The following is a 127931-nucleotide window of genomic DNA, read 5'->3' as shown; positions in this document are numbered from 1 at the left end:
ACACACTCACACACAGAGTTTGCAAATGGCATCTATGGTGGTTTTACTTTATTTTTTTACTATTTTATTTTATATTATTTTTTGAGAGAGTGAGGTACATTCGAGGAGCAGAGGAGAGAATCTTAAGCAGGCTCCATGCCCAGTGTGGAGCGTAATGTGGGGCTCAGTCTCATGCCCCTGAGATCATGACCTGAGCTGAAATCAAGAGTCAGATGCTCAACTGACTTAGCCACCCAGGTGCCCCTGTGGTGGTTTTAAAATACTTCCACAGATTCGTTGGTACTCCTCCCTTCCTAAGGTGGAGCCTAATCTGCATCCCCTTAAGTGGGAGCTACACTTAGTGACTCTCTTCTAACAATTAGAATGTGACAGAAATAACAGTGTGTGATGTTCAAGATTATGACATATAAGGCATTACCACTTCCTCCTGTAAGCCAAGAACAGTGTGCACTGGGACCAGGAAGCTCCTACAGAAAGGGAGGACAAGGGGGGTACTCAGGAGGATGGTAATGGACAAATCTGGGGAACAGCTGCATGACAATGAGGATGGACACGGTCTAGAAAGGAAGAGGGCAGACCAGTCCAGGAGGCATATCACAGGAAAAAATAAAATGGGACCACTAAATCAGTTACCCGAGGTACTGGGGCTATTTTACAGTGACAGTGAGGAGTTTGCAGGACTATTTGGTGAAAGCTATGATGAAAACAAAGCAAATACTAATTTCGTGAAGAAATATTGTACAAAAAAGTCATATTAATCATGGTATATATTATATGCGGGTATTTACAGGGTCATAATAATGTAAAGGTCAAGTACTGATTTGCATTTGACACTGTGTTTGGATATCTCCTGCCATTCTAGCCCCGCCCATCTTTTCCATCTTCCAATTTTGAGGCTGAGGTAGGAAATTCTTCCTTTCTCTCAGGAGTAATGTTTAGTAGATTTTGTGTTTAGTAATGTCTTTTGTTAGATATATTTTTAGGTATTTACAGGTGTATTTTCATGATGTGGTAAATGGCATAAATTTTAAAGTACATTTTCTAATTGTTTCTAGCATATGGACATACAGATTATACTACATGAAGTCATGCTGTGCATTCTTTGTGGGTGAGCAAAAATATAGATATAACAAATACAAAAATATAGTTGTGAGATGTTAACACCATCACTAGGACAGCACTTGCTTCTTGGAGACAGAAGAAAGGCATGGAATTAGACCAAAACTAAGACATTTTCAGTAGTCTTTTATTCTATGTAATTTTGAAGAATGTATGTTGAAATGTTGGCATTCATTAAGTTCAGGGGCAAAGAAATCATCCGTGCCACCACTAAAAAAAATAATAATAATAATCTTGGCCTAAACCAGGGTCTCAAAGATTTTGTTTTCTTCTACAAGTTTTATGGTTTTAGCTCTTTTTTTATTGTTTTAAAAGTTTATTTTTATTTGAGAGAGAGACAGACAGACAGAATGAAACTGGAGGAGGAGCAGAGAGAGAGGGAGACAGAATCTGAAGCAGCCTCCAGGCTCCAGGCTGTCAGCACAGAGCCCGACACGGGGCTTAAGCTCACAAGCCAAGCCATGAGATCATGACCTGAGCTGAAGTCGGATGCTTAACTGACTGAGCCACCCAGGTGCTCCTGGTTTTAACTCTTATAGAAGTCCACTCTATTGCAAGATGAGCCCCATTCTCCATTGAGGATGGAACACATGGCGGGCAGCCACCTTCCGTGGCATCAGTTTCCCCGGGAGCCCTGCAGGCAAGAAAGATGACCCTTCCTCCTGCTGCCTTGCTACCCCCTTTCTGAGGGGCCTTGCCAGGGATAATGGAGCCTGGTACCAGGTCATCCTTATCACCCCAATACTGGTGTGTGCAGAGGTTGAAAACTGCTCAGCATGCAGTATTTAAAAAAAAAAGTTAATCAGTGCCAACATTTAAAAATCAGGAAAATCACACCGAAATCTGATTGGCCAGCATTTCTCCAGAAGCCTGTGAGCATCTGCACTGCAATGCAGCCCCCACCCCTCCTTTGGATGAGCTGGCTGTCTGGGTTGCCTCACACCTGCCCCTCTGACTCCCAGACCCCGAGGCCAGGGTCAGATGCCTGAGTGGATGCTTTCCTACAGCTGCCCTCTTTGGTGTTACCTACAAGGCTCCATCTACAGCTTTTCCGTCCTCTTCCCTACTCAGCCTCTCACCTGGTCTCCTGACAGCCTTGCTGAGTAAGGATCAGAGTCCACTCTCTGCATATGAGGAAACTGCCCAAGGGCGTACAGCTGCTAAGTGGTGAGCTGGCTTTGAGGTGCTCCCCCCTGCTCTGAGACTCCATTCTCTGGGCCCCATCGCCCTGGGCACTGGGGCTATCTTTAAGCACTTTTAAGATACAAAGTGCTCAGGGCGCAGGTGTGTTACTAGGCCGCCAGGCACACCTGTCAGGTTCTGGGAGTGCAAAGGGAGTTGGGGTCTGTGTCACCTGCGCTGGCACCTGCAGGGAGTAGCAGGTGCTCAGGCTCCTAGTTGAGGGGTTTGCTTGATTAAATGTTTGACAAATGAACTAACAAATGGATGAGCTGTCATCTGAGTAGCTCATGTATATTTAACCATTAATCAAAATAGATTTTAACTGCAGAAATATTTTAGCTGAGGCATATAAAGGAAGAGGAGGAGGGGCAGGCCCATGACGTGCCAGAACTCAGGGCAGGCTCCGCCATGAGGCCCTCTCATCTCATGACTGAACATTTCGAAGAAGACTTCACATAAAAAGCATAGACAGTAATATTTGTACAACCCTCTGGGGTAAACGAGAGGATTTAAAGGTGTCTATATGGGACAGAATTCATCGATTTTCTCTGAAATATGTAATTATGATGATAAAGATAAAATGCAAATATTAGAAGACATTGAATTTATATGATTTATATGATCTAGTATAACTTAATATGGTCTTTTTAAAAAATTTTTAATGAAAACCCTGAGCTTTCTTTTGTGACTTTAACTTTCTACATAAGGACTTACGCTTGAAACCATTATGCACAATTCCTGATCAAGGCATTTTGAATTAACAGTGTCTTTAAATTCTTCATACAGACCTTGACGAGGAACTTTGCCAAGTAGTGATAATGCTCTTTACAACAACAATTTGAAGATTACAACAATACAGATTGTATTTCAAGACTCTAAGTGTAATTCCTTTCTTGACAAATTTAACGTTGAAGTTTCTAGTAATATTATGGATAGACTTGAATCCAATCAAACACCTTTAGATCCAGTGTTAACCACGTGAAATGCTAATTTGGACAACTTCTGTTTCTCGTTGGAGCCGTCAACCTGTAGCTTAGCTTGTGATAAGAAGTGACAGGGTACACCGGTAGACAGCTTCGACTATCAGACCATTGCTGGAAAATAATTGCCTTGTTTGCAGTATTTAATTTAGGGCAAGAGTCCAAGATACAGGTCTTGAGATTCCAGAAAGATTCAGACTATTGGATTGTTCTGTGAAGACAGAGATTTGAGACTGCCTGTAGGGTTGCACCCACGAGAACACCACCAGGCCCCCCTACGTCAACCACCCCTCACCTGTCTCTTGCCCCGCAGTCCCCAGGTGGCTCCACTTGGGATGCAAAATTCTCGTTGGGCACACAGAGCACAGGCCCCCCCAGTGTGCCTTTAGCACCTTGTCTACAGAAGACAGTGGCACCCTCTGCGGCTCTGTCAAAGATGTTCAAGTGGTCCAGCTTCTCCCTGGTCACATCCAGCAAGCCCAAGATCCCACACATCACTCATTGGGCTTGTCACCTCTAGGGACTATCGGCTGCATGGCCAAACCTAGCTCTCCTCTGAGGAGCCCCAGGCCAGGAGCTCTGCCCATCCCAGACTTGACCTGGATGCCCCAAATGCTGAGGGCTCCCAAGATTCCAGGCACCCCAATAATCCAGGTGTGATGCTCTGGCCTGCCAATGAACACTTGTTCTCCAAGATGCCTAAAGGTATGCCATGAATTAAAAAAAAAAAAAAAAGTTTCCTTGTGTAAGTCAGGGATACTAAGTACAAACAGTACCCCCTCTACCCAAATGTGTGTTCACAGAGAACAAGACTGACCAGGTGTGAGGTAAACCTTATAAAGTTCTAAGCCTCTATAGTCTCTCTCTTTTTTTTTAATGTTTGTTTATTTTTTGAGAGAGAGACAGAGCATGAGCTGAGGAGGGGCAGAGAGAAAGGGAAACACAAAATCCAAAGCAGACTCCAGGCTCTGAGCTGTAAGCACAGAGCCTGACGTGGGGCCTGAAGCCACAAACTATGAGGTCATGACCTGATCCGAAGTCAGACGCTTAACCGACTGAGCCACCTGGTGCCCCTAAGCCTCTCCATTCTTAACCTGGAGTTCACAGACCCCCTACCAAGGTGCTTAAGGATGGAATTTAGGAGTCCATGAACTTGGATGGGAAAAATTGACAACCTAATTCTCAGTAAGCTCTAACTGAAATTTAGTTTTTATTCCATTAAGAATATAGACCATAAACCACAGCAGCTACCAGTACCTGGAGCTTTATTCCAGTAGAAATCACAGATATTTTTATATCTCATTACACTTGTTGTAGACATCTCAAAACATGATTTTCATGAGTCACTGCTTTGAAAGCATAGTAGGAGCCAGACCTGCCACTCAATCTTGTTATTTAATGAGTTAATAAAGAAGTATACAGAATACTGTGTTACAAATCTGTTTTGTCTCAGGTTTTGATAACAGAACGTCAAAATAATTGGCTTTCCTTTTAACGCTATTTTAGTTTATGCACGTAGTCATGATTTTGAGGTGTCCATAGGCTTCACCACTCTGTCACAGGAGTCCCTGGCACACAAAAGGTTGAGAACTGTAAGTGCCTAAGGTCACCAGCTCCCAGTGCTTTGGGAGGCAATAGAGGAGGCACTGGTAGAGAGCTGGAGGGCTGGAAGGATCTTGGCCAGTGAAGGGAAGAGTTCTCCCAATTCTATACTGGCCCTAGGGGATACGATATGCAGCATTTCTCATTCTGCTTGGGCATATTTCTACGGAACATGTATTAACACTGAAAAATTTCAGATCTCTGGAAAACAGCTTGAAATATATGGATTTAGGGAATGGCTTAGCCTGAGAAGACACTGGAATTGCTTGGTGTTCTTTAAAAAAGTGATAGTAATCAGGAATGCAAGCTGGTGCAGCCACTCTGGAAAACAGTATGGAGGTTCCTCAAAAAACTAAAAACAGAACTACCCTACGACCCAGCAATTGCACTACTAGGCATTTATCCATGGGATACAGGCATGCTGTTTCGAAGGGACACATGCACCCCCATGTTTACAGCAGCACTATCAACAATAGCCAAAGTATGGAAAGAGCCCAAATGTCCATCGATGGATGAATGGATAAAGACGATGTGGTATATATCTACAATGGAGTATTACTCAGCAATCAAAAAGAATGAAATCTTGCCATTTGCAATTACGTGGAGGGACCTGGAAGGCATGCTAAGTGAAATTAGTCAGAGAAAGACAAACATCATACGACTTCACTCATATGAGGCCTTTAAGAGACAAAACAGATGAACATAAGGGAAGGGAAACAAAAATAATATAAAAATAGGGAGGGGGACAAAACAGAAGAGACTCATAAATATGGAGAACAAACTGAGGGTTACTGGAGGGGTTGTGGGAGGGGGGATGGGCTAAATGGGTAAGGGGCACTAAGGAATCTCCTCCTGAAACCAGTGTTGCACTATATGCTAATTTGGATGTAAATTTAAAAAAATAAAAAATAAAACAAGTTAATAAAAAAATCACTAAAAAAAGAACACATTTGTGTACCTCAAATCCAAAAAAATAAAAAATTAAAAAGTGATAGTATTAAGACCTTTTGGAGCAAAATAAAAAGATCAGGTGATGACTTCTCACTATACAAATGGAAGTTTTTGCAGGAGGTAGCCCGCTGAACATACCAGCTACCTAGAATCTTTCCTATCCTTCGCTCACGGTCCAGGACTTGTTAATACGAACAGGTCAGGGTTCCACGCTGGGCTGTCAGCCAGGAGGGGGATCGCTGGGGAAACCACTGGGCTCCTGCCCAGCCACCACTCTGGTGGGTTATACGGGGACCTGCACAGTTGGAGTACATGCTCCTGCTGGGAGCAGGCTATATCCTCCATCACAGTTGAAATTAATTGGTAGAAAACACTTCTTGCCTTGTTTGTAGCATTTAATTTTGGGCTGAGGACCTGAAACATGTGTTCTAGATTGCAGAAAGATTCGGGGACTGGCATGTTATCCAACAGGGGTAAGACAAATCCAAGAGATGGAATCCCAAGAGGTCCTCGTTGCCTCCCAAAGCCAGTGCCATGGGAATTAGGACAGCTCTGGGAACCGGCAATTAGCTCAGCCACACCAGATGCCTCCCAAAGGAGTGGTTGTTCCACAAAAGCACTGGGCAAACTAGTGTCAAACGGTCTTAGCTGATCTGTATTCCAGAGCTGAAGCAATGAAGAGGTTTATGTAATGGATCTGGCTTTCCTTTCTCTGTTTTTCCCAGTCATGCTTGGAGAGCTATTGGAGGATTTGCCAAGCAGTCTTAGTGCACATGTCCCATATTCACACACTTCCCCATCATTGGTCTGTAGAGCTCTCTGAAACGTTCTGGACGCAGTCCTCCTCACCACTGAAGTTCGTGCCAAGCATTCCTGTAGCCCCTCCATACAAGATACTTAGCCAAAAAGTGCTGCCTGGCTGATTATTATGGACTTTGCTGCCAGGACCCTCAGTAATCCTGGAAACTGCTCCCCTCACAGGCAGCACAAGACCACGCCCTGGAGGGAGAGCAGGAGGCTTGCAGCATGCCCAGCTTGCGGCAAAGCCCTTACTCACATCATCTTGGCGGTGAGGAACTGCCTCCACTCACAAGCAATCATGCAGACAGAGCTTCGTCACCCGTTCTCTAAAGAAGGCTACCACTGTTACTCCTGAATGGGCGCGCAGAGCAGAAAACATGAAACTTTGGCATGCATTGTGCTGTGATGTGTTCTGAATATAAACTTGAATTTTTTAGGCATTGCTATGCATCAGGCAGGCTTTTTTTTGGGTAACACCTTTATTAAGATATAACCCACATACCATACAATTCACCCATTTAGATAGAGCATATAATTCAATAGTTTTTTGGTTGTTACATTCAGACTTGTGCAACAATCAATTGTAGAACACTCTCATAACCTCCAAAAGACACCCCTTACTCTTTAGTCTTCAACCTCCCCCACCTTCCTCCCCTCCCCACCACCCCTAGCAACCACCAACCTACTGTCTGGCTCTCCAGATTTGCCCATCATAGACACTTTATATAAATGAAATGATACATATGTGGTCTTTTGTGACAGGCTTCTGTCACGTAGCAGAATGTTCACAAGGTTCATCAGTGTTGTGACAGCAATGCTTCATCCCTTTTTACACCCAAACGTATTCCACTGTCTGGATACAGCACATTTTGCTTATCAGCTCATCGGTTGAGGGACATTCAGGTTGTTTCTAACTTTTGGCCACCATGAGTAATGCTGCTGTGAACATGCATGTGTCACTTTCCGTGTGGACCTGTGTTCTGGTGAGCTTGGACACGTGCCTAGGATTGGCACTGCTGGGTAAACGGTGACTCTTTTTCAGGAACTGTCAAACTTTTCCAGAATGGCTGCACCATTTACATTCCTATCAGCAACACAGAAGCGTTCCAATTTCTCCACATCCTCATCAACACTTGTTATTGTCCATCTCTTTTACTATCGCGGCCATGAAGTGGTTATCTCATAGCGTTGCATTCTTCTGAAGTTGCATTCTCCTGAAGACTAGTGATGTAGAGCATCTTTTCATGTGCTTTCGGCCATTTGTATATATTCTTTAGAGAAATGTCTATTCGGATCCTTCGCCCACTTTAAAATTGGGTTACCTTTCCTTTTATTATTGAAAATGATGAGAACAAAGGCAAGAGAAATGGAGCCAAAATTAAGTCTCCTTCTAGCTTGCAACCCACTGACACCTGAACCACGCACAGCATGACCTTCATGGCTGCCTTAGTGCCCTAATGTTTGTTTTATTAAAGACTAAAAGTAACCTTAACAGCGGCTAGCCCTTCAAGGTCCTGAAAGCCTTGCTTCCAAACTCCTTAGAGGCTTACGCTATCCCTAACCTCACTAATTAAAAAGCACGTAGTCACCCCTCACAATCCTGGTGCAGGTCTTTCTGCGCATAGGGCCTGTCCCGTGCTATAATAAAATCAACTTTTGCACGAAAAACATCTCAAGAATTCTTGCTTAGCCATTTGCTCTCGAATTCAAAACTTCTAAATTTCATAATTTTGTCAGAAAAGCTTGAGTTTTTAATGACTATCCAGCTGCACTTTAAAACTCAGCCCCAGCCCCAACAGGAAGGGGATGGGCTCCTGCAAATTTTGTATCTCTTCCCAGATAACATCATTCTGGGAAAATTCCAGTCCCTGAAGTTGTGGTTCTTGATCCCCCCCCCCCCCCCCCAGTTCACAGATATCCTTGAGAGTCTGATGGACAGTCTCTGAGAGAAAAATGTACATATGCAAATTTGTCTATTTTGCATTTAGTATCAGGGAGTTCCTGGACCTTCCACCATTCAAGCATTGCCTTAGTAAGGTTCTTTCTTTTCATAAGAAGAGTGTACACTTATTTCTAATGATTGTATTGTCAAAATGATTTGAACCTGGCCTTAATGGACGACATAAAATGCCCAAATTCTAGGTTCCCACAGAGGAAAAAAGAGTGAACTGGCTGTGAGATTATCGAAATCACACTGTAAAGAAACAGCTTTTATAGAAGATTGCTTTGAAGGCCTGCAGTCCATCATTTCTCCAAATTTTCCCCTGTGATCAGGCCAGACCACGAGAGCTTTACACCATCACATCTGGGATTGTCTTAGAACTGGTCTCTGATTGCACTTCAGCCTTTGCCATCAGCCCACAATGAAAGCACACTGTAAGGAAACTGTGCAGATTCTATTACTATCAGTTACAAAAATGTTGTAGGACCTCTCCTAAGGCTCATACACGCACTCAGAAAAGATGTGCTTCTCTTCAACCCATGGTCTGTTTTGATCTCATGAGCACCATAAAGCTGTTACATAATGTTTCCTTCCCCACTTTTTCCCTTAAGAAACTCAGAGGTAAGGGGCACCTAAGTGATGCAGTCAATTAAGCATCTGACTCTTGATCTCGGCTCAGGTCATGATCTCACAGTTTGTGAGTTCGAGCCCCACGTCTAACTCTGCACTGATGGCACAGAGCCTACTTGGGATTCTGTCTCTCCTTGTCTCTGTCTCTCCCCCACTTATGTGCTCTCTCTCAAAATAAATAATAAACTTAAAAAACAACAACAACAACAACTCAGGTGTCTGGGTGGCTCAGTTGGTTTAGCATTTGACTTTGGCTCAGGTCATGATCTCACAGTTCGTGGGTTTGAGCCCCATGTCGGGCTCTGTGCTGACAGCTGCTTTGGATTGTGTGTCTCCCTCTGTTCCCCCACCCCCACCCCCACTCATGCTCTGTCTCTCTCTCTCTCAGAAATAAATAAACGTTAAAAAAACAAACAAACAAACAAAAACCTCAGAGGTAAAGTTGCTGCCTGTCCCCAGCAACTGAACTAGATATTCTGTTAATTTGTGAATGGACATTGATGGCCTTCATTTTCCCTTTGCCCTGATTCCACTGTTTCTTTTTGATACGTTTTACATGTGATCTCTGTTTCTAGAACAAGTCAACAAATCTCTTTTTCATGACACCTGTTTGTTTACGCATGTTCTTAATGACAGAACTTATTTTATAGTTATTTTTCTCACCGGTAACTTTTAGTTTCTGGACTCAAGGGTGTTTTGCAAACAGATTACCATCACCCCAGTTTACCAAGCAGTATGTGTCTAGGTAGGAGAAGGAAGGTAGAAAAATTTTTTTTAAGTTGAGAAGACATAAGAGAGACAGTGTTGTGGTTTTTTTCTACTTGACAAGATACTTTCATGGTGCTTACTAGGCTAGGCACTGTTCTATGTACTTTACAAATACTAATCTTCACAAAAACCCTATGAGGGACGCATGATTATTGCTTCCCGTTTTACAGATGAGAAGGCTCAGGTATGGAGCAGTTAATTAACTTGTGCAAGGTCACACAGCCAGTGAACAGTAGAGCCAGGATTAGGAACAGGGTCGCCAGCCTGCAGAGTCTGCACTCTCTACCCCGGGCCTCTGCTAAAGAGAGCCTGGCTCTGGGACCCTGGGTAAGCCACATAAATCACGTGGGAACAATGACACCCACTGCATCCTCGGCTCATTGAAATCAAAGGAGGCTCCACTGAAAGGCAGCATCCTCCCCACAGTGAGAACTCCACTTTGTCCTCTTCAGCTAAAACCTGCATAGAAACCCAGACCAAACTTCACTGGGAATGCCGGCCAAGTGGAATGAGGTAACTCACCCAACACAACGTCATCCGTAAACACCAAAAGTAGATGAGAGCACCCTTACCTTTTCATCTCCTCTGAGCATCCTGATCCTAGAAAGATTTTGTAAAGTGTGGGTTAGGAAACTAGCTCAAATTTAGTTGACACATTTTAATATTTGGCATATCTTCTTGAAAAATGAAGTTGAGAGATTAAATTGCAATCAAACATTTTGACAAATTTAGACAGTTTACTTCAACCAACAATGCAGTATAAGTTTAAGGGTGTACATAGTACCTCATGATTCCTTATGCATCTCCAGTGACTAGTGTCTGTCCTTGCTCCTCCTAGTCAACATGTACCATAGAAACTTGGGGTTGCACCCTACATATTTTAAGTGGAAGCATGGGACAGTCTGACACTCAAAAATCCCCTCATACCAATCCAGATGGGCATCACAGTTTTAGAGTCTGCAAAGCCCTTTCAGAAATGTATTTTCGGTAAATCCTCTCAACTCCATGAAGTACCATCCCCATTTTACAGGTGAGTACAATGAAGCCCAGAATAGTAGCCATTTTTATCCACCTAGTATTCACTTAGTATCTACTATGTGTAAGACAGCATACTGGATAGAGGCAGGACCTTGTCCCTCCTTTAAGGAGTTTCCAATTTAGTGGGAGAGACAGAAATTAGCACAGTATGGTCAGTGCTTTGAGAAGGGCACACACAAGGCACTGTAAGAAATGAGGAGCTCTCCCTGAGTCTGATTGGGGGCTGTGGGAAGTCTTTGCCAGGCAAGATAATACGGGCATGTGAAAGAGTTTGGGAAGAGGAGGCTGACCTAAGGGACAGCACGTCCACAGGCCCAAAGGGAAAACGTGGTGCATCTAAGGAAGGACATTTATCTGTTGGTTCAAACAATCTGAGCACTTCCACAGTGCTGGGCTTGTGCTGGGTGATGACGCCCCCACAGCGAACCAGACGGGCAAAGTCCTTGCCCTCAAGAAGCACAATTCTAAGGGTAGAAACAGATAATAAAAATGTAAATCAAGTAACAAAATGAGTTCAGAGTGGTGAGTAGTATGAAGGGAGTATGCGTTAGTCTGGACCAGGGTGGTGGCCCTGGGGAGAGAAATGGCTGCATCTAAGAGAGATTTGGGAAGCAGAACTGATAGGACATCCCAATGGCTTGGACCTGGAGGTGTGGGTGAAGAAGGAAATGAGGGGAACTCCTAGCAAATGGCAGACATGAAGCTGTCCTGACATGCAATCTTAGGAGGAGGGAGAACCAAGAGTTCTCTCTTGTGAAAATTCAACATAGGATGCTCACCAGACATTCGAGTAAAGCAGCTCTGGGAGTCAGATATCTAAGACAGCATCTCTGGAGAGACGTCAACATGAGCTTTGAATGTAGGGGTCACTGGCCTATAGATGCTCTTAAAAGCTTAAAAAGTGAATGGAATATTCTGGGGAAGTTGAGTGAGAAAACCCATGTCAAAGCCCCGGGGTGGGGGTGAAGGGAGAGGAGAGGCTTCGGAAGAGAAAAAGCCAGAAGAGCAGGTGAGATGGAGGGGCCAGTAAGGTAGGAGAGAAACCAGGAGTGACAGGTCATAGAAGCCAAGAGAGGAAGAGGGATTGGCTAATGTGTGAAATGATGCTCAGGGACTAATTAGATCACTGGTGACCTCGAGAGCAAGAAAGCAGTTTCATGGTAGGGATGGAGGTGGGGTTGGAGGAGGTTAAGAGGGAGGTGAGGAGCCAGAAACATCACTGCAGACAACTCTTGCCAGAATTGTTTGGGTGAAAGAAAGGAAATATACAGAGTATGAGACAGAAAGGCACAGGGAACTGAGGTTTTGTTTTGCTTTAAAGAAAGGGGAAATGACAGGATGTTTGTATGCTGAGAGGAAAGGGGCACTGGGGAGGGGAGAGTCGCAGAAGCCCTGTCCCTTCCCTCAGCCAGTGCCTTCTGATGTCTCCAGCTGCCCATTCTAGCTCCTCCACTGATCCATTTCCTGGGATTCTCAGATGCTGGCATCCTTCAGGGCCCCCAGCCCTGCGTACTGCTCTCCTCCCCCTACACATCCTCCTTGGTAGATCGTATCAGCTCTCCATGGTTTTAAACACCTTCTGCACCCTGAGATCTTTGTCTCCGCTTTAAACATCTCAGAAATGCACATGCCAAGCATTTCCATCTGACATTCCACAGGCACGCATGCCTAAAACCAGCCTGTCCTCTCCCTCCACCTCTCTCTTATACTTTGTTTGGAGCAAGACAGGGCTTTCTGTCACAATTCTTTCACCCCTATAAACTCTCCCAACCCAACCGGCCAGAAGCAACAACACTGGTACATCAATCTGAATCAGTCTGACTCTGAAATCCATACTTGCATTACCCATTTCTATAGTTACTTTCTCTTCAACTTGTATCATAAAATCCTTATTTTAATTAGTCTACAGCTATTCACAGTGAAGTCATTAAGAGAAAATACCACTTAATAATAAAGAGTAATGTGAGAAAAAAAAGAAGTCTAGCAAAGTGGTTTATTCTTACAAGTTATTGCTGGAGAAAGTTCTTCAAACAAACCAGTGCAGTGAAAATGCCTTAGAGAAGCATCAGGTTTTCAGATTTCTTCCCAACAGTGTTAGGATGTCTCATCTTCGCTATTTTTACATGTTCGTGTTTTGACAAGCTGCTTCGTCGGGTGACAGCAACTCTTCAGGGTTCATTTTTATTTCCAAGTTTGTGATTTTTTAAAAAGGCTACTTTAGGGTGAACTGTTTCACTGTCTTTTCACTCTCTCTTTTAAGTTCTTCAATATGGGCATCCAGGCGCTCTAGAATATGATGGGACCGCAGTTCCTCCTCTTCCAAAAATCTGGTAGCTATTGAACCAAGAGGAGACACAGGCAAGGGACACTGAAGGAGAAACAAATTTGGACATATGTAAGTTGAACAGTAGATTTCTCAGATACATTTTCTAACAAGAAATATTAAAAGGTGACTTAAAATACTTTTTCTTCCAAAGAGATAATTTGTTTTTATCCTAATGATAGGACTAGTAAAAAAGCAGCTGTTCCATAAACGTTAACGTAAGACTTCTTCCTTTCTGACACAAGTTGTATAAATGTGAAGTGTCACATAAATATGTTAGTTATGGGCCTAAAGAATATCTCAGTTCAGACTTATATATCCTTTAATACCCTCAGAAGAGAATATACCTAATGCCTGTTATTTTAAATTCACTTTTAAAATCTGAATGTGTTACTTTGATTTTAAAGCACAGAAAATCTACCGACAACAGATTAGACAGCAAGTGAAATCAATGCTTTCCCTCATCCAAAATCTCAGTCCACACTCCCTCATCTGAAACTCCTGGGACCACGGTATTTGAGAATCCAGATTTTAGAAAGGTAATACAGGACATGTACCACATACAGTCCATTCTCACGTGCAGTCGTTATTTTCTATATACAGTCCCCTCAAACACTGAGTTAGTGAATAAAGAATCATTGCTCCTTGGGGAAATATATACACACACAATCTCACACAGACTATCATCCTAAAAACAACTCCTCCTGGTAGAATCCATTTTCTTTATTTTACATAAGAGAAAACGAGGTGCAGAAGTGTGAAGTGACTTGCCAGAGGCCACCCCACTAACGGGTGCCAGAGTTGGGGTTCCAACCCTGTTTACCAGGCCCCAGAGCCCGAGCTCCCTGAGCTACACTGTGCTGTCCCCACGTCGTCCCCACTCTGGTCACCTCTGTGTGACAGCTGGACAGGAGGGCAGAGCACCACCTCAACCAATCTCAGCTGGGAACGTGTAAGCGGGGATCCAACCTTTTCACAGCTCCTCACAGGACCACAAATGACTGTGGGAGTCCCTCAAGTATTCAACAGGGTGTTAAATAGTTAAGCGAGTAGGAGAATTCGCAAATACAGAATCCGTGACGAATAAGGATCAACTGTATTACCTTAGTGGAGTCTGAGGTAACGTCTCATAATCAAAGACACTGATATTTCTGAAGCAAAATACTAAGTGGGATAAAGAGTCTATACATATTAGCACATCAGTTCAGTTCAGGTCAGGTTTTAGTGCCAAAAAGGTTTTGCTGCCAAACTTAGGAAGAAAGTTTTCAGGATGTTTTTAGGTCTCAGAATTACATGTAAGTGAAGTGGAGACTTCTTTTTTTTTTTAATTTTTTTTTTCAACGTTTATTTATTTTTGGGACAGAGAGAGACAGAGCATGAACGGGCGAGGGGCAGAGAGAGAGGGAGACACAGAATCGGAAACAGGCTCCAGGCTCTGAGCCATCAGCCCAGAGCCCGACGCGGGGCTCGAACCCACGGACCGCGAGATCGTGACCTGGCTGAAGTCGGACGCTTAACCGACTGCGCCACCCAGGCGCCCCTGGAGACTTCTTTTAACAATGAAAAGAAAACTCTTCCACGAACTTGTTGGCATATGCAAAGGTCAAAAATACTGCATTTTCACAGGGATAGGACTATGTAACTGGTCACGGTAATGAAAATCTGGCCAGAGGCAGGGGCTTCGGTAGAGAACGCAGACAAATGGTGGAGTCTGCACAGTGGCTGCAGGAACACGGAGCAGCGAGTGTCGCACTGGGGTACCCAGTCCACGTCTGGACACGTCAGGCGCAGTTCCTTCCTCCGCCTCCACCCACCCGCTTTCTCCCTTTCCCAAGTTGCTTCCTTTCTTCTTCACTGGCTAGGCCTCACGACCATCTTGGCATCCAGAGATATTCCTTGACCCTCTACAAATTGACCCTCTCTGAAATACAAAATTGACCCTCTCTGAAAAAGGCAGGAAAGGAATTTCCAATTAGGGTTAAAAACAAATGAATGGGAGTGCCTGGGTGGCTCAGTTGGGTAAGACTTCGACTCTTGGTTTCTGCTCAGGTCATGATCCTGGTGAGTTCGAACCCCACCATCGGGGTCTGTGCTGACAGCAGGAAGCCTGCTTGGGAATCTCTGTCTCCTTCTCTCTGTCCCACCCCTGCACTCACTGGTTCTCTCTGTCTCTCTCAAAATAAATAAACAAACTAAAAAAAAAGATACAAATGAATGGTTATGTTAATTTTCAAAACTAAGATGTATTTTGAAAAGTAATCATGGCTGAAATGTGTCTTCATGAGTAAAACTGCAAGACAGAAATACATGAACATAATAGAGTACTTAAGCTAGAGAACCAGTAAGGAAAAAAAAACCAAAACAAAACAGAAAACCATCACCCTGCTTTACCCTTAAAATAAAAAAATAAAGTCAAACTGAATAGACTTAATAAACTAATAAGATCAGAACGTTTCCATACCGAAGACATAAACTCTTCCTGGTCATTTATACTCTCAGAGACAGTGTCAGAAAAACTGGCATCATTTGTATCTAGTGCTGAAGGCAAAGAACTAGTTTTACACAGAAAGTTAGAAGGCAAAGAGATGGTGGAACTGCAAGGGCTGATCTGAGAGCTCAGGGGGCTGAGGACTCTGGACATGGGCTCTATACTATCCAATGCCTGTCGTCTCGGAGAATGAAGACCTGTTTTGCAGCGCTCAGTCTTTACTCCATCGTGTCTGTACGGGCCACGGGTTGGCCTGGATAGCAGATTAGAAAACAAAACAAATATATATTGTAGTAACTTTTCTCTTTCAACACAGAACCGCTGCAGGAAGTTCACTTAAAAACAAAGGAATAGCCTAACCAGTAAGGCTGTAATTTACTAAAAGAGCAGCCCACTCGGACTACATGCTCTTTCTATCCAGTCAGGCCCCAAACGTCCAACCCCCGCCGCCAGGCCTCAGCCCTCACGCGGAGACAAACTGCCATAGTGTGTTTGGTGCTAGGACAGAGGGAAGTACTGTGCGCATGAGCAGGGTGCCTGACATCATCTGGGGTCGAGGTGGCAGTGGAGGAGAGGGGTCGGCAGAGGCTTTGGTAGGTAGGAAACACGTCAGCTGTAGAATAAGAGCTGAAGCCAGGTGGGTTTTCACTGAATGCTGACTTCTTACGGTAACAGCTTATAATTAATTGACCAACAATACAAAGGAAGCTTTCTTTATGTGAAAAGCCAATTTCTACTTTTAGGGTACAAGTGGGGCTACAGAGGGGGGAGGCAGCATGGAAAGGCTTGGGGGAGGAAGGACGTTGTTTATGCATGCGTCCAGAGTGTCTGAAACTAAAGCTTGAAGGAAGTGCCATACAACCACCCGCCGCATTTTATCCTCATGGCAGCTTTACTTGTCCACACTGTACTTCGGAATCAGACATAGAGTCGTTTGAGGAAGATTTAATTTCTGTAGTCTGAAATCGTGCTCAAACGAGAGTTACAATAGTACACATTTTAAGTAAACTGTGAAGAAATTTTACTTGAACTCTGTATTCTTGAATTCAGGTGCTCTGCTGTGTGTCGGTTTAAAGATTCTCTCATGGTTTTTTTTGCATATCTGAGTAGAAATCTCCAGCTTAGATTTAGTATCCATCAACTCTTTCTGCAGTTGTTGATTTTCAGACACTAATTTATTTAAGGCCTCAATATAATTCTCCTGGAGGTCTGCTAGTGAAATCTCTTTTGCCTAATAAAAGAGAATGCTAGAGTTACATAATTTGTATAAGAATATTTGTGATCTGGGAGACTGCTGGTAGGAAATTACATTTCTTTCAGTTATAACTAGTTCATCTGTAGCTTTACTTTGGAAAAAGTGAATACTTGTGTTTGGCCCCCTATGAGAAAAAGTGTTGTCTCTTACAGTAAATGGGGGGGGGGCGGTAATTAGGAGCACAATGGGCTTCCCTGATGAGCCAAGGAATACCTACGGAGCTAGAGGAAGGCTGGAACTCAGATGGAGGAAAGCTACAAGTAGAGTCAGAAACAAAGAAAAAAAGAAAATAGCAGCCATGGGTTCTTCCAGAGTATCTACAAAAGAAGACTGAGAGACCTAGTTCAAAGAAAGGCATTTGAGCAGAAGGTTCTGAAAAGTACTCTGCTCTTCAGGACTTTTACATAACATTGGCACCTATTCTGGGACGTGAAATCAATATGAACTACGTGGTAGAGCTGCATGCAAGTATAAGGTGGAGATTCCTACTCTGATCTGGTATAGGTTCTAAGATCATTCATTTTATTGCTTTTCCATCTAGGTGTTTGCTGGTAAAACAGTACCTGAAAAAACAGTAGTCTGGACCGTTTTTGTTTTTTTTTTTACTAATGACAAAATCTTTCATTAACATTTTGAAAAATTATGGCAATCTTGTTTGGAATTTAATATGATGTTTAGCTTGGTCTTTTCTGTAAAGAATTTTCTAGAAATAAGCTGGTCAAAAGTGGTTTAACAAACAATTTAAAATATAAACTTTAAGATGCAGCATCCAAATATCTGTGTACCAATAGTGATGTAAGTTACAAGATTTTTCAGTAAGTTGCCAATGCCAGATAAAATCTTAAAAAAAAAAAACTGCAGGATACAGGAGTTAAACTACAAACTACTGTCGATTTTTTAAGTGTGGCATATAATTTATTTTATCAGAGTTACTGCTTTCATTATTAAGATAATTAATTTTGTTACAATAGTTATTTAATCCAAACATTCATTTGTAAAAGTAATTCCACCTTCCTAGGTGATAAACCACGAACAGGAACCTTCTAATAATTATTCTTAATACATACAACATGTTCACACTGTGTGTAACTTCAAAACCAGAGGAAGTTTAAACGACATGATGGGATTTTGACCAACCAGAGTCTGATGTTTGATGTCATGAAATATACTTTTTTTAAAAAGATAGTGCTTGCTTTTGCCGGGCATCTTTTGAACTTTTTTCAAATTTATTATTTCATTAGCAACAATTCAGATAAGTGAATGTGAAAGGTAATATAAAAACTGCATGCCACACACATGCCCAGCTGTTTGTAAAGAAAGGACAGGACTACTACTGTTAGATGAGGTTTCAGGAGAAATTAAACTCAACAGAATCTCTGGTCATAGTCTGGTTTAAGCACCCCTGACAGTTCCCAACTCTTAAATATGAATAGGCAATCACTGCATAAGATAAGATTCTCTCAATCAAGTACTACTAAATCCTGAGTCTTTTGAAGATTCTGTGGTGTAAATGAGGCTGGATCTTGACTTTCTCCACTACTAGCTTAGTATTGGCTTTATCAGGGCAAACAAAAATCATCTACCTTCCTTCCTCCCTCCCTTCCTTCCTTCCTTCCTCCCTCCTTCTCCTGGCACCCCCCCTCCCCGCCATGAGTCCAACTTCCCCCTTACAATTTAACTGCTGTCTCCTCTCCCCTTTTTCCTATCCTTGTAGGCTTGCACTTAAAAAAATCCTTTCATGGGACACCTGGGTGGCTCAGTCAGTTAAGCATCCAACTCTTGATTTCAGCTTAGGTCATGATCTCACAGTTCGTGAGATGGAGCCCCCACATCAGGGTCTGACAGCGTGGAGCCTGCTTAGGATTCTCTCTCCCCCTCTCTGTGCCCCTCCCCCGCTTGCACACACTCTCACTCACTCACTCTCTCTCAAAATAAGTAAACTCTTAAAAAAATTACTAAAATTAAGAAAAATCCATTCATTACAGTTTTAGAGGGATTTGGGAGGGAGCAAAATTAGATGCATTATTTTCATCTGCCACCTTAAATGATGACGTAATATTTCATAGTATAGATAGGCACAGATGAACCATCCCTCTATAGGTTAACATTTAGCTTATTTCAAATTTTTAGACATTGAAAATAGCATCAAAATGACCATTTCTGCACATTTGCGCCTATAAGATGGGTTCTTTGGAAATGCAAACTGGTATGACCTTTCTGGAGAACTATTCTGCAATGACTATCAAAATCAGAAATGCAGATGATCCAGGACTTTATAGGCTATATATATTTACAAGTTTAATGGACATTGCTAAATTGTCCTCTAGAAAGGCCATATCTATTCACTTTCTCGTTAACAGAGCTTAAGAGTCTGTTGCCCTATATCCTTGCCAATACTGATTATACTCATTCTTAAAAATCAGTGTCAAGCCAGTTAGCAAAAAAATATTTATTTTGTTTTGGTTATTGGGAGGTTAAATAAGCTTTTCTTGGTCACTAGATTTTTGCATTACTTCTATGAATTATCTGTTCTTTGTCCACTTTTCTACTGGAATCCGATCTTTTTATTATCTTTGCAGGAAATCCTTATATTAATTTTTTTAATTAAAAAAAATTTTTTTAAGTTTATTTTTGAGAGAGAGAGACAGAGACAGAGACAGAGACAGAGACAGAGAATGAGCAGGGGAAGGGAAGAGGGAGACACAGAATCCAAAGTAGGTTCCAGACTGTGAGAGTCAGCACAGAGCCTGACACAGGGCTCAAACCCACAAACCGTGAGATCATGACCTGGGCTGAAGTTGGACGTTTGACCAACTGAGCCACCCAGGCGCCCCATATTAATATTTTATATTAACCTTTTGACTATGTACAAATTGTTTTCCCCAACTCTATTAGTCTTGTTTTATGGGGTCTTATGCCATCCACAAATTTTACATTTTTATGTTGTAAAATTGTTTATGCTGTAAAATTCTTTATGCATTCATGATGCTAAGAGAATCTTACTGTCCCAAAAGATTATAAAGATAGTCCCCAATATTTTCTTTTACTTGAAATAAAGTATTCATTTAGTATTTTGTATTTTGCACTTTCTCCCACCCCAGCCCCCATAAACCATGATTATGAAATTAAAACTACTTAATAGCAAATAGGGGCTGTGTAACCATACATCTCTGAAGGCACACACCCTCTGGAAGTGCAGAAAAAAAGAATTTCTACAATCTTCGGGCATTTGACCAACATCAAGAAGAGATGGGTCAGAAGAGATGGGTCATTTTGCAAATTACAAGAATTTTATTAAAGGGGGCGCCTGGGTGGCGCAGTCGGTTAAGCGTCCGATCTCTTCAGCCAGGTCACGATCTCGCGGTCCGTGAGTTCGAGCCCTGCGTCAGGCTCTGGGCTGATGGCTCAGAGCCTGGAGCCTGTTTCCGATTCTGTGTCTCCCTCTCTCTCTGCCCCTCCCCCGTTCATGCTCTGTCTCTCTCTGTCCCAAAAATAGATTTAAAAAAAAAAAATAGCTAAAAGGACATCCACAGGGTTTATAACTCACTGTTAAGTAAGCATATTCTGCCCGCTTCACAGGAGCTGGTACACACTTCTTACCCTCCTTACTGGTTTACTTTCACTCTCCTAAGGCAAGAATCCTCAGCCATCCTTGTGTCTGTTACACTGTCTACTAAAATACCTTGAATGTAAAAGATTCTAGAATATTTGACTAAATTAATTATACCTTATAGAAATTAAAACCAAATTATGTTAAAGGTGATATACTTTATAAGGACAAGATATTATGAACATAGTACCTACAACAGTAATAATAGTACGTAACAAATTATTTACTGCATACTTGCTACATTCCAGACACTATGCTGAGCACTTTATATACACGCTCCCTATTAAGAACACAGACTGTACATATATTTTGTCATATGCATAATAAAAAAAAATCTTCCAATTGCTAAAGTGGAGAGTGATATTTTGCTCATTTCCATCATTGTCTTGACTTCTTTGAGAATGTTTCTGCAGAAGGAGCATTCCATTGTTTGATCTTAACTCTCTCTTTACAACATCAATATTTAAAGTTACTTCTTTAAAAGGCTTGGATAACAGAAAAAGACTTAAGTTTCTGTTTATGTACCTCATGTAAACCCAATTCCAATTTCATCACCATTTCAGAAAGATGATGATTTTCTAACTTGAGTGACTCCATCTGATCCAAAATCTCCTGAGAAGGGAAAAGCAGAAAAAAACAAACATAACAAATAAATCAAATGCATCTACAAAAGTTTTCCATACATAATTTTCATCAGGTAAAGACGCATTTTCCATTCGCACACATACACACACACACACACACACACACACACACACACACACACAAACATACACACACGTATATAAATATCTTCCTAAAAAAATTGTTTAAAAAGGTGTGTCAAGATGAATTAACATGCATGCATTTAATATATTCTAAGAAGGGGCACCTGGGTGGCTCAGTCAGTTAAGTGTCCGACTTCAGCTCAGGTCATGATCTCCCGGTCCATGAGTTTGAGCCCTGCGCCGGGCTCTGTGCTGACAGCTCAGAGCCTGGAGCCTACTTCAGATTCTTTGTCTCCCTCTTTCTCTGCCCCTCCCCCGCTCACACTCTAGCTCTCAAAAATGAATAAATGTTAAAAAAAAAAAAAAAAAAACATGAACGAGTTCACTGGTAAATCCCTCCCGCTCTCTAGCATCAGCCTCCTCTCATGTGGCTTCTACCTCCCACATCACATAGACTGTGCTCTGTACACAGGAGAATATAGGCATACCTCAGGGATAGTGCAGGTTCAGTTCCAGAGCACCACAAGAAAGCAAGTACCATAATAAAATGAGTCAAATGAATATTCTGGTTTCCCAAGGGATATCATTTACACACTTTAATTTAAAAATACTTTTTTGGGGCACCTGGGTGGCTCAGCTGGTTAAGCTTCTGACTTTTTTTTTTTTAATATATGAAATTTATTGTCAAATTGGTTCCCATACAACACCCAGTGCTCATCCCAAAAGATGCCCTCTTCAATACCCATCACCCATCCTCCCCTCCCTCCCACCAGCCCACCAGCCCTGAGTTTATTCTCATTTTTTAAGAGTCTCTTATGCTTTGGCTCTCTCCCTCTCTAACCTCTTTTTTTTTTTCCTTCCCCTCCCCCATGGGTTCTTGTTAAGTTTCTCAGGATTCACATAAGAGTGAAAACATATGGTATCTGTCTTTCTCTGTATGGCTTATTTCACTTAGCATCACACTCTCCAGTTCCGTCCACATTGCCACAAAGGGCCATATTTCATTCTTTCTCATTGCCACGTAGTACTCCATTGTGTATATAAACCACAATTTCTTTATCCATTCATCAGCTGATGGACATTTAGGCTCTTTCCATAATTTGGCTATTGTTGAGAGTGCTGCTATAAACATTGGGGTACAAGTGCCCCTATGCATCAATACTCCTGTATCCCTTGGGTAAATTCCTAGCACTACTACTGCTGGGTCATAGAGTAGGTCTATTTTTAATTTTTTGAGGAACCTCCACACTGTTTTCCAGAGTGGCTGTACCAGTTTGCATTCCCACCAACAGTGCAAGAGGGTTCCCGTTTCTCCACATCCTCTCCAGCATCTATAGTCTCCTAATTTGTTCATTTTGGCCACTCTGACTAGCGTGAGGTGATATCTGAGTGTGGTTTTGATTTGTATTTCCCTGATGAGGAGCGATGTTGAGCATCTTTTCATGTGCCTGTTGGCCATCCGAATGTCTTCTTTAGAGAAGTGTCTATTCATGTTTTCTGCCCATTTCTTCACTGGATTATTTGTTTTTCGGGTGTGGAGTTTGGTGAGCTCTTTATAGATTTTGGATACTAGCCCTTTGTCTGATATGTCATGTGCAAATATCTTTTCCCATTCCGTTGGTTGCCTTTTAGTTTTGTTGATTGTTTCCTTTGCTGTGCAGAAGATTTTTAACCTCATGAGGTCCCAATAGTTCATTTTTGCTTTTAATTCCCTTGCCTTCGGGGATGTGTCCAGTAAGAAATTGCTACGGCTGAGGTCAGAGAGGTCTTTTCCTGTTTTCTCCTCTAGGGTTTTAATGGTTTCCTGTCTCACATTCAGGTCCTTTATCCATTTTTTTTTTTTTTTTTTTTTTTTGGGACAGAGAGAAACAGAGCATGAACGGGGGAGGGGCAGAGAGAGAGGGAGACACAGCATCGGAAACAGGCTCCAGGCTCCGAGCCATCAGCCCAGAGCCTGACGCGGGGCTCGAACTCACAGACCGCGAGATCGTGACCTGGCTGAAGTCGGACGCTTAACCGACTGCGCCACCCAGGTGCCCCTCCTTTATCCATTTTGAGTTTATTTTTGTGAATGGTGTCAGAAAGTGGTCTAGTTTCAACCTTCTGCATATGGCTGTCCAGTTCTCCCAGTACCATTTGTTAAAGAGACTGTCTTTTTTCCATTGGATATTCTTTCCTGCATTGTCAAAGATTAGTTGGCCATACTTTTGTGAGTCTAGTTCTGGGGTTTCTCTTCTATTCCATTGGTCTATGTGTCTGTTTTTGTGCCAATACCATGCTGTCTTGATGATGACAGCTTTGCAGTAGAGGCTAAAGTCTGGGATTGTGATGCCTCCTGCTTTGGTCTTCTTCTTCAAAATTACTTTGGCTATTCGGGGCCTTTTGTGGTTCCATATGAATTTTAGGATTGCTTATTCTAGCTTCGAGAAGAATGCTGGTGCAATTTTGATTGGGATTGCATTGAATGTGTAGATAGCTTTGGGTAGTATTGACATTTTGACAATATTTATTCTTCCAACCCATGAGCACGGAATGTTTTTCCATTTTTTTAAATCTTCTTCAATTTCCTTCATAAGCTTTCTATAGTTTTCAGCATACAGATCTTTGACATCTTTGGTTAGATTTATTCCTAGGTATTTTATGCTTCTTGGTGCAATTGTGAATGGGATCAGTTTCTTTATTTGTCTTTCTGTTGCTTCATTATTAGTGTATAAGAATGCAATTGATTTCTGTACATTGATTTTGTATCCTGCGACTTTACTGAATTCATGTATCAGTTCTAGCAGACTTTTGGTGGAGTCTATCGGATTTTCCATGTATAATATCGTGTCATCTGCAAAAAGTGAAAGCATAACTTCATCTTTGCCAATTTTGATGCCTTTGATTTCCTTTCGTTGTCTGATTGCTGATGCTAGAACTTCCAACACTATCTTAAACAACAGCGGTGAGAGTAGACATCCCTGTCGTGTTCCTGATCTCAGGGAAAAAGCTCTCAGTTTTTCCCCATTGAGGATGTTAGCTGTGGGCTTTTCATAAATGGCTTTTATGATCTTTAAGTATGTTCCTTCTATCCCGACTTTCTCGAGGGTTTTTATTAAGAAAGGATGATGAATTTTGTCAAATGCTTTTTCTGCATCGATTGACAGGATCATATGGTTCTTATCTTTTCTTTTATTAATGTGATGTATCACGTTGATTGATGTGCGAATATTGAACCAGCCCTGCATCCCAGGAATGAATCCCACTTGATCATGGTGAATAATTCTTTTTATATGCTGTTGAATTCGATTTGCTAGTATCTTATTGAGAATTTTTGCATCCATATTCATCAGGGATATTGGCCTGTAGTTCTATTTTTTTTACTGGGTCTCTGTCTGGTTTGGGAATCAAAGTAATACTGGCTTCATAGAATGAGTCTGGTAGTTTTCCTTCCCTTTCTATTTTTTGGAATAGCTTGAGAAGGACAGGTATTATCTCTGCTTTAAACGTCTGGTAGAACTCCCCTGGGAAGCCATCTGGTCCTGGACTCTTATTTGTTGGGAGATTTTTGGTAACTGATTCAATTTCTTCCCTGCTTATGGATCTGTTCAAGCTTTCTATTTCCTCCTGCTTGAGTTTTGGAAGTGTGTGGGTGTTTAGGAATTTGTCCATTTCTTCCAGGTTGTCCAGTTTGTTGGCATATAGTTTTTCATAGTATTCCCTGATAATTGCTTGTGTTTCTGAGGGACTGGTTGTAATAATCCCATTTTCATTCATGATTTTATCTATTTGGGTCATCTCCCTTTTCTTTTTGAGAAGCCTGGCTAGACGTTTATCAATTTTATTTTTTCCAAAAACCAACTCTTGGTTTCGTTGATCTGCTCTACAGTTTTTTTAGATTCTATATGTTTATTTCTGCTCTGATCCTTGTTATTTCTCTTCTTCTGCTGGGTTTAGGGTGTCTTTGCTGTTCTGCTTCTATTTCCTTTAGGTGTGCTGTTAGATTTTGTATTTGGGATTTTTCTTGTTTCTTGAGATAGGCCTGGATTGCAATGTATTTTCCTCTCAGGACTGCCTTCGCTGCGTCCCAAAGCGTTTGGATTGTTGTATTTTCATTTTCGTTTGTTTCCATATATGTTTTAATTTCTGCTCTAATTGCCTAGTTGACCCATTCATTCTTTAGTAGGGTGTTCTTTAACCTCCATGTTTTTGGAGGTTTTCCAGACGTTTTCTGTGGTTGATTTCAAGCTTCATAGCATTGTGGTCTGAAAGTATGCATGGTATGATCTCAATTCATGTATACTTATGAAGGGCTGTTTTGTGACCCAGTATGTGATCGATCTTGGAGAATGTTCCATGTGCACTCAAGAAGAAAGTATATTCTGTTGCTTTGGGATGCAGGGTTCTAAATATATCTGTCAAGTCCATCTGATCCAATGTATCATTCAGGGCCCTTGTTTCTTTATTAACCATGTGTCTAGATGATCTATCCATTGCTGTGAGTGGGGTGTTAAAGTCCTCTGCAATTACCACATTCTTATCAATAAGGTTGCTTATGTTTGTGAGTAATTGTTTTATATATTTGGGGGCTCCTGTATTTGGCACATAGACATTTATAATTGTTAGCTCTTCCTGATGGATAAACCCTGTAATTATTATACAATGCCTTCTTCATCTCTTGTTACAGCTTTAATTTAAAGTCTAGTTTGTCTGATATAAGTATGGCTACTCCAGCTCTCTTTTGACTTCCAGTAGCATGATAAATAGTTCTCCTCTCTCACTTTCAATCTGAAGGTGTCCTCAGGTCTAAAATGAGTCTCTTGTAGACAGCAAATAGATGGGTCTTGTTTTTTTATCCATTCTGATACCCTATGTCTTTTGGTTGGTGCATTTAGTCCATTTACGTTCAGTGTTATTATAGAAAGAGATGGGTTTAGAGTCATTGTGATGTCTGTAGGTTTCATGCTTGTAGTGATATCTCTGGTACTCTGTCTCACAGGATCCCCCTTAGGATCTCTTGTAGGGCTGGTTTAGTGGTGATGAATTCCTTCAGTTTTTGTTTGTTTGGGAAGACCTTTATCTCTCCTTCTATTCTTTTTTTAAATGTTTTTTTTAAATGTTTATTTATTTTTGAGACAGAGAGAGACAGAGCATGAATGGGGGAGGGTCAGAGAGAGGGAGACACAGAATCCGAAACAGGCTCCAGGCTCTGAGCTGTCAGCACAGAGCTTGACGCGGGGCTCGAACTCACGGACCGCAAGATCGTGACCTGAGCCGAAGTCGGCCGCTCAACTGACTGAGCCACCCAGGCGCCCCTCTCCTTCTATTCTAAAGGACAGATTTGCTGGATAAAGGATTCTCGGCTGCATATTTTTTCTGTTCATCACATTGAAGATTTCCTGCCATTCCTTTCTGGTCTGCCAAGTTTCAGTAGAGAGATCAGTCACAAGTCTTATCGGTCTCCCTTTATATGTTAGAGCACATTTATCCCTAGCTGCTTTCAGAATTTTCTCTTTATCCTTGTATTTTGCCAGTTTCACTATGATATGTTGTGCAGAGGATCGATTCAAGTTACGTCTGAAGGGAGTTCTCTGTGCCTCTTGGATTTCAATGCCTTTTTCCTTCCCCAGATCAGGGAAGTTCTCAGCTATGATTTCTTCAAATACACCTTCAGCACCTTTCCCTCTCTCTTCCTCCTCTGGAATACCAATTATGCGTATATTATTTCTCTTTAGTGCATCACTTAGTTCTCTACTTTTCCCCTCATACTCCTGGATTTTTTTATCTCTCTTTTTCTCAGCTTCCTCTTTTTCCATAACTTTATCTTCTCATTCCCCTATTCTCTCTTCTGCCTCTTCAATCTGAGCTGTGGTTGTCTCCATTTTATTTTGCAGCTTATTTATAGCATTTTTTAGCTCCTCCTGGCCGTTCCTTAGTCCCTTGATCTCTGTAGCAATAGATTCTCTGCTGTCCTCTATACTGTTTTCAAGCCCAGTGATTAATTTTATGACTATTATTCTAAATTCACTTTCTGTTACATTGTTTAAATCCTTTTTGATCAGTTCGTTAGCTGTCGTTGTTTCCTGGAGATTCTTTTGAGGGGAATTCTTCCGTTTCATCATTTTGGATAGTCCCTGGAGTGGTGCGGAACTGCAGGGCACTTCCCCTGTGCTGTCTTGAATAACTTGCGTTGGTGGGCGGGGCCGCAGTCAGACCTGATGTCTGCCCCCAGCCCACCGCTGGGGCCACAGTCAGACAGGTGTGTACCTTCTCTTCCCCTCTCCTAAGAGCAGGATTCACTGTGGGGTGGTGTGGCCCGTCTGGGCTACTTGCACACTGCCAGGCTTGTGGTGCTGGGGATCTGGCAAATTAGCTGGGGTGGATCGGCAAGGTGCACGGGGGCGGGAGGGGCAGGCTCAGCTCACTTTTCCTTCGTGATCCGCTTCGGGAGGGGCCCTGCGGCACCGGGAGGGAGTCAGACCCGCCGCCAGAGGGACGGATCCGCAGAAACACAGCGTTGGGTGTTTGCGCGGTGCCAGCAAGTTCCCTAGCAGGAACTGGTTCCCTTTGGGATTTTGGCTGGGGGATAGGCAAGGGAGATGGCGCTGGCGAGCGCCTTTGTTCCCCGCCAAGCTGAGCTCTGTCATCCAGGGCTCAACAACTCTCTCTCCCGTTGCCCTCCAGCCATCCTGCTCTCCGAGCAGAGCTGTTAGCTTATAACCTTCCAGATGTTAAGTCCTGACTGCTGTCCGAACACACTCCATCTGGCCCCTCTGCTTTTGCAAGCCAGACTCAGGGCTCTGCTTGGCCGGCGGGCTGCCCCTCTGCCTCAGCTCCCTCCCGCCAGTCCGTGTAGTGTGCACCGCCTTGCCGCCCTTCCTACCCTCTTCCGTGGGCCTCTCGTCTGCGCTTAGCTCTGGAGACTCGGTTCTGCTAGTCTTCTGGCGGTTTTCTGAGTTATTTAGGCAGGTGTGGGTGGAATCTAAGTGATCAGCAGGACGCGCGGTGAGCCCAGCGTCCTCCTATGCCGCCATCTTCCCTCCTCTTGGAATCCCAAGCTTCTGACTCTTGATTTCAGCTCAGATCATGATCTCACAGTTCATGGGATCAGTTCACAGGATCAAGCCCCACATCTGCCTCTGAGCTGACAGTGTGGAACCTGCTTGGGATTCTCTCTCTCCCTCTCTCTCTCTCTCTGCCCCTCCCCTGCTCCTGTGTGTGCTCTCTCTCTCAAAAATAAATTATTTTTAAAAAATGAAAATAAAGTATTTTTTTTGCTAGAAGATGCTAACCATCACCTGAACTTCTGGCAAGTTATAATTACTGATCACAGATTACCATACAAACATAATAATAATGAGAACATTTACGAAATATTGCAAGAATTACCAAAATGTAACACAGAAACACGAGCAAATACTGTTGGAAAGATGGCACCAAGAGATTTGCTTATCACAGGGCTCAAACCAAAGTGCAAAAAGAGGAGGCATGCCTGTAACTTACCTTCAGTCCTCATTCTCAAGTTGTCTGCTTGGCCATTCCAACTTGAAAAGACTCCTGCCTTCCTTGGTTTCCTGCTTCCTTTGTGAAAACTATCTCATTTCCCTCCTTATCCCCTTCTTTTCTCAGCTCTATTCCAAAACCTTTTTACCCTAAATGAGTAGTTTCCTAAGTTTGGTTCAGTCTCAGCTCTTTATCTCTATGCTTTCTTCCCATAATTTCTCAGTCTCTCAGGGTGTTTCAAAGGCCATCTCCATGCAGAGATTTCCACAGCCAAATGCCTCACCTCAATTTTAATCTTGAACTCCAGCCTTCTGTGAAATCAACTATTAGATATTTCCATATGAAAGTCCAGCCTTTATCTCAAACCAGTTCCCTCCACCAGCTTCCCTATTTTGTGTAACTTTCATACAAATGCAGTATCTGCCCCAATCTGCTCCCATCTTTTATTTCACTAAAGAGCATCACTTTTACTCAATTGCCATGTTGCAATCCTGAGTGACATCCTCCCTTAACTCTAACTTGCCCTCTGGGTCCAAGCAACTACAAAGCCCAGTTAATTTTACCAGCCACGTACCTCAGAATTCCTCCATTTCCCTCTACCTTCCCTGCCCACTGCTCAGGCCACCATGTCACTCCTGTATCCATAGTGGTCTCTTTGCCTCCTCGCTCACTCTCCATATGACAACCATAGGGACCCTTGACTCCCGCTTACAGCCATTGTCTAGTGGCCTCAAGAGAACACTAAAACCTTTCACAAGCTGGCAGGGCCCTTCAGGAGTTCCTGCTTCCCAGTCCCATCCCTTGTGTGCTCTAGTCTGTCAACGCAGACACATCACACTCTCACCAGATACAAGAGACACAGCCTCTCTACTCTAGTCACTCTCACCTCCCCACTGATCCTCACAGAATGCTTGTTAACCAGCACACCCTCAGCCCAAAGCAGGAGTCTAATACAAATTTGCTGAATTAAATACTATGGAGAGGCACCTAGGTGGCTCAGTCGGTTAAGTGTCTGACTACTTTTTAAACAACTTTTTTAAGTTTATTTATTTAGTTAGAGAGAGAGAGGGCAGGGGAGGGGCAGAGAGAGAGAGAGAGAGAGAGACAAAGAATCCCAAGCAGGCTCCACACTGTCAGCACAGAGCCTGATGCAGAACTTGAACTCATGAACCATAAGATCATGACCTGAGCCGAAATCAAGAGTTGGATGCTCAACCAACGGAGCCTCCCAGGCACCCCAAGTGTCCAACTCTTAATATAGGCTCAGGTCATGATCTCACAGGTTGTGGGAGCAAGCCCCGAGTCGGGCTCGAGGTTCAGTGCTCCCATACTCGTGCTTGGGATTCTCACTTCTCTCTCTCTCTCTCTGCCCCTCCCCCGCTCACACTCTTTCTCTCAAGGTAAATAAACATTTTTTTAAAAAAAATACTATGGGGGGGCGCCTGGGTGGCTCAGTTGGTTGAGCGTCCGACTTCGGCTCAGGTCATGATCTCGCTGTCCGTGAGTTTGAGCCCCACGACAGGCTCTGTGCTGACAGCTCAGAGCCTGGAGCCTGTTTCAGATTCTGTGTCTCCCTCTCTCTCTGCCCCTCCCCCACTCATGCTCTGTCTCTCTTTGTCAATAATAAATAAACATTAAAACATTTAAAAAAAATACTATGGAAATTATCTCTGTACTCAATTCAGTCTTCAAAAACACTTCAAATGAAGAGAGTTTTTGTTCAAGCTTCACCTTATGTTCTACTGCTTTTTCTTCTGCCTTTTGTATCTCTGCTTTGAGTCGCTTTTCCATGTCAGAGGAGGAGCTTTTAGTGGAGGCAATAGTGATGTCTCGCTGGTGTAACTCCCGAGTCAGCTGAGAGATTTCCATCTTCATTCCTTCTAATGCAGAACTGTAACTCTGTTCAGCCTGCAGAATCTGTTCTTTCAACTACAAAGAAACAGAAAGGAAAGCATAAAAAATGAAGACAAAGCACATTAGATAGACAGATATGTTAATAGTTAAAATAGTAAGGTAATTTTTACCTTACCTCAAGACATGAATTTTTACCTCAAGTCTGCAAAAAATTAGCAATTTACCAAGTTGTACGTCTACACCGAAGGTCTAACGGCTATACCCATGATAATTTATTAATCGCAAATCAGGGAGAGATGTGTTAGTCAAATGCTGAAAACCAGTGTCAAAGTCCATGCACACATTATTTAGAGGACAACACCTGTGATTCTCTTCAGGTGCAAAACTAAAAACTTTGTTTATATGGCTTCCTTGTCCACAGAAGACAATAGAAATGGAAGAGGAAGAAACTAGAAGTAATCTCAAATAAGTAATAAAAAATACGAGTCAACAAACGTAACAGCCAAGGCCCATCGGTGTGGAAACAGTCAGCTCTGATACCTCAACACCCAGTGAGGGTATTAAAACCACACCACACAGCATGGGAAAATCAGCCATAACCAGCTCCAGTCAGTAAGAAAATATTAAATGCTAGTTCATATAGTATCTTTTAGCAAGCAAAAAAGTGTATAACTTTTAGAAAGCTTTTCATCAAAACACGTTTAAAATAAAGTATAGCGTTCAAAAAGGACAGGCTTCAATTATCTCAAAAACATTTCTACAGCATCCCTGAGGATGACGAAGACGTTACCGAAGCACATTCCAGGTGCATAGCTAATCCTGAATATCAAGTGGCTCTTTGTACTGCATTTTCCTCTCATTAAAAATAACTCCGATGACCTCCCAACCTCCAGCTCAGTCTATAAACACAACTTTGCAAACACAGGCAGATTTTTACCTTCTTAATCTCTGCCCTGTACTCATTGTTATATACTTCCATCTTCTTCAGTTCTTCATATTTTTCCATTAGTTCTTGGCTCAGCTGTTTACATGTTGCACTCACAGACTCCAAGCTGTGTGCATGACAAAAATATGATCACAGACGTAACGCAAAAATCCTGAAACCCACATATTGATTACCTAAAAAATACTCTTCTTTAAACAGTTTCCAACCTGTCACCCTTACTTAAGAATCAACCCCTCACCAGATATGAGAACCTCAGGGCACCACGCCTCTGTTATCTCACCACTCATTTCTGCTAATAACATCCTTCTGCTCCTTTCTCAGGGAATATTTTGTTCAAACTGAATGACATAAACTGTCTAAAAAAGGGTCCCTTTTTCAATTTGCCTTTGATAGAGAAAATATTTTTAAAGGCATTGTTTATTACTGAACACTGGTGTTTGTGTCCATTTATTTCAAGTTTACCTACTTCTAAATGTGGTAGAATGCTTATTTATTTGGTACTCGTATGTAAGTACAGTGTGTCAAACACTGAGGGAGAGAGAGAAGAATCACAGATACTCTTGTCTTAGCTAGAGATGGGAAAATGGGGGCTTAAAGAGGCTACAGGTCCAAGGTCACACTGCAAGTCAGAAACATGAGGTAAGTCTTTAGAGCCTGTGGGAGCACGGTAAACCATACCTAAAATACTAAAAAGTGCATCGATGGAAAATCTATGATAGGAAGGTAAATTTTAGTTCTAATGTCAAAAAGAATAATAACCTTTATTTTATTCAATCTAAAGTGTACACATACACCCCAATAATGATAACCAAGAATATGTTAAGTATTCCAAGGTGCAAAAGAAATAAAGCATAAACTATGTGTATGTGTGTGCACACATACATATGTGCACACATGATATTTAATAAGTAAAGAAAATACTTGGTGGTTTCCAAAAACCAAAGAAATAAAAGTAAACACAAAAAAATGTTTTACTCAAAAGGGTAAAATGGCAATATTTTTGTTGTTTTTTTTGCCTAAAGGCTAATAGTTTGTACAGTTTAAAATCTTTTACATAAAGTGCTCATGTACAAACGATCATGATTCATGTTTCACACAAAATATCAAACTCTTCCCAGTCACAAAGTTTAGAGGTATGACAAACAAAAACAGTTCACAAGCATGACAACAAAGCAAGCATGGGCATGCTACGGCACAGATCAGGTTTTCAACCAGCACCCAGGAAACAACCCAAGGGCACTTCTGAATAGGAGGAAGGAGCGCCACGTGCCCAGGGTGCCTCGCTGAGAGCAGCTCCAGTGAGGTGGCCGCTCGGCAGTAGAGCCTAACTGAAGGCATTCTACGGGGAGAAACGCAAGATCAAGATTAGTGTGTCAGTACAGACAACTCTTCTGACAGATCTGACTCTGAAGGAGAACAGAGAAATATGGAAACGACTTGACAGGGATACAGGATTCAAGAAGGGTTTCCATTTTCTCCCAACACAGGAAATACTAAGCCTACTTTATACCCATGGGAATGATTGAGCAGAGAGGAAGAGCTTGACGATGTAAAAGAGAGAAGAACAGGACACAAGTGAAGTGGTAGGGGACAGACATGTCATCCATCCACTCATCCACTCTAACAGACTAAGGGCACAGATGCAGGCAGACCGGTAGATTTGGTGGGAGAAAAATCAAGAATCCCTCCTTTTCTTACTTCTGTTTTCTCACTGAAATAAGAAGTTAGCTTATTTGTGGAAACTAGAGAAAAAAACCTTATTTTTTCAATAAGACTGTTATATTAGTTTCTCAATATGATGATCGAAAATCATTTTTAACAACGTGAACATTCTTTTTTTTAAAAAATTTTTTTTTTCAACGTTTATTTATTTTTGGGACAGAGAGAGACAGAGCATGAATGGGGGAGGCGCAGAGAGAGAGGGAGACACAGAATCGGAAGCAGGCTCCAGGCTCTGAGCCATCAGCCCAGAGCCCGATGCGGGGCTCGAACTCACAGACCGCGAGATCGTGACCTGGCTGAAGTCGGAGGCTTAACCGACTGCGCCACCCAGGCGCCCCAACAACATGAACATTCTTGAAAGGGTATGTAATTATCTACCTGCCTTCCAAACGAGTCACCTCTGCCTGCAGAAGTTCTTCACTATTGTGGGTGAGCTCCAGCTGAGATAGCACGTTGCCCAAGTCCTCCTGCCCTTGCGAGGTGTACCTCCTTTCTGCCTGCGGCTCGTCTGGTGACCTAACGAAGGACACAAGAGGACTGTTCAAGGTTTCTGATCTTTGCAAATAAACAATGCACAATCAGTTCATATTTCTCAACTGTTTTTGGTAATGAAACTCTTTAGAACTCTTCAGCTTGATTCCTGCTTTACAAAGAGAACATTTGGGAGAGTAAAGAAGGAAGAGATGATGCTTCTCAAAGAAGTCGGCAGCAGTTTACTCCTTTCTCAACTGGGATTTGGCCTGTTTTTCAAGGGAAAAAGACAAAAAAAAACAAAAATTTTGTTTCCACTTGATACGTTGGGCCAAAGAAACTAAAAAGTTACAGGAAAGTTCTGTAAAGAATAGAAATGTGTACCAGACTTAAATCAGGAGCATAGTTCCTCTATTACTTTCTATTACAAACCTCATGGCAATAATTCATATATAGAAATGAGTTTTAGGATTTTTTTTAAGAAGGGCTATCTCAATAGCTGGCTTATTAATGATGTGGATAAGCAGCTACAAATCATGACCTATTTTACCAAGGAACGGAGGCTTCCCAGGGGACGTGGACTCTAATTCCTTTCACATTTGGAGTTTCACCAAGGCTACAGATTGACCAAGCACTTTCTAACTTTCTAAACATTACAGTCTTTTGGTTAAGGACCCAAACTGGAGGCAGAAAAAAACTAACCACACAAAATTTTATAACACCATAAAAACTTAACTCAGAAATTAAAACTGAATAGGAAAACCCATAATGTGATCAAACACAAAATTATGAATATGCAGTATTAAAACTGGTGCTCAATGCCAAACAACCAAATGGCTACAATTAATATTTAGGATTAAATATACCTCACGGCCTGTACTGTGTGTTGACTGTCAGTTGGCTTTAATTTTGCTTGTAGCTTCTCCTTCTGCATTCTTTCCTCATGGATGAAATTTTCTTGAGACTGAAGAACTGCCTTCAGTTCCCTCTTTTCTTCCTGGAGAATCTGAAAAATGCTCAGGAAAAAAATCAGGTGTTATTACAATTTTTCTATTTCATGAGGAAAGGAAGCCAGGGAGTCAGACTATAACAGGTACCATATTAATAAAGCTATCAGTGTCTGATCCGCTGGCAGCAGAGTAAGAAAGAAACCATGGATTCTGGAACCTAGTTCGAGGTTAATTATTTTCTCTTAAAAACATGCATACACACATTTTATTTATTTATTTTGAGAAATAGTGAGAAAGCATTGAGCAAGGGAGGGACAGAGAGAGGGAGAGAAATAATCCCAAACAGGCTCCACACTGTCAGCATAGAGCCCAAAGCAGAGTTCGAACTCACAAAACTGTGAGATCCTGACCAGGGCTGATACCAAGATTCAGATGCTTAACAGACTGAGCCACCCAGGTGCTCCCCCTGCAATGGAAGTAATTTTAAAACACACCTCTAACAGTTTTTCAGATTCCCTTAATTTTTCTTCCTTTTGCCGCTGCTCTTGTATAACATTCATATTGGTTCCCACTAAGTCATTGATCCTCATGGTGAGGCGCTCTATTTCCAACTCATTGGCACAGATAGTGTCATTGGCCCGCTCCAGCTTACTGCTCAGATGCTGAATTTCCGACTGGCTGGACAGCTCCACAGACTCTAATTTCTGTTTCCGATTGGCAAGCTGAGCCTAGAAACACAGGTTACCAATAGATAAAAGTGAAACAATAAAAGAATAAATGATGAATAAGGAAGACTAAAATAAAACCCAGTTGTACTTGCATAAAAACATAAAATAATAGTTCATTTATAATAACCCATTCGTGACCCAAAAAAACAAAAATCTCTCATGATAAAAACTGGGAATAGAGGGGAACCTTCTCAATTTGATAAAGACTATCTACAAAAACTGTACAGCTAACATCATACTTAACAGTGAGAAACTCAAAGCCTTCTCACTAAGATCAGATACAAGGCAAGGATATCCCCTCTTACTACTCCTTTTCAACACCAACTGGATATCCTTGCAATAAGGCAAGAAAAGTTAATAAAAGGTATACACATTGGGAAGGAAGATATAAAGCTGTCTTTGCTCAAGGATAACATGGTCATCTATGTAGAAAATATGAAAGAATCGACAACAACAAAAAACCCCCTGGGAGATTCCTCAAAAAGTTAAAAATACAACTGGCCTACAATCCAGTAATCACACTACTGGATATTCACCCAAAGAATACAAAAATACCAATTCAAAGGGATACATGCACCCCTATGTTTCTAGCAGCATTATTTACAATAGCCAAGATACGGAAGCAACCCAAGTATCCACTGATTGATAAATGGATAAAGAACATGTGGTGTGTGTACACACACACACACACACACACACACACACACACACACCATGGAATAGTACTCAGCCATAAAAAAGAATGAAATCTTGCCATTTACAATGACATGGATGCAGCTAGAGAGTATAATGCTAAGAGAAATAAGTCAGTCAGAGAAAGACAAATATCATATAATTTCAATCATATGGGGAATTTAAGAAACAAAACAAATGAGCAAAGGGAAAAAAGAGAGACAAAGCAAAAAACAGACTGTTAATTAGAGATAAAAACTGATGGTTAACAAAGGGGAGAAAGATGGGGGATGGCTTAAATATGTGATGGGAATTAAGGAGTGCACTTGTCACGAGGAGCACAAGGTGATACACAGAATTGTTGAATCACTGTGTTGTACACTTGAAACTAATATAACACTGTATGTTAACCAACTGGAATTAAAATAAAAACTTAAAGAAAAAAGAAAAAAAAACCTTCCTGGAATTAATAAGCAATTATAGCAAGGTTGCAGGATAGAAGGTTAATACACAAAAGTCAGTCACTTTTCTACATACCAACAATGAACATGTGAAATTTAAATTAAAAACACAACACTATTTACATTAACATTTGAAAAAATTAAAGTATGAATATAACAAAATAAGCACAAGATTTGCATAAGGGAAACTACAAAACTCTGATGAATTAAATCAAAGAAGAACTAAATAAACGGGGAGATATTCCATATTCATGGATAGGAGGGCTCAATATTGTCAAGATGTCAGTTCTTCCCAAAGTGATCTATGGATTCAACACAATCACAATCAAAATCCAAGCAAATTATTTTATGAATATTGACAAACTGATTCCTAAGTTTATATGGAGACGCAAAAGACTCAGACAAGCCAAAACAATATTGAAGAAAAAGAAAAGAGTTGGAGGACTGATGCTACCTGACTTCAAGATTTACTATAAAGTTATGGTTATCAAGAGAGTATAGTACTAGTGAAAAACAGACAAAAAGTTTAATGGAACAGAATACAGAGTCCAGAAATGGACCCCCATAAATACGGTCCACTGAACTTTGACAAAGGAACAAAGGCAATACAATGGAACAAAGACAGTTTCTTCAATAAATGGTGCTGGGACAACTGGACATCCTCAAGCAAAAAAATAAATTTAGACAAAGACCTTCTACCTGTCACAAAAATCAACTCAAAATGGATCAAAGATGTGAATGTAAAATGCAAAACTATAAAACTCCTAGGAGATAGCATAGAAGAAAACCTTTGGGTATAGGAATGTTTTTCTAAATACAACACTACAGACATGAGCCCTGAAAGAAAGAACTGATAAGTTCAACTTGATTAAAACTGAATACTTCCACTCTGTGAAAGACAATTATCAAGAGAATGAGAAGACAAGCCATAGACCGGGAGAAATTAGAGTAAGAATTCTTAAAACTTATGAATAAGGAAACAAACAACCCCGTTAAAAAATGGGCCAAAGACCTGAAAAGGCATCTCACCAAAAAAGATATACAGAGGCAAATAAACATATGAAATGGTGATCTACATTAGATGTCATCAGGGAAATGCATATTAATACAATAATTATACATCTACTGGAATGACCAAAATCTGGAACACTGATGATACCAAAAGCTGGTGAGGATGTAGAGCACCAGGACCTATCATACACTGCTGGTATGAATGCAAAATGTTACAGACTTTTTGGAAGGCAACGTAGTGTTTTCTTACAAAATTTAATATACTCTTACCACACAATCCAACAATTGTATTTCTTGGCATCTACCCAAAGAAGCTGAAAACATTGTTTTCACAACAAACTGCACATGTATGTTCACAGCAGTTTTATTTATAAATGCCAAAACTTGGAAGCAACCAAAATGTCCTTTAGTAGATGAGTGGATAAATAAACTTTGGTATATCCAAAGAATAGAATATTATTCAGCACTAAAAACATGAGCTACCAAGACATGAAAAGACATGAAGGAACTTTAAATGCACATTACTAAGTAAAAGAAGCCAGTCTCAAAAGGCTACATACTATATGATTCCAACTATATGACATTCTTGAAAAAGCAGAACTATATAGACAATAAACATATCAGTGATTATGGAGATGTGGAGGGAGGGGAGAGATGAATAGGCAGAGCACAGAGGGATTTTATGGCAGTGAAAATACTCTGTATGCTATTACAATGACGGTATATGTCATTACACATTTGTACAAACCCATAGGCCATACACATCAAGAATAAACCCTGAAGTAAACTATGGACTTTGGGTGACCAGGATGTGTGAATGTAAGTTCATCCTTAGTAACAAATGTAGCATGCTGGTGAGTGATGTTGGTAATGGAGGAGGTGATACAAGAAATCTCTGTACCTCCCTCTTAATGTTGTTGTAAATCTAAAACTGCTTTTAAAAAAATAAAGTCTTGGGTCACCTGGGGCAGGGGGGAGGCGCTCAGTCGGTTAAACGTCCGACTTTGGCTCAGGTCACGATCTTTCAGTCCGTGGGTTTGAGCCCCACATCAGGCTCTGTGCGGACAGCTCAGAGCCTGGAGCTGCTTCAGATTCTGTGTCTCTCTCTATCTCTGCCCCTCCTCCCCTCGCGCTCTGTCTCCATCTCTTTCTCAAAAAATGAATAAACATTAAAAAAATTTTTTTAAAGAATCATTAAAAAAATAAAGTCTTAATAATTATATAATAAATATCTTGAGAAGAAGGGGTAATAAAAAATTAAGAAAGTAAAGGGATTCCTCAGGAGAAGAGATGCTACCCATTTACTGCAAAGACAGCTGCATTATTCTACCCACTGCACAGAAGTTTAACTGCATCTACGAGTCATCATATACGAAAACAGGATTATTCTCCTCTTTACAACATAGGAAATAGAAACTATAATGCATTATTTTATTTCTTATGGAAGCTCATAAACATTTTTTTAACCACTAAACATCTTAAATTTCCAGGTCAAATTCTCCTCTCTCCCCACCCTAGAACATGCTGCATGTAGTTAATTATTCTGTATTTTCAGATACATTACAAACATGCATATTCAGATGATTCAAACTGACCACAAAATGTTTAAATTTGGGGTAGAGGGAACTGGGGAATTTTGTTCGAGGAAAAAGGTGCTGTGCTTGGAGGAGAGAAAGGACTGGTTCTGTCACCAATTTTTAGACATTCCCTGAGCTAAAAGACTTCACTAAACATACTGCACTCAAATTAGTTTCTTCTAGTGATTTACCTACTGAGGTATATACAAATAACACCACTTTAGTGACTATCTCACAGACCTGCAGTATAAAATTCCTGCAGACTTAGGTAATTCCTAGGCTATGTATCCCAGCTATACTGGTTTGTAGTTCCCAACTTTCTAGTTTTCACAAGTGTTAACCCTGCATCCAGATAGGTACTTCCTCTACGTACCGAAGATGGACATAATTCATCTGTGTAAGTCAAACTTCCCTAATTGTAAGTATTTTTAAAAGGTAAAGGTATCCAATTTTATTTTAAAAATTTAAGCTGATGGGACACCTGGGTGGCTCAGTGGTTAAGTGTCCGACTTCAGCTCAGGTCATGATCTCACAGTTCGTGGGTTTGAGCCCCGCGTCGGGCTCTGTGCTGACAGCTTGGAGCCTGGAGCCGGCTTCAGATTCTGTGTCTCCCTCTCTCTCTGCCCCTCCCCCCGCTCATGCTCGCTCTCTCTCTCTCTCTCTCTCTCTCAAAAATAAACATTAAAAAAATGTTTTTTAATTTAAGCTGAAATGTCAGCTGAGAAATCAATATGCTACAGATGAAAGATTTTATTGTATACTGTACAGGGCCAAAATCCTATACTGTGGTCACACACGTACATGCTCAATAATGCTCATAAGCCAGAGAAAGGCTGGAAGGAGAAAGGCAAAGAGACAGACAAATAGTATTTGTGTAAATTATAGATCAAGATTCCAGCATAAAGAACCAAAACCTTTTTCCACCAGATTCATAAAACAGTGTGAAAGAAGGATATCAAAGAATTTTTAGATCTGTAAAAACAACTGCCAAGCATGCAACAGTTTCCAAACTTTTAAAATACAATATAAACTTTTTTTTTCCTCAAGGGAAACTCTTCTACAGAATCTTGTGCAGAATAAATAATTGAAGAGACTGGGCCATGAGGGTGAGGAGGAAAGCGAGGGGGCCCAACTTGCTGAAATGGCTGAACCTCCCCAAGCCCACCTTAAACTGCATGGCAGCCCCCGGCCTTGGCAGAACACAGCTAGAAAACCTCTGCCCAAATGGCCTCTCAGGATGAAAAAATTCGTAATTGCAAAACACTAGCACTGTCTTTTTAACACTGCAATAGCTATTTAATACTATTTAGTTCAAATCTGAGTTCTTAAACTCAAGGCTGGAGTCACAATTTAACTAAGTTATACTTTAACCAGTGAGTCTAGATCTGACACTTAAAAACTCACCAATTTCTTAGTTGTAAGGAATCAAGGACCCACCTTCTTTTGTTGATTCACTATTTCAGTCACACACAAGTACAGTGTTTAAGCACAGTAAGAAGTACCTAATCATTCCAGTACAAAGCCTCAATTTTCATTAACTAGAGTTAACACACTTGGCCTGCGCAGTCCAATATGGCAGTCACCAGTCACGTGTGGCCACTGAGCACCTGGACTGTGGCTAGTCTGAAAGGAGACGAACACAAACCGTAAACTACATCCTGGATTTCAAAGACTCAGTCAACAAAAAAAATGTAAATGCTTCAATGATATTTTTTTGGTATGCCGAGTTAAATATATGAATTTCACCTCTTTCTGTTCACTTTTTAAATGTGACTGCCAAGAAAATTTGAAGTTACAGATGTAATTCTCATTACATTTCCACTGAACAGAACTACACTAGTATATCTCAGAAATACCTCTTCCAATACTAACAGTCAGAAGCAATCAGATAAATCACTTCTAAAGTAATGATTATTTCTCTCAAATATCTAGTGTTAGAGGTATCTGAAAGCTGATATATTTCTGAACTGTTTTTTTTTTTTGCACTAACCACTACCATTAAGTTTTTGAACCAGAATCCAGAACTTCCTCTTATTAATCTAACATGTGGCATCCTAACTATTCTATTGGAATGAGTGGGATTATTTCAACAACAGAGCTCACAGCAGAGGTGTTCAAAGTAAAGAAACAATTAAAAAGACCATTTCTGTCAGGGAGATGGAAATAAAAGCCGTTGGTGTGCAGCTGAAGTGTAAGAGTAAGGAAGGGGCTAGGAACTAGGGTTGCAGTCAAATCCTTCGATGGGTTGGGGTCTGTAATCCTGGTGCTTCAAGGGTGTGGCTCTCCCAGACTGCCAAGATTCCTGAGAACAGTGTCATGGGAAACAAGGGCCTTTTATTTTCCAAAGGATCCCAGTATGAAGCTATGGCCAAGGCGGGATCCATCTTCACCAACCTCCCCATCAGTGTCAACTCCAAATGTGTCAGCGCAGCCACAGCCTTGCAGCATTTCCACCAAGTAGCAGCTTGACGAGCCCATTAAGAGAACTGCTCCCAGTAACACCTTCTTATCACTGTCGTGTCTATGTCACCACAAACTTTAAAACAGTAGGTCTGAGCCAATTTAATTAACTCGGATAATTCTCCCTAGACAACGGATTAACATTTGAGTTAGGATCATCTTTTCTTTGTAAGTTGTGAGAGAAATATGATGCTTTAAAAAATATTACATTTATACTCACACATGCATAATTGAAAAGTGGATTTAGAACTGACTCGTACAATATCATACAGCTCATCTAAATATTTCAAAAGGAAAACATATATATTTAATGCAGCCTCTATTTTTCTCACATACCATTTATGGGCTAAATATTTTATACTCTGTGCTGGTTTAATATTTTAATTTTTTTAATGTTATTAATGTTCTCTAAGATTTCCCTTAATATCTCCTTGCAACACTTGTATATGGGCAAGAGAGAAAGCAGCCGGTGATTGCTTGCCTTCCACACAGAAATAACCTTATGTTTCAGTGACTAAATGGATCCTTTCCTATGCAAATATAACCATCATTCTATCATTGTATCTAATGTCATGTTGTTTAGCAACTGTATTTTTTAATATTTGATAGAACATCACCCTCTTTTTAAAAAATGTTGCCTAGTACCATTCATTTATTTTTCCACATCAATTTTAGATTCATTCTGTCAAGTTCTCAAAATCTAACAGTCAATAAATTATGTGGATAACCATTTAGAAAAAAAAAAATTAGCGTATCAAATACCATGTCACAAAATAATTTTCAGATCAAATATATAAAAAAGAAATTATAAAGCAGAAGAAATCTTGGCTTAGAGAAGGCTTTATAGTATGACATCGAAGACAGAAACCCTAAAGAAAAAATTAATAGAACTAAGCAATTCTAAATAATTGTTTATGAAACAACTGTATTTCCAAAAAAAAATTAGGCAAAAATTAAGGTCAAATAGGAAAATATCCACAATTGCAACAAAACGGCTAAGGGCTAATAATATAGGTAATGTATGAAAAGCTATTTCAAAATAGTAAAATATAAATATACTAAAAGAAAAATGGGCAGAGGACATAAAACATTTACAAAAACTGGAAATGTCTGCAAGTACATGAAAAAATGCTCAACCTAATTCATAATTAAAGAAATGCAAATTAAAAACAAATAATCAGATACCATATTTTTTCACCTATAAGATTGGCAAAGACAAGTCTAGAAGTAGGGGAAATTAAAAGAAATAATAGTGCCCAACATTGGTAAAGTGTGAGGAAATGGACAATCTCAAACACTGCTGGTGAAAGTCTGTATCAACAAAACTTTAGAGAGTACTTTGCCAATATATATTAAAATCTTTAAGACAACTACATGGATGCAGCAATTTCACTTCTAGGGCCATTTCTTAACAATATAAATGGACATATTCTCCTAGATGTTTATATAAAGACATTCAACCAAGTACTATTTACAAGAGTGAAAAAGTAAAAAAACTACATGTTCTATAATTAGGGATTGGTTACATAAATTATGGTACATTTAATAGTATACTGGACTCCTTTGCAATCATTATTACTATACATTTGTTGATTTGTCATATTTAAAAAGGAAAAGCTTAAGCGTGAAAGTTAAATAAAATATTGTATTATAAAATGCTTAGTGCACCTACATAATAAGGAAAAGATTAAATGACATAAAGAGAGAACTGACAATAATATAATAAATAGTAGATGACTTTAACACCCTACCTGAATGAATAGACTAGCCAGACAGAAAACCAGTAAGTAAACACTGGCTTTAAAGGACACATTAGACCAGATGGATTTAACAGACATAAACGAAACATGTCATCCAAAAACTGCAAAATACACTCTTCTCGAGTGTACATGGAACATTCTCCAGGACAGACCACATGTTAAACCACAAAACAAACCACAATAAATTCAATAAGATTGAAATCATATGAAGCATCCTTTCTGACCCCAATAATATGAAAATAGAAATTGACTGCAAGAAGAAAATTGGAAAAAACACAAACACCTGGAGACTAAACAACACGCTATAAACAACTAATAGGTCAACAACAACAACAAAATTGAAAGAAAAAAATACCTTGAAACAAATGAAAATGGAAACAATGTATCAAAAGTAGTTTTAAGAGGGAAGTTCTTATAGAGGCCTAAATCAAGAAACAAAAATCTCAAATGAACAATGTAACTTTACACATAAAGGAACTAGGAAAAGAAGAACAAAGCCTAAAGTTAGTAGAAGGAAGAAACAATAAAGGTCAGAGGAAATAAATGAAATAGAGAAATAAAACAGAAAAGAGCAATGAAACTAAAAACTGGTTCTTTGAAAAGATAAACAAAACTGATAAACCTCCAGGCATATTCATAAGAAAAAAAACTAAAGAGAGAGAAGGACAAAATAAATAAGAGTTACAAATGACACCACAGAAAATACAAAGGATCATAAAAGGCTACCACAAACAATTACATGCCAACAAACTGGAAAACCTAGAATGGATAAATTCCTAGAAACACACAACCTTCCAAGACTAAGTCACACATAAATAGAAAATCTGGATAGACCAACTACAAGTAATGAAATTGAAGCAGTAATTTTAAAACTCCCAAAACACAAAAGTCCAAAACTAGACGGCTTTATAGGTAAATTCTACAAAACATTTAAACAAGAGTTAGTATCTACCCTTCTCAAATTATTCCAAAATACTGAAGAGTAAGGAATGCTTCCAAATTCATTTTATGAGGCCAGTATTAATTACCCTAATATCAAAACCAAAGACACCACAAAAAAAGAGAAATTTACAAGTCAACATCCCTGATGAACACAGATGCAAAAATCCTCAATAGAATATTAGCAAACTGAATTCAACAATACATTAAAAGGATCATATATCATGATCAAATGGGATTTATTCCAGGAACATAAGGATGGTTCAATACCCACAAACCAATCAATGTGAGACACCACAAAATGAAAGATAAAAATCACAGGATCATCTCAATAGTTGCAGAAAAAGCATTTGATAATTCAATATCCATTATGATAAAAACTCCTAATAAAGTGGATATACAGGAAACATATCTCAACATAATAAAGGGCATAAATGACAAATCCACAGCTAACCTACTTACTCAACAGTAAAAAGCTGAAAGCTTTTCCTCTAAGATCAGGAGTAAGACAAGGATGCCCACTCTCACCACTTTTATTCAACATAGTGTTAGAAGTCCTAGCCACAGTGATTAGACAAGAAAAAGAAATAAAAGGCCATCAAAATTGGAAAGGAAAAAGTAAAACTGTCAAAATTTGCACAGTATGACACTACATAAAGAAAGCCCTAAAGACTACAGAAAAAACTGCTAGAACTAATAAATGAATTCAGTAAAGCTGTAGGATACAAAATTAACATACTAACATAGTAGTGTATTTGTGCACACTAATAATGAGCTATCAGAAAAATGCCACTGCAAAAATAATTGCAATTACAATTGCATCAAAAAGAATAAAACACCTAGGAATAAATTTAATCAATAAGGTGAAAGATCTGTACACTGAAAACCGTAAGACATTGATGAAAGAAACTGAAAACAACATAAATAGAAAGATATATTCCATGTTCATAAATTAAAAGAATTAAAATGTCTATACTACCCAAAGCAATCTATAAATTCAAGGCAATCCCCATCAAAATATCAATGGCATTTTTCACAGAACTATAACAAAGAATCCTAATATTTCTATGGAACTACAAAAAATGCCAAGTAGCCAAAGCAATCTTAAGAAAGAAGAACAAAGCAGGAGGTATCATGCCCCCTAATTTCAAACTATACTACGAAGCTATAGTAACTAATGCAGTAAGATACCGGTATGAAAACAGACACATATATCAGTGGAACAGAATAGAAACCAGAAGCAAACCCACGCTTATATGGTCAATTAATCTATGACAAAGGAGACAAGAACATACAAAGGGGAAAAACAGTCTCTTGAACAAATGATGGGAAAACTAGACAGCTACATGCACAAGAATGAAACTGGACCACTATCTTACACTTCATACAAAAATTCAAAATAGATTAAAGACTTGTACATAAAAAGTGAAACCATAAAACTCCTCGAAGAAAACACAGGCAGTAAGCTCTGACATCAGTCTTAGCAATATTTTGTTGGACCAGTCTCCTGTGGCAAGGGCAACAAAAGCTAAAATATACAAATGGAATTACATCAACCTAAAAACATTTTCCACAATAAAAGAAACCATAAACAAAACAAACAGGCAATCTGCTGAATGGGAGAAGATACTTGCAAGTCATACATATGATAAGGAGTTAAAATCCAAAATATATAAAGAACTTACACAACTTAATATCAAAAAACCAAACCTGATTTTAAAATGGGCAGAGGAAAATAATAAAATAAAATAAAATAAAATAAAATAAAATAAAATAAAATAAAATAAAATAAAAACGAATAGTCATTTTTCCAAAGACATACAGATGGCCAACAGGCACATGAAAAGATGCTACACATCACTCATCATCAGAGAAATGCAAATCAAAATCATAATGAAGTATCACATTACACCTGTCAGAGTGGCTAGTATCAAAAAGACAAGTATTACTGAGTGGAGAAAAGGGAGACGTTATACAATGCTGATGGGAATATAAATTGGTACAGCCACTACAGAAAAAAGTCTGAGGGCTCCTCAAAAAATTAAAAATAGAATTGCCATATGATCCAGTAATTCCATTCCTGGGTCTTTAGCTGAAAACAAAAATATCAACTCAAAGAGATGTATGTACCCTTATGTTCACTACAGCACTGCTTGTAACAGCCAAGACATGGAAACAACCTAAGTGTCCATTAATAGATAAACAGGTAAAGAAGATGTGGGGTGTGTGCATATATATTCATATTCTATTATAATGGAATATTACTCTGTCATTAAAAAAAATGAAATCTTGCCACTGTGACAACATGAATGGACCTAGAGGCCATTATGCTAAGTGAAATAAGTCAGACAGAAAGACAAAAACTGTATGATTTCACTTATATGTGGAATCTAAAAACCAAGGATACATATTCCCACACACACATAACAATGTTTTCCTACTAAAGGTACATGACTGCAGTATATAACTGCAGATAAGCATAGTAAAAGTTGGAAGAAATTTATACCAACATGTAAATCATGGTAACTAACTCTCTAAAGGACAGAATTATGGGTTATTTTATTTACTTCTCATGTCATCCACATTTTCTCATTTTTCTAAAATGAACATGTATTATATAACTTTAATAGCTGACCAGAAGAAAGAACTTGAACAAATAAATGACTCAAAGATTGAGAAGTTACTATGAACTCCACTTTTAAATGTTAAAAAATGGATAAGAAAAAAGTCTACATCAAGAGTTTTTAAAAACTTGGGGAAGTGTAGATGTGATATCCATTTATCCAATCACCCAGATTTTCTCCCTTTATTGTTCAATGGTGATTCACATATCGTAAAAATGTAATGTGTCAACCTTGACTGGATTCCAATTTAAACATCCAACTGTAAAAAGACATAACTTCAGACAACCGGGGAAGTCCGAATAGAGTAAACATTAAATTATGTTAATAGATCATTTATTCTGTTAATGTAGTACTAGTATATTATAATTTTTAAAGTCCTTATCTGTGAGGAAATATGACAGTTTCTGTAATTTGCTTTGCAATATTCCAGCCAAAGATAAAAAAAGGGGAGAAGGATGAAATAAGACTAGCAAAATGAGCTGTTGTTCAATGGGTGCCTAGTTTTGCAAGTGAGAAAAGTTTTAGAGACCTGTTACACAACTCTATGCATATAGTTAACATTACTATACCATACCCTTTAAAATCATTAACATGGTAAATTTTAAAGTGTTTTCTACCACAATTAAAAAAAAAAAAGACTGGCAAAATGATGGTAACCATCTAATGTTGGGTAACAACTATACAGAAATTCATTTAAAAGTTTTTTTCTTTTTTTTTAATGACGCTCCTGAATCACATGAAGATTTAATTTTGTTTAGCTTGCTAAGGAAGAAAGAGAAATATATTATCAGTAACATTTTTTGAGTTTAGCAGGCAGAGTATCAGAAGAATAATTCAAACACCCTTAGTAGGGAAAACAAGTGCTGGCTTTTTAAAGGCTTCTTCTTCTAGCCTAGCTGAATTACGGTAAATAAAAATCTCACTTTTACCAACAATGAGGTTTAATTATGCAGAGTAATCACAATAGTAATTTGAAAAAAGGATTTGCAATCAATAGTAAGCACACTCCACAGATGAGTAATTGAGAACTAAAAAGTCTAGACCAGAGTTTTTTTTTTACGTGAATGCTAAAGCACTGTGCAAACATAAATAGTTTGGCCCACTCTGACTGCATAGCTTGCTGCAGCCTAGTAAATAATTTTCCTCCTTGAGGTTGCTGGAGGCCCCTCGTGCCACCTGACCAGAGTTACTCACAGCACAGCATTCATGGTACTTTATCAGCCAGCTGTTATTTCAGGGGAATGATTAAAAGCCAAAACATTACTGAGACTTAAAGTAGAAAATAATGCAGACTTTTTTTTAAATATATTTTTTTAAGGTTTTCCTTCAGCTCTTGTAATTTCTCCAGTAATTCCCTACCAACCTTGACAGATTATCAAATGAAAGAGATAACACAGAACAATATATTCCAGATAACTGCTTCTAGAAGAAGCACTGAGACTCTGTCTGGCACACAATGAATGGTCACAAATATTTACTCCCCTCTATGTTCATTTCCTTTTATGTTCTTGGTTTTTAATTGGAAAAGCATACAAAATGAGTGTATTCTAAGAAGCAATATCCCCAAATTAGGTAGCAATTTTTTAGTTCTGCTTAAGCCACCAGTTCATTTAAAAAAAGGTTTTTCCTACAGTTCTAAAAAGTATCTGTCACCACAAAGATACTTTGAGTTAGTATGCACATCAGTGCAGTATGAATCTCTTAGTATCTGTATGCAAACAGCAGCCGATCTGAGGCTCCCTGGCGGAGGCATCTCAGCCAAGGTACCCCAGCTATCAGAAACCGAGCGAGACACAGAAGTGGAGCCAAGGCAAGAGCCAGAAACAGCCAAACACCAAAGAAATGGAAAAGAAAACAGAGAAAGAACAGAGGTAGAGAGAGGGAGAAGGGGAAGGACAGAGGGGGAGAAAAAGGGAAGACCAAGATTAGGAGAATGACGTGAACGTGAGCATGTAGTGAGCAGGAGAACCAGACAGCTACAGAGTGAGAGGGCAAGAGAGCACAAGGGAGGGAGGGAGCAGGCAAAGGAGCATGTGGCACAAAGACGTGAGCAGATATGAGACAGCACCCGTGTACTGCGTTCAGCTAGTGCCAATGTCATCAAGACTTCTCCGCCTCTTTTTTTAAAATGGTTTAAACCTACCTGAATTATCTCTGATTGTTCTGCCAAAGCCTTCCTCTGTGCTTCCAGAGAAGATACCTGTTGCTGATAAATCAGGCGTTGCTTCTCCCAGTCCAGTGATTTCTGACGAAATTCCTGAAGAGGCAATTAAGGTACTTAACTTCTAAGTGCTTCTCCTTACTGTCATGCTTCCCAGATTCATTCTTACTTTAATTTTTCCCCTCGTCCCTGGGTATACACACACCTTACTCCCCAGCAGGAGCTCCATTACTCACTTAGCTGATAGAACTGGAGAGCAACACTAAATTCCTGACATACTGAGCCTCTGGAGATCTGTCTCTCTAAATTTAACACCCTAATGGTGAAGAGTATGAAGCACAGATGCTGAATACTGGGTCCACGATGGTTTTCACAGATTTGCTGCCACCTAAAGGTTGTTATCATTTTTTGTGATGTTCTTCAGAAAACTGATCTGAAGAGAACTAAAATTTCAAAATATGATTATGAGGAGATCCTGCTACCAATTCTTGATATCCAAACACAGAAACTGAACAGATCAAATAAATTTTCAGGTGAGTCCCTCCGTAGCCCAATTCTTCTCAGTATCTGAAATTCAGGAACCAAATAGATTCCTAAAGCAGAATACCCTTTGATATCCAGATTTTTACCGTCTCAACAGAACAACTGCAAGAACTTGAATAACAATGGGAGATCTGTACTAAATTTTAACAGATATTTGTAACCCAAAGTGGAACAGTCAAAATTAATGATGGGTCACTACAAGTTGCATGAACAACAAAGAAGATGAGCCCAATATTTATGAAAATATGATTATGAAAATATGATTTATGATCATATAATATATGAAATTATGAGTTATGAAAATCAAAGGGATTTCTATCACTGTTCTCTAGGACCCTCAACTCCAGAAGTCTCATGCTAACTTGGGGGTAATCACAGTTAACCAGCTTTCTGATAATCATTCATTCACTCATTCATTCATTCTCCTATATATGCCAGGGGCTATTCTAGGGATTGGGGATACAACAGTTAACAAAAACAAACAAAATCCTAGCCCCATTCAATTGGCAATAGACAACACATTCACTGTATAATACATTACATGATAATACCTATTTTAGAGAAAATGGAGCACACAGTGCTCAGAGTTGGGAGTTGCAATTTTAAAAAAAGGATGGCCAGACTGAGTAACATTTAAATTCCCAGGGAGATAGGGATGAAGTCATACTATTCTGGGAAGATGGAAAGGCAAGTACAAAGGTTGAACTGGTAGAAATGTCCTGGTATGTTTAAGGGCAAGCAACGAGGTATGGCTTGAATGGAGTAAAAGGAAAAGTAGGTAGAGAAAGGTCAGTTAACAAGGAGCAAGACTGTGTAGGTCATCAGGATCACTTCAGCTTTTGAGAGAAGCTACTAGAAGGTTTTTTGTAGAGGAGAGGACATGATTTGACATAATTACAACAGAATCATTCTGGCTGCTGTGTGGAGAAAAGAGAAGTCGAGGGTGACTCCAAGGTTTTAGGCTTGAGAAGTTGAGCAATGGAGTTGCCATTAACTGAAACAGGAATGGTGCTGGTAGATGGGGAAGAGAAAACCAGTATGAAGTGTGACACAGCTTTAGGTATCAAGGTGGAGATGTGAAACAGCTGAAACAGGCAGTTGGAAAAATTATTCTGTAGCAAAAAGGACAGGTCAAGGCTGGATATATAAAAGTGGGAATTATCAACATATATACAGTGCTAAAAACTACAAGACTGGATGATATCACCAAGGGAGGGAGCATGGATAGAAAAAAGAAGAGGTCCAATGACACTACCCTAGGGTATTCCAATGGTAAAAGGTTGGGGATCAAAAGAGATTGAGAGGACTGGTTAACAAGGTAGGAGAAAGCCCAGGAAAGTATGGCTGTTCTCTAAGTCAAATCAAGGAACTATTTTCAGGTACAAGTCATTGGTGACCTCCAAGTAAATAGCTTCTGCAGAGTTGAGGGGGCAAAGGCCTTATTGATCGAGTGCAAGAAAAATGGACAATGAGGAATTGGAGACCAGTACAGATGCCTAAAGTAGTTTAGTTATAAAATGAAGGAAAATGGGTGCCGGGGTGGCTCAGTCAGTTAAGCATCTGACTTCAGCTCAGGTCACAGATGATTTCAAAAGTTCGAGCCCCACGTTGGGCTCTGTGCTTACAGCTCAGAGCCTGAAGCCTGCTTCAGATTCTGTGTCTCCCTCTGTCTCTGCCCCTACCCTGCTTGCCCTCTCTCTCAAAAACAAACATTTTTGAAAAATGAAGAAAAAAATGGGGCAGCATCCAGAGAAAGAGAGGTCAAAAGAGGATTTAAGAGGGGAGAAATCTGGATGATGGTGGAAATATCCAGTATGAAGGAAGGGAGGATGCAGAAGAGAGAAGAATCGCTGGAGCCATGTCTTGGGTAAGGATCGGGGAGAGTATGGGCAGTTCCACCAGCAAGAAGGCAAAGTATATGGGCACAGATGCAAACAGGTGGGAAGATATAGTGTCAGAAGTCTGTGAAAATCTCTTCTTATTGCTTCTATTTTCTCAATGAAATGGAAAGCAAGATCATCATCCAAATATAAGAATGTGGAAAAAAGTGTCGAAAGTTTGAGAAAAGAGAAAGTATGAAATAGTCATTATGGAAAGTAGCAGAGTGAAGGGAAATATAGTATGTTTCTGGGTAGCATTGCGACTTATTTGAGGAAGTGACCATGAATTTAAAATGAGGCCAGTCAGCATGATTATGTTTTTCTCCAGCCACGGTCTACCACACATGGCAAGTAGAGACTGGGCAGAAAGCTGGATTTAACTAGAGTTATGGTTTTGCCAAGCAAATATGATGAAGTAAGAGAGGGACACAGGAGCTGAAGGGGAATACAAGGAATGTTACCATGGAATTGAAGCTGGGTAATGACTGACACATGAAGGCATGAGATAGGTATGCAGCAGTGAAAAGGTGGCAGAGTTCAATTACTTGGGGATGGGATCAAGTGACTATTGAGAGTCAAGGGACTAGAGGAAGTGAGCTAAAAAGAGAAGGATGGTAGTCAAAGAATGAAATGCTCAAAAATGTGATTCCAGGAGGGTTGCAAGTTTGGTCATGACGATACCTAAGGAACAGCAGCGGGAATGGGTGGATGAGATAAGGAGGAGATCAATATGTCCATGGAGGAAAGAACAACAAGGAATTCAAAGACCAGAGTCATATAAGTATCATCCTTGTAGATACTGAAACCTTTAAGAATTATGGTAAGTGTATTGTTGGAGACAGTGACAGCGTCCTGGAAGCTGAAACCTCTAAGCTAGGGAAATAACCCAAGGATCAGAAGATGACGACTTTGGTTGTATGTATATTGGTAGGGGATACAGGCTGAAGACATGAAGATCAAAGATGGGGTCTTAAGGTAGAAAAGAGAATGGCCAGGAAGTGGTAATGAGGAACAAGAGGAAGATGAGGAGTCTGGGGAGAAAACCTCAGGTATCGCTGAAGATGCCTAGAAAGGAAGCAGTATCTGCATAGTCCTCTGAGTCTAGGCTCCTCGAATGTATAAAAATATTATGATGTAAAAGAACACTAAATATAGAAATTACAATTCTAAATAGTAATAATGGTATTTGTGGGTGACAGATGCTCATAGAGAGATGTTGAACAATACTTCTCAAATTACAAACACCCAGGGGAGCTAGATAAAATGCAGATTCCTAGGCCCCACATCATACTACTGGAGCAGAATCTCTGACAGCCTAAAGAGGACTCTGGTGATTCTTGGTACACTGGAGGACCAATGGCATAGAGAGAGGAGGGGAGAGGCAGATACCACAGAAAAGAGTGACAGCCTCATGCTGTTTCTTCCTTCACTCTTGGCAGTGTTAACTCACCACCTCCCTTAGGTCCTCTGGGAATCAACATACACAATAACCAGAGTTACTCTGCCTTAATAAAAAGAAAGTTAGCAAAGAAGGGAGTAAATGGCTTACTACATCTAAACGGGAACTGAGGATAAGCAATCTGATATGCACAGTATTCTGTACAAAAAGCCAAGTACTTTCAACATTTACTAACCCCTATTCTATTAGGTGGTAAATAAGACAAGGACACTGCCCATGGAGGACTGGTAGTGACTGGTGGTCAATGTTTCTCAATATTGGCATTTTGGGGACAGTAACCCTTCCTGTGTAGTGTGGCCCTGGGCATGTTTAGAATCCCTAGTCCCTGTCCCCTAAACACCAGTTTCACTCCCAGTCATTTGGACAACCAAAGTAATGTGTCCGTACATTTCCAAATGCCCTCAAAGGGTGGTAGTGACCCACTGGAAACTACTGATAGGTAATAACCCCATTAACCACAGAAGACCAGGTGATGACAGGATGTACCTTTGAAATAGCTCCACGCCAGTCCTGGAGACGGCAGAAAACCAGGTTCAGAACTAGTACCATTTCTAGAAAGAGCAACTTCCTACAGGAAGTCTGCCAACCACTATGAAGAAATTATTACCATGAACATACCTCTATTTTTCCAGTTAACCTCTCAATTTCAGATCGATCTTCCCTGTGATTTTTGGTGTTTCCTCTGAAGTCCCTTATATGCTTTTTCTGTAGTCTTTCATAGCTTCTTTTCAGTCTGCCTAACTGTAGACACAGTTATTTCTAGACTTAAAATTTAAGAATTTGTAAACAGTCATGGTGGAACAAACTGGTATTATGAAAGCAAGAGCAGTGCTAAACAGGACTACTGAAAATAGACTGAGCATGTTAGATTTGCAAATTAAATACAAACGACTCAAACTTGCATATAAAAAATAAACACTAGAACAGAAAGATATTGCATCAAAGAAAAAATCAAGGGAAAAATATTTTTTAAACAAAACTTTAATTTTTATTACAATAGCCTTGCACTTAAGGACCCCATAAACCCCACCCATGAAAAAAGCAGTAAATAAAAATTCTTTTTTCTTTTCTCTAGACCTGTGGTTCTTGAGTCATTCTCCTATGGAACACTGATACTCAGTAAGCAGGAGAGGAATGCTTTGGAATTAAATAAAAATAAAAGCAGGTTGTTGTTGTTTTTTCCTAATCTGGAGAATAACATTGAGTTGCTACAATTTTTACTTTTGTTATTTATCCCAAAATGCTTTTGAAAACTTTGGATTCTTCATTTTTAAAATCTAGCTGATTTAACTCAAACATTAAAATTTTTTACATAAGTTCTTGGTATCAATATTTTATAGTATTATACAAAAACGGTTTTATTTCTTTCAGGTACTCAACTGAGAAACACATTTTAGAATCCCTGTTTAGATAGCACCAAACATATAATTAGACAAGACTCTATGCCTGAATTTAAAAACAAAGAAATAAATTTCTAACCCTATACCTCCCAGAGAATATATACACCTCTCATTTTATGAAGTCCAAACAGGCCCGTTAACAAAATTCTAAGGGTTAAAGAGAGAATTATGCAACACATAATATAATTAAAATCTTACTTCTTCATGTAGTTTCTTTAACTCCTGCTTATAGTCCATGGCCATCTCTTGTTTAACTTTTTCATGTTCTTCTACTTGTTGACGCAACATTACAACCTAGAAGCCAAAAGGTGTAGTATTTTTCATTATTGGCATTGAAACAATATCCTTGAAACCTTAAAACAGGAAATAACCTTTGCACTTACCCGTAAAAACAAGTTCTCAACTGTATATGGTAATACCCCACTTCTCAGGAAATCAAACATCTAATTACTTAAAAATCCATAACGCTGACAAAAAATGGAAAACAGAACCTTTCTAAAATTTCTAGATGTACATGAAAACTTGCTCTGTTTGACTTATTCTCCCCAACATTTTTTATTTAAAAAAACTCATGAAAAAATTAAGAGATACAAGGTTGTAAAAACCTTGAAAACTAAGAATATTGAACAAAAATCAGTAAGACTTTAAGAAAAAGTTATAGAAATCAAAGTGCAGAATAGTCATGTTAGATGGAAAGACAGTAGGAGGCTTGAACCTGCTTTACCATTTACCCCACTTCAAAGAAATCAGTTCCAGCAACCAGAGTAAGGGCATTATCCCAACCATTTTTCAATGGCTTGATACCAGCCACAGCTAGTTATCAGCCCTCACCTCCATCAATACCCATCAGTCTCTCTCTACATCTCTCCATAACCAGTTAGAATTTCATCTATTAATTAGTGAGGAGGGAGAGGGAGAATGGGGAACAGGAGGTAATAATCACAATACAGTAAGTTAAAAAACAAAGTAAACAGGGGCGCCTGGGTGGCTTAGTTGGTTAAGCATCCAACTTCAGCTCAGATCATGTTCTCACGGTTCGTGGGTCTGAGCCCCACATCGGGCTCCACGCTGAAAGCACGGAGCCTGCTTGGGATTCTCTCTCCCTTTCTCTGCCCCTACCCCACTTGTGCTTTTTCTCTCTCTCCCTCTTTCAAAAATAAATAAACATTCAAAAAAAAAAGCAAACAAAACAATTACATCTTAAAAGTTCTCATCACCCATTTATATGTGGAATCTAAAAAACAAAACAAAACAAACAAATTCATAAATATAGAGAACTGGTAGTTGCCAGGTGAGGAAGGCAGGGGGGATGGGCAAAATTGGCGAAGGGAATTAAGAGCTACAAACTTACAATTATAAAATAAACCAGAAGGATGAAAAGTACAGCATACAGAATATAGTCAATAATACTATAATAACTTTGTATGGTGACAGATGGTAACTACACTTATCATGGTGAGCATTTTGTAATGTGTAGATCGTTATGTTGTAAACCTACAACTAATATAATATTGTATGTATTAATTTAAAATAAAATAAGATAAAAATAGTGATCACCAAATACCTCAGAGATTCATATCCTAATAGGCAGTATCAATAAAGGAGAAAATAGAGGCATCTAAATCTTTGGGGGAAAAAAGTTCTCATCACAAACACAAAAATTTTGTAAGCACGTATGGTGACACATGTTAGCTAGACTTATTGTGGTGATCACTTCAGAATATATATAACTACTGAATCGTTACATTGTACACCTGAAATCAATATAACGTTTTATCTTAAAAAAAAAACAGAAACAAAATTCTTTTAAGAACAATTCAATTTTGCTGCATCTTTATAAACACCAAATAATTGAGTTTAATTATTTGTATCCAGTTGGACAATTTGTATCTTTTAATTAGGCCATTTTATGCAATTACATTTAATGGACCTGCAAGGATCCCCCCACTATCTGAAAGCCTTCCTATGAAACCTGTGTTCACAAGCCAAGATGGCATAAAGCAAAGAAGCAATGATCACTGCATAAAAGTAAAAATCCTCTTCAGCTTTTTCAGTTAGCAAAGACAGGTACTAACTTAAGTCTTTTGAAAAGCAGAAGTGGTGTAAGGTGAACCTTCAGATAGCAGGAGAAACCTTAAATCTATCATTTATTAAGTACAATGTGTACTTAATAAGCACTATGATCCTTTTTCTCTCCTTTCCTGCCTTCTTTGGAAATGGTAACTTCTGATCATTTCATTATTCTCTCTCTAGTAGCTTGGAAAATATATACTCTATTAATATATCAATATATACTTTTAATAGTTCTCTCGAGATTAAAACATAGGTCTGCAACTTAACAAATCCAGTGTTAGCCATTTTACCAGTGCCCAGGCAACCCAAGGACTACAGAAATATTTTAATTCCATTTATCCCCCAACCAGACTTAAATGCCATCATAATTACACATATATGTAAAACTGAAAAGGCTACTGTTGTTACATACAGTCACTGTTCATTTAGATTTATCCACATATTTACTGTTGTCTTTCATTTCTTCCTTATCTGCTCAACTCCAACTGAGATCATTTTCCATCTGCCTGAAGAACATTTAGTATTTCCTTGGCACTGGTCTGTCAATGACAAATTCTCTCAATTTTTATTGATTTGAAATATCTTTATGTCATCTTCACTCTGGATACAGATTTTGGTTTGGCAAGGGAGAACAGTCATTTCTTTGTAAGGATCACTCTATCGTCTTCCGGCTTTCGCTGTTTTAGCTGACAAATCAGCTGTTCAGAGCTGTTTATAGATAATCTTTTTTTCTTGTTAAATAATCTTTTTTTTTTCTCTGACTGCTTTCAGACTTCCTCTTTGTCTTTAGCTTTCAACATAGGTAAATATTTTTTTACTAACCTTTTTATTATCTTGCTTGAGATTCTCTGACTTCATAAATACATGGCCTTCCTCACATTTGGTTAATTTATCTTCAAATATTGCTTCTGCTCATTCATACTCTTTTCTTCTCCTCCAGGGATTCCAAAAATACTCATATTAAACTTTCTCACTGCATCCTCTTTCTCTTATCTTCCCTCTATATTTTCCATCATTTGCCCGTGCTTTATTCTAAACATTTTCTTCTGTCCTATATCCAAGCTCTCTTAATTATCTCTTAATCTTTAAGGCCTTAATTTGAGTTATTTTACTTTTCAATATTATCATTCCCCCTCATTTCATTTTTTTATATAGTTTTCAATTCTTTCTTGAAGTGCTCAATCTTATCTTTTACCTCCCTGACCATAGTGAACACAGCTATTGCAAAGTCGGAGCATGGTATTTGCCCAATATCTAGATTTGCCATGTATCTGTGTCTATCTTCTGTCGCTTCTGCTTTTTCGCATTTTTGTTGCTTATCTTCTTGTGTGTTAGGGGTCACTTTCTGAGTGGGTATCAGGCACCGTATTTGTAAAAATTGTTTGAAGAAATAATTCAAGCCCCAGAACAGTGGGGTTTTTTTCCCTCTGGAAAAAAATTAAGTTTGCTTCTTCCAGGTTCCTGGAAGGCTTAGAACTTTGGAGATGCCTAGGGACAGAAGCACTCTAGGGTCACCTTAAACTGTTTCAGAGATCTAAATGTCTGTGGCTGAGTGACAATTTCAAGAGGGCCTGTTTTATATCCAGCCCATCCTTCCTCCTAGGGTGCTGCCTTTTGAGGTCCCAACCCACAGTAAGGAGGGGTTCACAGCTGCTTTGGCCACCAAATCTTTTATTCTCTTAGCTCCTTGAAGTTATCAAAAACCCCATTCAGTCTCTACCCTCTGAGCTACCTTCTCCAGGTCCAGCTAATAAGTGCCCCAACCCTGGGCTCCTGCCTCAACCTCTGGTTTAGCCCAGATCCTGGCCTGGTAAATTCTTCACCGGCTTGTTTAGCACTCTACTTCAAGCAGACTTTTTTTTTTTTTTTTTTTTTTTAATCTAACTTACCTAGTTATTCTCAGTGGGTGGGCTGGTCAAAATTAACCAGTCTATCATTATCAGATGCTAAAGCCTAAAAGATTCATATTTAACTAAAAACATCCTGTATAAAATTTACTTTGAAAGCAGAATTCTACAGCTGATAAAACTCTCAATCTGACATAAAAAGAGACTATGGTTATTTTAGACATAGAAGATCTCAAAAGTATGTTCTACCAAAAATGAAGAAATAAACTAATAAAGAATATGACAGAATACAAAGACAAAAAGGAGAAAAGCATAAGAAACTCTAGAATACTAGTGAAGGGAGTTCCCAAAATGACAGCTCTCCAGCTAGCCTACAGCATTGCTTATCCTTATTCGAGAATGACAAGTTCCACTAAAGACATCTTCACAAAAAAGAAAAAAAATAAATAAATTACCTGATACGTCTGAACACACACAGAAGACTTACACTTGGGTCAGAGAGTTTGGGAAGAATCAGTGGTAGGTACATTTTTAAAAAGTAAATGAAAATGAGATAATTATTAATTCCCAGGAAAACAAAAAATTATGTAAGAAATATGCTTACCATTAGACTATCTGTCTCAGATGTGAATAATATCTACCATCTTAATGATGTAAATATGAAATACTGATCTAACCAAAAATTAAGATATACAATCCTGGCAGGATGAGGGGATGGAAATTGTATATAAAAGAGTAAAACCCTTATATTTCATGGTAACAAGTCATTAGATAAATAGCTAAAACTGAAAATTAAAAAAAAAAATCAGTATCAAATGTTACTTAGAAACACGGGGAGAATACCAAAAGACTTAAAGGCATTGAAATGAGTGCTTCCGAGCAGCCAGAATTCCAGCTTCAGAGGGGTAAGCCAGGTGATTACTGTTTTTTCTTACCAACCTTGCAGAACCATTTTTCTTTTTACTTACTACATGTGGCAAGCATAAATACTAAATGTGAAGAAAAGACTGTTTACTTTTATTTATGTACCAGGGGTCTTGTTCATAATGGGCACTCAACAATATTTCAATTTCTTAGAGGAAAAAAAGAGGTTAAATGCTGAGAAGGGATGGTATTAGGCAGAGAAACGGGAGCCAAGGTTTGAAACCGTCACTATGGATGACAGAAGAAAAAACTGAAATAACGGATCGTTTTAGATACAATTGGAAGTTTTCAAAGAGATTTCTTAAATAGTAACTCACTCTTCACAACAACCCTGGGACATAAGCATTATGTTCCAATTTTACACATGATTAAACAGGCTCAGAGAAGTTAGAATATTTGTCCAAGGCCAATCAGCTGGAAAGAAGCACAGCCAGGACTCCAAATTCCTTACTTGTTTGTTTCATTAGGTCAACCTGCACTGCATGGTGTCAGGAGGTAACACTAGCAGAAATGGCCGTTAAAACCAATCCACAGGCCTCGGTGGCTCAGTTGGCTATGCGTCTGACTCGATTTTGGTTTAGGTCATGATCTCATGGTCTGTGGAACTGAGCACCATGTCAGCCTCTGTGCTGGGATTCTCTCTCTCGTTCTCTCAATCTCTTCTCTCTCCCCTACTCATGCTCTCTCAAAATAAATAAACATTAAAAAAAAAAAAAGCCTAAAAGAGACTCATTTTAGACCTAAAGACACTGCAGGTTGAAAGTAGCCATCTATCATGCTAATGGATATCAAAAGAAAGCCAGAGTAGTCATACATATATCAGACAAACTAGATTTTAAAACAAAGATGTAACAAGAGATGAAGAAGGGCATTATATCATAATTAAGGGATCTGTCCACCAAGAAGATCTAACAATTGTAAATATTTATGCCTCCAACTTGAAACACCCACATATATAAATCAGTTAATCACAAACATAAAGAAACTCATTGATAATAATACCATAATAGTAGGGGACTTTAACATTCCATTTACAACAATGGGCAGATCATCTAAGCAAAATCAACAAGGAAGCAATGACTTTGAATGACACAATGGATCAGATGGACTTAACAGATATATTCAGATGGCTTCCCAGGGGAATTCTACCAAACATGTAAAGAAGAGTTTTAATACCTATTCTTCTGAAGCTGGTCCAAAAAACAGAAATGGAAGAAAAATTTCCAAACACATTCTATGAGACCAGCATTACCTTGATTCCAAAACCAGACAAAGACCCCACTAAACAGGAAAATTACAGACCAATTTCCCTGATGAACATGGATGCAAAAACTCTCAACAAGATACTAGCAAACTGGATCCAACAACATATTAAAATCAAGTAGGATTTATCCCTGGGATGCAGGGGTGGTTCAATATCTGCAAATCAATCAACATAATACATCACATTAATAAAAGAAAAAGAACCACATGCTCCTTTCAACGGATGCAGAAAAACCATCTGACAAAATACAGCATCATTTCTTCATAAAAACCCTCAAGAAAGTAGGGATAGAAGGATCATACCTCAAGATCATAAAGGCCATATACAAAAGACCCACAGCTAATATCGTCCTCAGTGGGGAAAAACTAAAAGCTTTCCTCCTAAGGTCAAGAACGTGACAGGGATGTCCACTCTCACCACTGTTGTTCAACATAGTGTTGGAAGTCCTAGCCTCAGCAATTAGACAACAAAAAGAAATAAAAGGCATCCAAGTCAGCAAGGAAGAAGTTAAACTTTCACTCTTCACAGACAATATGATATTCTACATGGAAAATCTGAAAGATTCCACCAAAAAACTGCTAGAACTGATACATGAATTAAGAAAAGTCACAGGATATAAAATCAACATATAGAAATCAGTTACATTTTTATACACCAATAATGAAGCAGCAGAAAAAGAAATCAAGGAATCAATCCCATTTACAATTGCACCAAAAACCATGAAATATCTAGGAACAAACCTAATCAAAGAAGTAAAAGATCTGTACACTGAAAATTATAGAAAGCTTATGAAAGAAATTGAGGAAGAAATAATGGAATGGAAAAACATCCCATGCTCATGGATCAGAAGAACAAATATTGTTAAAATGTCTATATGGCCCAAAGCAATCTACACATTCAATGAAACCCCTATCAAAATATCACCAGCATTCTTCACAGAGCTAGAACAATCTAAAATTTGTATGGAACCACAAAAGACCCCAAATAGCCAAAGGCATCACAATTCCAGACTTCAAGCTGTATTACAAAGCTGAAATCATCAACACAGTATGTGACTGGCACAAAAACAGACACATAGATCAATGGAACAGAATAAACAACCCAGAAATGGACCCACAAATGTATGGCCAACTAATCTTTGACAAAGAAGGAAAGATTATACAATGGAAAAAAGACAATCTCTTCAGCAAATGATGTTGGGAAAACTGGACAGCGACATGCAGAAGAATGAACCTGGACCACCTTCTTATACCATACACAAAAATAAACTCAAAATGGATGAAAGACCTAAATGTGAGACAGGAAACCATCAAAGTCCTAGAGAAGAATACAGGCAACAACTTCTTTGATTTCAGCTGTAGCAACTTATTACTACACATGTCTCCAGAGTCAAGGGAAATAAAAGCAAAAATGAACTATTGGGACCTGATCAAGATAAAAAGCTTCTGCACAGCAAAGGAAACAATCAACAAAACTAAAAGGCAACAGACGGAATGGGAGAAGATATTTGCAAATGACAAATCTGATAAAGGGTTATTATCTAAAATCTATAAAGAACTTATCAAACTCAACACCCAAAAATCAAATAATCCAGTCAAGAAATGGGCAGAAGACATGAACAGATACTTTTCCAAAGACATCCAGATGGCTAACAGAGACATGAAAAGATGCTCAACATCACTCATCATCAGGGAAATACAAATCAAAACCACGATGAGACACCACCTTACACCTGTCAGAATGGCTAAAATTAACAACTCAGGAAACAACAGGTGTTGGCAAGGATGCAGAGAAAGGGGAACACTTTTGCACTGCTGGTGAGAATGCAAACTAGTGCTGCCACTCTGGAAAACAGTATGGAGGTTCCTCAAAAAATTAAACATAGAGCTACCCTACAACCCAGCAATTACAATAGGCATTTATCCAAACAATAAAAAAATGGTGATTTGACAGGGCACATGCACCCTGTTTACAGCAGTATTATCAACAATAGCCAAATTATGGAAAGAACCCAAATGTCCATCGACTAATGAATAAATAAAGAAGATGTGGTTTATATATACAATGGAATACTACTTGGCAATGAGAAAGAATGAAATCCTACCATTTGCAGCAACATGGATGGAACTGGAGGGTATTATGCTGAGTGAAATAAGTCAGTCAGAGAGACAGATATCATATGTTTTCACTCATATGTGGAACTTGAGAAACTTAACAGAAGACCATGGGGGAAGGGAAGGGGAAAAAATAGTTAAAAACAGAGAGGGAGGGAGGCAAACCATAAGAGACTCTTAACTATAGAGAATTGAGGGTTGCTGGAGGGTTGGTGGGTGGGGGGATATACTAAATGGGTGTTGGGCATTAAGGAAGGCACTTGTTGGGATGAACACTGGATGTCATATTGTAAGGGATAAATCACTAAATTCTACTCCTGAAACCATTATTATGCTATATATTAACTAACTTGGATTTAAATAAAATTAAAAACCAAACCAAAACCAAAACAGCAACCCAATCCCAGGACACCTGGGTGGCTAAGTCAGTTGAGCCTCCAACTCTTGATTTCAGCTCAGGTCATGATTCCAGGTTCATGGGATTGAGCCCCACATCAGGTTCCACACTGAGTGTGGAGTCTGCTTAAGATTCTGTCTCCCTCTGCCCCCTCCCCAGCTTGCCCACACTCTCTCTTAAATAAAAATAATAAAAATAAATAAACTTAAAAAAACAAACAACCCAATCCCAACAGTGTAATCAGAAAACACATAAAGCACTCACTTACAAAATGAATTGTTTATACTAGTATTCCTCCAAGTACCACGCGTGCGCACACAGGCTGGAGCTGGTCACTACAGCAATCCAGCACAAGATAAGGAGCTTGAGGCAGAATGTGAAGCAATTATGTCACCAAACACACTGTTTAGTGTAACTCGCATTTTTTATGTAGCAAAACGTTCTAAGAAGTAAATGATGCAACGTGCTGATGTCCATTCTGGTGAAAGTTTTGTATCTCACCACGCACCTGTCATTTGGGTAGCACTTGTTCATACCATAGGGCTGCTTCTAAGCCTGTAACTTTCAAACAAATAAGAATGACAAAAACTTAAAGTCCTATTTTCTAACTCTTATATCAAAGCAGATTATAAACACGTTAATACCAACACAATTTCACAGACGAACTCTATGGGATAGATTCTCATTACTAGCATTTGGTAAAAGCACTTTACTTCTAGAAACTTAATCAACTTTCAGCAGCCCAATCAATGAAGCAGTAAATTGACCAGACAGCTACAATTCTAAATTTCTTTTATGTCCCCAGGCCAGAATTGTAATCTTCAAATCCTTACCATGGAACCTATCCATTCAATCCCTTTAATTTCTTTTTGAGGTACTAAGTAACGGCAATAATGCCCTTGACATCAAAACTAAGCTACAGGAATAAGTTTAAACAGCCTCAGAGTGACTAAATATTCTCAAAATCACACACATAGGAATTTCTTTAATGGGTTTCTCACAAAATAAACGACTTAGATACCTATGTGTACATACGGTGATTTTCTTAGCTAGGAAACCACAATCAATTTAACTTACTAAACAAAACTACTTTTGTTTTGCCCTAGGAGAAATAAAGACGTGGTAGCTAAAGTAGCTTACCAGACAAGGAGCATTGACCCTACCTAAATTACAGTGTTTAAAAAAATCAAATACAATTACCATCCCATATACTTTTTCACCACCTTCTACGTGTTTGCATTAAGTGTAATTTTAAAATACATTCTCAAAGTTCTACCAAATTTTAAAATACATTCCAGCTTAGCAAATGGCTTTCACAGAAAACTGAATTTGACACGGCCAATATTACTCTGTACCGCTCTGACCCAAAGTGCAAACGGCCAACCACTGACAGACTCCCTTGACAAGCATAAACCACTTTATATCAAGCCTAATTCTTTCCTTGTTACGTGAAACATTTCTAAAATACTTTTGATAATTGTCATCAAAAGAATCATAATCTTGGAGCACCTGGGTGGCTCAGGTGGTTGAGCATCCAACTCTGGATTTCAGCTCAGGTTGCAATCTTGCAGTTCATGGGGTTGAGCCCCACATTGGGGGGGTCTGTGCTGACAGCATGGAGCCTGCTTGGGATTCTCTCTCCCCCTCTCTCTCTGCTCCTTCCCCACTCACATGCATGCTCTCTCTCTTTCTCTCTCTCTCAAAATAAATAAACAAACATTAAAAAAAAAAAAAAAGCATCACAATCTCAGTGTATACCCTCACGGGAGTGTTCCTGAATAAACTGAGTAACAGCACTCATACGTGGGTGATCCTGCTGGTGGGAAAATTCATCAGAGTCAGGGTTGGGGCCAGGCCCTTCCTACAACTTTTGCAATCCTTCTCAGATTGACACTCATGCGAGACATTATAGGCATTTCTTGGGCCTAGAAGCGCTTTCTGCTTCCTTTCTAATATTTAATTGTTCTTCTTTTTACTGTACCAGCTAAACTATGGAAGTCAATCAACAAACATTATAAAACTTTCCCCCAAAATCACCAATAACTAGTGGTGGTGGGATTGCAAGGAATTTTTATTTTCCTCTTTCCTTTCTTTTCCCCTAATATTCAACAAGGACAGAGAAAAAAAAACTTTAAGTTTTTCTGGATTTTTTAAATGGAACCCAGAGAGGCAAATTATTGAATTCTGGGCTTAACTTTTTTACACTAGTCATACAATGAGGGCAAAAACAACGTTCGCTAAACTCGGTGAATGATAATACAAACATGTAATAGGATAACAGTTATACAAAGATCGTGTAACACCCTTTGCACATTCTTTAAGAGGTTATATGCTCTATGTGACCAAAGTAACATGATCCTTGAAATAAATATTAATATTCTTACATGTTTTCGCAATGAATTTTTCTTCTAAAAGAAACCACTGAAGTAATACAGAAACAACACACAAATGCTTTCTTCAACAAATATTTTAGAAATATATTTAATACAAAAGCCAAGGTCAAAATATCAAAAAGAGGAGTGAATCAACGGCTTTACCTCATTGTGTTTCATATCCAACTGACCCCTAAGAGCCTTCAGTTCTTGTTCACGGATGCCCAAGCAAGTTTCAAGAGCATGTGTCTGCCCTTCCCATTCAGATTTTTTATGAGCCACCATTATGTCAATCTGTTTCATGAGCTCTTGTAGTTCTGCTTCACAGGATGTCAAAAATCCCCTGTAAATAAGATCATATGCCCATGACTTATCCTTCGCATGTAAAAACGTAGCAGACATAAACCCACCTGAGGTAGAACAGTGTCAGTAAAGAAATTATTAGAAGCAAAGAAAAGGACTTCCGAGCTTTTCCTTTTAATGTTCATATTAAGATGATTACTTATTCCACTGCATGTTCTGTCTTCCTCTCATAGCCAACCCTAAAGCCTAAATCATTTGTTCAAACACGAGATGATGTTTAAGTCTGGCTTGTGAGCGGGGCTTCCATGACCAACAAGTAGCTCTTCTGTAATGTTTTAGGAGAGCTATCAGGAAGAATCCAGGCGAGCTTGTCACATTCTTAGCTAACCAAAATAAAAAGCCTTGGAAGTGAGTAGGCTAGTGGGAAGGCGATAATACAATTTTAAGAGCTGTTTCAAGAAACTCATCGCTGAGCCAGGTTTATTTCAACAATTTCTTCCCGCCTTATTATTAGAAACTTCCTGCAGCCGACCTTATTATTGTAAACTTGTTGACATCCTTCTCAGTTACAGGAGGTGCCGGATATTACAGAGGCAGAAAAAGAAGTAAACATAGATAGGTGCACTGGGTTCAAACAGGTGTCCAGGAATGGCCACAGACCGCTATCATCACTAAGGCTTAAACACTTTTTTAAGCATTTGTTCTTAGTGTACAAAACTGCTAAACTTCTACGTTTGCTTCTGGGGAGGAGAAAATTTAGAGGGGGATGAAAACAAGTAGCCAGCTTCACACTACTGAGATGAGGCCAACACCCCAAAGAGAGATGCCGTCCACAAACATGACACGGATCAACTGGGCTTTTGCTCAGCACTTTTGCTTCTGTAGCCAAAGCACAAAATAGAGGGATAACTTGGATATGCTTTTTAAACTCAGTGAGGAGCTTAAGGTCAAAAGCAATCTTACCCTTCATGTCCCTGATTTTGCATTCCTTCCAACAAAGCCTCCATCGCCAAATCCCCTTTGTCTTGGCAACTGGGAAAGCAAAAACAATCAGTCAGGAGAAAATTCATTTTTCAAGTTCTAACATTCCAACTTACAAACCTAAGAATGTGAATGAAAACATACAATAACAAATAACAATGAGAAAATGCAGCCACTTCTTAGGATGGGTGTAGAAGCAGTCCAGGAATATCCCTTCAAGAAATATTAGGACCAAATACATTTCAGACTACAAGAAAATGACTTACAATGATCTGAATGCTACTGACAGCCTTCCCACATGATAGAAATCATACCTTATTGTTGCATTCCTGTGAACCAGTTCTGTGTCCCAGAAGGACACTAACAACAAAGCCCCTCACAAAATGAGAGGAAGTAATCAGGGGTCACACACATCAGAGGAAAAGTATACCTTTATTTTTTTAAAAAAAGAGATATTATAAAAAGGTGATATTAGCGTACCTGGGTGGCTGAGCCAGTTAAGCATCTGACTCTCGGTTTCAGCTCAGGTCATGATCTCGGGGTTTGTGAATTTGAGCCCTGCATCAGGTTCTAGGCTGACAGTACAGAGCCTGCTTGGGATTCTCCCTCTCTCTCTCTCTCCTTCCCTCTCTAGCCCTCCTTTTATGCGGGCACACTCTCTCTCTCTCAAAATAAATGAAAAGACTTAAAGAAAAAAAAAAGATGGGGCGCCTGGGTGGCGCAGTCGGTTAGGCGTCCGACTTCAGCCAGGTCATGATCTCGCGGTCCGTGAGTTCGAGCCCCGCGTCAGGCTCTGGGCTGATGGCTCGGAGCCTGGAGCCTGTTTCCGATGCTGTGTCTCCCTCTCTCTCTCTGCCCCTCCCCCGTTCATGCTCTGTCTCTCTCTGTCCCAAAAATAAATAAACGTTGAAAAAAAAAAAATTTAAAAAAAAATAAAAAAATAAAAAAAAAAAGAAAAAAAAAAGAGGTAAAGATCGCTGCCCTTTAAAAAAGAGAGAGACTGATACTATAAAAAGGTTAAATGCCCTGAGCTTGAACTCCTTGGTCCATCATGAGAGATCCTACCCACCCTTGAAATGGCAGGCCTGTGAGGCTTCCCGGAACACCTTCCCTTCCCTCAAAAGGCAGCCCCATGGGTCCTCCCTCCTCTGTGCTTCCCCCACTGCGAGTCCTTAACAGCTCTTTCATAGGAGTTACACTACACAGGGAATGAGGTTTTTGCACACTTTTTCCTTACTATTTAACCCTTAAGGGCAGAAACTGAATTTTATTCACCTCTGCAGCTCCAGAGCTTAGTGTAGCATTTCAGATGGCAAATGCTAAATGCTTTTGGCTGAACTTATCACAACTCTCCTCCCTTTTCCCTATCCCCCTGTGCAACCTGGTCATAGCTGGAGAACTGCAGAGGAGAGTCTAGCAGAGAAGAACGGAAGGAGACAGAACAGACTGCCATAGAAAGGTAAAGATGCACCATAAAGAAAGGAAGGTGAGAAGGACAGGGGAAAGATTACCCTTAAATTTGGAAGTGCCTGCCAATAAGAAGTACCTGTTGTAGGTTTCTTCACCTCTACAAAACTATTAACCAATGTCAAACCACTTCTCATTACTGAGGAACTACTTTTTTTCCTTAACCCTTCAAAGGCTCTGTGGTGGGAGGTTCTGCCCCTTTGTACTAACGCCTCATCTATTATAAAGACAAGAGAAGGGGATTCCTTCATTTAACACAGAATTCAGTGTTGTACTAACCACAGGTACATAATGATGAAAGAAATGGTCCTTTTCAAGGAATTAATAGTCCAGTTTGAGAAAGAAAAAATTAAACCCAAAATGTTCCCCCCGTGTGACAAATGTACCGACAGAGGCGAGAACAGGGTGTCCTAGAGACACAGAGAGGAATGAAAGATTGGAAAATACAACTACTGCATGTTATTTGCATTTATTTCTAAAGTTACTAACAGGAGTATTAAACTAACTATTTGTGCACAAATATGGCAGAGAGGGTTTTTCTCCAGTTGGTTTTCCCATTATATTACACCAACATTAAATAAAATAAAAACCTAAAGAAAAAGAATGTCATGTTCTAATCCACTTTCTTTCAAACCATCATATGGTTAATTACAGTATAACTACATTCCATGTTTTATTCCCCTCTGGGGAGCTGAGAGGCAGTGCATAGTTCACATAGCACCATGTAGATGAAAACCCAAGATGTAGCCCTGCTCTGCAACTAGGCAGCTTTGTGTCCTTGGACTTCAGTTTTTGCATCTGTAAAATAAGGGGGTATGAACTATCATCTCCAAGGTTTCATGGGATTCTAATAGCCCATAAAATGTGCACTGTAAGTAGCATGCTCTTGACTACCGTACATGGGTATTTATTAAATCTGTAAGAAAGAGCTATTCCTGGGGAGCCTGGGTGGCTCAGTCAGTTAAGTGTCTGACTTCAACTCAGGTCGTGATCTCACAGTTTGTGAGTTTGAGCCTCGCACTGGGGTCTGTGCTGACTGCTCAGAGCCTGGAGTCTGTTCAGATTCTGTGTTTCCCTCTCTCTACCCCTCCCCTGCTCGCTCATGGGCTCTCTCTCTTTCTCAAAACTAAACATAAAAAAATTAAAAAAAAGGAAAAGAAAGAAAGAGCTATTCCTAAGGACAGTGCTACTACAGTTATTCAAAATTATGATCAGTAAAATTATACTTTTTTAGGTCACATAATTCTTAAACATTAATGTATTAGTAATACACATTTACTAATATACATTAATGTTTTCTGGATATTATTAATAACTAACAATATTTATAACAGAAGGTAACAGCCATTGAATGCTCAATTGTTCTGTGTTGTATATACAGTCAAATTCATTCTTCACAACGCTCATAAAAGATACTACTACTTTGAGGAAACTGAGGCTATCTTGACTACAGTAAACTACAAATTATAGTCCTAGGATCAAACCTAGGCAGTGCGACTCCCAAGTCCCAACCAATGTGCAATGTTTATATATTTTACAGTTTCAGATCTAAAAATACCCTCATATCTTCTTTTGCTTTAATAGTGTCTTACTGGCAATAAATGAAACCAAACAAAAAAGTCTGAATACAGGAAAAATGCAAACTCAACACCTTGGACACCAGATGGCAGTAACACAATAATGAAAATAGTCCACATCTGGGAAAACTGCCATTTCAGAAGTAAAAATGGTTTAAGACTAAAACAAAGACATTTCTGTTTTAAAAAAATGGATGATGGTGGAGTGGGGGAACCATCAACCTTCTCTGTGGAAAATAATCTTACTAGTGTGTTTCTTTACCAATACCTTCACCATCTATTTGAATAGCTGCCAAACACCATCAGTTCTCATTCCTTGGGATCAGGTAAACAGCAAGGACCCAGATTTTCTATGGACTTTTCTAATTTGAGTTTCTCATGGCTAGATCACTGATTCCTTGCTAGCCAAACTGAGCTTCATTCAACTCTAGGTACTACGTCACTTGGCTTTCTTCTTTGCCTGTGCCACGTGATAATGATATAAAGTTAGATATTCTTGGTTCATAATATTAAATACCAATTTAATTACTGTTTGATCATCTGCTACTCCTTGCCACTAACATAAAATGCTAAATGTGGTTAAATGGAAACGGTGTAGCTCTACTATGGTCATTTCTGCAGTTAGACCAAGACATCAACAGACATAAGCTATTAATGGTTAACTCTTTTTAAGTTATTAATTACAACTTTTCTTTGGAATAAAGGCTGTTTTAAAGTGGTGAAATCTAGAATAGGAGAGTTAAAGGAAATGCAGGGTGGGAAACAGAGAAAAGACACTTAAAGTCTTAGGGGAAAAAGAATCCACATAGGATAGCTAATAACAGGCACAGCTCTGAAATTCATTAGTATATTGAAATTTAAGAGCTAGAAAGGATCTGAAGGCCTCTTACTTAACCTCTTCATTTTACAATTCAGGAAAAATATTCAGAATATATGCCCAAGATCAAATTACTCACAAAATGGGACACAGGAAGAAAATAAAACTCCAGATAGAATTATGAATTGATATGTACTAATAAAAGGGTTATGCCTACCCATCATGTCTCATTTAAAGGAGGGTAACAATGCTCTGTCCCTTACCTGTCTTGGTGTTACTATGATTACAAAGACATATGGTTCTGTCAGATTTACTATGGCTGATAAACTGGCTGTTCCAATAAAAAATCAATATAACTTATCATTCCTCAGAAAGGTTCCTACTTAAACTTAAGGGAAAAAACACAAAGTATCAAAGAAATTTTCCAAAATAAAAATGAAATTTTAAAACATTGACCAAACTATCATATCACTCAAAGTCCAGAAAGAATAAGAAGAAAGACCGAGAAATGAGAGTAAAGATACACTTGTACATAGGGAAAATGCCAATAAGCAAAGTCAAAAGATAAATAACAGTATTTGAAAGTTTTATCACAAGGGGTAAATTATCCAATATATAAAAATTTCCTAAAAGTTGAGGGGGAAAAATAATAAATAAATAAATAAAAACCAGACAGGGGGAGGAATCTATAGAAAACGGGCAGAAGATATGAACAAGCAGTTCACACAAAAAGAAATGCAAATGACTTTAAACATATGAAAATATCAGCATTATTTTAAATAGCCAAGATAAGGAAGCAGCCCAAGTGTCCAACAATTGATAAAGAAGATGTGGTATGTACACGCAATGGAATATTCAGCCATAAAAAATAATGAAATCTTGCTATTTGCAACAACATGGATGGAGATGGAGAGTATAATGCAAAGCAAAATAAGTCAGAGAAAGATAAATACCATATGATTTCACTCCTATGTTTCAGAAATACAACAAATGAGCATAGGGATGAGAGAGACAGAGAGAGAGAGAGAACAAGAAACACTCTTAACTATACAGAACAAACTGATGGTTACCAGAGGGGACATGGGTAGAGGGATGGGTGAAATAGGTGATGGGGATTAAGGAGGGCACTTGCTGTGATGAGCACCAGGTGTTGTATGGTAGTACCGATCACTAAGGTGTACACCTGAAATTAATGTAACACGGTATGCTAACTGAAATGAAAATAAAAACTTAATTAAGTTAAAACAAAACATGAAAAGATGTCTCACAAGTAAGAGAAATACAAATTTAAAATACAGGAAGTTATATTTGGATTAACAAAAGCTCAAACGTTTAACAATATACTCTGATACGGCTATGGAAAAACAGGCACTCACATACATGGTAGGCAAATTTGGAACACAGAATGGTATAATTTCTGTAGAGATTTTGGCAATACCTAGCAACTGAGAAATATGTGTTTACCCTTTGACCCAACAATGCCACTTCTAGGAAACTAACCCAAAGACACATTGGCAAAAATACAAAGTCACACATGCACAAGGACACACGGTGCACCACAATGTGCAATAGTAGGACATAGCACAAAAGCCTATAGAGACTAGGTGAATATTCATCCACCAATGGAATGTTATGAAGCTGTCAAAAGGGATAACATACTCCTATGGAAGGATCTACACGGCATATATTACCAGATGGGGAAAGCAAGTAGATAATGCATTTGTTTTTATCAAAGGATAAATCCAAAGCCAGTAAACATGATACCTATAACAAAGGGAAACAGGGTGGAGAAAAGAGGAATGAAAGCTAAACTTGTCTGGATATCTGTGTTTTACAGGTACTTGTTTTGAGAACTATGCTAATTTGTTACATATATAAAAAAAATCCAAATTAAAAAAGGAATATTAAAAATTGGAAACAAAATGAAACAAGTATCAACTAGATATCAAGTTGGCAAACAAACCATATAGCAAATTGTTTCATATGCCTTTAAAATGCAAGTTTTACGGTACATAGCCCAAGTGGGATATATATTAAAGATAAAAAAGAACTGCAAAGAAATCCTAAACACTATTAGGAATCATATGGTTAATAATAAAATTGGTATCATTAACTTAAAACCAATATGTAGAATATAGGATGAGGAAAAAAAGTAATTATGTTAACCTAATGTGGTTCTAAGATTTTCAGCAAGACAAAAAGACACACATATAAGAACAAATAAAAAAAACCCTAAAATGTAAATAATCAGTGTGAATTCTGTATATTTGTTTTAAAAAATGTATTTCTGGGGTGCCTGGGTGCTCAGTCATTTAAGCATCTGACTTCAGCTCAGGTCATGATCTCACAGTTCGTGAGTTTGAGCCCCACATCGGGCTCTGTGCTGACAGCTCAGAGCCTGGAGCCTCCTTCAGATTCTCCCTCTCTCTCTGCCCCTCTCTCACGTGTGTGTGTGCGCGCGCACGCACACACACACGTGCATGCTCTCCCTCTCTCAAAAATTCATATTTAAAAAATAATAAATGATAATAAGTGTATTTTCTAATTCTGGCCATCGTAAATCCTAGAGCCATTGACCAAACTAGCAGCAAGAGCACCCAGGCTGTGGTCTCTAAATACCATCTTCCACTCAAAGGAACCAGGTCTTTTTGGTGGACATTAATGTATAAATGAGAGAGGAACATGCTTTTACCAGAAAAAAGGGAATTATCAAAGGCTACTAGTCATATCAAGGTGGACAGGAGCCAACTTAAAGGAGATGCCATTACCCAAAGGTAGGAAAATTTGGGTATTAAAAAACAAAAAACAAAATTGCACTAAGTTGAAACAGTTTAAATATATTCAAGTCCATGATGATTTTTTAAAAAAATGCAAAAACCCTCATGGTTACCTTTGGAGATTGCTAGGCCACCAACTCATTACTGTAGTCTGAAAATAGAGGGAAAGAATTAAGCATTTTTCTTGCCTTTCATGTACAAACTACATTTCAAATAGCTGATGGTAGTCAAATGGCTGGTGGGGGAGAGTTGTTCTTCATAAAAGATTTCCAGCTAATAAACACTGAAGGAATGAGAGAATTAGAATATCAGCATTCTGCAATCCCTAATGCCATAATGGATACAGGCAATCTAGATCCATGAAAAGATTTCCCCATTAAGTGAAAAGCTCATAGGGAATTTCACGATGGATGGATTGGGCTAACAATACCTGAACGCATTACACTGCTCAATCTTAACACGAGAGACAACTCAGGCATTTCATGCCTCTCTGATAATTAATGCAATAGATTGTCTACTGCACCACCTAGGAAACCTTCTTACCCCCACCACCCTGACCCAAAAAAAAAAAAAAAAATTAAGGTTGAATCTAATCTTCTAGTGTTATTCAACAGAATTTTCTGTGATTATTGAAATATTTTATGTTTATGCCATTCCAAGGTTAGCCACCAGGCACTTGTGACTATTGGGCATTTAAAATGTGGATAATGAAACTAGGGAACTGAATTTTTAATTTGATTTCATTTTAATTAATTTAAATACCTGGCTGGTGGCTACTATACTGGACTGTGTGATTCTAAATCTAACTAATGGTTTAAAGAAAATAAAGGGATGTACATGTTAAAGGATGTCATGTGGATACAATCAGTTAACTCTAGACTATTATGGGGAGAAAGGGACATGAGGGAACTGCTCTATTAAAAAAGATTTAAATGATGTATCAACCAAATGCAACATGTGGATCTCTATGAGATTTTGATCCAAACAAACTAATTGTAAACAGTCATTTAAGGGACAGTTGGAAAAAACCCAGACTGAATATTGACATCGTGGTACTTTTATAAATTTTCACAGGTATGATGACACTATTGTGGTTTTATAAAACCAAAAAAGCAAATTTAACTTTCAGAGGAAAAAAAAAAAAAACTAACATAAAAATAAATTCGATCCATGCAACCACTGTTCACGTTGGCTGCAGATGAATTTCAAATCAAGTTGACTTTTTTTTTTAAAGTAGCGATCTCTAATAGAGTGGATTACTGATGCTGTCTCAACTGGCCACCACTACTACATAAATGAAAATGGGAAGGACAAAGCAAAAGTCCACCTTCTAATGGGAGAAAAATGGCCTCAGTACAATTAAGATACATTTATTACAAATAATTTGTAAAACCTGAATCTACATACATTTTTAAAGGACGGTGTGTCTAAATGTTTATAAATCTCTACTCATTTCACTTTAATTTTTTTCTAACCCATTTTAATTTCATTTTTACTCTACTGATCACTGATAATGATATAAAGGGTAAGAAGCTGATACAAATCTAAAGGCGGTACTGCATTTCAAATAAGAGAATACACTTTATTAAACTACAGCTATAAGTTTAAATATAAATATCTGAAAGTTACATGTAGTTGATGATCCTTACTAGGACTTCCTCTCCATAGTTATAAAATGAAATGCAAGCATGTGGGTAACTATAACAGCAGTGCACCTACCCTACAGTACTGCTTTATTAAAGGTATAAAATAATTTAATGAATCTGATGTAAGGCTCAACGAAAACTACTTTGTGGAAATAAGGGTACTCTAACTATAAATGAAGATTAGTCACTACCAGCAGACTCGTTTTTACTCTCTGATGTTGTAAGGGACGTAAAAAAAACATTGAGCTTGGGGCGCCTGGGTGGCGCAGTTGGTTAAGCGTCCGACTTCAGCCAGGTCACGATCTTGCGGTCCGTGAGTTCGAGCCCCGCGTCAGGATCTGGGCTGATGGCTCGGAGCCTGGAGCCTGTTTCTGATTCTGTGTCTCCCTCTCTCTCTGCCCCTCCCCCGTTCATGCTCTGTCTCTCTCTGTCCCAAAAATAAATAAAAAACGTTGAAAGAAAAAAAAAATTAAAAAAGAAAATTGAGCTTGAATTTCCTGTCTTCAAGTATCTTCAAGATTGAAGTGCTCCTAAGGAACTGTCCCTTTTAAACCCTCACTCTATGATATGATTATTTCCCACCCTTGATTTGTTTGGAGCAATCCGTAACTTCAGTCCTTCACGATTTCTGTCACATTTCCGTACCTCCTGTACTGACATTAACTTACTTCAAAAACTGCTTAAGTTCCCCCCCCCACCCCCACCCCATTAGAGAACCGGCATCAGGTGCCGTCAAGGGCCTGTCACAACAATGCTGGGAAGCTAACCAGGTACGGCAGCCTAGGCGGGAGGGCTGTGCCGGGGGTTCCTCCTCTGCAGAGGAAGAGCGGCACGCAGCTGGCTCCGCCACGGAAGACGAGGGCTCGGCGGCAGCTCGCCCCCCCCCCGGCCGCCCTCCCGCCGGCCCGGCCTCGGGGGAGGGGCTGACAACCTGGCTGGCCCGGACGGTGTGCCGGGCAGGGCCATATTCGCCTTCGCGGGTCCGCACAGCACACGAAGCGAGGCGGACGAGCGGGGTGCCGCAGCGGACCCCGGCCGGCGAAGGCGGGGCTGGTGGCCGGCGGGCTGCTGCGGAGACCAGCCCCGGGCCATTCGGCCGCGCAGCCCGCGGCGCCACCGCAGCCAGGGCTACCTCCGGGCTAGGGTACGCCCGCCCCCCGCCCGTCGTACAAGCGCACAAGCAGTTACCGGGCCGCCGCGAGCGCGCCCCCGAGCCTTCCCGCCGTTACCTCCGGCCGGGGGCGCGCACGCGCGTCTCCGCCGACCCGACGTCCAGCCTCCGCTGTCTCCACGTTCGTCCCGCCCACTGCCCGCTCGCTTTTGAATCGAAGCTGCGTCCTCCCAGACCTCCCCTCCGCGCAAACAAATGGGCTCACCCACATCCGGGAGTCGGAGAGAAAAGGGCTTGGGTCACGTGATGCTGAGGGTGGGGTCTGGTAGAAGCGGGTGCGGCGCTGGGTCCCGCGCGGGTAAGACTTTCTTGCGCCCCTAGTCTGGAGGGACGCCGACGCGTTGCTTCCTCAGCGTCGCCCTTTCCCTATTCCCGTGGGTGGAGGCCGATGGCTTCACTTCATCCTCACAATCACTTTCCCCGGTGCACGCCGTGGGCGGGTGGAAAGGCACTTCCGTGGCGGTTCTGGGCCTCCCCCGCTTCCACATTTGGTGTATCCATCTTGGAGCCGGAAGCCGGGACTGTGGAGCCCCACGCTTCTTACGGATGGTGGTGGCCTGCGAGGGTCATTTCTAGTAAGGGCGAAAAGGCCGTCCCACTTAGATCTTGTTAATTACCTGTTCCCAGAGCGATAAAGTGCAATGATGAGATAAAACGTGTCCCTGCTCCCGGGATCGGACGCACCGAGGGTCTGGGAAAACCATGTAATGAGCAGTGTGACAAGCTCCTGCGGGACACGACCTGGGAGCCAAGTTTTTTAGACTGACTAGGGGTTAGCTGGAAACAAAGGGATTGTAAAGAGCGTTCCAGGCATTGGGACTGTTAAATGTGTAAGAAAAGTTTGCTCAGGAAGGTAGTAGTGGTTCATTCTGTCGGGTGTGGCAAGTGCTTGGGACAGCGGGCCTTGTGTGGGACATTGCGTATCTACGATGCTTTCCTCTCTTCCAGCCCCTGAAGAGTGAAGGCACATTAGCGTCTGACTCTGGAAATGGGATGTTGACCAGATGAGCTGATCCCAGTGTTGAGTTTGGAAGGAAAAGTAGGCGTTAGTGATGGGGGAAAAAAGGCTTTTACGTGCAAAGTCTGGGAAGTGTGGCAGAGTTAGTGGTGTTTCCAAGAGGGACGGCTAAAAAAAGATTGAGGCGAAATTTGGGAAAGATGTGCTGAGTCTTGCTGCAAAATTTACACATATTAATTGGAGACAAGGATACCTGGCAAACTGTTGGAAAGACTACCTAACCTGTTAGGTGGATCCTAAGGACAAGAAGGAAACATTCAAGGGCAGAATGCCTGCTAAAGGTAGAGTGATTTGAAAAACACTTCACAGAAAGTCACACAATCTATGTGTGACTGGGAAAATTAACTAGTTCTGATCAACTAGAGAAATGAGGGTATCCCAGGGGACAGCAGCAAGGGCAAAGGAATGGCAGCAGGAAAAGGGGCTGTTACGGGACAGGGATTCCAAAAATGTAACTGGAACTGTATGCAAATTTCCTAAAGTCAATATCCTTATACTTGCTTTGAGTTATCTACTGGGTAGTACTGAATTAATTCTTGAGTGAAACATCAAGGCTTCATCTGTTTCACTGAAGACAGAACTAGCTGGATACCTTCTGCTTCAGTTTTGCCTGGATCTTTACCATGAGGTCAAAAACTCTTATCCCACCCAACTTGTGTAATTACTACCTAGGCATTAGGGCTATCTTGCAATCATGCTGTTGGGGACAAGCACAGACCTGTCTGAAGGAGTTGGAGTCCACCCCGAAAGATTGTTCCTTGTGTGAATGTTCATAGCCTCAGAAACTAGGAGTGACTGGAAGTGCCTTCGGTGCCATTGGCTTCCAGGCCATCAGGATGGCTACTTTGTGGCAGGAAGCACAGTAGGGTGATAACCCATAATGAAGGAGCAGAGCCCAAACTTGGAAACAGGGAAACCAGAGGTTTTCTCCATGCTGGCTGCAGCTGTTTAGGAGAAAAATGGAGAATCAGCTATGGCCAAGGAGCTAAGTAACATCTTGACCACTTGGTCCAGGCATTGAAGGGAGTATAGCATTAAAAAATCAGGAAGGAACCCCAAAGGAAAGCAGAAATGGGCAGCATGGGGTCCTGCTACTCTTGTTCACCTGGTGGTGCTCCTTTCAGAACTCTGGTTGGGCACTGTTTTAAGAAGGGAGGCAGTTTTCCTTTACAAACTCAGCTGAGGATTTCTGTCAGATCTGTAGTTGGTTACTTTGTGTGGCCCAGTTCAGTATCTCAGTGTGTTCATTTAGCTCCTGTGCCTAAGGATGCTAATATTAGAGCCAAGGCAGGTGGAGACTTGTAGAAATATTTCAGGAAAAGGCTAAAGGGGACAGAGAGGAGATTTGGTTATGAATCAGGGATTCATCAAAGGCATCCCGAACAGGGAAAGGTGAACATGCATATTAGGAGAGAAAAGCTACATTCTAGATATACGGTGGCCTTGTACACAAGGTCACACTGTCACACTGGTCCGTCAACTGAGCTATATCTGATTTCTGTCCTATATATGCTATAAAGCATCCTTCAGCAGCGGGGAGGGCTGGGAGCGGGAGGCAGAATGGAGAGACTGTGATCTTATAAATAAGTTGTCACCTGACCCAAATGAGAAGATGAGTCTTTCCCATTTCCCAGGGTGATGTTACACCAAAAGACACATCCAGGCTAAAAAGCCTGGGGAGTCCTAGTGCTAGATTATATCATCCCTTCAGCCTTCATGTTTAAGAAGTCACCTCTTTGGCTTATAGATCTGACAAGATCAAAGCTGCAGGAGAATGGACAGTGAGGTACAGAGAGATGGAAGGATCTTGGATTTGATTGACGATGCCTGGCGAGAAGACAAGCTGCCGTATGAGGATGTTGCAATACCACTGGTAGGCTATAATTTGTGCCAGCGATGGTGGCTTAGACGTATGATCTGGAGTGTGCTAGTAGATGTAGGATATCAATGGACAAAGAAAACAGTAGGGCAAAGAAATGAAAGCTGTGGACTCCTCTAACTCTAGAAGACCCTGGATAGCTTGACCTTTTTATTTGTAGAGAAATGTGGTTCAGAGAGCTGATATGAGGAGTTCAGTTAGGGGTCACACCAGGACTGGAACCCAAGCCTTCTGAGCCACATTTTGTCCACTGCACCAAAGCTAGTAAACCAGATAATGAGACCTTAATGCACAAGATGGAGTGGAACACGAAGCAGTGGCATTTACTCTGTATTTCCTACTTGTCTACCTGTGGTTGATCGATTGACATCTTTAGAGACACACTCTTGAAATACACACCTATCCTAGGTTTCCTGGAAAATGTTTGAAAGACACCTGGCTTTTTTGCATTTAGACCAAAAGGGCCCTGTGATACTCTTTTCTTTCCTGATCTCTGGAGAACTGTCCTGCAAGGAGTTTGTTGAACCTCATGTAATAATAAATGATCTAAAAGTTTTTGTATTTGTAAGGGCGCCTGCATGGCTCAGTTGATTAAGCGTTTGACTCTTGATTTTGGTTCAGGTCATGATCTCACAGTTCATAGAATCAAGTCCCATGTTGGGATTCTCTCTCTCCCTTGTACTCTGCCCCTCCCCCACTCACAAGCACTCTCTTGCTCTCAAATAAACATTTTTAAAAAATAAAACATAAAAGTTTTGCATTTATAAATGTTTATTTAAAATCCTATGTATGTCATAGAGGCCTAACAAAAAACAAAGAGAACAGGCTCTGGGAACTTTTTCTGTAGAGCACGCCAAGTGCCTTGAGAGGAGCTGTTAATGAAATACAGCTTACAAGTAGACTGCTGTTGACCAACAAATAAACTTAAGCTCACCTACATTTTCATTTAAGGTTAAGAGATGATAATATGTTCAATGAATAATACACATATTAAATAATAAGTCACAGCTTAGTTCAAGTTTAGAAAAATAGTCAAAAGAGAGTGCATAATGAGAATTATAGCTGTCACTTACTCAATACCAGTTTTATGCCTTGGACCGAGGTTGAGATTTCATGTATGTTATCTCTAACCCTTGAAACACCCTTGCAAGAGTAGTAGTGTTACCCCTATTTTACAGTAAGGAAATAGGATCAGAGAGGGGAACTTGTCCAAAGCCCGACAGCTGGTAAGTTGGGACTTCCTACCTAGGTCTGTGTGAAGGTTGCAGATCCTGTCTTATAAACTTTTGTTTTTTCATTCGACAAGCATTTTTTTGAAGCCTACTGTATGCCATAAGACTATGTGAACGTCAGATATAGTTCTTGCCCCTGGGGTGCTAGAGAGGCAACATACATAAATAATTACAGTAAGTGTTATAAATGGGTTGTAAACAGCTACATAGGATAGGAAGTGGCTGATTGCCCATTCGGCATCAGGAAGGGCTTTAGAGAGAATATAATATTTAGGCTGGTCATAAGGGAGGGCCAGAAATTTAGTGGGGATAGACAAGGGCACTCCAACAGAGGGGACAGAAGTTCAAAGGCTCAGAGTTTTGAAGGCTTGAGATGGTGAGACATTCACTGTGGATGGAGAAAATATTTGTCATCTAAGGTAGGCAGAAAAGATGGGCTTGGACCAGATTTTGAGAGGAGTATTTGATGCGATGCTTCAGCCTCATTCTGAGGATGAATGAGTGGTCTTCAAAATAGAAATCTGCCATGCTCAAATTTGAGTTTTGGAAAATCAGTTCAGCAGTGTTGTTAGAGGATGTGTGACATGGAGAAGAGGGCAAATGACTGGGCAGAGGGACCAGTAAGGAAGTGATTGCGGTAGTGTATCAGCAGGGGAGGAGGGCCTGAACAAAGGCACGACACTGGAAGGGAGCTGGTTAATTCTGGACAGGCTCATGGCAGGATTTGGGGACCACTGCTGTTGAAGGGGTTGAGGGAGAGAAATTTCCATGCTAACATCCAGGCTGTAGCCTAGCCTGCTTGTGAATCTGTGTCTTTTCCTGTGTCTTGTGATTCTGAGGCAATGTGTATACTGGTTAGCTTTTGTTGCTGCCTAACAAAACTCCCCCAAACAGAGTGGCTTGAAACAATAGCAGTTTACCTCATGATTTTGTGGCTGGGCTCAGAGGGTCTTCCAGTCCTTGCCAGCTTGATCCCTGCTGGATCTGCTTGTGCTCTGCAGTCAGCCAGCAGGCCAGCTGGAGGCTGGGTCATCGGGAGACTTGTCACATAATCTGGTAGGTAGCAGGTCGTCAGCTGGGATGGCGAGGTGCTTAGGCCCAAGTCCCATTATCCAGCAGACTAGCCTAGACTGCACATGGCTGTCTCAGGGTTCCAAGAGCAGCAGGAGACCCAACGGTGAGGCTGCCTGGAGCTCAGGCTGACAGCGAGCCCACTGACACTGCAGCTGCTCTGTGTTAGCCAAAGTAAGGCACTTGGCCAGTCCCAACCTGAAACTGGGGAAAGAGGACTCTGCCTTTTCATAGGAGTAGCTGCCAAGAATCGAGGCCATTTTGCAGTATACCATATAATTGATGGTTGGGTTTATGATACCTTAGGGTACTGTGCATTTGTTTTCCAAGCACATACGCTTTTTTTTTTTTTAACCTTGGCATTCATTGCAAGAGACAGTAGTGACCAAATGAAAGACACTTTTTCAGAACATATACCACGGATAAGGTGAAATTAAGTAAAGTTGCTTGTCTGCCAATCACATAATTCATTAGCAAAGGACTTGTTTATGCTTTGTCAGCTATAAATAATTACTGGAAACAAACTTTCTCTTTAAGTTTGAATGTATAATTGTGTTACAGTAAATGATAGTTCTTTGCAGTTTGTACAGATGTGTTTGAATCTCAATATTATGTTGTATGTTGTAAAACAAGATGTATGTGGTTCAGATAATACTCGTACAAACTGTAAGTAAATCATTTTATATATATTGAATTTTTTAATTTTATTTTTACAAATTTTTAAAAATGTTTTTATTTATTTTTGAGACAAAGAGAGACACAGAGCATGAGCAGGGGAGGGGCAGAGATGGGGGGAGACACAGAATCTGAAGCAGGTTCCAGGCTCTGAGCTGTCAGCACAGAGCCCGACGCAGGGCTCAAACTCATGGATGGTGAGACCATGACCTGAGCTGGTCGGGTGCTCAACCGACTGAGCCACCCAGGGGCCACACTATTTTGAATAATTTTAAAGGATAAAAACATTACTATATTCATATACTGCAAAATGGAATTCAGTGGGAAATCCTAAGTCTCAGTATTGGGTAACACTTTGCTGCCCCCCCTCAAAAGGTGTAAATTCAGGTAATTAAAAAGACATATATTGGTGTCAGTGAACTCTGGTACAAAGCAAAATCCTGGTAGTAATAAATTTAAATTTAAACTACAAGGAAACTATCAAAAGTTCTCAACACATACAAAAATATGGTCAACTAACCATGTGAGGTGATGGATGTGTTAACTAACCTTATTGCAATAATCATTTCATAATACATACATGTATCAAATCATCATGTCATATGCCTCAAACTTACACAGTGTCACATGTAAATTAAATCTCATGCTGAAAAATCTATATGTCAGATTCTATACTAAGTGTGGCCCATGATTTACCATTCTAAGAAAATTGCTGGCCGGATATGAACTGGTCATTTGCAGGATTTATGTTGCTATGCTCCATCACTAGAGGGAAGTCTCACCTATCATGTTACATTTTCAGTGCTTGCCACTTAATAATAATATGAGCATGTTGGGGACAGGATAGTTTGTTTTGTTTTATCTTAATACATTTCTTGTGCTTAAGGAATATTCCAGCAAATGTGGTATTCTATTAAAGCAGCCTCCCCAGAAAAGAGTCAGTAGGGGGTCTTTTCAGTGATCCTAGCCACTAGTAATAACAGCAGCTATTTCTTGAGCATTGGATGGCCCCCACAGTGGTGAGCACTTGATCTCACTTACTTGATCTCATTTGGTCTTCATAGCTATCCTATGAGGTGATGGCTCCTTTTTCCTCCCATTGCCAAAGAGAAAACAAAGGCTCCAGGAGTCTGAATACCTTGCCCAGGTAACCCAGCAAAGGGTGGAATTGTGGGCTTGGATCCCAGTGGCTTCCAAAAGCCTGTGCTCTCATCCTTCTGCCACCACTGCCTCTTGCACAAGCGCCAGAGTTGTGGTGCTGCCGTTCCCTACTACAGACATCAGGGCACATGTGAGCAATACATGTGATATTTCCTCACGTTTTTTTATCCTAGTTCTTTCTTTATGATACATTTCTGTCAATTATGCTGCCTATTTCTAAGAACTCACAGGTTTTAATTCTAAGTACTCTTGAGTTTTAAGGGGCTTATTAATGCAGAGTATACCAGTGTTCTGAATGTCCATTGTACCGTTTCAGAATGAGCTTCCTGAACCGGAACAGGACAACGGTGGCACCACAGAATCTGTTAAAGAACAAGAAATGAAGTGGACCGACTTGGCCTTACAGTACCTCCATGAGAACGTTCCCCCTGTAGGAAACTAACACCTGGCTCCCTTTGCATGGATGGATTTTTTTTAGAATACGTAGGGGCACTAAGGTAGCTCAGTGGTTAAACATCCAACTCTTGATTTCAGCTTAGGTCATGATCTCACCGTTTTTGAGATAGAGCTTTGTATCGGACTCCATGCTAACGGTGTGGAGTCTGCTTGGGATTCTTTCCCTCTCTCTCTGCCTCTTCCCCAGGTGCACACATGCACATGCGCTCGCTCTCTCTAAAATAAATAAAAATTTAAAAAATTAAAAACTACATATTTTCTTTCATTCTAATTCAGATCTTGAAGTGATAAAGCTACACTCAAAAATGTACACCCACTTAGTTTGTGGAAGCAAAGTGCAATGTGAAAATACTTAGCAGAATGAGAAACAGATTTCTCAGGAATGCAGAATATTTGGCCCTTGAACCGAAAGTTCTTCATTCACTAGCTTGTGTTTGAATGTAAGTGGTTCAACATTTGCCTTTAACTCTGATTTTGCTCTACTCAGAGTTTAACACATGCCAACTACTTACACGTGTCCTGTGACACAGGTGATTAAAAACACAAGAGGGATGGGCAAAGACAGGAAGCCAGACGTAAGGAGAGTGTTAACTTGTCCTGTGCCTCCCTCTGAGAGGCAGTCTGAGCAATGGCCTGTAGCACCTGCAGGTGGAACGCGTGTCTAGATGATCCTATTGGCTGATTGGTGGGATTCCTAAGATTCCCCATGGCATTTTCAAACTTTGGGTAAGTTTATAGATTAAAGGTTATCTGGCAGGTATCTCTGCTCTCCCTACTAGTTAACTTGGTGCCACTGGAAAGGACCTTTGGCAAACCGGACCACTAGTGTTACCCAGTAACAAGATTTCATATTTTCTAAGAGTCCTTTCAGATACAATGGAAACACCACAAAGTCCATGCTCAGCTACACTTTTGTATAAGAACCCGTGTTGTGAAAAACATATCCATGGACATTTATCTCCTGTCATTATGCTTCTGTTGAGTGGTGTTTCTTATTTTCTTACCCAGGTTGTGAACTGTAGAAAGAGCCCCTGGCTTATATTTCTGTATCCCTCTTTCAAAAACTAGAAACACTAGGGGCGCCTGGGTGGCCCACTTGGTTAAGCGTCCAACTCTGGCACAGGTGATGATCTCACAGTTCATGGGTTCAAGCCCCACACTGGGCTCTGTGCTGATGGCTTAGAGCCAGAGCCTGCTTTGGATTCTATGTGTCTCTGTCTGCCACTCACCCACTTACACTCTGTCTCAAAAACAAATAAATGTTTAAAAAAAAGTCTCTCATCTTTTTTTATGGGGTCTTTCTGTTTACCTAGCTTTTAGGAAGAAATATGTCAGAAATAGCTCTAGGGTTTCCATCAGAAACAGTTGTAGCAACTCTCCTGTAATCCAAATACATCCAGGCTAATTCCCTGTGCATCAGTGTCTTGCCTAGAAGTCTTTCATCTCAGAATAAAGACCCCAAGTCATCGGTCCGTCAATAATGAAAGACAACCCAATAGAAAAGAGAATTATAATGTTTAGAAAAAATTTATACTAAGAGAAAAGTTTTTCAAAAACTTGGAAGTACTTAGACTGCCACAGTTCTTCCAGATTCTAATTAAAAGGGTTATACTAGAACTCTACTTAAGGTATGTGATACCGAAGACACTGCCATCTAGGAACCCCGCGGATGTTCATAGGAATCCAGCTTTTCCCGGGAATGCTGGTAGGCCAGTAAAACAAGAAAGCTGTCTTGATTTCCATTGAATCAGATTGTGATGCCTGTAAAATAGAGAGCTGTTGATTTATCTGCTTGACCTCTACCCTCACCTGAGAGCTGTCTGCCAAGTTTGATCTGTGATGTGGTGCCAGAACTACGGGTCATTGTGTGGAGTTAGGTGACCAATCCAGAGCCCATCGGATTGTCACCTGCAGCTCTGGAATCTGCCTATCTAGGACTGGCTTGAGGAAGATGGCCACAAGAGATGCTAGGTGGCTGCTGTAGGTTGGCTTTTTAAGCAAATATACCAGAACACCTGAACAGGAAAGTCTGGGAGTGCCTAGGTGGCTCAGTTGGTTAAGCTCAGGTCATGATCTCACAGTCCGTGAGTTCAAGCCCCCACTGGACTCTACTGACAGCTCAGAGCCTGGAGCCTGCTTTGGATTCTGTGTCTCCCTCTCTCTCTGCCCCTCCCCTGCTCATGCTCTGTCTCTGCCTCTCAAAAATAATAAATAAGCATTAAAAAATTAAAAAAAAAAAAAGGGAAAGTCTGCAGAGCAAGGCCTGAGAGGCTATGTTCGTGTGGCTTTCCAGTTCAAATCAGTGCATTGCTCTCTTCTGTAAAAGGGACCTCACGTGGCTCCTGCCTTTTTTAGTGGGGGAAACAAGCATTAAACCAAGAGTTATACAAATCTATGCTTTTAAATTGTGACATGCTAGGAAGGGAGAAAAGGATGTCACTTAGGCTGGGTACCTAGAAGCAAAGCCTGAGGCACAGTTTCTTGTGTAGGGGATCTACTGAGGTTGTGATATCAGGAGGGGCTCGAGAGGGAAACAGGATAGAGCAGAGGAAAAAGCTGAGCAAAGATACAGCCTCACGCTTCAGTCTAGCCTCAGCCAGGTTCCACAGGTGCTATGCAATGTGAAGTCACCAAGAGTTTTCCCACTTTGAGGCAAGGGGCTGGGCCTTTGTATTCAATGGGCAGTGTGCAGTCATTGGTCTTGCCCCTCCCACCATCCCCCAGGGAGGGCATAACCCAGGCGTTGCTGGGGGACGAGGCTCTCCAGAGTACATGCCGCCATGAGCTCTTGGCATCCAACACAGAGCAAGTAGTCAGAGAATGGGTGCACAGACAGACCAGGGAAAGGGGATCTGGGCCCCAATAGCAACTACTACAGGGTATAGAGAGTGGGACTGGGGGGACCTGACTTAGATTAGATAATCACGGTGTGACATTGTGACAAGTAGCTTTTATAGCACGTAACTTCAAATATTAATTTTGTTTATGAATTTTTCCTACTCCAAGTAAGTGGTTGCTTTGTGCTTGCTGTTTCAAACAGAGGACAGGTGTGTCCAAAAATAACCCTACCCCTAGTTTTGGATGCAGGGGAGAGGGGGAGGAGGAGCCTCTCAAGAGTAGTGGAGGAAGGCTGTGCCCCAGTCATTGGTTGGACCCAGTGAGATGAACTTCAGAGGTTCATTGTTTTGAGGTGTCTTCCAGCCTAGGCAAAACCCCAAGCACTGAAGCCACCTCCTTCCAGGGCCCCTCAGAATTGGCTATGAGGATAGCAGCAGTGACCCAGATGGGCTTAAGAGTAGAGGTCCTCACCCACTTTTGAGGTCATTCATGAACATCCCAAATGCTTGTGAGACCTTAAAAGGAAGAAAGGACACCCTAGTGACCACAGATATAATTTCTGCTGTAGCACAGCAGAATGAGACCAAAAAGACTCAATTTGCTCTGGAGAAAATAAGAAAGTGTGCAATTAATGTACCCACCTTGAGTTTAGAGACAAGACCTGAAGGGTGGGAAAGAGTAGGACGGGGGGTGGAATTTGAGGGATGAGGAGCTATGGCAGGGAGAGTGAATTGCATAAAACCCAAAGGTGAGACTGGCATTACAGTCAAGGCTGGCAGATACAGAGAAAGACAGATACCATATGTGTTCATTCTTATGTGGATCCTGAGAAACCTAACAGGAACCCATGGGGAGGGGAAGGAAAAAAAAAAAAAAAAGAGGTTAGAGTGGAAGAGAGCCAAAGCATAAGAGACTCTTAAAAACTGAGAACAAACTGAGGGTTGATGGGGGGTGGGAGGGAGGGGAGGGTGGGTGATGGGTATTGAGGAGGGCACCTTTTGGGATGAGCACTGGGTGTTGTATGGAAACCAATTTGACAATAAATTCCATATATTGAAAACAAAAACAAAACAAAACAAAACAAAAAAACACTCAAGGCTGGCAGGTAAGCTGGGGGGAGGGCTGGGAGAGTAGCCTCAATCAGATCTTATTTTGTCAAATAGAAGTTACTCTAGGTTTGACCCTCAACAAAGTAGGGATAGATGGAACATACCTCAACATCATAAAGGCCATATACGAAAGACCCACAGCTGATATCATTCTCAATAGGGAAAAACTGAGAGCCTTTCCCCCTACAGGCAGGAACAAGACAGGGAAGGCCACTCTCACCATTACTATTTAACACAGTACTGGAAGTCTTAGCCTTAGCAATCAGACAACACAAAGAAATAAAAGACATCCTAATTAGCAAACGTTCACTATTTGCCAATTTCAGGAGAAAACCTGAAAGACTCCACCAAAAAATTGCTAGAATACAGGAATTCAGCAAAACTGAGGATACAAAATCAGCACAGAAATCTGTTGCATTTCTATATACTAAAAACAAATCAGCAGAAAAGGAAATCAAGGAATTGACCCCATTTACAATTTTACCAAAAACAATAAAATACCTAGGAATAAACCTAACCAAAGCAGTAAAAGATCTGTACCCTGAACACTATAGGAAAATTATGAAAGAAATTGAAGAAGACACAAAAAAATGGAAAAGCACTCCAGGCTCATGGATTGGAAGAACAAACATTGTTAAAATGTCTATCCTACCAAAAGCAATCTACACATTTAATGCAATCCCCATCAAAATACCACCATCATTTTTCACAGAGCTAAAACAAACAACCCTAACATTTGTAATGGACCAGAAGAGACCCCAAATAGTCAAAGCAATCCTGAAAAAGGAAACCAAAACTGGAGGCATCACAATTCCAGATTTCAAACTACATTATAAAGCTTTAGTGATCAAGACAGTATGGCATTGGCATAAAAACAGACACATAGATCAATGGAATAGAATAGAAAACCCAGAAATGGACCCACAACTATATGGTCAACTAGTCTTTGACAAAGCAGGAAAGAATATCCAATGGAAAAAAGAAAGTCTTCTTTGCTCTTCTGCATGTTGCTGGGAACACTGGACAGCAACATGCAGAAGAATGAAACTAGGCCAATTTCTTATGCCATACACAATAATAAATTCAAAATGGATGAAAGACCTAAATGTGAAACAGGAAACCATCAAAATCTTAGAGATCACAGGCAGCAACCTCTTTGACCTCGACCGCAGCAACTTGTTACTACACATGTCTCCGGAGGCAAGGGAAACAAAAGCAAAAATGAACTATTGAGACCTCATCAAGATAAAAAGCTTTTGCACAGCAAAGGAAACAATAAAACTAAAAGGCAACTGACAGAATGGGAGAATAGTTTCCAAATGATATATCTGATAAAGGGTTAATATCCAAAATCTATAAAGAACTTATCAAACTCAACACCCAAAAACCAAATAATCCAGTCAAGAAATGGGCAGAAGACATGAATAGACAGACACTTTTCCAAAGAAGACATCCAGATGGCAAACAGACACATGAAAAGATACTCAACATTACTCATCATCAGGAAAATACAAATCAAAACCACAATGAGATACCACCTCACACCTGTAAGAGTGGCTAAAATTAACAACACAGGAAACAACAGATGTTGGCAAGGATGCGGAGAAAGGAGAACATTTTTGCACTGCTGGTGGCAATGCAAATTGGTGCAGCCACTCTGGAAAAAATTGTGGAGGTTCCTCAAAAAACTGTAAATAGAACTACTAAGGCTAAGTCTTAGACTTACAAGTCTTATAAGTCTTAGCCTTAGATCCAGCAACTACACTACTAAGTATTTATCCAAAGGATACAAAAATACTGATTCAAAGAGGTATGTGCCCCCTGATGTTTACAGAAGCATTGTCAACAATAGCCAAAGTATGGAAAGAGCCCAAATGTCCATCGACTGATGAATGGATAAAGATGCGGTATATATATACAATGGAATACTACCCAGTAACTTAAAAGAATGATATCTTTCCATTTGCAACCATGTGGATGGAGCTAGAGTGTATTATGCTAAGAGAAATACATCAAAGAAAGACAAATACCATATGATTTCACTCATCTGTGGATTTTAAGAAACAAAAACATGAACATATGGGGGGGGAAAGAAGAGAGAGGGAAACAAAGAACAAGAGACTCTTAAATACAGAGAACAGAGAGTTGATGGAGGGAGGTGGTGGGAGAAGGGCTAGATGGGTGATGGGTGCTCAGGAGGGCACTTGTTATGAGCACTGGGTGTTGTATGAAAGTGATGGATCACTGAAGTCTACTCCTGAAGCTAATATTGCACTACATGTTAACTAACTAGAATTTAAATAAAACTTTGAAAAGAAAAAAAAGAACTTACTCTGGATTTGAGCAGGTGAGAACAGAGGTGGAATGACAGAAGAGCTTTGCATTGGCTCGAGAGCGAGATGACAGTGGCTTGAGCTAACAAGGTGGAGGTGGTATTATACCAGGGTTATCTCTTAGAGGGAGAACTGTCCAGATGGGCCCAGTGAGAGGTGTATTTCATGACACCAGCACCCCAAGCATGGTTGTGGGGTTCAAAAGAGACGAGTGCCCAGTGTGAGCACTGGCATCATGACCCAGGGGTGAATCCTCTGAACCAGACACAGGGCTCCAGATGCAGCCTCCACCCCCCGGGAAGGTAGTATCTATGTCCAGGAGCTGCCCATCCTCTGAAGCCCACTTAGACCCACTTCTTAACAATAGAGTAACAATCAACAACAGCCACAGTTAAACTGAGCACTTCTGAGTGCTTCAGGCACAAGATCTCTAGCCCTCACATCCACTTTTGAAGGTGAATATTATTGTACTCATGATCATGAGATGGCAACTCAAAATTGAACAACTTGTCTCAAGTTGAAGCCACTTGAGTAGTAAATGAATTGCAACCTAGGCTGGCTGATCTCCAAACCCATGTCCTCTCCCTGGACCATGTGGCCTCTCCTGTGAAATCTTCTGTGACCAGTCCTCTCTGAAATAGGCAGGAAATCCTATTGGGACACTTAGAACTTCAAAATGTTTACCTTGTTTCTATAATTGAGGTAAAAAAAAAAAATTGTGAGGGACCCAGGAGCCATAAAACATTAAAAAATTCAACTTATTGCCACACCCGTATATAACTCCTATAACTCACAACTTTATCACTATGAGTCATACTGTTGTTTCTGGGTTTATACAAAGTTAATTCCCTAAAGGTGTGTTTTCAGATTTGGGGTGACCATAGTGAACAGCTTAATGTCAGTGCTATTTTCCCAGCAGGGGGCGCACAATTCTTTTGAGAAAGTCTGAATCGCAGGCAGGTCTTGGTAAAACAGGCTGAAGACACTGCATAAATGTGGTGTTTTGCTTGGAAGTGGTTCTGCAGGTCTTGGTTGCCCAGCATGCTGGGCAGGGGTTTGTGTGAATCCCTGGGATTCCGGGCGGCCACCCTGGGACTGGGCAGCTCACTTAGTGGGCTCCTCACTTGTGCTTTGTGGGGAGCCAAATAAGGGCACACGGAAGGTGAGGGCAGTTCAGAACTTTGATTACAGAAACAGGTAGCCAGAATCAGGAATTGTGCCAGCCTGTGGCCCCAACCCATACTTATAGTCAGGCCTGGGGACTTTCATTAAGCTATTTCCCAGCTCTCTGTGTTAAATTATTTGGAGAATTTAGGCATCATTCTAGAATGATACATTAGGCTCTAGAAAAACTGCTTTCCAAAGTTCCTGTCCTGATTTGGCCATGTTTTATGCACAGTTAAATCTGTTCCCCAGTTCCTTGTCGTGCCACACCCTGTCAGTGAGCTCCTATAGAAAGTAGTGGAAGGGGGGAAGTGGCTGGCATGGAAAGGCAACTGGATGGTCTCTTGAGGAGACTTCACATCTTGTGGCCTTGGCCTCTGCACCTGGGCCAACCAGGACCCAGTTCATGGACATGCAGCCCATGTGGCAAGACAGGGCTCACGCTCAGAACAGCCTGTTGAGGCTGTCTTGAGATTCTTAACAATTATTGAACAAGGGGCCCCATAAATGACAATGATGGTCCTTAAAACTATGGCAGCCATCTATAGGGGTTCCATGTTGGACAGTGACCAACTGGACCCAGAAAATGCCCTCACATTTCTGGAAATCAGAATTCAAGAAACCAACTGTGTGCCTTCAGGCTATCAGAAAAGTAGGCTCATCCAGGAGAAGCAATGGGAGAAAAGCTGGGGCAGACCTCCAGGCATCCTGAAAGCTGTTCCTGTTCCTCATGAAAACCTATAGACCTATTGATGAAATTGTTTCCTGAGCTTGACTGAGTCCTCTGTCATTGTTGCCATCCTACCCATGGGGTAAGAGGGTAGATAAAGAAGCAGTACAAAGTACATTAAGAAAGGTTTTGTAGACAGTTGAGAGAACTTGAAGCAAGGTTATCACCCAATCCCAGGGCATGTCTGTGCCTAAATCTTATCTGGCTTTTGGCCAAATACTATATGAACTTACACTCCATTGCCCTAGCTGTCTCAGAATAGAGCCCCTGACTGAAATAAGATATGAGAGCACAATTACAGAGCTGAGAACAATGGTCAACACACAAGTTCATGAAGGGCTTCTGCCTGGGTTTTTATTTCAGTTTACCTTATTGTGTTGAACCATACCAAAAAAAAATCTGTTTTGGGGGAACCCTAGGTGGCTCAGTTGGTTAAGCAGCTGACTCTTGGTTTTGGCTCGGGTCATAATCTCACAGTTTGTGACATTGAGTCCCATGTTGGGCTCTATGCTGACAGCACAGAGCCTGCTTAGGATTCTCTCTGTCTCTCTCTCTCTCTGCCCCTCCACCCTCTCTCAAAATAAATAAACTTTTTTAAAAAGCTGTTTTTATAGGTCAAAAATAGGCACACTTTCCTGGGGTTTTTTTGCTAATTTTATTCTTACCTAGAGCCAGTTGCACACGTATATACACACAACACACACTGGATATGATGAGGGGAGGCAGGAGCTGGCGAAGGGTGGAGAATTTGAAAACAACGAAGTGACTCCAAAGGAAGTGAGGGTGGTTGATGTATAAACCCATCCCAGTTACTCCATGCCTTCCCTGATGACTCAGATCCCCTTTATCCTGGGGCCACCACCCAAGGGCAAAGGGGGTTTTCCTCCACCCACGCCATGATCTTGCTTCCACTCTCTTGGCATCTCTGCCCATGCTTCCTGCCCTGTCCTCTTAGTCTCAAGCAGTCTCCCTGCCCCTACCACCAAGCATGCGGACTGGTACTCACTCTCATTGGCACACCATCTAACTATGAGGGACTTCTTGAGGAAAAGAGAGGAGGCAGCATCCCTGCCTCTCTGCCAGTGGGGATGCCCTAACTCCTATCATCAGCTAGGACCCCATATGGCCTCCCCCAGCTCAGCCCAGACAGATGGGGACGCGGGCTGTCCTGGGGAGGCCCTTCTCTCCAGTCCCATCTTTCTGGCTCTTGTGTTCCCCCCTGCTCTCCTCCCATCTTCTCTGGCTCTCAGCTCTCAGGGCTGTGTGGATGCTGAGAGTTACTCCTTCCCCTCCACTCACAGCTCCTGCTCACCCAGGGCTGCCCTCTGGGAGATGAGGCGCTCACGAATCTGAGTTCTCAGCCCAGGAGGACAGGGAGCAGTGGCTCCAGTTATACACAAGAAAAATGAGCCCAGTCTGGGTCACAGAGCCCACGGACTGCTACCTGCCTCTCATCTCACCCAGTTTCCCGCTTTCTCTCAGTTAACCAAGCAGGCAAGACTCCTCTGTGCATGTGTCTTTCCTCTCCTTCTTGCTTTTTTGCTCTTATTTAAGCACTTATCTAAACATCTTCCTCCACGTTAGACTTCTTTCATGCTACAAATACCTTTAAAGTAGAACATATGTCAGGCTTGCACCTTGTGTATTTTACATAAGTTACTTACTTGAAATGACGTGTAAGGAAACCATATACAGGCTGCTGCAAAATATAACAGCTAAAAGTACAGACTTTGGAGGCAGAAAAATATAGGCTCAGAACCCAGCGTAGCATGCACCAGCTACTTGTTCCCAAACAAGTCATTTACCTTTCTGAACCTGCTTTTGGATCAGAGATAGGGTTGACAATACTGCTCACATGATAGGCTTATTGGGGTACCAAATGAGCCAACACAAGTAAAGCACTCAGAACAGTTTCTGGCATATGGTGAGCACTTGAAAAACATTAGCTATTGTGGGTTTTCAACAAAGTAAAACATTTAAGCATTTCAAAGGAATTCTACATTGATACTCTGAAGTCAAGCAAAGAATAATTTTATCGTGTAAATAATCATTCCCAAAATAGTCCTCGGGAATTAAAAATTTTGCATGGTAGGAACAGCAGTGACTTAGGAGGCTGAAGGTCTAGATTCAAGTTCTAGCTCCACCACTTACTGACTGTGTGGCCAGGAGCCTGTGTGGCAGCCTTTCTGAGCCTATATCCCAGGGGTTGGGAGTGAAATAAGTACAGTGTACTCAAAACTGCGGTGTAGTTATAAAACGATATATAGTTAAGTTAGATATCATAATTTATTTACTCTGTAAAGTTTTAACTGAGGCTCAAACTCGTGTTTCATGCAACCCCTTAATGCTAATTTAAATATAATACATGTGCATGTGGGCATATCTGTATGCGAATTTGCATAAACATGTTTTTTAAAGTCTGGAAGGAAAGGCAGCCAATTATTGGCAGTCATTGTGTCTAAGGACAAGGTCAGACTGACCAAGAAGGAAACTGTCATATCTAACATTACTTCCTGAAAAAGTGGTGAGATTATGGGTAATTTTTAAAAACTAATAATGTAGATACCGAGAACATCAGAATAGCATTGTTTAAAAAATATTCTCACTGATTTTGAATGTACATCTCGGGTGTGTGTTAAAACCTGCATCAGCATTCAGTAACTTTCATTCTGCTGACATTCCGCAGGAGCGCCAGCTCTATGCAAAGCACTCTAGGAAATGCCAAGGTGGATCAGATGTGGGAGTCTACCTGAGATTACAACATAGTAGACCAGAGAAAACACTTATGCCAAGGGCAATAATCTAAGAAGAAAAGTGGTCAGTGTGCCTGGTGCACTATAAGTGCTCACTAAATACCTACTGGATAGATGGATGGATGGATGGATGGATGGACCGACGGATGGATAAATGGATATAGAAAAAATGCCTTGGAAGAGGGGAATCAGAAGAGGAATAATCAGGGCTCCTGGCTGACTCAGTCAGTGAAGCATGCGACTCTTGATCTTGGGGTTGTGAGTTTGAGCTCCCCCATTAGGTAGGGATTACATTTTTAAAAAAGGAAAAGGAATAATCTAGAGCTATGGGGATTTAGGAAAGCTTTATGGAAAAGATAGCTTTTGAAAGTCTAGATTTAGACATCTAGAGATGAGAGGCAAAGTTGGCAAAGGGCGTTATGGTAATGATATCCTGTCATTTCTGTTTCAGTCCCAGTGTTTTTTTTCCCTCTCTTCCTTCCTTCTCACTGAGAGTAGAGCTGGTATGTTTGGAAACAGGTGGGAGGTTTTCTTGGCAGTCACGACGACTGGGATGATGGGGAAGTGGGTGTCAGAGAACACTGCTGCATTTAGTGGTAGGTTGGCCAGGGCTGTTAAATATATTGCAATAAAGAATTGTGATACCGATGGTGATCACACTGAGAAATACCAGTAAGTAAGAGAAGTATCATAAAGAAATTATTACAGTGTCACAGAGGAAGTGCTGACACAGATATCTACACATGTTTTCTGTTTTTGTTGGCCAAATCAAATCATATGACCTCCCTTCTAGGGAAGAAGCAGGGAAATCATACTGGAAAGGCCCATAGGGGTTGCTGAACAGAGAGCCTCTTAACAGAGATTAGACCTTGGTCCCAAGGAAAAGGAGACACAATCAGGTTTTTGACCAGAGGAATGATCTTGTCATATCTGTGCTTTAGAAATGCCAACCCCCTATTTTTAAAGAGAACTAAAATGTGAAATGATAACAAGTTAATTTTTTCAAAGCTTTACACTGCCTTGTTCTGCATCAGAGAAAGCTAAGAGCTCATTCTATATTTTACAAACTTCTCCAGATTTAAAGTATGATAAAAAAAAATTTATTCAACAAATTATGCTGGGACAATCTGGATAAACAAAAACAAAACTAAGATAGATCCCTACCTCAAACCACATATTCAAGATGGTTTAAAGAATTAAACCTAAGAAAATTTTAAAGATGTTAGGAGGAAATGTAGTTAAATACTTTAGGAAACTTGAGGCAGGGGAGGCCTTCCTAAGTAAAAACCGAAGAACCATAAAGTACAAAATAGAGAAGCTCAACATTTCTACATAACAAAAAAGGTAAAAGAGTAGAAGCTGGTTTTAACATACATAACAGACAAAAGATTCTTTTCCAGATAGCCTACCAAGCTTAGGCTTTGTATAAATTAATAAGAAAAAGATAACCCCAAATGACAAACGGGCACTAGGTATAACCAGGCAATTCGCAGAAAAAAAAAAAGATATGAAACATGAAAATAGGATTATGGCCAATATTTCAGATTGATTCACTCAACTCCATGCCTACTACCTTGTAGCTTGCTGCATCCTGGAGCCTAAAAAGCTAATGCCTACAATTCCCAGGCTCCCTTAGAGCTGAGCTTCTAAATGTAATCAGGCTTCCCCTGGCCATAGATACCCTCAAGAGACTGACTGACTCTCGTGACACTCGGGGTTAAGGGAGGTGCTTATTTTTTGCTTGGTTTGCTTTTTTTTTTTTTCCTGCATCAACAGAGCAGCAATCTCACTGTCTAGATGTAGTCTCCAGCTCCATAGATACTGTGGACAGGATGTAAGGTATCCACAATGCAGCTGGGGCAGCGTGGTCCTGGATACCAGGTATGTCTGAGGCCTCCAGGCTTCCAGATTACCAAATCGGCAGTTGGGGCACAGCCTCCCGAATCCCAGTTTCCTGGTCATGGCAGAAGTAGAGGCTCCTCTGGCAGGTTGGTTCTGAGCTGGAGTTCTGGGGGTCAGTCCTACTTTTTCATCTGATCTCACAAACTGTAAGCATCTGATTCCATATTTTAAATCAAGCAGTTCCCGTACTCTCTACTGATCTTTCTACATAAACTAAGCAGACTGGCTGCTGTCATCTGCAGCTGAACTCTGACACAATGGTCAGACTTATTAAAAATCAAAGAAATGCAAACTAAACCCACAGTGAAATGACTTCTCATTGATCAGAATGTGAATGATTATAGGGGTGTCTGGATGGCTCAGTCAGTTAAGCATCTGACTTCTGCTCAGGTCATGATCTCACAGATCGTGATTTTGAGCCCCACATCAGGCTCTGCTGACAGCTCAGAGCCTGGAGGCTGCTTCAGATTCTGTGTCTCCCTCACTCTCTGCCCCCCACTTCAAAAATAAATAAACGTTAAAAATTAAAAAAAAAAAAAAAAGAATGTGAATGATTATAAAGTTGGATAGGGGCACCTGGGTGGCTCAGTCAGTTAGGCATCCAACTTCAGTCAGGTCATGATCTCACAGTTCGTGGGTTCAAGCCCCGCATCAGGCTCTCTGCTGACAACTCAGAGTCTGGATCCTTGCTTCGGATTATGTCTCCCTCTCTTTCTACCCCTCCCCTTCTCACACTCTGTCTCTCTCTCTCTCTCAAAAATAATAAATAAATAAATAAATAAATAAATAAATAAATAAATAAATAAAAAAAAACAAAGATAAAATTCAGTGTTGCTGAGGGTAAGGGGAAATGGGCTCTATTTTGGAGCTTGTGTATGTTGTTGCAACCATTCTGAAGAGCAGTTTGGCAGAATCTACACAAATATAAAGTGAGCATCATATCTAACCCAGCTAGGGCATCAGCCATCTAGGCATCGGCCAAAGAGCTGTACTGCTACATGTCCTCAAAAACACATTTTCCACAGATATTAACTGCATCATTGTGAGTAATGGAAAGACAATAACAACTAGCTGGATTGTCCATTAAGAGGGAACAGTTAAGAAAATTATTGCACAGCCATTCTTTGGAACGCTTTGCAGCAGTTAAAGAATGAGGCTGAGCTCCAAGCACTAATATGGAAAGATCCCAGACATACTTCCAAGTGAAAAATAAATGGCAAAACAGCACGTATAGTATGATCTCATTTATGTTTAAAAATACATATAACACAATGTGTTTCTATTTAAACATGCATATATCTGTATAAACACAGCCAAAGGTCAAAAGGACACAAACCAAGCTACTCTGTGGGGTGGGGGACGCAGGTGGAGGAGGGACTTGGGCAGGACTTGTGCCTCCTATCTACACTATTTGAATGTCTGAATAATTTACAGTAGGAATGTATTCTATTAGAATGTCATATATTATGTAATTATATTAATACATAAATTAAGAGGTTATAAAACACTGTAGGGGCAAGCTTCCAACTTTCAAATGCCTAAGCAAAAGATATATAGAGATTGACTGATCTGTCAGCTATCCACCTATCATCTATTTATCTAGAAAGGGAGAAAGCAAGTATGACAAAGTGTAATGCACTGAATCTAGGTGAAGTGATATGGGTATTCATTGCACTCTTCTTTCAACTTTTCCATGATTTGAAACTTTTTTCATAATATAAAGTTGGAAATAAAAACATCAAATACACGTCCTTGGACCCCCACACACTTTTTCTGTGCAAGCAGATTTTTTTCAGAGGTGGGGGCAAAGCCTGTGCCTTGCACAGCTGCTAAAAAGCAAGACAGCATTGGCGATCCTTCCCACTGACTTCTTAGAGCAAGAGTGCCTCACTCCTGAAGACAGTGTCCTGAGTAACCTTCAGAGGCCTCCATGTGCATGAACTGGGATTGACAGCAGGCCTCTGCCCAGTCCCTCTGCAGGCACAGTCAGGGCCAGGACTTGCTGGGGAGCAGGGACCTAGCTGGCTCTCTAAAGGCCTGCAGAGCTCATGGCCAAGGGCACCTTTAATATCAAATACATACCCCCCCACACACACCAGTGCATATTTATGAAGCCCCATGAAAGGGGAAGTGGCCATTGGTAAGAAGGGGACCTGGGGGCTCCTTCTTGCCCACACCAGGGGGCTCTGAAAAGATTCCATTCATTTGAGCTGCTATACTCAAGACCTCCCATTCAGTCCTCATCCTGGTGTTTATTTTTGACCTAACAGTGTGAGGAGAATGGGGAAAAAAGGAATTGCAAAAAAAGGAACTGGAATTTTAATGAGAACCATCTGGAGAGTTTGCCAAGGGTATTAATGTTTGGTACAAGAAAGTGATTCCTCAGCTTAAATGAGGAAAAAGAGACACGGAGAAAATTGTTATGTTGCGCTTACCCCCAAACCAATGCTGAACAGAACCACCTAGAACACTGGAACATGCACATCACACAGGAACGGGGCTGCGACAGGGCTGCGGAGGGACGGAGTGCGCAGTGAGAAGGAATGTTTCTCCTCCGCCAAGGAGACTTTGAGGGATGGGTTGTGGTGGGCCCTGGGCCAGCGCCTGGAATCTGGGTAACCATGGAAACGGGCCCGCGGGTGACAACAAATACGGGATGGAATTTCAGAGTTCGCAGCCAAGCCATAGAGGAATGGGAAAGTTCGGGAAAGTTTTTTTGTTTTGTTTTGTTTTTTTGTTTTCTTTTGTTTTTAACCCGGGATTGAGGAAGGCACAGGAGGGAGCCACAGTGTTCCAAATAAATGGCTCCCTGCGCAGTCCCCCAACTGAGTCACAGGGAGCCAGATTCTCTGGGAGGCTCTATTTCCACTTTATTCTTTCCATTTGTTTATAACCCACCGCATTCCACCAAAGATTCCGTGGGGTGAAAGCCGCTCCTGAGGGGTCTCGGTGCACAGCCAGATCCCTGACTTCACTCCAGCATAATCCCATACCTTGAGAATAGCCACCTTCTGTGGGGATTTATTTGAGTGCATCCTCTCCATGCATCCTCAAAACAGCCCTGCGGCCAGGATGGCCAGATCCCCACCCGACAGATGGGGAAATGAAATTCTGAGAGCCAAGATCTCCCAGAAACAGAGGGGCTTTCTGCCCCAGCCCAAGCCCATCTTCCTTGCACCATGCCATTGTACCTGTAATCTTTATTCTGGAAACAAATGAATAATTGTGGTATTCCGCATTTATGAAGAAGACTAGGAAAGCCTCCTACATCTATTGGTGTACAAATGCCACTCAACCATGTAGCTGCAGAAGCAGGCCTTGATTGAATGGGAAAAGTTTTCTATGATGGAAGGAAGAAATTTTTACAATTACTGGACTGAAAAATTAAAGAACCATGGACTCTAGAATTTTCTTCTCTGAGGTGTTTGAAAATAGAATGGCTGGCATCATGCCTTGGGCAGATCAGGGCCTGGAACTAAAGGAACCATAGACATCCACTCCAGGCTCCATGCTTTGCAGATGGGGAAACCAAGGCAGAATCAGGCACTGGGCCCCAAATCCAGTACAAGGTTCTTTTCATGACAGCATGTCCCGGGAGCCCCCAAACAAGCCCATAGTAGACCCTCGGAGTCCACAGGTAGGTTTTGGCGAAACGGTATGAATCAGCAGTATTAAAACGGGAGGTAATAACAATTGTTGCAGAACAGAGGATTATTAAATCTGGGATCAGACTCGGGGTACAGGGATGAGTAGGGTGGGGAATATGCCTAATGGATTGACATCCTGAGAAACCGAGATCCATATAGTGCAAAATCCACTTAAGTTTTGCTGTTATGACCATCATCAGTTAAGAAGGCGCCTCTGCTCATCTCTTTTGCATTGTTGGTGGGAATGCAAGCTGGTGCAGCCACTCTGGAAAACAGTATGGAGGTTCCTCAAAAAACTAAAAATAGAACTACCCCACGACCCAGCAATTGCACTACTAGGCATTTATCCACGGGATACAGGTGTGCTGTTTCGAAGGGACACATGCACCCCCATGTTTATAGCAGCACTAGCAACAATAGCCAAAGTATGGAAAGAGCCCAAATGTCCATTGATGGATGAATGGATAAAGAAGATGTGGTATATATCTACAATGGAGTATTACTCGGCAATCAAAAAGAATGAAATCTCGCCATTTGCAACCATGTGGATGGAACTGGAGGGTATTATGCTAAGTGAAATTAGTCAGTCAGAGAAAGACAAAAATCATATGACTTCACTCATATGAGGACTTTAAGAGACAAAGCAGATGAACATAAGGGAAGGGAAACAAAAATAATATAAAAACAGGGAGCGGGACAAAACAGAAGAGACTCATAAATATGGAGAACAAACGGAGGGTTACAGGAGGGGTTGTGGGAGGGGGGATGGGCTAAATGGGTAAGGGGCACTAAGGAATCTCCTCCTGAAATCAGTGTTGCACTATATGCTAACTAATTTGGATGTAAATTAAAAAAAAATAAAAAATAAAATAAAGAAATTCTAATTCAGATCGAGAAAAAAACAAAAAAAAGAAGGAGCCTTTGCTCTGAAAAGAGAAAGAGACTCAACAGTTAAGAATTTAGCAAAGAAGATAGTTGTAAATCAGCAAAGTTACATAACTTTATAACAGTTTCAAGAAATCATCTTGAAACTTCATTAGCAAAAAATGCCTCTGAATAAGCCAACAGGAAATAAAGAAGTGCAAAGAATTTCTGGAAATAGAGGAGTGGTTTTGTTTGTTTGTTTTTAAAGTGAAAAAAAAAAGACATTTTAAGGAAAAAGGAAGCCCTGACCCACATAAAGATAGGGTTTCAGTCACACTAATTTGAGAGCAAGAAGAGAAAAGAGGAGAAAGTGGAAGCCTCAGCAGTGGAGTGAGTGCCCAAGCCCTTGAGGGCTTTGTGTGGGTTGCTGAAAACACCTACAGTCCCAGAAAAATGGGCTCACGACACAGAGCCAGTTTGACACTAAAAAAGAAATTTCATTCACTGAAAGATAACAGATCTGCATGAGGCTGTCCACAGCCCTGTTGAAGTTTACAGAGTAACTTAAAAATTGCTTCAGGGCTTAACGATCTGGGAATACCTGCTATTTTATCCTGAAGTCACTGATTTTCCCGAAAGCTCTGCTTTGTCACTTTTTACCCTGAAAACCTCTATTTCTCTTTTTCAGTCATTAAAAATGGGAGAGAAAGTGTCATTTTTTTCTCAGCAAATGTTTTTGACAACTTACTCTATGCCAAGCCCTGAATACAGCACTGCTATCGTATCAGATTATTACTGCCTCTTGGACTTACTACCATTTCTAAGTTTTTAATATTAAAATGCAGAGTCCACTGTGAATCTATAAGCCTCCTATAAAACGTTGAGAGTTTTCCATCTTCAAATACTATAAGCACTATGCAAGCTTAAAGAGGCCACTGCTCATTCCTAATGAGAATCTTCTGTTTATGATTCATGGATTAAATCCCTATAAATGGCTTTATATACATGCCCAAAATATGTGGATCCACACGATGTCTGAGAGTATTCATGTAAGTATGTATCTCCTCGTGAGAAAGTGTGTGTGGGAGGGAAGGAGTAAAACTGTTTTCATTTTATTTAAAAAAAATTTTTTTAACTTTTATTCATTTTTTAAGAGATAGACATAGAGCGTGAGCAGGGGAGGGGCAGAGAGAGAGGGAGACAGAGAATCTGAAGCAGGCTCCAGACTCTGAGCTGTCAGCACAGAGCCGGATGCAGGCCTCAAACCCAGGAACCGCGAGATCATGACCTAAGCCAAAGTCGGACGCTTAACCAACTGAACCACCCAGGCACCCATAATTTTAAAAAATTTTTTAGAAATTTTATTTTTTATCTGTTTTTACTCATTTATTTTGAGAGAGAGAGAGAGAGAGAGAGAGAGAATGCATGCAGGAGGGACAGAGAGAAAGGGAGATAGAGAATCCAGAGCAGGCTCCGTACTGTCAGCGTAGAGCCCAATGTGGGCTTGATCCCAGGAACAGCAAGACCATAACCTGAGCCAAAACCAAGAGTCGGACGCTTAACCAACTGAGCCACGCAGGTGCCTCTAAACCGTTTTCATTTTAAAATCGTTTTCATTTTAAAAAGCTAGAGGGACAAGCAAAAACTATTCATATACATCATATACTTCTTTAAAAGAAGTGAGTATAGCTCTCTCCTCCAGCCACCAAAGATGCCAAAAAGAAAAAAAGCTAAGGGGAAGAAGGTGGCCCTGGCCCCTGCTGTGGTGAAGAAGCAGGAGGCCAAGAAGCTGTCAATCCCATTTGAGAAAAAGCCCAAGAATTTTGGCATCGGACAGGATATCCAGCCCAAAAGGGACCTCACCCACTAGGTCAAATGGCCCCATTACGTTGGGCTGTAGCGGCGAAAGGCTGTTCTCTATAAATGTGTAAAAGTGCCTCCTGCGATTAACCAGTCCACCCAGGCCTTGGATCACCAAACAGCTACTCAACTGCTGAAGCTGGCCCACAGACAGCAAGACAAAGCAAGAGAAGAAGGAGAGATCATTGGCCCAGGCTGAGAAGAAAGCTGCCAGCAAAGGGGATGTCCCCATTAAGAGGCCACCTGTCCTTCAAGCTGGGGTTAATACTGTCACCACCTTAGTGGAAAACAAGAAGGCTCAGCTGGTAGTGATTGCATGTGCTGCGGATCCCACTGAGCTGGGGTTGTCTTCCTGGCTGCCCTATGTCATAAGATGGGGTTCCCTCCTGCATCATCAAGAGGAAGGCCAGGCTGGGGCATCTGGTCCACAGGAATACCTGCACCACTCTCACCTTCACACAAGTTAACTTGGAAGACAAAGGAGCTAAGCTGGTAGAAGCCATCAGGACCCATGACAATGACAGATATGATGAGATCCATTGTCACTGGGGAGGCAATGCCCTGAGTCCAAAGTTGGTGGCTTGCATTGCCAAGTTGGAAAAGATAAAGGCCAAAGAACTGGCTTCCAAACTAGGGTAAGTGGATGCTGTTGAGTCTTCTGTACATTAAAGTAATTACAAGTTCTCTTTCCAAAAAAAAAAAAAAAAAAAAAAGTGAGTGTATAGGGCATAACGATGGGAGAAGCCAATGCATTTCCAAATTGTTATTCCTTTAGCCCTTGAAAACATTAGTCTTCAATGAGAAACCATGGGCTGGTGTTTTCAGTAATAATTACACTCTTCTTTTTTTTTTTTTAATTTCAGTGATTTTTAAAGACCTCTTTAAACCTTTTTAAAAATCACTTTTAACCTTTTATTAAAAAAAACCTTTTATCCTTTTATAAAAATCTTTATTAAAAAACCTTTATTGGGGCACCTGGGTGGTTCAGTCCGTTGAATGTCCAAATTCAGCTCAGGTCATGACCTCATGACTTGTGAGTTCGAGCCCTGTGTCAAGATCTGTGCTGACAGCTCAGAGACGGGCATCTCCTTTGGATGCTGTCTCCATCTCCCTCTGCCCCTCCCCCACTCATATTCTGTCTCTCTCAAATATAAATAAACATTTTAAAAAAGTTAAAAACAACTTTCATTACTCAGGTGCTCAGTACTTCAGTGATTATTACACTGAGAGAAAGGGCCCCCGCTGTGGGCATGGTGATCTCCACACCATTACATCACACAGTGCTAGCCTGAGTTGAAAGGCCTTAGACAAGATCATCTCAGCCCAGATGCCCAAATGTTTGCCATGAGAAAGTGTTCTCCAGGCAAGGCGTCCCTCTCTGACCAACTCCAGACTGTGCCCACTGGATGAGCAGAAGCCTCTGTACTGGATATGCTCTGAGTGAGGTGCACCCTGCAAACCCCTTCCTACCCCCTCCCTGCCCTGTCCCTATGGTTTGCTTCTAGCCTTCATGGGAAGAAGCAACCAGAAATATTGGAAATATTACTCAAATGCTCTATAATATGTGAACTGATGAGTATCACTTCTGTTTTTGTCAAAATGCCCAGGTGAAGCTGGGCTTTTCAACAATAATTCTAATGAAAACTACAAGCCAAAAAACGTTGGGCTCCAATTTGTATTATGCTGTCAAATAGAGAAGCCCAACAAGCAAATCTGTATCCAGGTAATATCCTGTATCCAACAAGGAAACCTGCAATATCATTGTATCATTTGGAATGCTTTCAGTTGCAAGTAAAATGAAACTCAACTAACAGAAGTTTAAGCAGCAAGGGAATTTATTATTTCATATAACCAATCCAGATCCACGGCTGATTAATTCCACAACTAAATAAAATCACCCAGAACCCAGGTTCTTATCTATCTTTAAGGTTCTTGTATCCTTCTCAGCTGTCAGCCTGCTCCCTTCATGATCACAATATAGTGGCCACAACTCTGGGCAACACATCCTCACATCAGAAGCAGAAAACTGATTATCTTCTTAGTTGTGAACATGGAGCAGAGGTGAATACCTCTTACCACACACACACACACACACACACACACACACACTGGATGGATATAGCCATGTGGGCTGCTAGAAGTCATCTTGTAACTATGTGGTGAGTACATAGCTGAGAATGACCTGAATATTCAGAAGAGAGAAGAACCAAGCCAAGAAACAGGTAAAATTGGAGATGAATGTCATTCTGAAGCCACATATGCCCTTGGCCTTTTTAGTTACATGAGCCAATAAATTCCCTGTTTGAGAGGACAATTCAGGGTGAATTTTCTGTCACTCACAACACAGAGACCTCATTCATACACCTTGTGCAATTTTTCCAAAGCTAGACTAATCCTCTAATTTTGTTTTTCTTTTTAAAAATATTACTAGTTGAGACATTCTACAATATATCTGGCCAGCAATCTTTAAAGCTGACAAGATCATAGTCACAGATTGGAGGATTTTAAGGAGACATGCTTAAATGCATGTAGTGGCCTGGATTGGATACTGGGAACAGACAAAAGGATATTGGTGAAAAAATTAGGGAAATCCAAATAAAATCTGTAGCTTAGTGCATAGTATTACACCTACGTTAATTTCTTAGTTTTGACAAATGTGCTGTGGCTGTGTAATGAGTTAACATTAGAGAAAACTGGTTAAAAGTTACATGGGAACTCTGTGTACTATCTTTCACAACTTCTCTGTGAATCTAAAATTATTCCAAAATTAGAACTTTAAATAAATATATTACTGGTCGCTAATACTCCAAAATCTAGTCTAGTAAACACTGAACTCATCTGACTCTTCCAAGTCACAGATGGGAAGGTTAAGTCCCAAAGATTTTGGGACTTGCTCATGGAACCTGGAGATTCATGTCAGAGCTGAGCCTGGGACCCAGGCTGCATCACCTGGACACAGAAACACCCTGCAGCTCAGGGACCCCAGGACTTCACTCAAAGGAATTAGTTTCCATAGGAACAGCTCTTCTCTAAGCACGCTAAATTCCCTTGCTGCTCTCCATATTAGCTCTGGACTATTACATTTCAAAGTCCATTTTTCACATTAATAAATTACACAACTATAGCAGCCTAGGAATGAGCTATAACACCATGCAAAAGGAATTTGTACCAGAAATTTAAACTACCATATGGTCAAAGGATTAACATTAACCATAAATAGAAACCATCACATTCTGTGGTGCCTTCCAATGACATTCATATGAATTAAGGATTTTCTCAAAAGCAATACACTAAAAATGTTAACCCAAGCCACAACATTTCCAAAGAAAGATGTTGAAGGGGCTGTATCTCAAATAACTTAGGTGAGAGTGAACATGGCATTCTGGAAAAATCTATATAAGATGACTCAAAAAGTGGCTCTAGTGATGGAAGACATTGATGTTAAAGAAGCAGTTGTACAGATTGGGTAGAGTGTGCCTCTTAAAATGTAAAGGAAAAAGTAGAATAAGCCACAGCCCTCCAAGAGTGATCTCTTCTACCATGGTGAATTCCTTCATGTAGAGTTTAATGACACAACTGCAGGATGAGACACTTTGAGTAAAAGGGAAATACCCCCAATCCACCTACTTTCCCCCAAACCTTAGCAATCTCATCCTCTAGGCTCCCCCTCCTGTAATGTTTTTCTGTCATCTGCACCCCAGTACTCAGAGCTGAGTCCAGAGTTGGTGACCAATGTTAGCTCCCTTCTCTCCTTGTTTTCCCCACCCAATAATTATTCCTCTTCCATCTTGTGAGCACTGGACTGGCCCTTGGGCAGCGCCCAGGCATCCGCTGGAATGCTGATCCCCGAATGTCAGAACCCAAGGGATCCCTGAGAAACATGGACCGAAGTATGCTAATTAACACCCTTCCCTATAATTTCTGGTGACTATTGGAATTATCTGACAAAAGTTATGACAGTATTTCCCCTTCATTGGCACAGAGATGACTTAGGAAGCACATCATGATAGAGGAAAACTACAATTTCTGGTGTTGGCTACAGTGTCCCCCATTAGCTAATGGTTATATGACAGAAGATAAAAAATGATCTTGACAGTCAGGAATAATGGGCCCCAAATTACAAAATGTAATTTAGAAAGAATGTAGGCAGTGCCCTACAGTTAGGTTCCAAAAAGTGCCTTGCAGAGGCCCAGGAGGCAGCATGTGACGCCAGCAAGAGCAGAGACCAGGCCCTGGGAGTGCCCGGTCCCAGCCGAGCCTCTGACCAGCTGGCCATGCTTGGACAAATTGCTAGCTTCAGGGGATGCAGCTTTCTCATCTGGAAAATAAGAAACTCAAACGAAATGATCTTTCACGTACTTCCCAGATTTGAAGCAATTCTCTGCCAATGGTAGAAAGATGACTCAGTGAATTGTGGCTCGTCCCCATGACAGAGTATCATGCAGCTGTTACAGGCCCCATGTTTCCCAAGAAAATCTGATAACATGAGAAAGTGCTTGTGACATGAGGGAAAAAATAAATATGGGTTGTGGTTTTTACTTTGCAAAAAGAAATAGAGATGCCTCCGCGGAAAAACAAAACGAAGGGAATAAAAAAGTACTAGAAGTGTTGGCCATAGGTGGGTTAGTTTTTGTCATTCAAAGCTCTGAAAACTGTATTCCTCATCAGAAAGGTAGTAAATGCTTGATTAAAAAATACTCCAATAATACACGAGTATATACAAGAAAAATTAAAGTTTCTCCCTTTCTGTCTCCCACTGCCACTCCCTAGGTGTAACCTATATTAACATTGTGAAATAAGTCAGACTTCACTGTGTTTAAAGCTAAATTTGCTTGAAGCATCCTTTGTTTCAAGCAGTCCACAAAGAGAAAACTAGAAAACAGAGATGGTTTTTATTTTCTCCCTTATAAACCTTAGGAAGAGAACTTCCATGAAATATTAGAATAAAAGTAAGAATGAGGATGAGAATAGAAATAATAAAAAAGGGGCGCCTGGGTGGCGCAGTCGGTTAAGCGTCCGACTTCAGCCAGGTCACGATCTCGCGGTCCGGGAGTTCGAGCCCCGCGTCAGGCTCTGGGCTGATGGCTCAGAGCCTGGAGCCTGTTTCCGATGCTGTGTCTCCCTCTCTCTCTGCCCCTCCCCCGTTCATGCTCTGTCTCTCTCTGTCCCAAAAATAAATAAACGTTGAAAAAAAAAATTAAAAAAAAAAAAAAGAAATAATAAAAAAACCCAGGTACTAGCACATTTGTAAATGGTTTTAATAGAAGTCTAATAATCAGTTTTATAATGACTGTGATATTTGGAGTATTTTTATTTCTTAAAGTATTTGAAGCATTTAAGAAAGTCTGATATAATGGATTTGTTTTAGAATGGGATTTGTAATAATGGGATTTCTAAACATGATAAATGTTTAGAAGATTAAATAATTTCCCATCAATGGGAAAATGACTAGGGAAATTTAATTTGTGAGTCAATGAGTTTTGATTTATAATTGTGTAAGTGTTGTGTGAACATGTAGAGAAATACAGTGCATTTAAAATTAATGGAATGTTAATCATTTGAGAAATTTGGAACATTGACAAATGAACCATTAAACAAAGTACAGGAGTACTAATTCTTCTCCATCCTCAAAAGCCCTCAAACATTAAAGAGTTGTTTACATGCATGCTCAGAAGCCAGGCCATACTTTGTTGAGGACCCTGTTGGCTAAGCCTACAGATCAGGACATAGGAAGGGAGAAGCATGGGAAGTCGGCCTCCATCAGGACCTGAGGACCCCCTGCCTCTGCCAGAGCAGTACCTAAGTAGGAGACTCAGTCCCAGTTGGCCACAGATTCTCACCTGTGACCAGCAGGGTGACACCTTTTGTGGTGAGGGCCACAGCAGCAGCAGAACAGAAGTCTCAAGGGTTCTCAGAGGCATCAACTGTGATGCCTGACTTCTGGCTTCTGGGATAGGTCTGAGTTCTACTCCCACCATGAGGCAGGATAACATACAAGTAAACACAAATTAACAACTTGGATGCTTACTTGTCCATTTATCCCAGAAGGGTAGACCCCAGGAAGAGAGAAAAATAAGTTCAGATTTGAGGCTTGAGGTCTATAATTAGAATACTGCAAAAAGAGATATGACCTTAATTGTACCCCAAGCAGATGAAGTGGGACATATTGGTTACTTTCAAATCTGTGATTCAGGTGGAGTCCTATTGCTCTGCTCCCAAGCATCTATGCATTTTTTCCCCTCTAGGTAGCTATACCACACTTCCCTTCTGGGAGAACACCTCTCCTCATGCTCAGTACATTTGTTTCTAGTGCTGCTGATCCCTATTCATTGCTTTACCAGTGGGAATGTAATCAGGACCAGCCAGTCAGGGCATCACTTGTAAACTGCTGTGAGCCTAGAGTTCCAAGGACTACCCCACGGAGCTCTAGAATGAACCCAACACAAAGGAAGGCTGAGCCTGTGGTCTAGACAGGGAGAAAACAGACACCAAATGAAGACAGTCCTGGTGCTTTTCTTGGACTTTTCAGTTACATGAACCAACGAATTATCTTTTTGGTTTAAATCAATTTGATGTGAATTTGCAGTCATTTGTTACCAAAGGAGTCCTAACTCATACACATAGATCAGAGGGCTTAAAATAATCTAGAAACTTCATCAGGGAGAGAGGTAAGGAATTGGATATGTAATTCTGAGACAAGAAGACTCAGACTACAAGATAACTCCCTTTAAATACCCCCTACATAAATGTTCCAGAAGATTAAATGTCCACTCAATAAGTAGATGAGCTTCCTAATTACTAAAGTTATCCAATAAAGGGACCAACTCCTTCAGATGGAGGTGAACCCTCCACTAGAGGAACAATCCAGTCAAGGATGGATGACAAGGATGTTAGCACTGAGATTCCTTCACTGGGTGGGAAGTGTGACTCTCAAATGACTGAGATAGTCAACAGAAATTGGCTCTAATAGTCAACAGAAACCAGGGAAAGTGAGTGAAGGTGCTGTAAACCTCTGCAAAGTTTTGACCAGTAAGAAGCTCTGGTGCTCTTTGAATTGGATTTGGTCTGTAGCCTGATGCTGCATAGTGACAGAATTAATGTGGAAGTCAGAGAAATCACTGGAAAGCACTGAAAACTGACCACTTCCCTTTCATAAACCACGAGTTGTTTAAATAGGAATTCTGTAGTTGGTTTGGAATGCTGAGTTTGCAAAGCCACTTCTGTTGATTTGGCCAAGATGAGAGTAAAACATGGAAGAGGCCAGCCCAGAAGTTTAGTGGGAACAAAGGATTCTAGACACACCTGCATGTATGTGTTACTGTGGAAATGACTAAAGTCAGCTCAGGTCCCACATCCCATTACCAGTCTGTGATCCCTGCACCAACACACACCTAGTCTTAGGTGCCCAGAGATTGAGATGGGCACAGACCATTAAAGTTTTCATTAGTATGGCAGGTTGGTTATTTTCATCACATAACCTACTTCTCTGACCTCTACCATACATTACACTTCAGCCATCTGGACTTTCATTTGATTCCTGAAACACACCTAGCTCATCCCATCTTAGAACTTTGGCTTTTTCTTATTCTTCTATATATCCAGAAAGCTCTACCTCTAGGTCTCTATATGGCTGACTTTTGGGGTTGTTCAAGTCTTAGCTCAAATGTTAAACCCTCTGTGAGTTCTTTCCTGACCACTAGTCCAAATTAGCAACTCTGTCCCCAAACACATGTCCTCACCCAGAGAGAACCCATCCTCTCTATCACATCATCTCTTTCATTGTCTTCCTGGAACTCATTACTATTGGAAATTGTCTTCTTATTTATTTGCAGCTTTCCTTTCCATTAAAGAATAAGCTCTGTGAGAGCAGGGACCTTGCCTGTTTTGTTCATTGACACATCCTCAGCTTCTAGAACAATTCCTAGCATGCGGTTCACATGTCATGAATGTTTCTGGAATAAATAAAAAATAGTTGAGTAAACCTACTTATTGTCACCTTGATCTTGGAGAGATTTTCTTCTATATAATATAATGTTTTCTGGAAGACAGAGTAAGTGAATGACTGGGGTAGACAGAGACTCTTGTTGAAAGGACTTGTCCCTGGTATGGCAACTTGCCCTTGAACTGGCTTACTATAGTGTGGTGACCAGAAGGGAATACAGGACTTTATCCAGAGCCCAGCCTGGACGTGAGCACGTCTAATATACTCGAAAGAGTGAGCTAACCTTATTTTTTAAAAAAGGAGCTACTAGTGGGGCACCTGGGTGGTTCAGTCAGTTAAGCATCTGACTTCAGCTCAGGTCATGATCTCGCAGTTTGTGAGTTCAAGCCCCACGATGGGCTCCATGCTGACAGCTCAGGGCCTGGAGCCAGCTTCTGATTCTGTCTCCCTCTTTCTCTCTGCCCCTCCACCACTCATGCTCTGTCTCTGTCTCTGTCTCTGTCTCTGTCTCTCTCTCTCTCTCAAAAGTAAATAAACATTAAAAAATAATAATAAAAATAAAAAAGGAGCTACTGCTCAGCAGTCATTGGGACTCACTGCCCTTTCAACCCATTGTCTCCTTTGGTCCTTGGTGAAGATAAGCATACACAGAGCCTTCCCTCCTCCACTCTGAAAGCCCAGTGAGTCTTGAGTGAAACTCAACTCTTGAGTGTGTCTATTGTTTTTCCTCTTGGTTTAGACAAATAATTACTTATTGGCATCTCCAGTGCCTGAGATAATTGATAGAGGATGGTTTTTAAAGTCTGAGTGCACATCAGCAAAGCCAGGCTTGGATCACCTTCCAAAGGACTTTGCCCCATGGGGAACTTCTTTCAGTAGAAGAGACTTGTAATTATTTAAATGAAAGAAGATGGGAGGAGCACCCTGTGGAATGTCATCTAACATGCTTTCCTGAGTTGGGAGCAATTGCAGGGCACCCTAAACATGTTGGCCAACACAGACAGAACTGGCTTTAGCATTCTGGGGAAGTCTGAGTACAGGGGGTTGGGGAACAGGCTTCTTACAAGGAATTTTTTTAAAGCATCTTGAATACAAGAATGGCATCTCCAGCAGTGGGGCCACTATTTGGGAGAGAGAGATTGCTCAGTGATGGAGTAAGGGCGTGAATAGATACACCCCAGGGACCATATGCATTAGAAAGGTGGCCATGGGAGATCTAATTTTTGGCTAGCATACTAAACTATTGAGACACATTTAATTTCTTGGTTTGCTTTTTTAGCTGCTGGAAGCACAAAAATATGGTCCACCCTCTATTCACTCACTCATTTATTCATCAGCCAATATTACTGAGTAGCTGTTATGTTTCATACACTATTTTTTGGTTCTAGGGAATCAATGCTGAAAATGGGATAGACAGGGTCCCTTTGCTTATAGGGCTTACATTCTATAGAGGAAGCCAGACAATTAAGAGATATTTGCACAAGAAATTAACAACACATATAAATTTATATGTAGGAAGGTTGGCCAAATGAAAAGGGGGCCTCAGTGCCAGTTTCTTCCCTGTTGCACCCCACCTGTTGAAAGCCCTTGCAGGTAGTGGGGAGGATGGAGAGGAAGAGGATGATGGCAAAGGAAGGAGATGAGTACGAGACCTGGATCCCAAACTTCCTATACTTTGTACAGAAAAGAGTCTACACCCAGGAAAGCACAGAAATCAAGGGGCCCCCAAATTTTCTCCATTTTATTTTCTGTTCAAGCCATGTTCTTATAGGCAAGTGGTTCTGGGAAGGCCACTGTTGGCTCACCCTTCCCTTAAAGCATTTTTCTCCTTCTCTGCCAACAGCTGAAAAGCCACATATGGTTTCTCTAACACAGACTTTCTCACAAGTTATGTCTGTTCAGATCCTCCAGGAAGCAGATGTTGAGATAGAGTTGGCAGTGCAAGAGATTCACTTGGGGAGATGACTGTGAAGGAGAACAGGCAGGAATGAACAGGAGTTGGCAGCGAGAGCCTTCAGACCACAGTGCATTTCTTTTTTTTTTTTTTTTTTAATTTTTTTTCAACGTTTATTTATTTTTTTGGGACAGAGAGAGACAGAGCATGAACGGAGGAGGGGCAGAGACAGAGGGAGACACAGAATCGGAAACAGGCTCCAGGCTCTGAGCCATCAGCCCAGAGCCTGACGCGGGGCTCGAACTCACGGACCGCGAGATCGTGACCTGGCTGAAGTCGGACGCTTAACCGACTGCGCCACCCAGGCGCCCCCCACAGTGCATTTCTGATCACTGTGAAAGGAGATGAGTGGAAGGAAAATTAAATAGGAAGAGCGTCAGAGCTGTACAGCCCCAGGATAATCTTGGCCAGCCTAATTGGGAGCTCTAGAACACAGATTGGTCATTAGAGGAGTCCTGCACTGGACAGATATTGTCAGGTCCTAGTGCCTCCACTGGACATAGTCATTGGTTGTTGCTGCCTGGGAAAGTATGGCCATGGTTCAAACACAGACACAGATCCGGAGGGCGCTACAGCTGGAGGCTCCTATCGACTGGCTCCCTCCTGAAGGGAAGGTGAGCTGCACACTCCCATGGCTGCCACCCAAGGCCAGCTTGTGGTAGTGCTCTCACTCATAGGGACATTCTCCACTGCTGCAGTCGACAGCCAAGGGAGAACTTCCACAAGCAGGGCCTTGGCCTCCAGGAAAGACAGTAGGGATAAGATTGGGGAGGTGGGCACACAGGGCATGCAGGCCCCTGGGGTTTGAGGGGATACCAGAAACCCTGTCAAGGCTCGAATGGTGCCTAGCTACAATGGCTGAATGAACAGCTGGGGGCAGGAAACATGGGGATTGGAAGGCCCATGCGTGCTGGCCAGGGAGACCAGAAGTGGCTGACTGCCAGGATAGCCACAATGGTCAAACCAGTGATGGAGATGAAGGATGAGCTGTGCCACATGCTCTGCACACACAGGCAGCCCAGCCCACAAGTCTGGCACCTTTTCCTTGGTTCCCTGTATTTTCCTCATGGGGACCTAGATACCTGCCTCTATACACACTTATCTACATCCAGTGGTATTGATCCTTCTGATCCTCAATCACTTATTATCTGATATTAAAGAAAAAACCTGAAACTTGTTTCGACAAAAAAAAATCTAAGAGTTAGACTGAATCTGTCTTAAGTTAATTTTAAGTCGAATTTCTCTAAATAGATGCAAACCATCATCTTAGCAGTGCATTTAGTCTAATTTGATAGTTCTCTGAAAAACTAACTCTGAATTTCACATGCAGTATTAAGAGGCCCTTGGACACACCGAAGTTTGCGTTGTACCATGAACCGAGGAGTATGCTGAACTAAAATTTCTGTATCTAAAGTCAAAACTGAAATAAAATGAAATAAAATAATGCTGACCCAACAAAGTGACTCCATGTTTTTGAGCACCCTACACATTACAAGCACAAAACCTAAGTAAACATCTACCCTCTTGATGAGCACCACTGAGAGCCCCCTGCCCCCGCAAAAAACAATTCCAAACCCTTTGTTCTGTAGTCTCAAAACAAAGGTGATTGCTGATGGCTAAAGGCAGGCAGCTTGGGAGGTGAGCAGTGTGCTGAGATAAAGAAACACAATGGATTTACCCAATCCTTGCTCTCAGAGAGCATGAATACAATAGATTCTTGCACAACAGAATATAATTTCCCACTAGTGCTGAGCGTCCACTTTTTGCTTCTCTTTGTGATCCCATGTGTGTTCCAGGTGCTGTCACTAATTAGTGCTGCATTCATACCAGTTGCATATGTATGGTGGCTAAGGAGCATTTTGCAATATTAAATAATTCACACTGCTGTTAGCTGAATTTATAATATTTAAGTATGTTGGCCTCCATTTGCACTGTTGGCCTGGGCCCAACAAATGTGAAAGACAGGCCTGGACAATGGGATCCTAGTTATGAAGCAGAAGTCAACAAAAGGATCCATGTAAATTGGGCCACAGGTCATGAAAACATTCCCATGATGCATCATTAGCAATGATGATAACCACAGCAGCAGTTCCGTAAATATACCAGAAGTACTGATCCTATACATTTTGCTCTTGTAATCGGCTCTTTGCCCTGTTCTGCGCAGTATCTCTGTGTGCTGCAGAGTAAATGCTATGAGGAGCAGCTCTCACGACTCCAGTCTTGCCAGCCCTCTAGTTGTAAAGGAAGGACCACTTCCTGTTCTACCCCAGCCCTTGCCCTCTCAATGCAGGGAATCCGGTCTCTCTCTGAAGGTCTGCTCCCTGATGTTTGTAGGGTGTTCCCAAGTGCCATCCTTCGTGGGCTCTGGAGCCAGGCTTCAGACAAGCTTCCAGACAGGCTCCTCACTCGTCTTCGGCCACAGCAGTGCTGCTGGTTCTGCCCAATGTCTTTGTGAGGGCATCTCTCTACTGGTGGCTGGGCTGAGCCCTGCCAGAGCACTGCTGTGGGGTCCTCTGCCTGAAGACCTGGCTCTCCCATCGGCCCCTTTTTCCACGAGCAGGAATCTCTCCTCCACTGCTGCTCCACACATCTCCTCAGAGAGCTCCCAGGCTCAGCCTTTCTGCAGAATCCCTTGTGATGCTCATTTCTCCTGGTTCCCAGGTATCTTCCAAAGATAGGGTCCTCTTGGGGCATCCTTCATCTGGCTGTCCACCCTCACCCGACCCAATCCCCAGGAATCTCCATGACACACAACACCCTCAGCCCAGAGAGAGAAGGTCTTTCTCTTCCCATATGACCAGTGGAAGTACTGAGTGGTCTCTTTCAAAATATACATTTAGTCTGCCCATAACATGGCCCTTTCAAAGTAGTCATTTTTATCAGCTTTAAAGGAAAATAAAAAGCCCTGCTAATGTCTAATTCCACTGCATACTTTGTTATACATCTAACAATCTACCTGACATCTTCTCAGCACCAAAGTTCTCCATTTCCAACTTGTTCCTCATAGTTCACTCAGGCGGGGAGGTTAGAGGCAACACCAACCAGACATTACACATCTTTGAGGAGAAGTCTAGAGATTAGTTTTGGAGCCTTCTCAAAGGAACACAAGGCTGCCTTCACTTGTCCAGACTATCAGAGACAGAGGACTATGCATCTGGGTCCCTTAATTTTACAGGTGGGGAAATTGGGCGCATACAAAAGAAGCAACTGACCCCTGTCACTCTGAGAGTTGGTGGCACGGTGGGACCTCTGACCCATGGCACTTTCCATCACAGAAAGGCTATAGATTCTATTCCCAGGAGACAAGACCATGCTTCCTCGGTAAACAGGAAGGGACTTCCCAGGCCTCTTTCATCACCCCAAAGGAGGATTGTCATCAGGAAGTATAAGCAGAAGACCTTGAACAGTTGCCAGAGATTCTGAGTAGAACAAGGGCAAGGTGAGAAGATGCCTGGGAAAATAAAGGAAGGTGGTGATGAGTAGGTGAGATACACATCTGATACAGTGATACAATGAGAGCACTTGATACAACTTCCCAAGGAAAAAAGATCTGCAGCCCCCAGGCTGGCTGTGCAGAACCTTGGAGCAGTGATTTTCATCCTTGGCAACACACTGCCATTACCTAAGGAGTTTTAAAAAATACAGATGTCTGGGGGCACCTGGGTGGCGCAGTCGGTTAAGCGTCCGACTTCAGTCAGGTCACGATCTCGCGGTCCGTGAGTTCGAGCCCCACGTCGGGCTCTGGACTGATGGCTCGGAGCCTGGAGCCTGTTTCCAATTCTGTGTCTCCCTCTCTCTGCCCCTCCCCCGTTCATGCTCTGTCTTTCTCTGTCCCAAAAATAAATAAACGTTGAAAAAAAAAAATACAGATGTCTGGGCCCACTCCAGAGACTGACTTATTTTTTCAGTACAGCCTAAGTGTCAGCATTTGTAAAAGCTCTCTTGATATTCTAACAGGTAGCCAAGGTTAAGTTCCAGTTCTTAGAAGAAAAGGCCCTGGTCCATCTCATATTGGGTTCCCTGCTTCAAAAAGAAGCAAATAATGTTTAAATCGAAAATGCTTAGGGGCGCCTGGTGGCTCAGTCGGTTGAGCGTCTGACTTCGGCTCAGGTCATGATCTCATGGTTTGGGAGTTCGAGCCCCGTGTCAGGCTCTATGCTGACAGCTCAGGGCCTGGAGCCTGCTTCAGATTCTGTGTCTCCCTCTCTCTCACACTCTGCTCCTCTGCTCACACTCTGTCTCTGTCTCTCAAAAATAAATAAAGATAAAAAAAGAAAATGCTTAAGTTATTTTCCCATCCTATTCTTAGCCCACACGCCAGAAATTATAATTGTTCTAGCCTGAACTGTCAGATTTTCTGCTGAGATCCTTTTCCTGGGTCTTGTTTCCACTTCTGCTACCACTGTTAGATCTCTACACCTCAGATTCTATGAAATTCTTTCCAGTTCCCAAAGTCCCTTGGTATGTGACTCTATGAAAAATATTTAGAGTCATCACTGCTGAGAATGTAATCTTTAAAAAAAAAATCTTTCCCTTCTAGTCATGATAAAGTAACCAGTACCAGACTTGTCTTCCCACCATAAAACATGAGAAAATTGGACAAAATATATGAAACAGCTGTTTCCAAATACTGGACAACAAGCAAAACAGGACTATGATCAGGGCTTACAATTGCCCTGGCTTTCTGCCAGGAGCCACTTTTCCAGACAGTGGTGCAAAAGAAAAAACACAAGCATAGCATTACAAGTTTGCCAAGTTAAGCCAAGATCAGAGTTCAGAGAGGCAGAAGCAGCTGGAATCCATTGGGCAGAGTACTGGAGAGGAAAGAACTATGCAGAGAAAGAATTCCAGAAATCCACACAGAGGTCTCATTGAGTCTATTGTTGAAAACTTCTGTGGATGCTCAGGGTAAAACTCCAAGAGGCTATGCAAAGAAGCACTAGGAATCTGTGCAGAACAACCTCCAAAGCTTACACACAGCTGTGAGATAGCAGAGCTCCAACCAGAGAGGAAGTTCTCATTGGACACCTGGAGCACTCAGTAACCTAGAAGTGTTACATCTTAGTAGAAGCACTAAAATATACCCAAAGTGAAAGCTACTCTAGATCTGCTTTAACAAAGCTTAAAAGCAAACCTTCAAAAAATGAGCTTAAATTCCTTAAGTGTATGCCAAAACAAAGTACAATATTCTTTAAAGAGAAAAACAAAAAAATCATCCCCTCAAAAAAGTAACTGTGACAATGCCTAGAACCCAACAAAAAATTTCTAGACATACAAAGATGCAGGCAAACATGATCCATAACTAGGAAAAAAAATCAGTCAATAGAAACATACCCAGAAATGACAAAGATTTTGAAATAAGCAAACAGGTGTCTTAAAACAGTATTATAAGGGGGCGCCTGGGTGGCTTGATCGGTTAAGCGTCCGACTTCGGCTCAGGTCATGATCTCACGGTCCGTGAGTTCGAGCCCCGCGTCGGGCTCTGTGCTGACAGCTCAGAGCCTGGAGCCTGTTTCAGATTCTGTGTCTCCCTCTCTCTCTGCCCTCCCCTGTTCATGCTCTGTCTCTCTCTGCCTCAAAAATAAATAAACGTTAAAAAATTTAAAAAAAAAACAGTATTATAAATACGTTAATATAAATAGAAATACAGAGAAAAAAACAGAATATATAAAAGAAAACAGAAACTGTAGGAATAAAAAAATAAACAATATCTGAAATGAAAAGTTTAGTGGATGGAATTACCAGGAGAATAAACACCACAGAAGAAAAGGCAAATGAATTTGAAGATATAACAAAAGAAATTCTCTAAGTTGACACATAGAGAAAAAAAAAATGAATACAACCTGGAACCATGGACACCATGAGTGAACCACGGAAACATGTCAAGTAATTGAACATATGCATAAGGGGAGCAGAAAATTATTTGCAGAAGTAATATCTGAAAAGTTTCTGAATTTGATAACATTTTCAAACCACATATCTAATTAGAAACTCAACTAATCCCAAGAAGGGTGTACACAAATAAAACTACATGAGGGCATATAGCTGAAACCAAAGATAAGGAGAAAACTAACTATAGATAAGGAGAAACCAAACTATATGAGGGCATATAGCTGAAACCAAAGATAAGGAGAAAAACTTAAAGGCAGATAGAGAAAAAAAAAAAGAGAGACATACAACATAAAGCAAACAAAATGAGAATTATCATAGATTTATCATCAGAAAAAAAATGCAACCAAGAAGACAATGGAGTGACATCTTTAAAATGTTGAAAGGAAAAACAAATTAATCTAGAATTCTGTAAGAAGTGAAAATATGCTTCAAAACTGAAAGTGTAGTAAAGATGTTTTCAGACAACAAAAGCTGAAATAATTTATTACAAACAGACCTACTGTACAAAATAATATTTCTTAAAAATACAAATGGGAAATTTTTAGAAATATAAATAGAACTTTTTCAGGCTAAAGGAAAAAGTCTCTGCGGAATCTTGTGCCTACATAAGGGAATGAAATGTACCTGAAATAGTAAATAAATGAATACATATGTAAGATTTTTTTCCTTTAAGAAATTTATTCAAAAGTTAACTGTTGAAAGAAAAAAATAGTAACAATATATTAGGGGATTTATAACAGAAGCTGTATGATAACAATAGAACAAAGGATTAGAGGCTTCAGGTATGTCGTCATAAAGTTCTATATTGTACCTGAAATGATATATATTATTGAAATGTATATATATACATTCTAAATCCTATTGTAACCATTAAAAAATAAGACAGACATATAGCTAAGAATTAAAGTGGAGATAAAACAAAGTATCAATTCAATTAAAAAAACAGACTCAACTATATGCTATTTTTAAGAAACCCACTTTAATGATAAAGACATAGAAAAGGTGAAAGTGAAAAGATCTTTTATAGAAAAGCACACACCATGCAAACACTAATTAAAAGGCTAACACAGTTCTACACTAGATGAAGTAGACTGTAGTTATAAAAATATTACCAAAGATAAATATGAACATTTCATAATGACAAAAGAGTCAATTCACAAAGAGGACATAACAATCCTAGACATTTGTATACCTAACAACAAAATTTCAAAATGCATGAAACATGAAACAACAGAACTGGAATGAGAAATAGACTTCATCCACAATTATAGCTGGATATCCCAACACTCCTCTCATTAATTTATACAGCAAGTAGACAGAAAGCCAGCTAATATATAGGAGATTTGAACAATAATCAACCAACATGATCTCATTAACATTTATGGAACACTCCACCTAAAACAACAGAACACATACTCTTTTCCAATGCACAGGGCACATTCACCAAGATAGACCATATTCTGGGCCATAAACAAGTATCAACATATACAAATATTGAATTATATGTGCTCTGCCCACTCAAAATTAAATTAGACATCGACACCAAAAAAAATCCCCAAATATTTGGAAATTAAAGAAAAAAATTCTTAGTAATCTATGGGTCAAAGAAGGAATCATGAGGATATTTTGAAGTGGATGAAAACATATCAAAATTTGTGCAATGCAGCTAGAGCAGTACTTAGAGAACAATTAGGAGTTTTATATACTTACATTAGAAAATAAGAAAAGTTTAAAATCAATTATCGAAGCTTCCCTTTAAAAAGCTAAAAAATGGGGGCGCCTGGGTGGCGCAGTCGGTTAAGCATCCGACTTCAGCCAGGTCACCATCTCGCGGTCCGTGAGTTCGAGCCCCGCGTCGGGCTCTGTGCTGACAGCTCAGAGCCTGGAGCCTGTTTCAGATTCTGTGTCTCCCTCTCTCTCTGCCCCTCCCCCGTTCATGCTCTGTCTCTCTCTGTCCCAAAAATAAATAAACGTTGAAATGAAGATAAAATTAAACCTAAAGCACAAAGAATAAAATTAAGTAAAAATGGACTAACAATAAGAACATAATTTTTTAAAACCTCTAGTTTTTTTTTAAAAGATCAATAAAATTAATGAATTGTTAGCTAGATTGATCAAGAAGAAAAGACAAAAGACACAAATGGCCACTATCAAGAGTGAAACAGGGCACATCAGTACAGATGTTACAGATATTAAAAGATAAAAGGGAATATCATGAACAACCCAATGGTAGTAAATTTGAGAACGTCAATGAAATAGACAAATTATTTGCAAAATACAATTTACCAAAACTGAAAAAGAAGAAATAAAACATCTGACTAGCCATATGCTTACTAAAGAGATTGAATTTGTAAAAAAAAACTTCTTCCCATACAGAAAACACCAGGCCTCAATGGCATCAGTAATTCTTTTGAACATCTCAGAAAGAAATAATACTAGTACTACATAAATTCTTTCATAAAAGAGAAAAAGGAACATTTCCCAACTTGCTTTATGAGGGCAGTGTTACCTTGTTACCCAAACCAGGCAAAGCTATTATAAGAAAAGAAAACTACAGATGCAAAAATCTAACAAAATGTTAGCAAAGAGAGTTCAGCAATATTTAAAATGGATAATGAATTATGAACAAGTAGGGTTTCTCTCAAGAATGGAAAGCTGACATTTGAAAATCAACCAATACAATTCACCACATTAATGGCATAAAAGAGAAAAACTACATGATCATCTCAGGAAACGAAAAACAAATGGACAAAAAGAACAAACAAAAACATCTGATGGAATTCCACACCTATTTGTGGTGAAAGCACTCAACCAACTAGGAACAGAGAGGAAAGCCTCAACTGGCATCAATGAAAAACCTGCAGTAAAAGAAGGACTGCTTTCTACCTAAGATCAGAGACAAGCTCACATTTTTGTGAGCTCTCACCACTTCTGTCCAGCATTGTACAGGACATCCTAGCCAGTGACAAAAGAAATAAAAGGCATACAGATTGGAAAGTAAGAAGTAAAACTATATTGCTTAATGTGTATGGAGTTTCAGTTGAGCAAGATTAAAAAGTTCTGGAGATGATGGGTGGTGATGGTTGTACAACAATGTGAATGCACTTAATGCCACAAAACTGTATGCACAATAATGATTAAAATGGTAAATTTTATGTTATGTATAGTTTGCCACAATACAAAATTAACAAAAAATTTTAGAAAACTGTATTTATACTCCAATAACAGGATTGTGTGTGTAGAAAATCCCAGTGAATCTACAAAGATGCTAATAGAAATAAGTTCTAGATCACACAATACAAAGTCAGTATGCAAAAATCAAATATTTCTATTATTTCTATATAGCAACAATGAACAATTAGAAAAGAAATGTTATAATACCATTTACAGTACCATCAAAAAAGTGTTATATATTTAGAAATAAATTTAACCACAAAAATATGCAAGACTCATGCACTGAGAACTACAGAACATTACTGACAAAAATGGAGGAAGATCCAAATAAATGGAGAGGGAGCATATGAATTGGAAGACTCAGTACTGTTAAGAAATCCATTCTCCCCAGATTGATCTATAGTCAGTGTGAGACTCTATAATTTATATGGGACTGCTAAGGGCCTAAAATTGTTACAATTTTTATAAACAACAAATATGGGGTATTTATCCTACCTGATTTCAAGACTTACTAAATATTATAATTATCAAGACAAGGTGGTATTAGCATCAGGATTGAACACATAAATCAGTGTGTTCCAAACAGAGAATCCAGAAATGGATCCACACATATGTGGCCATTGTTTTTTGACAGAAGTGAAAAGGCGATTCAATGGTGCAAGGGAATTTTGGAAGAATGGTGCTGGAACAACCAGGTATGGTAAGGAAAGAGAGAGAGAAATAGAGAGAAGGTGGAAGAGCAAAGAACCTTTACTCTTATCTCATACAAGACACAAAAAATTGACTCAAAAAGTATCATAGACCTAAAGGTAAAGAATAAAACTTCTAAAAGAAAACTTAATAGCAAATTTTTATAATCTTGGGGTAAGCAAAATTTCTCAGGATACCAAAAGCACAAACCATGAAAGATAAAGATATTAAATTAGACTTCATCAAAGTTAAAAATACTTCTATTTTTAAAAGACACTATTAAGGGGGCAATGGGGGACTCAGTCGATTAAGCATCTGACTCATGGTTTCAGCTCAGGTCATAACCTCACGGTTCGTGGGTTTAAGTCCCACATCAGGCTCTGCGCAGAGCCTGCCTGGGATTCTCCCACTGTCTCTAAATAAATAAACACATACATACATATGTACATACATACTTTAAAATAATAAAAAAATAAAAGACACTATTAAAATAACAAGGCAATCCACAGAATAGGAGAAAATATATCTGATTAATACACACACACACATACACGTGCTTCTGACAAAATGCCTATATCCAGAATATTTTTTAAAACTCTGCAGTAAAAAAACAAACAAATATGGGCAAAAGCTTGGACAGAAACCACAAAAGATATATAAATGGTTAAAAACACATGAAATAATGTTCAACATCATTATACCAGGGAAATGCAGAATAAAACCATAATAAGACCTACAACCTACCAATTAGAGTGGCTCAAATTAAGAAATGGACAATACAAGGTGCTAAAAGAAACACAGAGTGTCTGGAACTCATACATTGCTGGTAGGAATGTTCAGTGGTACAAACACTCTGGAAAACAATTTGAGAGTTTCTGAAAGTTAGTCATACACTTATCCTATGATTCGGAAGTCCCATCCCCAGGTATTCACCCAAGAGAAATGAAAATCTATGTCCACACAAATACTTGTGCACACAAGTTTATAATACCTCTGTTCATAAGAGACAAATACTGTAAACAACCTAAATGTCCATCAACAAATGAGTAGATAAACTTATGTGGTATATACACACTAGAATACTACTCAACAATAAAAAAGGGACAAACTACTGCAAACCACACACACACACACACACACACACACACACACTGAATCTCAAGAGCATTGTTCTAACTAAAAGAACAGACTCGAAGAAGCGCATACTTACGAGTCCATTTTATATGAAACTCTAAAAAGGACATATTTAACCTACAGCAACTAAGCAGGTCCATGGCTGCCTGGGGTCAGGATGGTTGAAAGAAGTACTAGCTGGACAGGCTACAGAATTTTCAGGGCCCACTGCAAAATGAAAACAGGGTGCCCCTCATTCAAAAATTACGAATTTCAAGGCAGTAGCAGCAGAGCAATAAAGCAAGCGTGGGGCCCCACCAAGCACAAACCCCCATGTGAGAGCAAGGCTGTACACCCACAAAACCAGCGCCAGGTACAAGGGGGCTTTTTGTGGTGATGAAAATGTTCTACAGCTCGATTTTGGTGGTGGTTACACATTTGTATGCATTCATCAAAATGGTTTGAACTGGGGTAAAAATGGCAGAAATTCCCAAGGCCATTGAGAAGAACAAAACTGCAGACGAACCAGACAATTCTCTGTGCTTTTCTGTCTCCATTAATCTACTAAAAATAGCCCTTTTGACTTTGGATTTCAACCACTCCCTCTCTAGAAACTCCAGAACTTCTTCATCTTCATTCACTGTTTATTTATTGAATATCTACTTATGGGCATTCTAAAAGGGGCTGAAGATACAAATATTTTTAAAAATTCAATTTCAGCTCTCAAAGAATAGTCTACTGTTGTTCTATACAATACAGTGGACTTTAGCTACATGTGGCTATTTAGATTACATCACTAAAAATTAAATAAAAGAAAGAATTCAGTTCCTCATTCACACTAGCCATGTTGCAAGTGTTTAATAGCCACCTGTGGCTCATGGCTATCTTATTGGACAACAAAGAACATTTCCATCATTGCAGAAAGTTCTGTTGGGTAGTGCTGAGCATGGAGACAGGCAAGGAGAGATAGACATAAATTAGATAGTTCCACATTTCTCCTGATTTTATTTATTTTTTTTCAAATGTTTATTTATTTTTGATAGAGCACACGTGAGCGAGGGAAGGGCAGAGAGAAAGGGAGAGAGAGGAACCCAAGCAGGCTCTGCACTGTCAGTGAGATCATGACTTGAGCCGAAATCAAGAGCCGGCTGCTTACCAACTGAGTCACCTAGGCACCCAATCTCCTGGTTTTAAATACTTGCTCACCCCACAGTCTTTTGTGTTCTATCACCTACAAACCAGAAGCTTCCCCATAACCACGTGAGGTGGTTTCACGGGGCTTGGGGGTTCTGCTTGCACAGAGAAGAACAGCCACCTTGGAAGATCTGCTTTTTTGCAAACTTGAGCTCAGCTTGCCTTTCTGGGCTGAAATCCTCCCAGGAAGCTCTGGCCTAGTATTTCTCTAGTCCATTACAACCATCCAAATATTTGTTGTTGCTCCCAGTACCCCAGGTGAGAGCATCAGGTCCTCAACCTGTCCTCCCCAACAGCTGGAGGGACATGCTTGCCCACTGGCTTCAGCTGCACTCATCTGAGATTTGGGGGAGGAGGGTAGATCAGCGGCTCCAAAAAACAACAGTCATTTGCTACCCCCTCCACCCCGGGATTTGGAAACCCTCTCTCTCCTATCTTTTCTGATGGGAATAACTTGTCTATTTTGATCCCCCATCTGACGCGTGAACCCCCTCTGCAGCATGCCTGTCAAGGAGTAGCCAGCCTCTGCATAAGCACCTTCAGTGATGAGGAGCTCACTACTCCCCAGCACAGCCCATTCCATCATCAGGTGCCATTCTTTCTTTAATGGAGTCAGACAGAAGGTGGGGACTCCGCCCGTTCCTCCCGGCTCCTTGATTCCTTCTCCTTTGGGAAGTCCTTCATATCTGTGAAGAGGACTCCAGGCCCCCACCCAGAGCCTCAGCCTCTCCTACCTAACAAGCACTGCCCTATGTGGGAGACCCTAGCATGGCCTGCTTTTGGCATTCTTTGTTATTGGAAGTATTGCAAATGAATGTTCACAGTGCCCCACCCCCACAGAATCACTATCTGGAGCCTCATTTAAGGTCTTCTATTGCTGGTGACATCAACAAAAAACTTATTAAAAATCCTCTGTGCCCATGACAAAACCATTATTAAAGATGCAAGTCAGGGCATTTGGGTGGCTCAGTCAGTTAAGCGTCAGACCCTCGGTTTTGGCTCAGGTCACAATCTAATGGTTCAGTTCATGCATGGGATTAAGCCCTGGGGAGGACTTCGCACTGTCAGCATGGGATTCTCTCTCTCCCTCTCTCTCTGCCCCTTCCCCATGTGCATGCTCTCAAGTACAGATGCTCTCTCCCTCTCTCTCAAAATAAATAAACTTAAAAACCATTTTTTAAAGATGCAAGTCACTTAGGATTCTTTACCTAAGCCCCACACAAGATACTTCTTTTCGACTTAAACTCTGTCTTTAAAAATTTCCCCAGAAATGTTTCTTCCTTTATTATGAGAACTCTGTGGGTGTGTGTTTCTTCACTTACTTATGCAGCCTTGCTCATCAGGCTGCTCCGAGGGTCTGAGCCAACGGAGGCCTCTGACTGCAAAGGCCCCTCCTTTGCAGCCACCCCTTTCCTTACCTGGTGCTGCGTCCTGGGTGACACCAATACTTCCGAGGCTGTGCGGCTGCTGCAGCTGTCTGGGAAACTCAGGAGCGCCTCCGTGAGAATGGGGACTATGAATCTATGTATGTCAATCCTCCAGCTCCGGCCCCCTGCAAGGACACTGCAGGGGCTATGGGACTGGGACTCACCTGATGGAGACAAGAAAAGTGAGTCAAGTGACAGCAAAGTCACACCCCAGGTTTCTGAAATGTGTTTTGAAAAGAGGGGGAGTGGCTTTCCAGGTGGGCCTACTTGAATTGCCATCAAAAATAGCTTTCCTTATTAGCTCTATTTCAACATATCATTTAATTCAAAAGAATGGCTTTCCTAAGGACTTCTCTCCCTCTTTGTTAATTTTACATCCTAAGTCCAGTGGAACCAGCCTGGACTTATACTCTCTGATCCCTCCTCCCCAGGTGTACCCTGTTCCCTCCCTCCCAGGTGCATCCCCACTCTCTCTCTCTCCCCAGGTATACCCCCACTCTCCCTCAACAGGTGTACCCGTGCCCCCCCCCCCGACCTAGGTATACCATCATGCTCCCTCCCTGCCAGGTGTACCCACACAAAAAGCTTCAGCTTTCCCTTGGAGCATCTCTGGTCTCTTACTTAAGCCTAGACTGCCCAGAGACCTGCCACCAGGCAGCCTTTCAAGAGCATTCATTCTCAGTTGTCCCTGGAGGTGGGTGGGACCCACTCACAAACCCTGGGGGCCCGATGTATTTCAGAATCCAAAACTCTTTGGACTTTAGATAGATTATCTAGTGCATATTATCTGTGTTATGTAAAACCCCAGTGGAGTCTGGGGGCAGCACTCAATAGTCAAATGCATCAATATTTCTGTACTAAATGTTCCACTACATGGGATAAAGATGACAAAAAGCTTCAGATCAACTCAGGTCAGGTTGTGCTGCCAAATGAGTTTTTAAATTTTTTGTAATGTTTTATTTTTGAGAGACAGAGGGAGTATGAGTGGGGGAGGAGCAGAGAGAAGGGGAGACACAGAATCTGAAGCAGGCTCCAGGCTCCGAGGTGTCAGCACAGAGCCCGATGTGGGGCCTGAACCTGTGAACCACCAGATCATGACCTGAGCTGAAGTTGGACGCTTACCCTACTGAGCCATCCAAGTGCCGCCAAATGAGTTTTCAGGTGCTCCTGGCTGGTTCAGTCGGTAGAGCCTGTGACTCTTGATCTCAGGGTTGTGAGTTCGAGCCCCACGTTGGGTGTAGAGATTACTGAAAAATAAAATCTTAAAAAAAAATGAAAACTTAAAAGTTTTCAGAGCTGTTTTACATTTTGGAATTGCAGGTAAGGGATGATAGATCTGCCTGGCCTCTCCCTTCTCTTCTTTTTATTGCTGGAGATATTTTTCAAACTAATCTGCCACAAAGAGATTCCCACTGTGTTTGTGGGCAAAGTTTGAAAGGCAGTTAATAAATAGTGATGAAATCCTTATGCTCAGCCCAAATAAAAAAAATCTGTTTTACCTGGGCAAACTCCTTTCACAATGACCCAACATCTGCCCATCTGTCATCTTCTGGGTTCCCTAATTTGTCTTCAGAGGACCAAACCATCTGCCACCTTGCAGCCCCGGCTACCTTGCACCTGCACTACC

The 127931-nt window shown here is 40.7% G+C and overlaps 2 protein-coding genes and 1 pseudogene across 12 annotated transcripts; 2 read left to right on the top strand and 1 right to left on the bottom strand.

The window, feature by feature from the left end:
- Window positions 1-7095: 7095 nt before the first annotated feature.
- On the bottom strand, window positions 7096-76735 carry CEP63 (centrosomal protein 63). Of its 11 annotated transcripts, XM_047099283.1 has the most exons (17): window positions 75987-76010; window positions 66754-66822; window positions 65653-65830; window positions 54695-54790; window positions 53715-53837; window positions 49197-49310; window positions 35316-35549; window positions 34738-34877; window positions 33779-33916; window positions 31670-31784; window positions 30610-30807; window positions 21215-21301; window positions 16850-17055; window positions 15798-16077; window positions 13017-13381; window positions 10548-10575; window positions 7096-7962 (listed from the first exon to the last, which is right to left on the bottom strand). In XM_047099283.1, the coding sequence occupies exons 2-15, from the start codon at window positions 66795-66797 to the stop codon at window positions 13226-13228; spliced, it is 2109 nt and encodes a 702-aa protein (XP_046955239.1). In that variant the 5' UTR covers window positions 66798-66822; window positions 75987-76010; the 3' UTR covers window positions 7096-7962; window positions 10548-10575; window positions 13017-13225. The 11 variants fall into 11 exon arrangements, with proteins under 11 accessions (XP_046955239.1, XP_046955237.1, XP_046955236.1 ...); XM_047099281.1 differs by lacking the exons at window positions 15798-16077; window positions 16850-17055 and having other exon boundaries at window positions 75987-76009; XM_047099275.1 differs by lacking the exons at window positions 7096-7962; window positions 10548-10575; window positions 15798-16077; window positions 75987-76010 and adding an exon at window positions 76432-76735 and having other exon boundaries at window positions 13260-13381.
- On the top strand, window positions 76439-84847 carry ANAPC13 (anaphase promoting complex subunit 13). The gene is made up of 3 exons (XM_047099284.1): window positions 76439-76524; window positions 78992-79117; window positions 83579-84847. The coding sequence occupies exons 2-3, from the start codon at window positions 79019-79021 to the stop codon at window positions 83702-83704; spliced, it is 225 nt and encodes a 74-aa protein (XP_046955240.1). The 5' UTR covers window positions 76439-76524; window positions 78992-79018; the 3' UTR covers window positions 83705-84847.
- Window positions 84848-102763: 17916 nt separating this feature from the next.
- On the top strand, window positions 102764-103557 carry LOC124526836 (60S ribosomal protein L7a-like; annotated as a pseudogene).
- Window positions 103558-127931: the final 24374 nt, after the last annotated feature.

This window comes from Lynx rufus, unplaced genomic scaffold (assembly GCF_022079265.1).
Source record: "Lynx rufus isolate CCGP_SWC_20201006 ecotype Redwood Valley unplaced genomic scaffold, mLynRuf1.p SCAF_5, whole genome shotgun sequence".
Classification (NCBI taxonomy): domain Eukaryota; kingdom Metazoa; phylum Chordata; class Mammalia; order Carnivora; family Felidae; genus Lynx; species Lynx rufus.
The sequence above is the reverse complement of the archived record's forward strand: the minus strand, read 5'-3'. Positions and strand labels throughout refer to the sequence as shown.

Bases quoted from the DNA above. Each gene is read 5' to 3' on its own strand.
- CEP63 (XM_047099283.1), bottom strand. From the start codon at position 66,797: ATGGAGGCTTTGTTGGAAGGAATGCAAAATCAGGGACATGAAGG. The intron at 65,831-66,753 runs GTAAGATTGCTT...TCTTATTTACAG, and splicing joins CAAAATCAGGGACATGAAGG to GGGATTTTTGACATCCTGTG. The intron at 54,791-65,652 runs GTAAAGCCGTTG...TTTGGCTTCTAG, and splicing joins TGGATATGAAACACAATGAG to GTTGTAATGTTGCGTCAACA.
- ANAPC13 (XM_047099284.1), top strand. From the start codon at position 79,019: ATGGACAGTGAGGTACAGAGAGATGGAAGGATCTTGGATTTGATTGAC. The intron at 79,118-83,578 runs GTAGGCTATAAT...GTACCGTTTCAG, and splicing joins AGGATGTTGCAATACCACTG to AATGAGCTTCCTGAACCGGA.